Genomic DNA, 144179 nt, shown 5'->3' with positions numbered 1-144179 from the left:
TAAAGGGGGTCTCTCCTGTCGGAGTTTGTACAGTCGTCCCGTAGGCCCAAAGAACACCTGGTAGCTCATCTGGCCAAATCCTTTTTGCCCCCTCGAGCCGAGTCTTGATGATTTTCAGTAGGGATCAGTTCGCTACTTCTGCTTCTCCATTCGCCTGTGGATGGGAGGATGAGGAATAGTGATTCTTGATTCCAAAATGTTTGCAAAAGTCCCTGAAGGGTGCGTTGTCAAATTGACGTCCGTTATCCGATTCTAGTACCCTAGGTACACCGAACCTACATAGAATATTATTCCATACAAAATTTTTAACATTTTGTTGAGTGATTGTTGCAAGAGGTTCGACCTCTACCCACTTGGTAAAGTAATCAATCTCTACTACCAAAAACTTAATTTGTCTAGTTCCCATGGGGAAGGGACCTAGGATATCCAGTCCCCACTGTGCAAAGGGCCATGGGGCCATCATTAGGGTCTGGTACTCTGACGGCTGTCTAGGGACATTGCTATAGCGTTGATACTGGTCACAGACCTTGACATAGGCCTTAGCATCTGCCTGCATTGTAGGCCAATAGTAGCCTGCACGGACAACCTTATGGACTAGTGATCTTGCTCCTGAATGATTTTCCACATGCTCCTTCATGAACTTCCCTCAAAACATAGTTTGACACGTCAGGAGCCAAGCACCTTAAGTAAGGTTGGGAAAAACCTCGCTTGTACAGCACTTCGTTTATGAGGACGTATTTGGCTGCCCTGACCCTCAACTTCCTAGCTTCGCCTTTGTCTTCTAGAGGCCTTCCATGTTTAAGATAAATTACTATTGGACTCATCCAATTTTCTCCCCCTCCTATCTACTATATGTCCGAAAAGTCTATGCTTGGCATATATTGGACGTTGTCGTACTTGTCCGTAACTCTTCCTGCCGAAGCTGCTTTTGCCAAGGCATCTGCTTCCATATTTTCCTTTCTGGGGAGTTGAACAAAACTTACTGCGAAAACTTTCGTACGAGTCGTTTCACTTTGCTGAGGTATTTCTAAAGGAAAAATTCTGGTTTTGTATCTCATACAAAACACATAGTGGAAGCAACAAACAAGGATCTATTTCATTCATGATTGATAACGTGCACTATGTAAATTTCAGAATTTAAGAACAAGATAGCGTACCTTGGTGTGGAGAAATTCAAAACAAAGATTAGAAGCACTTGGGAACACTTTTAATCTTCACTCCAATTCCACTTTACGCCCAAGATGTGTGGTCTCTCAATCAGTTTTCAAAGGGAGAATGAAAGTGTGTCTCACACTCTCTCACACACCGTTTCTTATTTTCTTTTTTCACTAATAAAAATTCTGTATGTTTCTCCCTTTATAACTAACTGATTATCTAATTGGGCTGGCCTATTGGGCCTTTCCAATTGGGCTTTAGTGTGTGGCTTAGAGTGGGACCAAAAGGGACTAATAAGACACTAGCTCCAATAGGCCTTGGGTTTTTCCGTCAACTTTTGACAAGTCCAAAGTTACCATTAATTATATTTAATACACTATATAAATATAATTGCACTCTAGGCCTTATTAATAATTATATCCCAAGACTTTATTATACATGCAACCCCTTCATAAAATATTCGTAGTAACACAAATCATGAATATAGACTGTCACTTTGTAAATTACTACATCGTATCCTTGAGTACCCGATTTAATCCTTTAAAGTTATTCATTATATATTTATAAAATCCAATTTCATAAATATATACTTTAGTAATTTCTTACTAAAGTAGTTAGGCCTAACTCTCTGAATAACTGAAACCATTAAACTTATCTCAAGGGAATATTTTATACCTCCATCAAGAGACTATGAATTCCATCTTGAGAATATATGTTCCATCAACACTAAATGTGGCTGCCCAACATACTGAGGTTTTGACCGTCACTTCAGATCTCACTCCTGATATATCAAAGCAACCTACACTTCATGATCAGGTCCATTATTCTCTCAGGATTAAGAGTTCATGCAAATAGAAGTCGTGAGATTTATTATTCATTTGACAGTCATTAGGAGAATAATAAATCTCACAGCGGTCCTGTTCAAATGTTTTAACTCTTAAAACATATCAACATATCAACTAGAAGTCTCCACTTCTATGATCAAGACAAATCATCTTAGTTGACACGTTATAGTCTTCGCAGATGAAATGCCCAATTTCATCACCAACTACGAACTATAAATTCTGAGTTTACAAAGAACTTGTGATTTACATCTTCTGTGACTTTTCACATAAATCACATACAATGCATCTCATGGACTATATGATAATGTCCCATATTCATGTTACCATTATTTTAGATAATAATAAAATAACTTTATCAATCACAATATTAACTCGTACATCATGTCATACATAATGTCATACATAATATCATACATAGCATCATACAATAGGATTTAAGGGCACTAATCCTAACAATTTCTTCATCCGATCTTCCTTGGTATCACACATTCCATTTACTTGGTTGATGACTAGCTGAGAATCTCCTCTGACTATTATCGACTCCTCCCCTAAGGACTTAGCCAATTCCAATCCTTTGAGTAAAGCTTCGTACTCAACCTCGTTGTTGGTGGTTTGATACTGTAGACGGGCCGCGTACTCCAGCTGGGCCACGTACTCCAACTTGTCACCCTCTGGGGACTTTAGTATGACTCCAATCCCTCCTGCATATAGTGTGGACAATCCGTCTACATTAATGACCCACCTTTCAACTCCTTCATCTTTGTCCAGCTCATCCTGGCTGGGGGTGAACTCTGTGATGAAATCTGCTAATGCCTGCGCCTTTATCGCACTCCTTGGAAGGTATCTGATGTTAAACTCGGTTAGTTCAACAACCCACTGTATTAATCATCCAGCAGCTTCCAACTTGTTCATTGTCTTCTTTATGGGGTGATCTGTTAGGACGTTGATAATATGAGCTTGGAAATAATGTCTCAGCTTCCTGGAAGCCGTAATCAAGGAAAATGCTAGCTTCTCCATCATCGGGTATCGTCCTTCTGCTCCTCTCATTGCACGACTTTTGTAATAAACCGGTTTCTGGATTCTCCCCTCTTCTCTGACCAACGCCGAGCTTACTGCGTGTGGGGACACCGCCAAGTACAAATACAACTCCTCTCCAGGTACAGATGGACTCAGCAACGGCGCTGTCATGAGATATGTCTTCAAGTCTTGGAAGGCCTTTTGACACTCGTCTGTCCACTCAAATGCCTTCCTAAGGACTTTAAAGAATGGCAAACACTTGTCAGTAGCTTTCGACACAAACCTGTTAAGGGCGGCAACTTGTCTGGTAAGAGACTGGACTTCCTTGATATTTTTCGGTGGTTCCATATTCAGTATCGCCTGGATTTTGTCCGAATTTGCCTCGATTCCTCTGTGCGAAACCATGAACCCCAAAAACTTCCCCGACGAAACTCCAAAAGCACACTTGCTTGGATTTAATTTCATGTTGTACTGCCGCAGTGTATCGAAAGTCTCTTGAAGGTCGTCCAGATGATTTTCCTCATCCTGGCTTTTCACCAGCATGTCATCTACATAAACCTCCACATTTCGCCCGATTTGAGGACGGAACATGTGGTTAACCAGTCTTTGGTAGGTTGCCCCTGCGTTTTTCAAACCAAAGGGCATCACTTTGTAGCAATACAACCCTTGGCTTGTAATGAATGAGGTCTTCTCTTGATCCGCTTCATCCATCTTTATCTGGTTGTAGCCTGAGAAGGCGTCCATGAAGTTCAGCACCCTATGACCTGCTGTCGAGTCCACCAGCTGGTCGATGCGTGGCAATGGGTAAGTATCCTTGGGGCAAGCTTTGTTTAAGTTAGTAAAGTCCACGCACATTCGCCACTTGCCGTTCGCTTTCTTCACCATGACCACTTTCGCCAACCAATCTGGATAATAAACTTCTCGGATGAACTCCGAGGTAACCAACTTCTGGACTTCTTCCTTGATGGCATTATGTCGCTCAGGAGTGAAAACCCTTTTCTTCTGACGCACTGGTTTTGAATAGGGACACACGTTCAGGCTGTGAGTAATAACACTTGGATCAATGCCAGGCATGTCTTCATGACTCCATGCAAAGACATCGAGGCTTTTCTTCAAAAACTGGACCAAAGCATGCTTTGCCTCTTCTTCCATGCTCGCCCCGATTCTAGTGAACTTCTCAGGTTGGTCCTCGTCCAAAGGGACGTCCTCTAACACCTCAGTGGGTTCTGCTGCAATCCTCTCCCATCTATGCTCATTGCCTCTATATGCTCGTCCATCGCCAGCATGGCTAAGTGGCATTCTCTGGCAGCCAATTGATCTCCTTGTACTTGGCCCACTCCGTGCTCGGTCGGGAATTTGATGGACAAGTGGTAGGTAGAGGTTACCGCCTTCCAACTATTCAGAGTTGGTCTTCCAATAATTGCATTATATGACGATGCACAATCAACAAGGAAATTTACCTCCTTGGTTATCTGTTGTGGATATGTTCCAACGACCACTGGTAATGTGATGGTGCCCACTGGTTGCACCTTCATTCCCCCGAATCCTACCAATGGCGAATTCACTGGTCGAAGCTGATCTCATCCTAGCCTCATTTGCTGGAAGGCGGAGTAATACAGAATGTCCACAGAACTGCCATTGTCTATCAACACCCTCCTGGTCATGTAGTCAGCAATGAGTAAGGTGATGACTATCACGTTATCGTGTGGGTGGTGAAGTCGTCCTGCTTCCTTGTCCATGAACACAACGACCTGCTCGTCTACTTCCCTCGTCTTAGGAGGTCATCCAGACAGCTGGATGTTCTGCACCACCTTCAGGTATGTCTTCCTCGACTTGGATAACTGCACTGTCGAGTTTGCTCCGATAATTACTCTTATCTCTCCTAGTGGGGGTCATGATGACTCTTCCACCTTAGCTTTTAGTTTCTCATCTCTCTGGTCTCGTCCAAGGAAGTTCCTTAGCTTTCCTTGTCTAACGAGATTCTCTATCTGCTGCTTCAAATCAAAGCACTCGTCCATGTCATGCCCGTGGTCACTATGAAAGCGGCAGTACTTGCTCCTATTGCGCTTGTTAAGATCTCCTTTCATCTTATCCGGCCACTTCAAGGACGGATCATCCTTGATCTGCATAAGAACCTGCTCTAGTGGCATAGTCAGAGGTGTGTATTGCTGATTCCTCACTGAGGAACTTGCCTTCTTACCATCCTTGTCTTTTCTCTCGTCTCCCCGAGCCTTTTTTGGACGAGGTCCCTGATCTGAGTAACGCTGGTGGGCTGCTTCCGAGCGCTCTGCTCTCTTTCTCTTCTTGGCTATGATAGCGTCCTCAGCATTCATGAAATTCTGGGCCGAATGGACGAGTTCGGCCATAGTCTATGGTTCCTGCTCGTAAAGCTTATAAATGAACAAGTCAGAATTGACCCCATTATGGAAGGCAGCCAATAATAACTTGTCATCCATTTCATCTACTGTCAAGGCTTCACTATCAAACCGGGTGATGAAGGACCGCAAACTCTCATTTTCCCCTTGCTCTATAGTCAGCAAACTAGAAAAGGAACGCTTGTAGCGTTGTCCTCCAATGAAGTTATTGACAAACAACTTACTCAACTCTTCAAATGATCCCACTGAGTTTGGGGGTATTTTACTAAACTACACCCGCACTGGTCCCTTAAGTGTGGTAGGGAAAGCTCTGCACATAATCTCATCCGGGACCCCTTAAAGGTGCATGGTCGTCTTGAAAGTAGCAATGTGATCACACAGGTCACGATTTCCATCATACGAATCCAAGGAAGGCATTTTGAATTTCGAAGGTAGCGGATGACTGTTGATGGAAGCTGTGAAAGGGGAGTCCGTTCGGTGAACCAAATCATCCACTGGGTTTGCCCTCCTCATGTTCTCCCTCATTTCATCCATGGCTTTTCTCATCTGGTCCATCTCCCTTTCCAAGTGTGGCACTCTTCTTGAAGCGGTACCCCTTGTCTAATTTTCGGACTCAACATTTTCTCCTCCACCTTCCTGACTCTAGGCTCATCCTTCCATGTGCCCATCTTGGCGCTACCTCCTAAGGTTGATCTCCCTATTCAACTCCTGATTCTGACTGGTAAGTTTTGCCATAGCAGCAGCCATGGATTGTATATGTTGAACAAAAGGCGGTTGCATGACAGGCACTAACCTGCGATCGCGAAGGGGATTACTAGAAGCATCCCTACTCTCCTAGTGGCCTGGGCTGGTAGCCCTTGATCTTGTTCGAACCATTTAGCCTTTTTCTGGGAAAGGCTAATTGTTGACAACAAAAACAGATAGTCGAACGAAAAGAACAGTGAATAAATGTTCCCACAGACAGCGCCAACTGATGATGCGAAGAAAATCAGTAGGCTGGATGCTTTGGACTTGAAAGGACCACTTGCTCTCTCAATGGCCTAAAAAAGAAAGGAAAACGATCAAAGGTGACCGGGGTCGCCGGCCAAGAACCCTCCGATGGCAAAGTTAGCTTTCTCTCTATATTTTTGGAGTTCCAACTTTTTGGGAGAAGTAAAAAACATACCTTTTTCTGGTCTAAATGGGTGTTTATATAGTGTCCTAGGAACAGTTATTGGGATTGTAACCTCCCCTGGATTTGAGGAGGTGCAAGGGTTCAGGGATAACTTCCACAACCGTTTAGGAATTGTATTTTCTCATACAACGGTCACTGGAAGTTATGCGTATGTTGTGGAGTGGTAAAATGTAGTCAGTATTTCCCAAGTGTAAAGGCCTCGTCCAGGGGTCCTCTTATGGACGAACCCCTTCAGGACGGGGATGATAACTTTCCTAGGACGAGTGCTGTGGGTGTGTTTTCGCCTATGGACGACCATGGGCATTAGCCTCATCTTGGTGCTTTTTTCTGGATGGCTGCTGGTGTGGATGACCATGGACGGTCTGGAGTAATTTAATTTTTCTTCATTCCTCATCACTATCAACACTGGGCAATTAGAGAAAGGGGAGAGCAAGCCTCCTATCGAGAAGAGATGTGGGGGAAGATAATCCAATACTAAAGCACCCAATCCTGTGAATGTAAGTGTCATCATACCCCAACAACCCATAGCCTACCAAAGCATCACAAAGAAAGCCCGCCTAGAATTTCTGACCTAGGAATGACCCTTGCCCAAGCATATGAAAACTTGACTTCCAAAGGATATCTCAAACCCTTAGACCCCACACCTATGCCTATTCATATACCTCCTACTTGGAACCTCAATGAGTATTGTCACTTCCATTAGAAATCTAGCCATAAGACCAATAATTGCTTCCACCTTAAGCATGAGATACAAGACTTGATGGACAATGAAACTCTTCCCAACCCAAACATCATCACTAAGCCTAACATTAAGAAAACCCTCTACCAAATTACCACCGAGCTCCTCCCCCATATTAAAATTGTGTTGAGGTTAAAGGGATCAATTGGGATTGTTCTAAGTTGATAGAAGTTTTGGAAGTTGAAATGGTTGAAGTAAAAGGAATTTAGGATGACGAAGAAGAAAGGTTCAGGAGAACCAAAGTCATGTGGGGGATTGCCCCTAAAGGGATGTCTGGGTTAAAGAAAAGAATTCAAGAGGATAATGTAGCTAAAACTCATTGGACTCAATGGGAATGAAAAGAAAGAATAGGATAGAGTCTTGGCCTAAATAAAGAGGACTCAAGAACATGCGTCCATTTGGGGCTTGCTAATGGCTTCTCATAAGCACTAAAATGCAATCCTAAAGGCTTTGACTGGGAAAGAACTATTTGTGGAAACCACCTTGCAAACACCGCATTTTTTACCCCTTACGACTCGGGCCCCTATTCCCTAATGATGCTCAAACTCTAAGGTCCAAGACCAGTTTAAAGCCCAATCAGATATTAAATTGAATTGAGAAATGTTAAAATGGAAAATATAACCTTTTAAATGAGCAAAAATATATTTTTGGAAATAAAAGACTAAAGTGGCCTTCGGCCCACGTACGTGGGTAGCGGCCTGCGTACGTGGGCCAAAGCATGTGTACGCAAGCACATTCCTGTGTATGCAACTAGGGTTTTAGAAGCATAATAAGAAAGGCAAGTTTTCTGCAATGATGGCTGAGGTTTGGAATGAATCCCACATCGTTTGGAAGCTATCCCAAACCCCATTTTTCCACTATAAAAGCCTTACATGGTACATGTTCAAGACATATGAAAATCCCACGGAGAAAACCTAAAATTCACTAGAAAAATAATGAATCCGAAAAGATTTTTTCACAAAACACCCTCAAGTCAATTTTATTTTATTGCAACATTTTCTAGCCCTAATCCTTTGAGTTTAAGATTACTAATCACATGTTTATTGACTATGATAGATTTGACTAAAGGGAACGATCAAAATCAAAGCTTGGAAACTCCTTTTTAAGGTATCAAGTTTCAACTTTTTCTTTTTCTTTTCTGCTTTTCTTTCTTTGTTTAATCTTGTTTTTTATTTTTTTATACTTATATGTGTTTTCTTAGATTAGTTTTTTAGTTATGTTTGTGTTCTGAGCATGCTAGGTTGTTAGAATTAAGGTTTTGTGCTTGCGCTCTGTTTTATGTTTTGGGTTTTGGGTTTTGGGTTAGGGTTGTTGAACAAGTCCCACGCACGCATGTCATGAGCATGCGTACACAGCTTAAACTTTACGTACGCAGGCCTCTGGCTACGTACGCAGGTGCTTGCCCAAAAACCCTAATCCCAATTCCTTGTGTTGTTTGGTTTGCCTATTTCACATGTTTTACCTCTATTTAAGCCTTTTTCACATGTTTATACGTATGTGGACCTTTGTCTTGTATACTTGTTTGTCTTTGATATGCTTAGATTAGGGTTTTATGTTTGTTTCTTGCATTGATGCCATGAACATGCATTCACATGCCCATTCATGATGTCATAGGTGTTAAGATGCTGCAAGGTAATTAAGGTAAGTCATGCATTCACATGAACATGCATGTTTTTTGTTTAATTCTCCTTTTGACGTATGTGTATCGCCTTGTTTATAATATGATTTCCTTGCTATGATGATATGTTTGTTATCATGCTTGGGTGGATGCATTGTTTGATACATGATAGGGTTTCACATGCTAGGGTTTCTTTTGTATTTGGCTCTCTCTGGCTTTGGGATGATAAGTATGCTGTTTTGGGATAAAGATGCCATGATTCTATGTTAGATGCATGTATGTGTGTGTGTGAGTTAGGATATAAAATGTTAAGTTAGTTTTTAATAGGGTTAAGACGTGAAACACAACAATGGGAGGTCAACCTTAGGGTTGGGCAATCTTGGGTGCCTAACACCTTCCTAAGAGTGTACCTAAACTCCGACCCCATACTCTAGTAGTAAGGTCAAAGGTCCTTCCTTGAAAGGATGCTATATATATGGTTCCTAGACCATTACAAAAATTAGGTAGCAACTCCCCCTTGTGTCCACACCCCTTGGCTCCATCGGCTACAGGGGTGACCCTGTTCCTTTATATTACTATAAGATAATGGATGGTTCGGCCTAATCTTTCTGTCAATTCTTACTACTGAATGCAACAATCAGGCACTGTCGAGCTGTATTATGATTTCCCCTAAATTCTTTCACCCCTTGTTCGGTGGGAAACTTGACCTTCAAATGCAAAGTGGAAGGCACTGCTGCCATAACATATAGCCATGGCCGAGCCAATATTGCAATGTAAGGAGAGTAGGCACGAACAACAATGAAGTTTACCCACACTTTCTTCCCCTCCACCACTACTGGAAGTTTAATCTGCCCTGTAGTAATCACCACATTTTCGTTGAAGCCTACTAGTAGGGTATCATTTTTGGTCAAATTTTCATCCTTTAGCCCCAGTCCTCTATACAGGTTGGGGTACATGATTTCAACCCCATTTCCTTGGTCAATTGTCACTCTTCTCACATCAAACCTTCCTCTCCTGAGGGTAACAACCAATGCATCATTGTGGGGTTGTATTGTTCCCACAATGTCTTCATCCCTAAAACCTATCACCTCCTTTAATGACTTTCTCTTTTTGTTAGGCTGATCTTCATATCTGAATTCTTGCTAAAGGGTGATGGTCAGTACTCCTCAGCTACCTAAACTTGACCCTAAAGGCCCTGCCCCCTTAGTCATCATGAACTCATTAAAGTGACTTGCTTTATCCAACTACTCCAAATGGTCTCTAAAGGTTTGGCACTGCTCGGTGGTGTGACCATTCTCTCAGTAATAAGTGCAATAGAGGTTCTAATTCCTCCTTGATGGGTCCCTACTCATCTTCCTTGGCTATCGAAAGAAAGGTTTATTAATATTTTCTAGAATTATGTAGATCAATTCCTTGAAAGCCAGATTCGCTACTTCTCCTTGGGGTGCTGGATTTTTTCCCTTTGAATCCCATCTCTACCGTGGAGGGAAGTTATCCACCCTAACTTCCCTTCTATCAAAGGTGACAACACGTCCCTTTCACCTCATCTGCAAATGATCATCTTTAAGCCTCTTGTACTCCTCTATTAGTTCCATGAGTTGATGTATGTCCTCTAACAGGTTCTAGGTTAAGGAGCCCCTAAATTCAAAGTCTAAGGGCAAACCTAGCTTGAAAGTGCTTGTGGCCACTTGACCGTAGTTCTCGCTAATCTCATTGTACAACTCCTAATACTGATCCAAGTAAGCACACATGGTCTCTCCCACTCCCTTTGACATTGACAAAAGGGAGTCTATGGGCTAGGGAACTCAGCTACAAGTCACAAATGTGGCCCCAAAAGCTCGAGTAAGTTCCTCAAAGCTATGGATATTCATTCTCTAGCTTGTCAAACCACCTCATAGCCATGGGTCCAAGGCTCAACAGGAAAAATTTACAAATCAACCCCTCATTATACAAAACCATAATCTGATTTAAATGACTTATATGTCGTGAGTCCGTTTTACCATTGTAAATGACAAACATTGGTCGAACGAAGTGGTGTGAGGTTTCGTTCTCTCGATCTCCTTAGAGAAGGGAGAACTTGAAATCTACCTCAAAACCCTAATCATCGCATCCAAGGCCATATTGGGTGGATGAGTCGTTGTCCTCCTACCTAGTAATCTTGGATTCATATCCTTCGCTGATGCTAAACGATCCCTCAATAATCAAGAGGGAATTCAGCGTGGCTCCCTTCTAGGTTGGCTACTTTTCAAGCTATCTCCAAATTAGGAAAATTTGTGGGACCTTCCAAGATGTCTTCTCCCAGCTTCTGACTCCATCTACTTGACGTATGCACATAGTTCCTCTAATTCTGTCCCTTTCACTCATGAGTGAATCCTCCAGCCTATTTGACATGGAACGTTCCCCTATTAATTGTGCATTCAAGCTATCATCAACATTCTAGAGAGCTCCAGCATGCCTCTCCCTTCTATGCCCCTCCTAAACTAATCAAAGGGCACATGATGAACCTCTAGACTGGTCATCCTAAGACCCTGCTGACTTCTCTCTTACACGTCGTTCCTCTATCATGTCACCTATATCTCTCCTTTTAGACCTTCAGCTTGGTGAGCAATTCCCACGGATAGCACTAATTGTGATGGTACAGCCCACGACAATGTATGGGTCATTGGGCCTGGACATGTAATTAATTTGTATTATACTTTGGGTATAGCCCACAATGGGAGGTTCCAAGAAGATTTGGCTAATATATGATGACTAAAAACAGTTCTGAGGTGGCTTTTCCAACTAGTATAACTACCCAAGAAGGATCTCAAATAGCCGAGGTATCCTTTAAGTGTCCCGAGCTGGATCACTTCTTCCCAAATATTAGTTGATAATGTCTCCACTCATGTATCCCTCACCTAAAAAACGTTCCAACCCCCTCTTCTCATGTCTCTTTCTTTTATACTCTTTATTTAGTGGATTTGCAATGATCAAAGTATCTTCCACCTATACATGGGCCCTGCCACTTGTAGTATCTGGGTGGCGCTATAAGTCTAATCTATTGTCCCAACATGTCCAATCTCATGTCAAGGGGTAGGCCTCATGACTCCACCACTATAATGATTCCCTAGTAACTTGAACCTAATATCGAATCAGGTGCTCGGCTGGCGGACTCCCACAAGGCATTATTTCCCTTCCTCAAAGAGTAGGTGGAGGGACTTATACATTGGTCCAACCCAGATCTCTTACACGCAAGTGGGCTAGGGATTAATGGTCCTCAAGCCAAGCTCAACATGGGCCGAACTTTGCCCACCCAAATATTTAATATGCAATTATGTAAGCTCACCACTTGCTCATTTCATCTTTTTCTTTCAGATTTTTTTTTTTTTTTTTTTTTGCCCAGAAAAAAGGGGGTATTATTTATTTATAGAGAGTACATAAAATAAGTCAGTAGTTCATGGGGAAATCTCTGAGGTCTCAATTTGTCTTAGATTCCGTACAAAATAACATGTACCTCAAAAGATGGGCATTGGTATTATTCCTCCAAATTTATAGAGTACATGGCTAGCAAAATACCTATTAGCTTCACAATAAATGTGACTTGAAAAGACGGCTCAATCGTGCTCCATCATATTCTTGCAATCATAAACCAATACAAATATATTTAGGGCCAAAGTGTCACGGTTTGTTAGCCAATTAATTACTAGCATTAAATCTAATACTATTAACATTAATTCCATAATGGGTTCTAGTTAGTTTAACTACTAAAGTAATTTGCAATCATCATGAAGCGGATGCCATAAGCTTGAAATTCCACCATATAAAAAATAAATAAAAGGTAGAAATGCACATTTTGTCCCTACATTTTTCCCTAATTCTCATTTTGGTCCCTACATTTAATTTTTACCACATTTAGTCCCTATTTAGAAAAAGCCATCTATTTTATTTGTCACAACCCAAATCCATGGAACATGAATTTAGATACATGACTAACCTACTAAACTTATATAACTCAATAAACATAATTGATCCAAAATAAATTAAAACTCCAAAGAAACAAGTACTCTTAAAAACCTCTTACAAAAATTTAAATTCTACAAATTGAAAATAATCTCCACTATATAAAACATGAACTACAAAATAAAGGTCACTGAAATTCTATAAGTCTTCAAGTAATAATGAAGTCACCTACAACTTCCACACTGCCTTGCACCTTAAAAATCGATCCAAAGGTTCAGAAAATAGTAATTGATGGGGTGAGCCACACATCTAGTAAATAATTATACAGAATACACAACGGAATAGAGTCAAGCAAAGCACGAGTTTGATTTCACAATTTCACTCAAAATATCAAATATAGTTTTCCAAATATATAAAGAACCACTTAATCCATATATAATCAAATCTTAAAGTCATTTGAAAACACATACAGATAATTGATCAAAGCACAGTGTCACATATACACATCATATATTCTCACATACAATCATGTGAGCGGATACCAACATCTAGCCCCTGCTGATGAGGGATCAACACATATTCTCACATACAATCCTGTGGGTAGATTTACACATATATCTGATCAATTCTATAAAAATAAATAAAATTAAAAAAAAAACACTTATTTTGAGTCACATATCACAAAAAAGCAAAGTTTATACAACATAGAATAATTTTTATAATATTAACAATTATTCCAACAATAAAGGCATATCGAATACCTCAATATTAAATTGATACATAAATCAAAGGATGCTTGACTCCCTTAAGGAACAAATAGGAATTGAGGAATTTATAGAAATATATTACAATTCTTGAGTAAATCTGAAATTTCAATTTGCTAAAAGAAACATTTTAAATACCATTTGGAGAATAGGAATATAACTTTGAAATCACTTGGTTTTAACAAATTTAAAGAACAAGAACCTTTTTAGAAAACTTACTTTGAAACTCAATTATTTTCAGAAAATAGTTTAGTTTAAAAATCATCTTATGAGATTTAGACATTTAAAATGTTATTTAAAATTCGAAGTTTCTCTTTAAAACCTTATCTAAAAGTCGAAGTTTCTCTTTCAATGGGGTAAAAATAATTGCTCACAATAAACTTTAGAAAACGTGAGCTTTATAAACATAACTTTTGAAAACCTTTAACTTCTAAGAACCTAAAGAACAAACTTGTGTATATTATGCATAATTACTTACAACACTTGTATCACTCTGAAAGTCCAACTGAAACATCTTCCAAATAGTCTCAAAATACTCTTAAATATGACCTATAATCAATCATGGAAATATACTTAATATCTTCTACAAAATTTAAAGCTTATAAAACTATACAAATGGACTCACTAGGATTATACTTTACTGAACTAATAACACTTTCAACACTAAATTAACGTTTCTCTAACCAATGGTATTCTAATCAATAATACATCCTTGCATTAATCAAAACTCATTTAACCCTGAGGAATGCAGTAGCAACACTTTAGGATTTAATATATAACCCCAATGCAAATGGTGGGCTAAAACCAATACGATCCTGTTCATGAATTTGACATTCATTGACCCTACTGATCTAATATGAGAATTTTGGTATGAAAATCTCAAATCTGTCCTTATCCTTTTTTTAAAATTTGTAGACGTGTTGAACCCTTAAATGGTTCATTGTGTTTGGAAATAGTCAACACCTAGGCATAGGCTATTAAAGCTATCAATAAAAGAAAAATAGGACCTTGACAAAAATGAGAGCTAACTAGTGACACAAGGGTGGGGTCGGGTGCAAATTCTCCAGCAAAACAGAATTAATATTACAATATGGATCAGCAGCCCAAAAGTTCTTATAGCCCTACGAAAATGATGCCAACCTTATTCATGGATTTAATAATTTCGGCTTTTGTTCTAGGGTCCGAACAGTGGCAATCTAGGATTCCAGAATTATTGAAACAATGTGAATCATAATCTAAGAAATTACCAATTCAACAATCTATACATCACTATGGTTTTCCATGATAAAATTCTAACTCCTTAATTCTTTGTTTCTAACGGTGAGAAATCAACCTTGAACAATCTGATTGCCTCTTCACTTGTATCTGCTCTAACCTCCAAGGAAAAACACCTCTTAGCCTTTTTGATAAAACCCTTGCTATGAAAACACTGACTATCTCTTCCTATACCTTGTAGCTCGTATTAGAGATGTGGGCTTAATGGGGTAGCGGGCTGCAGTTACTAATAAATAGAAAACCAATGGCCCATCAATTATATTTACAAGAAAATTTAATAATAACCTCAAATAAAAGTATGTGGGGAATTACATTTGTCCATTTCGTCAGTGCCCTAACGAGAAAATCCTAGATGGCAAACAATAGAATAAAATATTATTTTCTCTCTCATACTTGTCAACAAATCTCATGACTGTTCACCTTCCCACCTGAAATCACCCCACGTGCTCCTCACGTGACACTCTCACACTGATAACCACGCATGTGGAAAACATAAACCCAATTTCCAACCTGCCTTAAATAGTTAACCCTAAACTATCACTGACTCTTTGTCATCCTTACTAAAATCTTATGAAACTTTAGACTCAACCTTACCCACATTGACCATCATTGAAGCCAAATACCAGAAGAAGCCACATTGATCTGAAGAAAAATGTTTAAAAATATCCTGAAGGTATGTTCCATTGCTCGATCTCTTTATAGCTGTTACTTTTTGTCTTTTTCGCTTGTTGTTTGTTGTGTTTATGATGATTCTTGTCTGTTGTCCATGCACTCTCCTGTTCCCATGTGTTCCCGTGGTTGGTTGTAAAGTGTAAAATGTTTATTAATTGTAAAGTGTTCTCGTTAGTATCAGTTTATCAAGTTAAACATTAATCTATTAGTTGTAAAGTGTTTTGTTGTATTGTATATTAATTTGTTTATTATTGTTTATTACTTTAAAAAGAAGTTTATCGGTTGAAAAGTGTTTGGATGTATTGTATATTAATTAGTTTATCATTAGTTTATTAAAATAAAAATTTCTTTATCAATTGAAAAGTGTTTGGTTGTATATTATATGCAAGATGGATGAGATTTTTAGTCTCTTTGTTCACCATGGTGGGCATTTTACCTGGGACCCCCAACAGTATGTGGGAGGGACTATCAGTATTGTGGATAACTGTGACCTTAATAGGTGGTCAAATGTAGAGATTGAGGGTATATGTAGAGAATTTGGGTACACCGTAGTGGGTACTATTTGGTTTAAAATGCCTAGTGTGAACCCAGAGCATGCGAATTTTCACCAGGCTATTGATGATGATGTTGCAATGTTCATATAGACCTAGTACAAGGTCATGGAGAGATACATATATATGTTGATTATCCAGTAGATGAGCATGAGGAGATAGCAGTTGAGGATACTGAGCCAATAGAGGTAGTACAACCTGGTGAAGAACCTACTATAGACCAGGTATTAGATTCTATTCAAGTTGATGACTCACTTGATTATAATGATCATGCTAGCTATTATGAAGATGAGGTTGATTCTGAAGGTGATGCTATTGATCATTATTATGATCAAGCTACTTATGAAGATGATGATAATAACCATGATGATCCTGTTGAGGTAGATGCTGTAGAATTCTATTCTAGGAGGGCTAGTAAAAGAACCAGTCATTGAGGAGCAACATGAGGACCTAGTTGATGATGTTGTGGAGGATAGTATTAAGTCTGGGGGAACTGACCTAGAAGAGGAACCAGGCTTGCACACTACTGGAAGGAGTTTTGATGATGACAGTTGGGACAATAGTGAAGATGTGCATGATGAGCAAGTCCACATGGTTGCTGCGATAATGAATTCAGATTTTGAGAGTGAAGAGCTACTTAGTCTTAATGAATCATCATATGACACTGCTCAGGGTGGGGATGACAGTGATGATGACCATCTAGCTGCTAACAATGTAGACTATTCTACTAGGAGAAGGAAATTTCCAATGTTTAAGCCAGTAGCTAAAGCTAAGCATATTAGATTTGAGAAGGATATACTTTTTACTTCACCTAAGAAATTTAAGGATGCTATTATTGATTATGCAATTAATGGAGGCCGGGATATATGATTTGTAAAGAATGACCTGCAGAGAGTTACAGCCCGTTGCCAACTTGGATGCAAGTTTGTAGCATTCCTTACAAAGGTGTCAAGGAAGAGGAGCTATCAATTAAGAACACCAGTAACTGAACACACATGCACCAGAAAATATAAAATCTAATGTGTACTTCTGCATACATTGGGAAGAAGTTGGTGAAGAAGGTTAGGAGGCTGTTGTATAAATACATGTTTGTATCGCATACAAAACATACACAATGGAAAATTAATGAATCTACTTCATTCGCAATTGTTAACATGTACTATGAAAATTTCAAAATTCAAGAACAAGAGAGTGTACCTTGGTGCGGTGAAATTCAAAACAAAAGATCAGAAGTACTCGGGAACACTTTTAATCTTCACTCCAATTCCACTTTACACCCAAGAAGTGTGGTCTCTCAATCAATTTTCAAAAAGGAGAATAAGAGAGTGTCTCACACTCATATACACACCATTTTACAATGATGTCACACACTTATACAAAATTTTGTATGTTTCTCCCTTTGTATCTAATTGATTATCTAATTGGGCTAGCCTTTTGGGCCTTTCTAATTGGGCTTTAGTGTGTGGTTTGGAGTGGGACCAAAAGGTACCAATAAGACACTAGCTCCAATGGGCCTTAGGCTTTTCTGTCAACTCTTAACAAGTCCAAAGTTACCATTAACTATATTTTACCACTATACAAATATAGTTGCACTCTAATCCTTATTTATAAATTATATCCCAAGACTTTATTATACATGCAACCCCTTCATAAAATATTCGTAATAATACAAAGTCATGAATGTAGACTGCCACTTTGTAAATTACTACATCTTAATCATTGAGTACCAGATTTAATCCTCTATATTATTCATCATATATTTATAAAATCCAATTTCATAAATATATACTTTAGTAACTCCTTACTAAAGTGGTTAGGCCTTACACTCTAAATAACCATACCCATTAAACTTATCTCAAGGGAATATTTTGTATTTTCGTTAAGAGACTATAAATTTCATCTTGAGAATATATGTTCCATCAACACTAAATGTGGCTGCCCAAAATACTGAGGTTTTGATCGTGACTTTAGATCTCGCTCCTGATATATCAAAGCAACCTACATTTCATGATCAGGTCCATTATCCTCCCAAGACTAAGAGTTCATGTAAATAAAAGTCGTAAGATTTATTATTCATTTGACAGTTGTTAGGAAAATAATAAATCTTACAGTGGTCCAGTTCAATATGTCTTAACTCTTAAAACATATCAACATACCAACTAGAAGTCTCTATTTCCATGATCAAGATAAATCATGTTAGTTGATATGTTATAGTCTTCGTAGATGAAATGTCCAATTTCATCACCGCCTACGAACTATAATTCTGAGTTTACAAAGAACTTGTAATTTATGTCTTCTGTGACTTTTCACATAAATCACATACTATACATCTCATGGATTATATGATAATGTCCAATATTCATGTTACCATTATTTTAGATTATAATAAAACAACTTTATTAATTACAACATTAAGTCATACATAATGTCATACATAGCATCATAAAATAGAATTTAAGGGCACACGTCCTAACAATCTCCCACTTGCCCTAAAGACTATTGTGCACAAATCTAACTCTCATTCCCTCCAAATGTGACTCAAAAGTCCTTTAGGGCAAGGCTTTGGTAAAGGGATCCACTAGATTACTTGCACTATCAATCGTTTCTACTACTACATCTCCTCAAGCTACAATGTCTCAAATGATGTGATACTTTCTCTCAATGTGCTTTCCTTTCTTATGATTCCTTGGATCTTCGAATTGTGCAACCGCTCCACTATTGATGCAAAATGTGATGGGACCTTGCTCCATTCTCACAACACCAAGATCAAAAAAGAATTTCTTGAGCCAAACAACTTTCTTTGCCGCTTCACAAGTAGCAACATATTCAGCTTCCATGATGGAGTCCACAATACAAGATTGTTTAACACTCCTCCAACTTATGGCTCCACCTCCCAATGTGAACACACACAACCTGAAATGGACTTTCTAAAATCAAGATTTGATTGAAAATCTAAATCTGTATAGCCAATGGGAATCAAATCCTCACTATGATAAACAAGCATATAAGTTCTCGTTCTCCATAAATACTTGAAAATATGCTTTACAGTTTGTCAATGTTTTGGTCCTGGATTTGATTGATATCGGCTGACCATGCCAACTGAATAATAGATATCCGGCCTAGTACATAGCATGGCATACAAGAGACTTCCCACTACAGAAGTATAAGGAATTTGTATCATCATATTTTCTTCCTCAAGAGACTTAGGCCTTTGGTCATCAAATAGAGGAACTCCATGTCTAAAAGGAAGTAATCCTTTCTTGGAGTTTTGCATGCTAAACCGTTCTAGAACCTTATTTATATATCCAGCTTATGATAAACCTAACATCTTATTCTTGCGATCTCGCCAAAACTTGATCCCTAGAATAAAGTTAGTTTCATCCAAGTCCTTCGTATCAAATTGGCTTGACAACCAAACCTTTACTGATGACATTACCCCTACATCATTTTCAATGAGTAGAATATCATCAACATAAAGCACTAGGAACATTTCTACTTTGCCTCAATGTCTTTTGTACACACATGGTTCATTAAGATTTTGTTCAAAACCAAACGACTTGATTGCTTGATCAAATCTGATGTTCCATGACCTAGATGCTTGCTTAGGTCCATAAATGGACCTTTTCAACTTGAATACCATATGCTCTTGGTTCTTTGCTATGAAACCTTCTGGTTGCATCATATAGATTTCCATTAAGAAATGCAGTCTTGATATCCATTTGTCAAATCTCATAATCATAATGAGTAGCAATGGATAAGAGAATTCTGATAGATTTAAGCATGGCTATTAGTGAAAAAGTTTCATCATAATCAATACCTTCTTTTTGTGTATACCCTTTCGCCACTAGTCTTGCTTTAAAGGTTTCAACTTTTCCACCTATCCCTCTCTTCCTCTTGTAAACTCATTTGCAACCAACAAGTTTAATACCGTTAGGTGCCTCTACAAAAGCCCAAACTTGATTGGAATACATAAAATCTAATTCAGATTTCATAGCTTAAACCCAATGATGTGCATCTATATCATTCATTGCCTCCTCATAAGTGTAGGGAACCGATTCAGCCTCTTCTGAGATAGCTTCATAAGTTTCCCCCAAAGTTATAAATCTTATAGGAGGCCGAACAATTCTCCCACTACAACGAGGCACCTGTGTACTAATCATCTCATGAGTGATATCTTGTGGTGTATCTAATACAGCCACATCATCCCTAGTTTCATCTATTGGTTGTTCAACTACAGATTCATTCATTTCAGCCAAAACAACTCTACTTCTAAGAGTATAATCATTTATATAGTCATTTTCCAAGAATTTGGCATTTATGCTAACAAACACTTTATTATCCTTGTGACTATAGAATAAACCTCTAACAATTCCTTTTCGATACCCTACAAAGAATACCACTTCTATTTTAGACTATAACTTGTCAGACTTTCCTTTCAACACATGTGCTGGACAACCCTAAATATGGAGATGTCTCATACTAAGCTTACGCCCAGTCCACAACTCTACAGGTGTTTTAGGAACAGATTTCGATGGTACTAAATTCAGAAGATACATTGCAGTATTTAAGGCATTTCCCCAAATGAAAATTGGTAGAGTCGAATAACTCAACATGGATATAACCATATCTAAAAGAGTCTTATTCCTTCTTTCTACTACACCATTTTGTTGAGGAGTTCCAGGTGTAGTCAACTCGAATATAATCCTATTTTCAATTAAGTAATCCTTGAAATCCCCAATAAGGTATTCGCCATCTCAATTAAATCGAATGGCCTTTAAGCGTTTACCTAATTGATTCTCAACTTCAGCCCTAAACTCTTTGAACCTTTCAAAAGCTTCGGACTTCCATTTTGGTACACATAACCAAATCTAGAGTAATCATCAGTGAAGGTAATGATATACTCATAGCCACCTCTTGCTTGGATTGACATAGGACCACATACATCTAAATGTACTAGTTCCAGCAACTCTTGGGCTCTTCTACCTTTTGCACTAAAAGGTCGTTTGGTCGTTTTACCCTCTAAAAAAGATTCATAAACAGGAAAACCATCTGTTAGGACATATGTGATTAGATGTTAGGAAAATATGTCAACATTTTATGTATTGGCTAATCCTTTGACAAAACTCACTTTAATTGTAATTAAATAGATCTAGGATGTGTTTAATGATTCAAGAAACAAGGTTTCAGTTTCAAGTGTTAAAGCCATGCAAGTCTGTCTAAGAAACAAGTGAAAAAATGTTGTTCATTAAAGCTCAACAGCTAGTATCTATCGAGGTTTAAAAGAGCTGTTTCAACCCGAGGCTCGACAACTACTCGACAGATAGGGTATCTGTCACGATTTTTGAAAAATAGATTTTCAGTTTTGATTTTCATCCAATCTGTGATTATGTGTTTGGGCTTTCTTTTCCCACAACCCTAAACATAAATAAGGATTATTTTAAGGGTTGTATTAGGTTTCACAGTCAAGAGCACAATTGCTCAAGAGCATAATTTCTCAAGTATAACCGGAAACCTAGTTTTCCTTAGTTCTTGAAGAAGCTGCTGTGTTTGTACACCGTAGAGTTTTGTGACCAAGCAATTTCGTGATCTTTATCGGTTGATGAACAGAAGAACTTTGCAGCCAACATCCTTCTCAAGTTGGTGATGAAGTCACGTACTGGGATTCGCGCATCTTTTAGTTAGTCAAGTACTAGGAGCCATGTAATACAAGAAGAGATTGTCACTACAGAACAAGTCTAATTGGGTATTGGGGTAAGGGTTCAACTATAGGTTGGTATGAGGTACTGGGATTCCTTTACTTGTAACCACTTGTTTTGATAATAGTGGATTCTCGGGAATGGTAACCTTAAAATCACCCGATGGGGTTTTTGCTGTGTAGATTTTCTCCATTCGTAAATAAATCACCATGTCATTTAATTTCCGCTGCATATTTAGTTATTTGGTGATTTGATTGTGCTACCATGCTCATTACATATAATTGAACCTAATTAATTCACTTGGCTAATTAATTGGTTTATTCATCAAAAGGGATCAATATATTTTTGGCCTATCACCATCAAAGTCTATGGGCCCCAAGAGTCCATCTTTGATAAATCTTTGAATTCTGTTTGAATTAATATGACCCAAACGCAAGTGCCAAAGATATGTATCACTTGTAGAAGGAAACTTTCTCTTTAATGATTTTACATAAGAGTTATTATCTAATTTAGAATTGTATGATTCATGCTTATCAGAAGTTAAAATATAAAGACTATCAACAATATTTCCAGAACAGATAAACAATGTACCCTTCTTTATTACTACATTGTCTTTTAAGATAACACAATATTCATGTTTACCTAAATAAGTTGCAGAAATTAAATTCCTACGAACATTAGGTACATACAGGCAGTCTTCCAATATTAAAACTCTAAATTCAAAACATAAATTAAACACTCCAACAAGTACAACTGGAATCCTACTCCCATTAGCCAAGGTAAGAAACATTTCCCCTTCATTCAGCTTTCTGGTCTCTTGGAACCCCTGCAAAGAATTGCAGATATGATTAGTACAATCTGAATCCACACACCAGGAATCCGTGGGATTCTGTACCAAACATATTTCAAGAAGAAAGGAACTTTTCATACCCTTATTCTTGACAGCTCTAAATATTAGACAATTCATCTTCCAATGTCCTTTCTCACCACAATGGAAACACTTTCCTTTGATTTTCTTTCCTTTGTTGGCAACTCCTAAGGCAACTTGTTTACCATCTTGCTTGGTGAAGTCCTTCTTCTTCTTTTTCTTACCCTTGCCTTTCGACTCTAGTTGAGAAGTAAAAGCTTCAGCCATATTGGCATCAACACTAGAAGTACCAAGGATGTCTTCTGCCGCTACCAACTCATTCATTAATTCAGACAATGAATAAATCTTTTTGTTCATATTATAGTTAAGTCTAAATTCCTTAAATGATTCTGGTAGTGACTGGAGTATCATATCCACTTAGGATTCTCCATCAATATCAGCACCTAAAACTTTCAATGTATTCAGATTGGAGATCATCTTAAGATAATGCTCCCTCACTAATGTACCTTCAGCCATTTTGGTATTATAAATTTGCCTAATAGTTTCTTGCCTTGCAAAACGGCCTTGCTCACTAAACATCTCCTTCAGACTTAGCATAATGTCCGAAGCCAATTCTACATCCTACATTTGATGTTGTAGAACATATGAGATAGATTCTAAGATATAGCACTTTAGTCTAGTGTATACCATTGTCTAGAATCATGTCTAACCACATTTCATCCCCTTAACAAGCTTATTTTGTAGTATCATGATACAAAACACCCTCCGCATGAAATGCAAAGCTCGAGGCTAAGACAAGGTGTTTGATCAAACTACTATAAACCAGGAAATTCAATCTTGTAGGACCATGAAATAATTACTCTCCGCATGGAATGCTAAGCTCAAAGCAAAGACAATGTATATATTTCACACTACTATGAACCGACAATAGAGGCCGTGAGATCCAACCCTTATATCTTTCTCTCACTAGATGTTTTAATAGAAAGGTTTTTATATTTGTCAACATGTGTAATCTAATCACAAACAGCCTTGCACTTTATACATCTGAAAACACTTAGAAAAAATTCAAAAATTCCCTTTTAGAGGCATTTTCGTGAGAATATCGCAACTAAGCTCTTCCCGCAAAAATGGTTTAAGGCAAAATAGTGAAAACACAAAATTCAGACAGAAACTTTCGCAACTATCTCGCCACTGTTTCACGTGTAAAGCTTACCCGCAAAAAGTTTTGTGCTTCAGAGGCATTTTTCACAAGTAACTTCGCAAAAAGGTAACTAGCGAAAAACGCGTGTTTTTAGTTTTTAAAGGGCAGATGTAAACAGTTTTCAACGGTTTGTCATGAACAAACAACCACCATATGAACATAATAGATAGAATTTGATATCAAATCTAAATTCCATTGATGTTATAGCCTTAAAGTTCAATTCAACATGCTTAAATTCAAATTTAAACCACATCATAGGATCAATATCAGCTTTAATCAAACCATAGTTTCAACAACCATGCAAAAAATTAAATATATAATCTTCTAACATCATGAAACTATTATCTCTATTTCCAATACTCATAAAACGTGTTATACAGATTCGAAATTGAAGACCTGGCTCTGATACCAAATGTTGGTTAAATACATGTTTGTATTGCATACAAAACATACGTAGCGGAAAATTAACGGATCTACTTCATTTGCAATTGTTAACATGTACTATGCAAATTTCAAAATTCAAGAACAAGAGAGTGTACCTTGATGCGGTGAAATTCAAAACAAAATATCTGAAGTACTCGAGAATACTTTTAATCTTCACTTCAATTCCACTTTACGCCCAAGAAGTGTGGTCTCTCAATTAGTTTTCAAAATGGAGAATAAGAGAGTGTCTCACACTGACATACACACCATTTTACAATGATGTCACACACTTATACAAAATTCTGTATGTTTCTCCATTTGTATCTAACTGATTATCTAATTGGGCTACCCTTTTGGGCCTTTCCAATTAAGCTTTAGTGTGTGGCTTGGAGTGGAACCAAAAGGGGCCAATAAAACACTAGCTCCAAAGGGCCTTGAGTTTTTCTGTCAACTCTTAACAAGTCCAAAATTACCATTAACTATATTTAATACTACTATATAAATATAGTCGCACTCTAGGCCTTATTTATAAATTATATCCCAAGACCTTATTATACATGCAACCCCTTCATAAATATTCGTAGTAATACAAAGTCATGAATGTAGACTGCCACTTTGTAAATTACTACATCTTAATCCTTAAGTACCCAATTTAATCCTCTATATTATTCATCATATATTTATAAAATCCAATTTCATAAATATATACTTTAGTAACTCCTTACTAAAGTGGTTAGGCCTAACACTCTAAATAACCAAACCCATTAAACTTATCTTAAGGGAATATTTTGTATCCGTTAAGAGATTATGAATTTCATCTTGAGAATATATGTTCCATCAACACTAAATGTGACTACCCAACATACTGAGGTTTTGATCGTGACTTTAGATCTCACTCCTAATATATCAAAGTAACCTACATTTCATGATCAGGTCCATTGTCCTCTCAGGATTAAGAGTTCATGTAAATAAAAGTCGTGAGATTTATTATTCATTTGACAGTCGTTAGGAAATAATAAATCTCACAGCGGTCCAGTTCAATATGTCTACATACCAACTAGAAGTCTCAACTTTCATGATTAAGACAAATCATCTTAGTTGATATGTTATAGTTTTCGCAGATGAAATGCTCAATTTCATCACTAACTACAAACTATAATTCTGAGTTTACAAAGAACTTGTGATTTATGTCTTCTGTGACTTTTCACATAAATCATATACTATGCATCTCATGGACTATATGATAATGTCCAATATTCATGTTACCATTATTTTAGATTATAATAAAACAACTTTATTAATTATAACATTAAGTCATACATAATGTCATACATAACATCATACAATAGGATTTAAGGGCACACATCCTAATAGAGGCAACTAGACATAAAACTAAAAGATATTCAAGATGTTGTCCATGAGAAATATATAGTGAATAAAAGTGCAGGTAAAGCAAGCAGGGCTAGAGAGAAGGCCCAAGATTTTGTTGATGGGGCTTATATACAACAATAAAACTAGCTGTGGGAGTATTGTGAAGAATTGAGGAGGTGCAGTCTTGGCAGCACAGTACTGATGAAGGTCCACACCTTTAATGATGGTGACTTAGCAGCTAAGATGGGCTTGCCGGTTGGTGTGCCCTAATTTGAAAGATTGTATATATGCTTGGAGGGTTGCAAGAGGGGTTTTTTGGCTGGATGCAGGTCAATCATTGGATTGAATGCATGTCATTTGAAGACCAAGATAAGAGGTCAGTTGATTAGTGCAATTGTTAGAGACCCCAATGAGGAGTACTTCCCTTTTGCTTTTGCAGTGGTAGAGGCTGAAAGTAAGGATTCCTGGATTTGGTTTTTGAGATTGTTGCTTGCTGACATAGGTGATGATAGAAGATGGACTTTCATTTTAAATCAGCAAAAGGTATATGTTTAATGTGAACTAGTTGGTTTTCAAAATAGCATGTGAATATTCTCCATATTATCTATAATAAGTTCTTGTTCTTGGCAGGGATTGGTCCAAGCCTTTGTTGACAATTGGCTATAGTATGAGCACAGGATTTCTTGCAGGCATCTATATAATAATTTAAGGAAGAATCATCTTGGTGTGCTCATTAGAGACTTGTCCTGGAAAGCATCCAAGGTAACATATAGGCAAGAGTTTGAGAGGGCAATGAATGAACTAAAAGAAGTTGATGAAGATGCATATAATTGGCTTAATGCCCATTCAACAACTACCTGGGCTAGGCATATTCAGTGGGGATGGTCAAAGTGACACAGTGCTCAACAACATGTGTGAAAGCTTCAATAGAAGGATTCTTAAATTTAGAAGCAAGCCAATCATCAGCATGGTATGAGTTATATTGTCTGTGATTATTTGTATGTGCTTTAATTTCCATAGTTATATGTATTTGAGTTATACATGTATTGTCCATTTGTATGTGCATGCAACTTGAGTGCATCAGGTTGTATTTAATGAGAAGATTTCATGCAAATAGGGAGATGGTTTCAAAGGTAGAGTTAGAACTATGTCCTAAGATTAGGAAAAGATTAAAAAAAGAGAAGATGGCCAGCAGCAAGTGGCTAGTATGTTGGGCTAGTCATACCAAGTTTGAAGTAAAAAATATGCTAAAAAGTTTCATTGTGGATCTGGCTAAATCCAAGTGCAGATGTAAGGAAATGGGACATAATACGTATACCATGTGCCCATGCCATTTCCTGCATATTTTCAACAGAGAGGAGGTTGAGAAGTATGTGCATGACTATTACAAAGTGACCACTTACCAGGCCTACTATGAGCCACCGATAAACCTAATTAATGGTTAGAACATGTGGAGACCAAGTGGCCTTCCACCTGTACAACCCCCTATCAAGAGAGGACCTCCTGGTAGGCCCAAGAAGAAGAGTGCTAAGGAGTCTGATGAACCAAGAAGTGGAAGGAAAGGAAGGAGAGTAGGCATCTCCAAGCAGTGCAAGTCTTGTGGCAAACTAGAGCACAATAGAAGAAACTGCAAGGGAGAGGTTGGGGGTAATTCTTCCCTACCAGGGAATGCCAAGCAAACCAATAAGAGGCCTAGGCAAGTAAACTGTGTAAACTCTTCCCTTGTAACAAATTGTGTGGACATTGGCAATAGCATATTATTCTTAAATGATAACTGTACTAACCTTAGATTGTGTGTAGGCCAACACTGCTGTGAATAGAAGTACACCTAATACACCCACCACTGCTAACAACAGAAGTGCACCTCCAACCTCCAACAGTGCTATCCTCAGAAGTGCATCTCCAACCCCTAACACTACTACCAATAAAAGTGCACCTCCACACTCAAGTGATACTACATCCAACCCACGCCAGAAAAGGCAGAAGAAGAGCATGTCATCACAGTTGAGACTCTAAACTTAACTCATAATGCATCAAAGTACATGGAAGCAATGAGGTTTGCTGAGAGCCAGTCCTTTGTGCATGGTCCAAGAAGACACTGAATACTGAAGTCCCTTGGGTTTTTGTTGTTTTGTTCAAGCCTTTTTGGCTTTATTTTGTAATGGCTAAACAGTTGGCTTAAGTTTGGTGTAATAATGTAACGCTTGAACAATGGCCTCTTTTAGGTATTTATTTTGCTACATCAAAACTTTAATTGCAGCAGCAGTATATGGCTGAATTGAAAGCAAATTGACAATGTTCTCGTTTACTTGTTGATATTTTGTGATAGTTTGGCAAATATGAGAAGTACTATTATGTTCTCCCAGTTTTTGAATAGCATTTTCTATATTGAGAAGCAGGTTTTTAAATTATCAAGCAAATTGTATTTTAATTACTTCTTGTCATTTCTGATAGTTTGGGAAGTATGAGAACATGCATTCTTCTTGTTGCCATGTTGTGATAGTTTGGGAGATATGAGAAGTAGCATACCATATCAGGTCATTTCATGTCATTATATCAGAGACAAAACTATAATGACCCATTACCTAAATTAAGATCAAAAGTTGTAAACTCAGAAGCCAAAAATGTAAAGGCCGGATTCTAACTAAGGAAGTAGCATTAACCCAAAATGTTGTTCCATTCATAGCTATTTCCAATTACAAGTAGAGCATCAGGTGGGAAATTTTTTATTTGAATCTCAATACTACAAAAACATACCAACAACACCAGACCCAGTTTCACTAACCATCTGCAAAAACTAACCCCACCAATTTAACCAAACTACATACCTTCCATAACTAAAATCACCTATCTAACCAAGAGACCACCCACCTATCTAACCAACCCAAGACATAACTCAAACACAGGCAGATCGCCAAAGACAATGCCAACATTCCTGCCAGAAACTTCTCTCTCCTTTTGCAGCTTGCAATCTGAGCCTCAAGTGTCATAATCCTTTGCCTCTGCGCTGGGATGAGCACTTTGCCACGCTCACATATTTCATCATCACACCATTCAAAAAAATCTACACTTGCGTGCAACCTGAAATTGAACTCGAAGACTGAATCCATATGTATACTACAAAAAAAAAATTTAAAATATCTCTAATAGTAGACATTACCCAGTAATTTGGACAACTGTAGAACCTCCTGCCAGGGTTGTCCGCTGTCCACGACACCACTACCACCGATTTCTCGCCACAAAAGTATCACGTTGGACCTCTTCTCCTCAGGTTTCCAGCAATTGATACCGAGCTTGATTCCACGTTATGTGATTACGTGGTAAGGGCAGCTGCAGAAGAGCTCAAATGTACAAGAGGAGCTGTACGAGAGGAGCAGAGCAAGAAATTTGGGAAAAAGGAGCTCAAATCGTGAAAAATGGAGTTTAGGGATTGATATTCCATTGGAGGTGGAGGTTTAAAAGTTACCGACACACACATATGAGAGTATCACGTGAGGAGCACATGGAGTAATTTCAGGCGGGAAGGTGAACAGTCATGAGGTCTGTTGACACGTATGAGAGAGAAAATGATATTTTATACTGCCGTTTGCCACTTAGGATTTTCTCATTAGGACACTGACGAAAATGACTAAAATAGACGGCATTTTTCTAAATAGAGACTAAATGTAATAAAAATAAAATGTAAAGACCAAAATGAGAATTGGGGCAAAAGGTCGAGATGAAAAGTGCATTTCTGCCTAAATAAAAACCATTAGCTCCATAAAAAGGACAAGGCCCTAATTAAAATGCTGTAGAACTTTATACAAGTTCATCTTGAAACTCATTTGAAATGAGTTGATGCATTCAAAAACTTAACGATGATGACTCTTTGACCAAAAATAACTTTGATTATTATTTAATTCAGAACCTAACAAACTTAACATAGGATTCTGTCCTGGAGTAAGTTTGATCCTCGAGAGAATGAAAACTACTAGTAATGTTTTGTGCGTGGGTAGCAAATTTAGCATACAGTTTTTGAGTTTTGAATCAGCTGAATTCCATGGAGGAACAGGACAGGTAGTAGTGTGACCGTTTGTTATAACTAAAGAATATGAAAAAGCGTAAATAGCTCAACGAATACGTAACGCTGGCCGCTTGTGTTGGTAGTCATTGTTTGATCACGCATTGGCATGGCATTGGTGCATATAAAGGCAAGTAGACTTGTAATAAAGAAAGGTAAGCAATATGGATTTGGATTGAGAGCTCATCAGCTCATGGAATCATAATAAGAGATAGAAAATCTATGCTAACCCAGAAGAGGAAGTCATGCCCAATCGTAAAACCAAACTATGTTATGCCTACTAACATAATATTCATATGACCGACTTTGCTGTTAAGCCACGCTTATTGTGCATATCACACTCACACGCTTATTAATCGGACAAGTAAACTGGGATTTTACAATTTTCACCTTTTTTCGGTTTTATTATAATATATCCTTTTACTTGTTTCTTTTTTTGAAAACAGTACATTAATTTCATTAAAAACAGAGTGCATTTTACTTAAAAGAGAGCAAAAGCATTGATGAGAGTTAATATAGGATGAAATTCCAAGTGGAAGATGCAACTTTGAGATGAATAAAGATTAGACTTAGTTTAGGTCCAGTGCACTAGACCCAGTCAAATAGTGACATGTGTCTAAAAGTGAACATATGTTATCATTTCAACGGGTTCAATGCCACTGGACACTAAACCTATTATAGATTAGACCATGAAAGTAGTGATATTAAAACATACCAAATTTGAGAAATTCTTTTCCAAATTAAACTTTGACAAAAGCTTCAGCGTTGGTTTTTTTTTTTTTTTTTATAAGAATTATCAGCATCACATTTCTGGATCAATGTAGAATTGAGCCCGAATTATTTTGATCCAGCAATCAGCCAATTATTCTTACCAAACACCAAAAATTGCTCCAAGGACTCTTATAAAACAATTTTTACACTGGCTTTTTCAAAAAGAGAAGTACTACGTCCATAACATTTTCACAACAAATCATAAATGGTTAGTTGTTATTGGTTCAAATTTGAACCTAACACTAAAATTACTTTTTTGCCCCAACAATAACAACCAGTAACAACCTGCCACTTAAGATTTGTTGTAAAAATGTTATGGACATATTATTCCTCTTTCAAAAAATCACCAGGCTAAGTGACAATTATCTCACACAGCGTTTTCCATGGTGTATTTTTTTGTAATGTGAAGAACAGCAAACACAAACAGGATTTGTGACCTAATTCTGTCATCCATTTATTTAACTAATATTCTAGTCTCTAGATAATGAATTGATAATTGGCATTTCACAAAGCAATGATCAATAATTAAACATAATCTAACTGTGGTGGTAAAAACATTCTAAACTCGAAAGTTCACTTGGCAAAAATTAATTTTTCATATTCATTTTGAGCTAAAATTTAATCACTACCTAAGTCATATTTTTTCTTTTAATAATTTACAAGCTTTTGACAGGTATCAGGAACTCTAGCATTCAAACAGACTACCTCTTTTCTGGCTACATAAAAACTACATTCAATTACAATAACTAGTAAGAACTCGTATACCTGGTAGGAGCCGAAAAAGGTGAGATTTTTAATTATTCACTATCAAGGTTTAAGGTTTGAGCATCTAGTACTAAAAGAAATTTAATTTATCAGCTACTGTTCTGAATCTGCTGTGGTGGACATCTGTCATCAATTGCTGCTGTACTCAATATCTTCCTAAGAGAACGGTACTGCAGGCGGACATTCTCTCCAGTTCCAATAATCCTAAGCAAGTACCTGGGAAGAAAATATAAGGAACAAAACAACAGGGAAATATTCAATTATACTGCACTAGTGTTTTGGGCACTGAATAACATGCAGAATTTAAAATCAAATCCCAGAGCTCGTCCTAGAGCTCAAGTACTCATCTGAGTTTTTATCTTCATTGTTATTTTTTGGGAGGGTGGATGTTGTTTGGGCCAGGGTGTTTTATGGAAAGAATGCAAGCTGGTACTGGCACCAAAGGTGCAGAAACCCAATATCTTATCAGGTCATTATAATCATCTCAAAAGTATTGCCCTCGGGGAACCATATGTTACATTCAGTAAGAATTTGAAGATCAGCTGTTTATTTCTCTCTCCACACACAACCCATTACATGTCATTAAAGTTGACACTTTGGTATAAACAAAAATACTAGCTTTTCTGAAAGCTAAAGAAAACAAAAATAAGATGAGTTGCTCTGTTTCCTTTCTCAACTTCAAGACACAAATTGCCTTTTGACAATCTTCATTTAGGGTCTGCTTGGTTGGAGTGAATAAGGGGAAGAATAGAAAATTGGGAGGAAATAGAAAAGTGAGATAGAAGAAATTTAGTTTTCTTTCATTTGCATTTGGTTGGGAGGATGGAAAAGTGGAGAGATAGAAATTTTATTTATTTAGTTGAAAAGAAAAATGAGAGGATGGAAAAAAATAGGTATAAATTTACAATAATGTCCTCACTAAATAAAACAAAAAAGTAACACATTTTTAGCCAAAAAATTGTGTACATGAAAGTGGACGAAGAAAAAAAAAAAAAACTGATGTGGACGAACCGATGTGCAAGTGCACAAGGGTATTTTCGTCCATTTTGGGGCTTCAGTTTTCTCCCCTCAATTTTCTCCCCATTTTGGAAAGAAAACTTTTTGGTGGGCCAAAGGAAAAAACACCTGGGCCCTACCACATTTTTTTCCACTCCATCTTCCAACCAAACACCCATTAAAACTTCTCTCTCCACTTCTCTCCTAAATTTCCATCCTCCCTAAAATCCCTCCAAACAAACAATGGAGAGAGAGAGAGAGAGAGAGAGAGAGAAGTACAATGACCCCATGGTTATCAAAATCAATTGCATACTTTTTTTCTCCCTTGAAAAATTTCCTACATTAAGCCAATAAAGGATTTCGAACAATGCCAGATCACATCAATATACATTTGAAGATTATAGATTCAATAAAATTCCAAGAGCAAAATAAAATAAATTATAAATTCAGAAAATTAAGTGGATGTCGTGATTCTAAAGACCAAACCAGACAAGGGAGTGATTCCTAGTCTGGATGTCAAACTGAAATTCAACTGATAATCAGATTAAGACTAATGTAGCATGTGATGACATTGCACATGACCTGATGATATGGCATTTGAAGGGACCAAATGTGTGCATGGGAGCATGTGACTGAATTGCATAGGAGTGTAGCTTTGGCAAGTATGACGTGCTAGCAAGGAAAATCTCCCTCTTTAGTGATTAGTTAATTGTAGCATTTGCATGTACTTAATTTTATTATGACATCATCATGCTATAACTAACTTCATAGACACTAGCTTGCATATTTATCACATGCTAAAAGACACTTGCCTAACTCAAGCTTTAGATCATTCAACACATCAAAAATAATCACACATGAGGGAGCACATGCCATGCCTAACTAATTCCTAAAATTATACGCATGCACATGCTACAACTAACTAATCGCATGAGGGAAATTTGCCCTGCTCCTTGCTAGCACGTCATACTTGGCCAAAGCTACTCCCATGCAATTGAGCCACATGCTCCCATGCACACACTTGGGTCACTTCACATACCACATCATCATGTCACTTCAAAAACTATGTCATCACATGCTACATGAGATATGTCATAAATTTTTTCATTTAACACGGTATTGACACAATAAATAATGATTTTTTTTTCAGTTTACCCAGTATTAACATATCAAGCAATGTTTCCAATTAACCACCTTGTTATGACCAATTCAATTCACAGTTAACTGGTTGGAGCAGTCGTTTCAACAGTCCAATCCAGTTTTGAAAAGACAAGGTTAGTTGGGTAAAACCAAACAATACTCGAGGCCAGTACTCAATTAAACAGGTCCAACCAGCCAGTCTCATCCAGTTTTCAAAACAGTGGCAAATTAACACATGCCATGGTTGAAGAGAAACACATGGAAAAAAAGTAAAGGACAAAGTTCATCCAAGTAAACATACTTGGACTAAAAACTAATTCTACAAAACCTACAGAAATTGACGGGCTAAGAATAGCCACAAAACAAATGCTAGTAATCACCTAATGAGAAAAATAGGAAAGGACACAAAATATATAGCCACAAAACAGAAAAGGACACTAGTAATCACATATGGTCACAAAAAATATCCTTGGATAGGGAAAAAAATGCCTTCTGGATAAAACTGTGCAGAATCTACCTCTTTCAAAAACACTAGGATGCTTAATTACTCTAACATATCATGAAATTAACGTTCCACAAAATGTTCAGCCTTGAAATTGGACAAACTTTTTATGGTCTTCACTTTAGTTATTACCTTTTTGGGCCCTTCATTCTGCATCAGTATATGTATAAAAATAGAACACCATTATAAGTGTATGAAGTTAGATCCTGCCAACTCACCAGCCATTGAGACATTGTGATGTGATGACTGCTTCCTTCCCAACAAATTTTTCTGGCGTCCTCCTGTTTCCCTGCAAAATGAAGTATTGCCTTAAATTTTATATTGGAAAAGTAGAATTTGTCATGGCCAATAGATAATAGCAGGAAAAAGTTGCAAAAAAAATATCACCTTAATTACCACTTTCTCGTTTACTGAAAATGGATACTGCACCCCCCGATTGAGCCCATCATCTGCAGTAACATCTCCATTTTCCTAAAGACAATCATGTGGCTAATATCCTTTATTTATTCATTAGAAAGAAAAACTCTAATGAGTAATGACAATGGGCAGTGGGTTGCATTTCACAAGTTCCTGCAAATTGCTGGACCATTGTTCATATGAAACACTACCACCATCTTTTACTTGCAAATATCTCCCAAAAGCCATTCATTATTTACTAAGTTGATTTACAAGGTCAGATTGTTCTATAGGCTTTCGAGAATCAAACTTTCCAATGTCAATTTATTATAATGATGCTCTGGGCCTAAGCACAAGCAAACATTTTACAAGTAGCATGAAGATGTTAACCTTTTCAATAACCAATTCAATGTCATTACCAAAAAAAAAAAAATTTATTTTTACTAGAAGACATTACTAGAAAGAATTTTCTGCTTAAATTCCACCAAACATAGTAAAGTTATACCGGGTGTAACTTGTAAAGAAAATCTTTCCTAGAAAAATATGCACATGAAACATTTAAGATATGGTCCAATATGCTTCCATAATATTTTCTTCATGATTGGTAAGTTACACACAACTGCAGTGGGCTTTAAAACTATGATGTCACCCTCCACCCCATTCTTATGAGGGGAGGAATTGCCATTCAAACGAGATCTCATTGGCAAATGTTTCTAGAATATAGACATTTAAGCCTTTTTCTTTTCTTTTTTTTTTTATAAGTATAGATAATTAAGTCTTTTTCACAGAAATTACCACTTTGTTTCGTAGAATGTCATTAGATTGTAATCAACATTACTTATCTTCTACTTATTAAGTGTTACACCTCTCTGCGTTGTATATCCACATCTATTTCCATGTCTTCTACCATTTCAGCTCCCAAAACCAGTCAAAAACATGTGCATAGACCAAATAATAGAAATATCCAATCCATGTCCATTTCTTCTACCATTTCAGCTCTCAAAACCAGTAAAAAACTTATGTTAAGGTCAATATAGAATAATTCATAGAAATAGCAGGCACTCATTTGAAGCATACCCTGTTCGATCTTCTCAATGGATCTGTATGGTCACCCATTTCTTTCCGACGCTTCCGCAGAGTAGCATTATGAAATAGCCTTCGATCATCCTCATGTTTCACTGCTGCAGCGGCTGCTCTAAGAGCTGGGAAGGAAATCAATCCAAATAAAATTTAACCCCAAAAAAAAAAAACTCAAGAAAAGTGAATTAGGATGTAACATGATTATAATTATAAGTTGGATGAAAAACAATATAGTCGAGAGTGAGTGAGAGAAAATGTATAATTTTATTTTTTAAAGGTGGTGGAATATACCATGATTAGGGATTAAAGGCCCGTTCTCAATTTCTGCACTGCAAACGGTACATCTAGACTGTGATGAAAACAATAATTGTAGTTATGATTCTTGCCTCTTCCCATCTAGAAGTAATGAATTCATCACATAAAGGTAATGAAAAGAGCATAACTAGAATTTAGACATGATAAATGACACCATGAAACACATCTTAGGGACAGCATTCTTTTTTAATAATAATAATAATATATATATATATATATATATATATAGGTCACAGGTTCAATTCTGGAAACCAGCCTCTCCAAAACAAAATTAGCCTACCAATCACCTCTCCAAACCCTGCAAAAATGGGAGCTTTGATCACCGGGTACAACCTTGGATATACACTTATTTTTATATTGAGTAATTCTTAAGTACTTTTGGAGCATGGTGAATGGTGCTCCCACCTCTTACATTCATGGTGGGGTCTCCTCATTAAATTCATGGTGAGGTCCACCATGAATGTGAGAGGAGAAGTATTTTCCATAATATTTACAAATATGGGTATGGATTCATTGAAATTCAGAAAGGGTAGAACCAGAAGTCCCAGGAACAAGGGAAGAAATATAAATCCTAAAACATGGTTGTATAACAAGGGCATACACATGCATGTGTACGTGTTAGTGGGTTCCTACACTCAAAACTAATTATAGAAAGGCACCATCCAGTTGAACCAATCAGAAGCTGTACAACCAATTACACAATGAGACATTTAATTGTCTTGCAAATTTCATGTTGCGAGGTATATGCCTGTGTAATTCAACAAATTGCACCATTTCAACTGCTTGGCATGAAGACGAACAGCAAGACAATTGAAAGCTCCATTGTGTAGGCAAGACAAAATTTCACTACCAAATAAGTGAAATTTTGGGATTGAGAATAGCTATCAAGGGTTGAGATTGAGAGTTGAAAAAGCAACTTTCAATCTCAGCCCTTGAATAAAAAAAAATGAAAAATGAGTAAAAAGTTAAAAAATAGTAAAAATGTTTGTGTAGGGAGGGGCGAATTGCACCCCATCCAAATCCCATATTGGTAGCTTATAGGCATGACTTTCAGTCAAATTATGTAGAAGAGACAACATAGGTACAGCAGTGAATACTTTTAGGTGTCAGCAGCCAAGCTTGTCCAGAGTCTTTGTGGTTACCTATGGCGACTTGTCATGACTCATATAGTTTTCTGAAATATTATTGTACTTAAGATTAATAGCCATAATTGCATCATTGTATTTAGACTTTTGGAGCACACCTGGAACCAGGCATCATGAATCTACAGATTGAACTCAGTAGTTTAGATTAGTTGAAAAAATTATCTTTGCTCAAGAAAATTGATGTTTTTTTCCAGCTGAAGTATTTGGTCTTCCTTTGGGCATTAAATCCACAAAGAAGAAGATCTGAAATCCAATTTTGGAGAAGATGGATCACAGACTAATAGGATGGAAGAGATTGTAGTTATCTAAGGGGAGTAAGGTAACTCTAATTAAAAGTACTCTATCCAGCTTGCCTACCTATTTTCTTTCTCTAATTCCTATTCTGGTGGAGGTGGCAAATCGTATGGAGAAGTTACAAAGAGATTTTCTTCTATGTGGTATTGGTGATGAACCTAAAATCACCTAGTGAAATGGTCTCAAATTTGTGAACCAGTGCAGAACTAGGAAGCATGGCCACAGATACCAGTACAAGTCCAACACAGCAACACAGTAACTTCCGAAAAATTATAACATGACACGGTGGTTACAATACCAGTACGACAAGGGTACAATACCCCAAAAGAAGTGTATGCGCTTCCTAGGTGCAGAATGGAGGGAAGTTAGGCATTAGGTGTTTGAGAAGATATAACCAAGCCTTGTTATGATGTGGGCGATGATAATAGAGTAAAATTCTGGGAGAATGAGTGAATGGGAGGGGGGGGGGGGGCACCAATCCTGTGTCAAGTTCATGTGGTGTTAGCCTTTGGAAATCCATTAGCTGAGAAAGGTTGACTTTTTATAGCTTTCTTCAGTATGATGTGGGCGATGGTACTAGAGTAATTCAGGGAGAATGCGTGGTGTGGAGATTGTCCTCTTAAGGAAGCTTTTCCAAAATTCTACAGTATTAGTTGAGCTAGAGAGGCTTCAATAGCGGAGGTTATGAGTTTCTCTGATTGGAGACTCCATTGGGATGTTCAGTTCTCTTGTCCAGTGCAAGATTAGGAATTAGAATCATTAGCCTTGTTTATGGAGATCATCTATTCCACATCTGTGCGGGCAATGGTTTTGATAAAATATGTTGGAAGCCAACTAAGAGAAGAGGTTTTGAGGTACGAGGATATAATCACTCTTTATCCCAGCCTAAAGTCATGTCCTTCCCTTGGAAAATGGTGTGGCAATCGAAGGTCCTAGGGAAGCGTTCTTCTCTTGGTCTGCTGTCTTAGGTAAAATGTATATAGATAATTTTCGAAAGAGGAAAAATTATAGTTATCAATTCGTGCAATATGTGTAAAAGGTGTGGGCAATCGGTGGATCATCTTCTTCTTCATTGCCCTATTATGTATGAGTTGAGGACAATGGTGTTCTGTTGTTTGGAATCCATTGGGTTATGCTGCAAAGGGTTGTTGAGTTATTAGAGTCTCGATAGGGCAAGTTCAGTTGTCATCTCAATATCACTATTTTGAGGTTTGTGCCACATTGCATAATGTGGTGTATGTGAAGGGAACAAAATGCTAGAAGTTTTGAGGGTTGCAAGCGGTCTATTCTCGAGATTAAATCTTTTTTCTTTTATAACTTGCTTGAGTGGAGTTTAGCTTTACAGACCTACTCATGTTTTTCCCTTCCTAATTTGTTAGACCATTGTGATTTGGGATCTTGATTGTATTGCCAATGTACTTCGGCTTGCTTTGCTTTCAATAAAAAAATTTCATTGCTTATCAAAAAAAAAAATATATATATATATATATATATATATATATATTGATGTTTCCTCTACGAGATTGGATTAAACCTAAAATGCTCTAGGCAGAGTGGGGCTGATCAGATTGGACCAAGTCACTAGCGTAGCGTGATGAGATGGAACACCACAACACCCCAATAGCAAGAGGGCTCCAAAAGGAAGCTAGTCACCAAAAGCTCATAGACAAGTCTTGGCCAGATGGAGGTAACCATGCCCAATCAACTTCTTAGCATGGTGAAATCCATATGCATCCTAGATATGTTAGTCAACGCTATGAACATGGAATATCTATCCAACCAACTTGAGGAGATTCAAGCCAGAGACAGTGGAAGAGCAGATTGTTGAAGCTGAGAAGACAAGCATCAAGCTAAGGAGAAACACATTAATCAATCCAAAACATGGAAAATGATGAGACCTCAAAATTGTGGTAACGAGTATTTCCTTATTCTTTTCTTTCAAGTTTTTAAGTTTGTGTCCATTCCTACATTAACATTGAAAGTACTGTAATCTGTATGCTTTGCTTCTATTGTGTAATTCGCATAGTAAGTCAAACAACTAGCATTTGAACTAGGGTAAATATGTATGTCGTCCATGTTATTACCTCAAATCTAAAGTAAGTTTAAAAGGAGAGGGGGAAAAAAAAGAGGGAGGGGTGGGGGATGGGCTTTACCCTTCCCTGTTTGAAGACATATTACCTGTTCATAAATACTATATATTAAAAGTTGAATCATATTTTGCACCCAAAAAGGGCCATGATTTTTATTGCACATATTGAACTCCAAAGGCCTCTCCAAAAAGAAAATTAATAGTAATAGTTTTAGTAAGCAAAAGGGGATAGTCTTACTGTTTCAACGACTCTTCTCAGCATCAGACCTCCAAATGAATGTCCACAAGAAACAACCATGGCATCTTCAAGGAATGAACCACTAAAACATGGATAAAATTCAAAATCAATTTCTTTTTTTCTTTTTTTGGATAGGCAAAGGCAAAGGTATCAAATCAAATATATATATTAAAGTAAAAACAACAACAGCAACAACACATGCAATGTAGAAAGACAATTTCATGCCTTTTTTTTAATAATTCGATAGTTGTGGCGGTGGGATTTGAACCCTGGACGTCTATATTGGAAATACCAAGAAGTGCCAACCAATTGAGCTACAAGGCACTTGGCAATTTCAAACCATTTTTTCTTACGAGAAAAATAGGGAAGAAAGCAAAATCAATCTACCTTCAGAAATTGAAATTCTGTATTAAAAGAAAAAAGAAATATGCAATACTAAAATTATGCTTTAGAGATAAGTTCATAATGAAAATTGAGATTTCCTGATAGATAACTGCAGATGGAGTAGTGACAAAACAATTTAGCCTACCATGTCTCCTGACATATTAATCATATATCATGGTGATTGGTGACCAAAAACTCTATTTGGGCATTCCACCATCATGAGGAACAAAGTAAATTTAAGATATACAAGAAATAACATCCCTTCATAAAAAGATATGTAAAATCAATGCCATGTGCAAACTTGACTTCTAAGAAATGCAAAAACGAAAACGTCCCCTTTGAACGTATTTATATGTAAGATGTTCACAAATCTTTTTTGATTGCAAAAGTTACACACACCCAGTGAGTCTTGAACCGATGACATCACCCTCAACCTTGCTCTCACAAGGGGAAGAGATGCCATTTGAGTTAGAACTCATTGGCATTTCTCACAAATTCAAACAAGGTTAATCGATTTCTATTAAAAGAATTGAGAAAAAATCCGCCAAGAGCCTTGTAACTCAAATGATAGCATCTAGTGTTTCCAACAAAAACATCCAGAATTCAAAGCCCCTCTCCCCTAATTATTAGATTATCAAAAAAAAAAAAAAAGATATGAGGGAAAATATCATTTTCCACTAAAAGAACATAGGGAAAAAAATAATATATATACAATGTAGATGATCAAAATTCACCTTAATTTCACTTGTTTAGAGTGTGCTTGTGAACAAAAATAAAACCAAAATGCAGTTTTATCTCCATTAATGGTTCCAGAAGTGTGAAGCCTCATTTCAAGGATTTCACAACAATATGTTCCACTTTAACAATGTCTGATACACATAGAGGATTCACAGTACACACACATGTATAAAAAGAATTTAGGATTAAGTTATACTTGGTGTAATTTTTGGTAATTGTTAGACTATTCAATATTTTTTGGACAAATTTTAGCTACAAAACTGGTTGTAGCCTTACTTAATAAAATAAATATTACTGCATATTTTGAAATTCTAACTTTGAAATTGCATGTTCTTTACGCTCTTAATACATGTGTTAAATTTTGTGTTAATCAAACATTATTTACTATATGATCTATAAGTTTATATTTTATGCATAATTTTAAACTACAAAAACTTGCAATTTAAACAATTTATTGATGATATTGCTTTTTGAAAATCTAACTTTGGAATTGCATGTTCTTTATGCTCTTAATACATATGTCAAATTTTGTGTTAATCAAACATTATTTACTATATGACCTATAAGCTTATATTTTATGCATAATTTTAAATTACAAAAACTTGCAATTTAAACAATTTATTGATGACATTGCTATTAATCTTTAAATTTCCAAAAATTTTGCAAATATGTAGGATATAAAAAGAAGATGTAATCCAATGGTGAATTTGTCAAAATTCACCTCCAATAAAAAGATATTGAGTAAAGTTGTAGCCTTAGGCTACAACCAATTTTGTAACTAAACTTTGTCCATTTTTTTTATTGACCAAGTATTTCATTAATCCCAATATTGGACTCATCATGCTCGTTAAATATCAAGACAACCAAAGAACAACGTATCTCATCCATATATAGTTCAGATTTTAGTTTTTTATGTTTCTATATTTACTAAATGCATTGGTTTTCGAATTGGATTGAAACTGATATCCAATTGATATGAAATTTGGCATTCATGATTAGCATGGATAGATGTGTTCTAATGATGGGATTGACGGGATTTACAAAATCTTAACATAATGTAAAGTTATTAAGTGTTGTAATTAGGTGTAACTTGAACCAAATATATACATGTATGCATGTGTGTGTACCATTACCAATTGGTGATACCCTGTCTAAATTTGAGACTCAGAAGAAGAAAATTTTCGTAATAGTATAGTAGAAAAGAACCAGGTACAAACACAAAAACTTACGATAAGGGATCGGAGAGAACACTTCTTAGTGATGGTTCCTTATTCAAACTGTTTCGAGTTACCTGCAAATCCAAAATCCAAGATTTCAGTACATATAATGTTGGCAAGAAACACATTCCCAATTTGTAATTAGCAATTGTAGAAATGATTATTTTGAATCTAACAGCATAGAGGCCCACAATCTTGTTTGGCAAAAACACATTTACCCTCAGGATAAGAACTTTCTTTTCCTTTCTTCCTTTTTTGGTCAACTCAAAAATTCTAATGTTTCAGAGATGCAGTGGAAATTGATGAAAATTTTGGAAACACGTGAAAACAGGAAATGAGTATAACTTAAATGAGAATGTTAAAAAAAATAAGTGGAAATACACGGAAAAGATAGGATTCAAAATGAGGAAATTCGCTATGAGATAGGGTAGCCACTATTGGTAAAAAGGTGAGGGAGATTCATTTGAGATGATTTAGTCATGTTCAAAGCAAAGCAATTATGAGTTGATCTAAGTTGAGGGAACGGATAGAGGTAGAGAAAAATAACATTAGTAGAAGTAATAAAAAGGACTTGTCAATTAAGGAAGTAACAGAGAATATGAATTCAAATAGAATAGAATGAAGAAAAAGAACACGTGGCCAACCTTAACTAATCTGCTGAGGATCTATAATCGACCCTAAAATTTTGGAAGGCTTTGTTGTTGTCGATGTGAAAACAGAAAATCATTACATTAAGTTTTATATATACAAAAAAGACTACCATAAAAGATGGTCTGAACTAAATCTGTTTTGAGGCCCACAAACATCTCAGCTTCAGTGGGTCACTATGTTTTCTAATTTGATCATGAAGTGAAAAGATTTGATGAAATGGTGATGTTAGTCCAACAAAACAAACTAAAAATAATCCTTCTTAAGGCAATGAAGTTTTAAGGTTCCTAGCCTTTTATGCTGGTTTGCCACAAAACTTGAAAAGTTTCCCCAATTTTGTCATGCATAAACAATAACTATCTACAACTAAATGGAAAGCTGTTCAAACTGGGCAATTGAATTTAGAGCTTAGATGGATATAGTTGTCTAATGCATCAGAGGATATAGAACCCTAATTCCCATGCAAAGAAGCCCCAAAAAATGAAGTATAGAACTGAATATACACACAGTTTTGTACTTATCAATGGCCATTGGCCCGTAGGCCAACTTGCACATCCACCCCCTTAGGTAAGTATGTCTGGGGTTGGATCCCCCCAAATGCTTCACCTAGCAAAAATACATTGTAATTATTAATGATAGTCCTTGAGATCTGCATGATTTCAGTTCAAGACGAGTTGCTTGAACACCCCAAGGGTAGCAGTAGAACAATAAGCTAGGGACCATGTCCCATCAATCAGAGGTCACTGGTTTAAATCTTCCCTTCCCCGTCCCCTTCAGACCATAACTTACTTCTTCTTTTTTTATTAAAAAAAAAAAAAAACAGTTGCTTGAAGATATTACTTACATAATTATTATCAGAACGACTGCACAATACATCTTCCTCTGCAGAAAGGTCATCCATAAACTGGCTTACAGATATCGGCACATAGCTCTGAGGAATGACATGACCAGCTGCTGCAATTGGAGAACAATCTAATATTGCATTACCCTGCGGCATGAGCCTAAACGCAAGTGATGTCCTACAATCACAAAACTAAATTTAAATGAACTTCTTGGGAAGTCAAATGCAATATTTTAAAAGTTTGCTTCATCAAATTCATCGCAAGAACAAATTGCTTTAAGATAACTTGTACCTCCCACTACCGTTAGTGCCTGCCATATAATCAGGAGCAGCCCTATAAGATGCAGCAGGACGAAGACCAGCAGTAGCATGGCTAAGTGCCTTGCCAGTAAGCAGTAAAAGATCCCCAGGAGCTGAACCCCCATCTGCTAAGTACCACCGACCATTTGGATCACAAACCTGTTGAAGGAAATAGCTCATATATATAATTTGAGGTGCAAGTCATTGCACATGCACATCAAACAAGTAACTATAAGTACAAGCCAATAAAGGACAACTACAGAATTACAGGAAAGCATTCGAAGACTATTACCAATTTTTTTTTCCACTCCAACATCTAAGAAAACCACATTCGTTTTAATATCAAAGTCATCATCAAGTAATAGGAAGACACCTGAAGACCGGGACTGTCTGAGGAAATCAATGTCACCAATCCTTTCTCCACTTCACCATTCATTGCTGGCTTCCCCCCTCCAATAGCACCCTTACCATTTTGCAAAGCAGCACTTAAGTAGGTTGCAACAAGCACAGATGACGACACCTCATTTGCAGGCAATGGGGTATCATCAAGCAAATGATTGAAAACACTGAACAATACAAGCAGTTGTAAGTAGATATATAGAAGAAATTGAACATAGAAAAAACACAATCAAAGCAAGTATTAAATAGAGATCGATCATCAACACTTACTCGCTTCGCAAACGAAGATACCTTGCCATTGCACATAGAGCAGCACGAGCTGCCTTTCCCATGCACTTAAATATATCAGCCATGCATGGGGGAGATGAGTCCCAATCTTCTAAAGCCCTACAACAAGACAAGCTCATAAATTCATTATTTGTAGAAAGGCAGTACAATAACAAGAATAATAAAAAAAATTCTTGTATAAGTAATAAAATTCATTAAAGAGCACCAACCTTAACATGGGACATATACAAGAGAAACACCCTAAAACAGACTAGCATCTGAAAATCAAACTATCAAAGAATTCTAACAAATTCTAAAAGGTATTTCCCTTCTCTTTTTTTCCACCAAGAATGTTTTATAGGTAATTCTAGATATAATTTTGAAATATAAAATCTTTAGAGAAGGGTTAGAATGGAAATTCTGATGCCTTAGGCTTTCAATATAAACCCAAAGCGATGAATAGTCCCAAATAAAGAGAACAAAACGTAACAAAAGATTGAAGAGATTGCAAGAGTGAGTTCAAAGGGCTCTTCTTTAGAAAGGCTCCCTTCGTTGTATATATTAGAGAGTGTTGAATAGCCACTATCTTTTTGAAAGGTTCTACACATTTTCCCTAAACAATATTTCCACTTCCAGGATTTAATTTTGGTTCATGGAAACATTGGTGATGTTGTAGCTGCCTTCCAATCATGTTGTGTGCATTCATTTCTCTCCAAATACACCACATTAAACACAAAGGAATTACCTTGTAAATTTTAGCACTGCAATGCTTACCGAAGTGTCACATCCAACATTTTAATAAAAATTCAAACACTGTCTTTGGAATAACCTTTTTTTTGGATAAGTAACTGTCTTTGGAACAGGAAAGCATGGGTGCGGCTACATGGTACCTGTACCCGTGTCGGACTCATCTGGGACAAGAACGTGCGGCCTGGACGCAACTGCACGCACATCCCACACAATTTTTTTTTTTTCTTAAATCTGATATGACAGGGAGGCGAGCAAAAATGAAAGAAATTGTTAAGAAAATGAAACCAATGGGATCACCTGTCTCTACTCTAGATGTACTATTGCATGCATAAACTAGACTGAGAATTTGGAAGTTGCAGTGAGGAAAATTGAAAGGAAAACAAACTGAAGAAGAAGAAGAAAGAGATGGGGAAGAAGTATATGGTATATAGATATTTTTAAGAATATGTGGTGGAGATTGCTCCTTGGTCAAGTTGTGGCAAAGTTGTGGTACCACATGGACCCATTTTTTTTCCACCACTTACACTTTGCCACATAGGCAAGTTGTGGCCAAAATTTTGAAAATTGTTATGGTAGTAGACTTACTCTTTATATTGGTTTTGGATTTTAAGTAATGTTACGATGTTTTTACAAAATTTTCACAATAATTTTACAATAAATTCTATGTAACTCTAAAATGGTACACCGAAATTGACCAGCACCAAAGTATTTCATTCCAATGTACAAACCAAAATGAGGTCCGAAACAGTATTCATAACATTGAAAAAAAATTGAGGAGAACAATAGAATAATAAATGCAATGAAATTACTTGAACTTTGAAGCTCAATTTAAACAGATTTGTGACCCAGTCTCCTTCACTTCCATCATTTATTTATTTTTTAAAGTATATATTTTAAGAGTGATACTTAAAATAATTATTAATTGATTTTATAATAATAATTATTAATTGATATATGTTTACCATTATATGAAGAAGAAAAATGCTTAGCAATATATAGAAAATATAAATAAAAATATATTTAATAATTAATTAATATACATATTCCGCTACACCCGTGTCCTACTTTTTCAAAAAAATTTGTGTCACCATATTGCACCCGCACCCGTATCCATGCAGGTGCTTCCTAGCTTTGGATTACCTACCAAACCTATAACAAGCAAAATACAAGAGACCACATTTATCTAGTGATATTACCAAAATAATACACGATATATTGTCTCCCTATTTGATTTAGTATATGCAACACCTAACCATAATGATTTTTCCACACTTCTACAATAATTGATCAGAAGGATCTTACTTATAAAAATAAATAAAAATAAAAATAAAAAACAATAATTGATCATAAGGATCTCACCAAAGCTGCAGTCCTAGTGAAGAATACTACTCTTGTGGCAGCATCAATGTGCCACATGCTTTTCCAAGTAAAAGGACTGTTATCCCTGACCTTAAAGCCTTTTGTTGGATTTTAACTTGAAAGCAATGACGTATAGCAGAAGTCCAAGATTATAGTTCCCAAATTACAACACTCTAAAAAATCTCAGGTTCCAATGAAAACTACCATTTGAACGGTCCAAATAATCTGTCATTGTTGCATCTTTATATCCTAGAAAAGTTGAGGTAGGCCTCCTTTCAACAAGGTATCACCAAACCTAGTGGCTGACCAAGGAATTTTTGTTTGAGGGGCCGTAGTTAATTGGCATTTCCTTTTGCACATGTTAGAGCGTTGTGGTTTTGGGGTAAAATGATGAAGATGGATCTCTTTTTGTATTTCTACACAATGGTTTAGCCTTTTAGGCTACAGGGAAGTTAAGAACAGAAAATAAAAACAATAAACTTCAAGGCATCACACCTTGAAGTCAAACAAGCTTCATAGCTTCTCTAAAAATTAGAAAACTTATTATCTCTCGAATTGAACACATTACATCCATATAAATAGATGGCTAAAACCGATCCATAGTGAACTTGGACTTCTTGAAACCCAGATAAGAGTTCAACTCCTTGGTCTTTTGCAACTAAGCCAACTAAATAACTAAACTTAAATGAAAACCCAAAATAAGACCTAATGAGCCATTTGTTCAGCCCATGTCCCGAATTTAGGAAATTTAAAAAATTGCCCCTGGCACTTAAAATTTTTTTTTTTTTTTGATAAGTAACGAAAAAAATATATTAGAGAAAAACACAGCCCCGTACATAGGAAATGTACTAAAGAGGCAACAACATCAAGAAACCAAATTACAATGATCAAGCAAAACAGGGAGGGAAAGACAAGAAAAAGATGGTAAAACTAAACACCATTCCAGAAGAGTAAAAAAGAAAAAAGACTTAATCTCAAGAATGGACCGATCGCGACCCTCAAAGCTTCTAGAATTCCGTTCTCGTTGTATGCATCATGAAGTCAGCAGTGACCTTCAGATTACTAATAAAATTATCTATCTAGGAAGAGTTAGGCATAGTCTGCATAGATAAAATAAAATTATTATAAAAAAAAAATGGGTATTTTATTTCCTCTCATAACCAAAGTGAACTTGACTTTTTATTGGTAATTATGCGCACCCAATGAGTTTTGAACCCATGGACTCAGGAAGTGCCATTGGGAATGGAAATGAGGCAGGATGGGGTCAGATTAGAGGTGCCTCACATGGGGCAAGTGTAGGTAGGTCATGTTCGAGGCGGGTTAAAGGTATTTGGTCATTCCTAATGAGATGGGATATAGAGATGAAAGAAAAAAATAATTATAAATATGATAGTAAAAAATTTAAAATTATAAATATAAATAATTGAAATATATATTAAATAAATATGTTGAAGCAGAGCAGATAAGTCGAGGACAATAAAACCCATCCCCACCCTGTCACCTCTTCAGGCCATCCCTAGGTGCCATTTGACCTAAAGCTAATTAGCCAAAGTAATATTGATTTTTGTTGCCAACTTCCATCTTCCATAAGCTTATAGCAACTACCGTCCTAACTATTTCCACATCTTGTAAATTCATCTCCTCTTCTAATGAATCCAAAGTGCAAAATCTCCACCCCCAACCTTTCTACAAAACGATCAAAATAAAGCCATATATTTTTAAACAACCTTCCTTTTGATAATGCAATTCTGAAGTGATCTAGAAGTGTTTTGAGGGAGCAAGTGTTGAATCAAATCAGAAAAGTTCTCGGAATCACCAAAGATCTATTAATCCTAGACATGGGAGGAGAAAATAAAAAAATAAAAAATAAAAAATAAAAAAAGAGCAGAAATTGGATAGCTACCTGCCAGCTCTGTACATATAAACTCCACGGCTTCCCTTGGCAACCACAGTCTGCTGCTGCAGCTGCTGCTGAGCCCTAGTTCGAAAATAGAGGCGTGCCGCTTCCAAGCCACACCGCATGAGGGCGGTGTCTTCAGTCCCCAATTCGATGACCGCCGCATTGTGCCTCATCAAGGAACCAGCCAGCGCCTCCACTGCCTTGTTGTAGGGCCCACCGGGAGCCCCATCGTAGGGGGCGATATCCGAGAGCCGGACCCTGGCCAGCGGGGACGCCGCCATCAACGAGGCGGCTGCAGGCTCCCCCGACGGATGCGCCACCGTGATCGGTACCAGCGGTCCAATAGCATGATCCAACGCCGCGTGGTGGTGGTGGCGGTGGGGAGTGGGCCCCGCTGATGCGAGAGAGATTGGTTGGGAATTGATCGGTTGTGGTTGTGGTTGTGGTTGTGATTGTGATTGTGGTGGTGATCTAAGGGAGGATTGGGGATTGATTGGCTGTGGTGGTGATCTAAGGGAGGATTGGGGATTGATTGGCTGTGACGCCACTGCAGAAGTGTTCTGCTGCTGCATCACCATCACAACCATCAATCATCCTGAAGAACCGTTTTTGGTTTCCAGCTTCGATGCTATTTGGTATAATAAATCTTTCTGAATATTTCACCAATGAAAATGGTGTTCGGAATTTGCCTATGAGTTTGGATAGTTTTTCTTTTCTTTTCTTTTCTTTTTTCTTTCTTTTTTTTTCTTTTTTTTTTTTTGAGAGAAGGAGAGAGAGTGTCTGAGTGTGTGTGTGTAAGTGGAAATATCCTTGTTTGAACTAATTTTATAGTGTTTAACTATATAAAAAAAAGAGTTTGGATTGGATGGGTTTGGTCTGTTAGCGTCATAGGTCTTAATAGGGTTTTGAGAGCTTCTGCTTTATATTTGCAACTGGGCAGTGGTCAGGAGAAAGGATAGTCTGACTCTGAGGGAGCCTGTTTCTTCTGTTCTTTTCTTTTCTTTTCTTCCTTTTGCTTTTGTTATGTTTTTTTTTTTTTTCCTTTTATAAAGTGAGGATGGGTCGTTTTATATTTTAATTACTTTTAAAATAATATTTTTTTAGAAAGAATTTCAACCTCTCTGCTTCAAGATAATTCTTTATCATCAAACTAAGATATTAATTAATTTTTAGTAAAGGCGAAAATTGAACCTCAAATCTCTTATTCAACTATCAGAAATTTTACCAGTTGAGTTAGCTGGAACCCACCTAATTACTTAAACATAGTAATACAGTGAATTGCAAAAATAGTATTAAAAGTATGGAAAATTCTTAGGTAGTCCCGGAGCATAGAGAAATGGTGCTCCCTCCTCTCACATTCATGGTAGGCTCCACCATGCATTTAATGAACGGGTCCCACCATGAATGTGAGAGGAGGGAGCACCATTCTCTGTGCTCCGGGAGTACCTAAGAATTACTCTAAAAGTATATTGTGTTTCTTAAGCTGCATTCAGCAAAATTACTATAAATATATTTCAAATTCTGGTAATATGAATTTTGACGAAATACATTTTTTTTATAAAAAGAAGTGTTTTGTAAATATACTAAAATTCTTATTCAAATAAGTAGTTATACTAACAAAATTGCATTTTTATTACACAAAACTGGTCTATCTTATAATATTAGGCAACAAAGAATTTTTAAATAATAATCATGTTAAAAAAATCAATAATCATATCTTTGCACCCAAAAAATAAAGGCTTATTTTTAAATACATAAATTTGTGCAATAACAAAAGGACAAAAGCTAGCAAGAATTTGCAACTTTCTCGCCTTTCTTCCATAATTTTTCTCATTAACCACGACCACATTGACAAACATAATCACTACCATTGATATTGTATTTTGTTCATCATTAATTTTCTTGAAATTTTCCAATTTTGACCTAAAAAGCCCTAATTACATTTCTTCAAATTTTCACTCAAGGCCATTGGGAACAGTGCAAATTAAGCCTGAACAAATCGAATAAAAAAACTTAGGTACATTATTTAGGTATTGTTCCTTAGGTTCTTCTCTTAAGGTTCCGTCATGTGACTGTACTTTACTAGAAATACACTTTCATCCCATAAGAAAAAAATCACGTGGTAAAATATTAAGAAGTGATTTTATGGAACAGCACTTAAGTTTTGTCATTTGCTAAATTTCCAAATTACAATTTTGTTAGTCTGTACAGCCTCTCCTTTAGAAATTTCAAACGACAATTTTGCAGCAAAGCTTAGATTAGTCATAATCACACAAAAATTCACAGGATTGAAATTGTCTTTTTTTTTCTTTTTTTTCTTTTTACGACACCACTGATAAATATGAACTAGAAAGCCATGGAGAATTTCAGTTTAAAATGAAATAAAGTCAAGGAAAATTTTCTAATTTACAAGATCAAAATCAATGATTAAAATCACAAGGCATTAAAATTATAATCTATGGAGGCTTCATATGCCACTATAATGTATATGGGGTAACAAACAAGTAGGAAGCACAAGGCAACAAGCTTCTTCGTGGCCTGCTGCCATCAGAAACATCACTAAAACAATTGATTGTAGGACTTCTACGGATCAAACAACAACTAAAATGGAGACTTGACCTTCAATTGGTGGCAATGTTATATTGGTGGGTATGGCTCCTCCCTCATAAACCCGAAAATTATAACCGATTCATGTAAAATTCTGACTCTCCCGAGCTGTCTACTTGTAGATCCATTCGTTTGCACGGCCTCCGGACTCATCCATGTCTATAAAAATGCTAACTGCCTGCAGCAATTGATAAATGAAAATGTTGACGAATAAATGAGTAACAAAGAAAGTCAGAGACGACTTAGATTATGTGATTTCTTTTCCCCTCTCATTGAGCTCCGTCCGATTTCATATATTCTGTAGGACATATCCCATCACCTTTTAGTTAGTGCTTACTGCCTAGCCTACATTCTTTTATGAAATTGCCACTGTCCTAGACTAGATCAAATGCCTAATATACATACCAATTCATAGCTAGACCTACAAATTGGGCACATGAGATATATGAAATTCAGGTTCTTTTTTGTCTTATGTTTCTTTTACTTGAATGGCTACAAATTTTTATATTTCTTTTACGTTATTTCATATTCTTGGATGTGACATTTTAAGGGAAGTAGTCCCAAAACTATCACTCCTTTTTTTTTTCTTTTCCATGTGATTGATAAGCTTTGGACCTAAAGTCTATTTTTATCCCCTTTGACGTAACATCTCAAAATAAAGTATTTTTTTACGATAGCATCTTGAATAATACGCAGAAGAGCAGTGCCCAATAGGGCCAATACACACTTGCAACTTTGACCACTTAAACTAGAGATTATGGAGGCATTTGGTTCGCCTTAATGTTACGTTACACCGTAATATTACATTAATGTAACTTCAATACAATAATATAATATTATATTATTTAGAAATGTAGAAAGATTAAGGCAATTTGATATATTTTATAATTTTAAATAGACATTTGGTTTGCTGTGATATGCCTTTGATGGGATTCACATTCCAATGTGTGACATTAACGTTTTTGATTTATTTTATTTTTTCTAACATTACCATAAACTAAAATTACAAAATATATCATATCACATTAATCTCATCACCTTCCTAAACAATGTAATGTTGTATTCTTGTATTGAAATTATATTAATGTAATATTACAATGATGTAATATTACGGTGTAATGTAACATTGACTAAGTGCCAATTGCCAATAAAAGAAAAGCATAAGAAGTGTTGCTCCTACCAAGGCTGGTCCTGAGACTTCAAATTGGTCTTAACATTATATTTGCATAAGTGGCTGCTCCTATGAATTTGACCTATATGCAACAAGGTATTGACCCAAAATTTCAACTCTTTAAAGAAAACCAGATTTGAGTTTGGCCATTCGCCTTGCATCTTCCTTTTGGTTTTTGCAAAATGCTCTAACAATGGGTTTCTACTTTCTATGACTTATGTAGTGAGCATATTTAACAAAAATTTTAAATTAGACCTTGTTTGTGGAGGTACATAAAACTTTGTGTTTGATGACTAAATTCAAAACTTGTAGAGTATTATTTGTTGATTCGAGCTATCAAACTACAATGGTGATAAGGTAAAAACATAAATATAAAACTAGAAGATACTACACTGATCATACAATGAATGCATGCAAATCATTTGACCAAATTAAAGTTTTACCTTTCCTATCCGAGGCCGCTCTTTCGACTTTGTTAAGCTGTTTCGAATATGTGAGACAGCTCCCCAACATTTCAATGTATTTGCCACATCATCAAGCCTCAATAGATACTCTTCTTCAGTCAGCGGAAATGATCTCTAAGAGAACAAAGTAATTGGAACATAAGGCAACCAAGGAGGGTTAATTTGTTACCGCTCCACAAATTAGTCTAGTCATGATTTATTTTATAGGACCCACGTGTGAAGTCCAATTGAAATATATATATATATATATATATATATATATAGAGAGAGAGAGAGAGAGAGAGAGAGAGAGAGAGAGAGAGAGAGAGAGAGAGAGAGAGAGAGAGAGAGCTGAAAAAAAAAATTCAATTAGATTTTAAATTAATTTCTAATTGATATCTAATTTTGCGTCACGTGTCCTATTTAAGTTTTTTTTTTTTAATTTTTTGTTATAGGTGAGTTAATGAGGTGCAAAAGACGAAGAGTCTAATCTAAATAAATAATCAAAAGCTCAATAAACAAAAAAAGAAAGAGTAAACTCATGTGTATATCCAAAAGAAATTAAAAATAAAAAAATAAAAGAGAGAGTAATTTGAATCCATATATATGTGTAATTGTAATTTTTTTTAATAGTACCGTGCATATGTACGGGTTATACACTAGTAAAAATAATGTGGTTTGGTTTAGTTATATGTGTTCTAGGGTTAAAATAGTTTCTAATTTGGTTACCACCGCACACCCTTGGTGCGATGGTCACTCTATAAGTATAAGTGTTTGTGGGGTGTGGGGGGGGCAAGGGCCGAAGTTCAAGTTTCCAGGAGGGAGCTTCACACACATATACACTTAGATTAGGTTAGAATAGAATTCTATCTTGTATCAAAAAAAAATTGGTTTTTTTTTTCCATTTAAATATGGTTGGTTTTGTATTAAAGGACAAATTTGTAATTTTGCAAATCCCCACGATTTAATGGTATTTTGGACATTTGGCTGAGACAAGATTCTTCTAAGTATCTTAGGAGGTGTTTGGCAAGTTAGTTCTAACACATTTTCACACATTTTCACACAACATTACACATTTTTTCACACATTTTTTCACCCACGCGTATATCAAAAACACTCAAATAACATAACTCAAACTACTCTCCCAAACACTCCTTTAGTTTCTTTGAGTTCAAGTTTGTGTTTTATTAGTTATTACCTTATGAGGTTTTTGGTTTACTAGTTAAACTAGGAAGGCCTAATATTACTAGTACGGAAAAAGGGTACTTATATATATTTGTTCTCAATCAACTCGAAGTCTCAATTAATAGATGTAGTTGATTAATAAAAATATTTTGTGTTTGAGCTTTGATGCGCATTAGCCTTATTGTTTTTTGCTCTCTCTCTTCTCCCTCCTCCTGTTCTCAATCAACTCGAAGTCTCAAATAATAGATGTAGTTGATTAATACAAATATTTTGTGTTTGAGCTTTGATGCGCATTAGCCTTATTGTTTTTTGCTACCTCCTCCTCCTTTTTCATCCCTTTCTTGTGTATTGTCCATAAGTACTGTTCATACAACCCCTAAACACTATACATTACTCTCTTTTCCTTCTATTTTAAAACTCCAAGTCAAGCCCTTTCTCCTACCTCGCAAAACCATAAAACCCCACTTACTTTCTCTATCAAATAGTCGTAAAAATCTCATCAAACTTTAGACAATTTTGAGCCCTAACCCTTTCTTTTAAACTTTAAACAATAAACTCACAAATCCTTCTTTTGAACTTTAGACAATTGAACATGACACACGATGGCTGAACAGTGAACACCCATAAGGGTAAACCGGTAAAGCCCCAGACCACGGTCAGGGATTCCTGGAGCTTGATAATTGAGCATCCCCACTTCAAAAGGAATGCTTGAGAAAGGGAACTCGCCCTATCATATCAGCATTAATTGCCGTAACTGACCGCCCCCTCCTTTTGCATCATATGCGACAAGACAAGTTGACATTGTACAACATTGGTGGGAATACCCTAGGAGCACACCCCCTCAGTCAACCTGAGGGGTGCATTGTCAAGACCACTCACACTTTGTAGGGAACTAATTACAATTCTCACTCACAAAAACCAACAAATACCCCCTCTAAGCCATGGAATAAGGGATGCAATCAAAATCCCGTTACTCTGCAATTTTTCAGTGAGCTTACTCTGGAATTTCATCACTGACTTAACCTTTTCCTAATGCCTCTGACTAACCCCCATTAATTGGTTCAAAACCTAGGACAAGGAGGTAGGTTGTTTCGTCCTTGCAAACTCTCACCTGGTGAATTTTGCTCGCCCCACACCCTATTTGGTCTGGAGTCCTTGATGAAGTTCGTCTCTTAAAAAATTCACCCCACTACAAAACTAAACTTAGAGATTGAATTTGTAGGTGCAGGGATGAAGCATTAAGGGGGAAAAAAAAGGATCTAGCTAAAAGGAACAATAATATGCAACCATATTAGAAACCATTTTTTTAGAAGAACCTTATTTTAGAGCCTCGACAAGAAAAAGGTAATCTCGGGAAAATTACAATTGACTCTCTATAGGCAGCCTTTTTAACAGCTTCCTTTGTACACATAAGGGCTATATTGCTCGTACCAGATTAGATCCTTTTACTTTTTCTTTGTACTTTGAAAAATAAAAATAAAAACTATAGATGATAATCCATTTACCCGTATGTCACTATGGCTTGCATTACTAACAGTAATGATATGCTTCTACTCTTCTTTTTTCTTTGTTGAGCCCACTCAGATGGTTATATGTCATAATATAGGAGGTTCATGTTCACAGTTATAAATAAATAAATAAAAAAGTAAAATGAAAGATTAAGATAAATCATGTGTTCCAAAATTCAATTCAAATGAAAGCACCTCTTCCAAATTGACCAAATGTAAATGAAAATTTTCTGAATTAACATATATTCACATTGCGTATAAAATTTTTTTTATGAAGTTCTTGTCTTTCTTTAAGAATCTTAAGATCTTCTATGCATTTCTCACACTTGTTCATGCTACTTAATCATGAGGATGTACCTAGAATTCCATTTAATAAGCACGTATCCAAAGCACAAGAATCTGCATACCTGCTCCATGTATTTCCACATCACATTCAAAGCAAGAAGATTTTTTCCCATGAACTCCTAGAGTGGGCAAGTAAAAGTAACATGTTAAATGATAAAAATTTGCAGATAATCTAATTCAGGTAATATGAACATAGAAGAGCTGCAAGAGCAAGACTATTTATTTAAGTGATAAATTTTCAGTTTCATGTCCAAAATATGTATTGATAGAGTTAATAAGGGTAACAATTTTCAGTTTCATGTCCAAAATAGCTCTAGTTGATATTTTATATTAGCATGTTAATAAGGGTATAACAAAAATTCCCATTAGTATAAAAAACTAACTAGAACTAACTCTAACATGTAAGTTCAGAAATTCTTAAAGGATTTCGTGTGCACAGTTTTTTGGAGAAATTATGATGATGAACATTCACAGATTGCTTACTGCAGAAAACCTCCCAAAAAAAAAGGATGTGGAGAAGATATGAAACTAATTGGGTTCCAGAGTTGATGATAAAAAGAGAAACCATTATTCAATCAATCAATCATCTTCTACTCACATGCATAACTGTGTGATATATTGATGAAAAGAAATGGTGTTCATTTCAACACAACCATTCAGTAAGCAAGCACAATTTATGTAGATAACTGATCAGTCAAGCTAAGAAAAAGGTACAGATTACAGCATCCCTAAACATAAAGATCCTTGATGCTTATCTTGCAGCCTATCTTTATTGAAAATTTGGTTTAGACTTCCTTAATCATTCTTGCAATATATTGATCCGTAATTAAGAGGAATTCCTTTATTCTCTAAAACCCACCACAGTAACTTTCTAGGAACTTTATTATATGCTTTCTCAAGTTCAAATGAAACTATTTCAATCTCCCTCTCTCTCCCTATGGGTAAGTATGTAATTATATAAAAGAAGGGAAAAATTAACAGAAGGGCATACCCCAGGCCTCAGAAGAACAAAAAAACACTCTAGTTGAGCTAAAGTCTAGGGCTAGCAACTAAATGTAAACCAAAACTACTTTTGATAACAAACTCAGCAATTAGCTTTCATCCATACAAGCTAAGTTAAACAAAAATGTCGTCAGAAATTTTCCAATTGCGCTGCAGCAAGAGATTAACTTGATTTTTTTTAAATGTCCTCATGGAATTTGCTCTGTGTCTAATGCAATTGTATTTGTTCTTTGAAAATTCCTTAAATAGTAGACTGGAACCAAAAATATAAGCTCAGTATTGATCATTGAAAACGAATTCCCTTTCTGGTATTCAATCATCCAAAACAGTGTTTGATGACAATACAAACTACAAGACACAAGTCATTGTCATGTAATGACTTCTGTCCAGTCCAAAAATGGCCATATGTACATTTATGCACTTTGAAATGCTTAACCATTGAATCATTTTACAAAGACTGACATTTAAAAATGTTGGTCTAGAAGAGATCAATCAAAACTTTACTTTCTGATCCACTTTGTCCCATGATCCTCGGTGTCTCATGTTGCCTCCTGGGCGCAATCTTTGCCCAGTGGCATCGGTCCAAACAACATCCCTAATTACCTCAATCGGTCAACATTTTGTGCCTTAGTAAACTCCATCCTGTTATTTGACTATCAGTCAAATATGGGGTGTAAACACATACTTCAATCAAACTAAAAAAGGCCAAGTAAAGATAAATGTTCATTTGATGCTATTATCTTGCAAACCCTGGTATGATTTTATAAAGAATAAAATTGAACATTCAATGTTGTTGGAACTGAACAAGTTTCAAAGGAGAAGGGATTTTTAGTGTTATTGTGACCAAAAAAATACACAGTTGATTATAATAGGTGCCAGAGAGAGAGAGAGAGAGCTCATAACAGCTCGTACTTTCTTATCACAATAAATCCTTCTGGAAAAAGAAAATATGAAAAAACTAAAGTATAGCTATCCCTGTAGTGCAACAACTACAAATTAACTAATAACATGGCTATTTTTTTTTTATAGGTAAGAAAAAATATTATTAAAGAAGGAATAGCATGAAAATACACAAGGTTCACGATAGTGTACAAAGAGATAACATGGCTATTTTCAAATACAGAAAGCCTACCTTCTTTATTAGTTGTACATCATAAGACCTCCCATACTTATTCCTAATAAGGGTTGCAAGGTCTATCCCGCTAAAGGCAGAATCATCTGTACCAGCTATTCTTTCAAGATTCTCCCGAAGCATCTCACTGTTCAACTGAAGAATGTAAATTAAGAGAGTGTTGATTCAGAACATTTAATTCCTCCATTAATAACTATACATAGATTAGCATAACAACGTGTACTTCTTTAATGCACATGTTAGGTAATGAGGTTGTCTATTAGCAATCCATACAGAATTTACTGATATCACAAATATTATTCGTGTTATGTTTCATTCAAGCCATAGTTAGAGCCCTGCAGCTGGAAAGAGATGTAGTTGACAAAAATGTTTTAAACAAAACAAAATGAAATTTTATCTAGAAAATACATCAAAGAAATGCACGAGGAGCTTTCCAATCCTACAAGTGTTCTTATAAAAAAAACCAAAAAAAAAAATAATAACTGAATCTAGTTCATCAATCTGTGCACTCAAAATGCTCACCCACTCCAACATTGGATATAGCATTTTACTTTTTGATGATCTAACTGTTTCTTAAAGTGCTAATACTTGCAACCAGTACCTGGACAATGAAGAAAAGATAAATCAACCAGTTAACAGTTAATCAAAATAGCAGAGAACCATAAGATGCAAAACAGTTTTTTTAAACTCCAATTTTTTTATTAAAAAACAAAAATCCAAATAGTAAATATTTATCTTGCTTTTTACGGTAGTAGGAAATTCACAAAAAAGAAGAAGTAATACAAACATTGAAGCCTCATTGTGCATTTAATTTTAATTTTTTGATACAATGATAAATTCCAACAACCACACTGTGATAAACTCATAGATTTGAAATGCAATTTAGAAAAAAAAAAAAAAACCCCACTTTCAGTCTACCCATGGTTTTTGTCTATTGTCATTCTCACAGCAACAAATTAGGAAAAGGAAAGAAAATGTTGACATACTCCTCCAGTTTCGCCTTTTGGAGATTCTTTCTCATTATTCCCATCTTGTGAATCATCTGGATCCATGCCGTCATCCACCATACTGGACAAGGCAGGCCTGAATTTCTTAACACTTCGATGATGTCTATGAGCAATGCATTGACCATGGAGAAAAACTAGTTTTTCCAGTCCTCTGGAAGGAGGATATGTACCAGAATATCCTGGAAATGGAATTTTCTTAAATCTTCCATTGATCAGATGCTCTTGAAATCCTAGTGACCAATTACAATGGTGGCTTGATATGGTGCTCATCATATCCTGCAAATCACGTAATCATGCTAAGGTTTGTGAGAATATTTTGAGAGAAGGTCATAAGCATATTGTTTGTTTCAAGATAACATGCAAAGAATTAAAAGTACTTAAGTAGAAGAACATATAATTATACTCGCATAAAATGAAACAAACAAAAAGCTAAAACCTTACAACAATGGTTCATGAAGTAGATGGAAAAATTAAACTTTTCCAATTAAAATAACCAAACTTCCCACTTGAAAGATTTTAATACGACCACTTCCCAATTTGTCAGATGCAGATGCAAGTAAAGTGCACTTTGTACAATATCGTCTTTGTCCCAAACAGCTAAACCAATGATTGGAATAACTGAACTTGTTAAAAGTCTTTGATAGGTAAAGTCCACAGCCGTTATACAAATGATAAGACAACTTAAAGCGGTGGGATGGCAAGCATTATGTGTAACGTGTAAGCTACACCATTGATATGAGGATAGTTAAGATTAACGTGTAAGCTACACCACTGACTTGAGGATAGTTAAGATTAACGTGTAAGCTACACTATCAAATTTTCATGATAGATCATGGTTAAGCAGTTTCAAGCTTCACAAATGACAAAACTTATCTCTGGTCTACATAATAATGTAATTGTTTACTACTTCCAACTTTGGTTCCAGTTACTAAAAGAAGTTGATCAATCATTCCCACCAAAGTGGAAACCTCTTTTACGATATAGTGGTGTCATTTTCATTACACTTGCTATGAGCTTAACTGTACATTTCATAATTCGGATTAAATATTATAAATATAAATATACAACAATTTCAAGTGAAATGGAGAGGATCCTTTAGGTTTTTGGAAACATCATGTAGGTTTTTTTTTATGGTGAGCTAACAACTTCAATTGGACTCCAAATGCAAAATCAAAATAATTGTTAGGCAAGGAAAATATTAGTAAAATATGCACAGTACGGAGAGAGTTCATTCAAACCAACCAGGTTAGTATTGATGGATTATCCTTCTTTTCTTTTCTTTTTAACATAGAAACTGCACACAGATTTCTTCACTAGTTTTTTAATATTAGAATTGTTGTTGAATGGATTAAAATGAAAACACGCGCACACACACAAACCAAGTGAAAGAAATGCAAAAACAGTAGGTGATAAGAGAGAGGAGAACAGAACAGAACAGAAGTGAGATGGGTTAATAAGTTGAGAGAACGATGAGCTATGTTTTGTTCAACTAGAGAATTAAACAAAACATAGCTCAGAAAATAATGAATTAAAAGAGAGAGAGAGAACCTGGTGTGCACGGTGAAAGTCAGAGCAAATGAGAAGCAGGGGAGGGGCTGTTGGTTTCTGGATAGAATAGTAGGAATCACGAGTGTTGGGCCTTCCAACTTCCAACGGAGCAACTTTCAGCCTCAATTAATTATGCTAGTGATTCCTATTCTTTTACAATTTTTTAAAACAGACTACACGTGTGTTCACATTCAATTTTATATCTATATATATTCTCCTTACAAATATTTTTAAATACCATAGAGGTAGAAAAAGGTGCTGCAATGGATCAAAATAGAAAGTGTGGCCTCTAATAGTCGGGCATTGGTTTAATCAATATGTTAATCAAACTCTGTGCCATATAAATATTAAAACATATTTTTAGACAATTACGTGTAAATTAAAATATATATATATATATAGTTAAATCGAATATCATATTCATAAACACATTGTTATATTTGAATTTTGTTTATTTGATAGTTGAGTATGAACCTAAACTTGAACTTAGCTTGTTTTTTAAATAAATAAACATAAACAAACCTTTTCTTGAGCCAAGTTCGAGCTGTTCAAAAACAGTTTGGTTAATATATAGCACTACATATTTGGTTGTTTCATCTTTTATTCAGGTTTAATAGGAGTGTTTCATTTTAGTGTGCAAGTTTGAAACCCTCTCCAACTCTCCTATGTTGGTAATTGAGTTGGGATATTTATGGGAACTAGTCGTAAACCTACACAATGCAGTTAAGTTTAAACTTCCACGATAGATTTTGACAATTTATATTTGTAATTTTTTTTTTTTTGAAGTATTAGTTATCTTAATGGTTGAGTTAGTGAACTTTACCTTTATTTATACAAAAAATAAATAAATATTGACCATTTGAAAATTGGAAGGATTAGAATTGGTGGAGTAAATGGGAAGATGAAAAGTGGGAGCAAATAAAACGTTTAAAGGGTTTGAATGGATTGAGTATTTAGAAGTTATAAATGGAAAAATAGCAATAGAGGGCATTAAAAAAAAGGTGCGAGTCTAATGTGGGTAATAAGTGGAGGGCTGAATTTTTCCTTTAAAAAAAAAAGGAGGGTTGAATTACCTGCAAAAGCTTCCAATCTTTTTTTTTTTGGTATAAATAGACTCCTTTTCTTTCTTTTTTTTTTTTTTTATTTGACTTTTCCAATGTAAAGTTATTGAAAATCAAAACCCCAACATCAAGCCACTATAAGAATAAGTAAAAAGTGATATTTGGCCAGTATCATCAATTAACGCACTCTCTTATTTATTGACCTAAAACAATTTCCTTACCAAATATACTGTGTAACAATTTACTTTTAACATAAATATGTCATTTGCTTGTACAAAAGGAGTCCTCCCTAGTGTTATTAAACTCGGCCTGACCCGGTTGGTCAAACCAGTAACCCCAATGACCTAGATTGAATGTGTACAAGATGCAGTCAAAATCGGTAAAACTTGTACCGTGTGACTCAATTGGGTTTTAATGACCCGACTGGGTTTGTAAATTATACAAAATTACATTAATAGATACATCCCATTGACTTTTTAATTATTTAATGTGATAATATGGTAATTTAAATAAAAAAAACCTATACAAAATATTTTAAAAAAATGCATCGTTCTCTCACTTCTCTGCCGATTCACACTACTTTCCCAATCACTTTTCACCTTACCATTAATTTTCAGTTTTCAATTCCCTAAACTTGCAATTGTGCATCAATTTTCTGCTATGAACATATTGCTTTTTAGTTTCTCATAGCTAGTTAGAATATAGGTATAAGTATATTAGTATATGTTGTATAGTTTATTGCTTAAACCTTATTTCTTCTTCTTTTGTTTACTTGTTTTTGTGTTTTATTTGTTTAATGCTTTAAGTTTAAGTCTTTGACATTTTTTTTTTCTCTTCTTTTATTTATGAAGTTTGAGATTTGTCTTCTTTTTTTTTTGTTAATATGCTGAATTTAAAGATAGGTTATAAAATTTTATTTAGCAAAAATTTTGTTGCACTCTTATGATATTCGTTTATTTTGCTTATGAATTTTATAAAATTTTTATAGCAATTACTTGTGAAACCTTGATTTTGAATTATAACATTGAGTTTAATTTAGGCATATGCCTTTTTTGTGTTAATTTGCATATTCATGTTATGATTTCTCAAACTTATATATATATATATATATATATATATATATATATATATATAATTTTTAAAATATTTTTATTTGATCCTGTGATTCAACCGTTAACCCACTAGTTGAATCAGTGACCCAGTAACCTAACTCATAAACTAAGTCAACCTCTAATCCGAGTTTAATAACTATGACCCTCCCTCCTCTCATAGGAGGTGTGGGCCCTACCATGAATCCCACGCGGAGGACCACACCTCTTACGAGAAGAGATCATAAATGAAAGTGTATCACACTATACAAAACGTCTATCTTAGCGTAAGTTTGGATAGCAATGCATTTGCGTTTTTTCTGTGAGTTTCATGCACTGTTCACAGGACCTGCAAGTACGAAATTCAATAAAAACGACTTTAAAACTAGGTCTCAAAGTACTACTCACATATTTAAAAATTATTTTATTACAATGTTTTCAGTTTTCAGCAATAAACAACATCCAAACAAACTCTTATTATACAATACAAGATAATGATACATTGGGGGTATTAGGCAATACACTCAATTTGCTTGACTTTCTTCTTTATGTTGTTTGTTCAATGAAGTTTTCTCATACAGTTTTCTTCTTTTTTAATGTTTATTTTATTTTTTTAACTAAATCAAATGTATTGTTTTTAGTTGTACATGGACCCCAGACTAATATTTTATTCAAATGCTCAACTGAAAATGGGCTGGAAGTAGAAAATTTGAGACCTCATGCAAGATTTTATGCTGAGTATTATAGATGCGTATAGTACTCAGATTTTATAACGGTATGTTCAGCAACACACCAAAGGCTGAAATAAACTACAAATAGAGTATGCTCAGACTGAAAGAAGATTAATGAAATTAGAACTTTCCAACGTTGCAGAACTTCATACAACCTGATCGTCCACCTTACACTTATATGGAGAGGGGGTGCCATGAGAGCTGGAACTCATTCGCAACATTGCAGAGCAAATGGTATTCAGAAATAGGCAAGGCATGAACAAAGATATCTGCACACAAATGTGCTGAGCTATTTGGAAAACCACAGGGGAAATGTGCAGCATCAGAACATTCCTTAAAAGTATCTTTAGAAGGGAAACTTATTTACATATGAAAGTAGACTAAACTTGAATTGCTAGTAAATCTCAAAAGAGATTTTAGCAAACACACAAAAACGAAGTTGGGATGGGAGCTGTTCATCGAAGTCAAAGTTGCCAATCTATGGGGGCAATACTCCTCTGTTCCAGAAGCTGGTTTGTGCGAGAAAAATGCCTGTCAACATTATGGGAAATTAAAAGAATACCATACTACATATACAAGTTTCTTGCCCATACTACATATATAAATACCTTCTGGATACTTTTAAATATAAGACATGTTATCCAAATAAAAAAGTACACTTGGTGTGGGTAAATTCAATGTCATGCTTACCAATAGTTCAGAATTGTATTACTAAACTTGCATAAAGAATTTCCAGAGGGAAAAAGGGAAAACAGAATAGAACATAACAAAACTATACCAGCATAAAGATCTTTAATGTACCATATTTAAAATTAAGACAGGAAAAAAGAAACAGCATGACAGGTTTCAGTATTAGATTCAAATTAAAGATTAGATGGTTGGGATCCCTACATACTACTGTGAACTGCCTTCCCAGACATGGAAAATTATCTTATAAAACAGTCGTACAAAAGACATCTCTGGTACAATAGGCGTGGGTCCCCACATGTTGTGAGAGAGATGTCTCATGAGATACCTTCTCCCCAAACAGGCAAACTAACCAGTATCATAGGTAGGATACACCAAAAACGGTGTGGACTCATCAACACTGACACATATAGGGAAGGTAATACACTATGTAGTAGCTACAGTCTACAAGCCATAGCATTTATCATGATATGAGGGTTTATATAGAAATCAGAATCAGTAATTCCCCACTATACTTCAATTAAATCGAGCCTTAATCACAATTAATTTGGGCTTGGCCTAGTGGATGCTCTTCAAGTAGTTGGTGTTGGCAACTTGTATAGTCCTCTTCAATCATATGCATAATTCCCCTTTTTTTTTTAGAGTCAACATGTAAATAAAGTTCAGTTCTTAACTTGGCTTCATCTTCTTCTTTCTCTAGGAAGAGGCTAGTATACCATATAAGTTAAGAGATTCTTTTAGACAATGTCTAGCCTCTGAAAAAGTGTTTGTTGCAACACCTTGGGTCCTTGCTACCATCTACATCCCTATTTAGTATGTCTTTCAGGCCATCTACAATCCTATTAGTAGGAATTCACAAACATGTAAGATGGTGCAGAACTAGATTGATATATTACAAATAATTAAGCAGACATGGTGCTTTTATTTTTATGAATTGTGAAAATTGGAGAATTGTAATTGTGTGCTTCATGAACTTAAACTTACTTGCAGCTAAAAAAGCCTCTGTTAGCAGACAAACCAGAAGGATGTGCTGCTTTGAGAATGTGATGCTTAGACTCATCAATCAACCTGTGCAACATCAATTTATTAGAAGCATGATACCAAAATCCTCCAATCCCAAAACAAAAAGTTGTGTTAGGAAACTAGATTCTCCACATTCTCAAAAGACAGTCAAAAGTCCATCCAACTGATATATAAAGAGAATGAAGTCATAATTTCTCTTGGGTGATTGGGGTTCAAGTAACAGTCAAGTAATAATGGCATCATTTGTGGTGTTTCATATCTATGGTTCGAATCCCATCTTCCCCTCCCCCTCTACCTACCTGTAAAAATAAAATAAAACAAAAATTCTCTTTTGGTAGGTGGGGTGCTTTTTAAGCTGAGGTTTCTGAACTAGTGACCTGATTTTCAAACAGAAAAAATGATATTAGGAAGTGAGACACATATCAAGTCAACTATGACACCCTAAAAAGCGAACAAATAAATTAACCAAGAGCGGTAGATCAAGATTATCTTTAACGTTGGCTAAGTTCCAGTCCTTCAGATGCCAAAAAGAAACAGTGCTAGGCATCCACAAAAATGACACTCTTATATGATTAAGCTCACCCCGTCAAGGCCAGTGATTTTTCTAAGGATTTCACTTAGGTGAACAGTCTGGCTTACATGGCATAATTTAGGCACCTAATTCAGATTAGATTGGTACTCATGTCTCAGCAGGAACACTAAAAGTTGGAAAAGAGTGTCCACACTTTTCTTTTTGAAGTTATGCATCAATTTGTATGCAGGGACGTGGTAGGGAGCAGCTGGGTGAGGTGTATCTGTCATGTGGGTGTGAGTGAGAAGAGAAAGTTTAAAAGAAGACAAGTATTTTTATTTGCTATGTCTTCATCAGGAATTCTATAAAAATCTAAGCTTGCCAAATGGTATTACCTGGCTTTTGCTTGAGCTGAGTTCCCCCAAAGGAGAAAAACAACTCCTTCCTTCTTTAGTGAAATAGATTGAATAACAGCATCAGTAAATTGCTCCCATCCTTTCTTTGCATGAGAGTTAGCCACATGCTTCCTAACTGAATATGAAAATAGAAAGTTAAAAAAAAAAAAAAATCACTCCAAAAGAAAAATACTATATGCTGCCAGAATTTTTTTTCCTTGCTCAATAAAAATGATCTTTTAAAATTCAGGCGTGAAAAAACATTAGCATAACATCAGTGCTCAGGATCAAGAGGAAATGGTCATGAACGAATAGCATAGGCTTCAACTACAACATTTTATTGCAAAGTAGAAGCAAGGATCATCCTTTACTTGTTTTTGTAATATTATTCCAAAATAATCAAGACCATATTAATTCTTAAGATTATGTTGTTGACTTTTTTCTGATCAACCTACTGGGGTCGAAATATAACTTAGGCATCTGTGACATATAGTAAAGACATTTTGACTTGCATTGATTGCAAATCATGAATTTAACCATTACAATAGTTTTTTTTTTTTTAATTGCAATAAGATTTACAATCAACAAGTTAAGCACTATGAAAAATTTTGAACTGTATCTTATTAAGGGAAATGAATGCAAACACTAATTCGTTCAATACTCATGCTTGCAGCTAGAGAGGACTCATATGATCTGTCCACAGGATAACTGCTAGCTGGAATATACAGATTTCAATTAATAACAAATGCAAGCATAAAGCTTTGGAAGCACTGCCTCAATTGTGCTTGAAACACAACTATCATACAACTTAACACCATAGCAATGTTCACAGGAAAAAAAAAAAACTAGAAGATCTAACAAAAACATGTGAATAAAACACATAAGTTGAGAGAAATCAGGAATTTCACCTGTGAGGACAGCATTGAGCAATAGTACACCCTACAAAAAAACAGTTTAAACAAATGTCAGGAAATTAAATGATATAGAAGACAGTAGTATAGAAAAAATATTTCAAATTATAAATTCATTTCACACAGAAACAGCATGTTGTTACTCATAATAAATTGGGGAAAGACACTGCACATTTTTTACATTCAGCAAATAATTTAGAAGATACAGACATGTGTTGAGCAACACTTTCCTCAATACTCAGTCCAAATCCACAAGAGCATGGTTCAAGAAAACTTAATTTATCCAAAGAAAAATGGAAAATTTCTATGATGTTCAAAGCACATTACCTGTACAGCCCATTTTAGTAAATTCCCATGAGAGGGGATTTCACAGCCAAGATCTTGGTTCAGTTCCTTAAAAATATTGAGGAGACTAGAAGGGAGCTTGACTCCTTCAGGGACAGAGAAGGAAAGGCCCATTGCTTGGCCAGGCCCATGATAAGGGTCCTGTCCTAAAATGACAGCCTTGACATTATCAAAAGGGGTAGAGTTGAGAGCATTGAAGATCAAATGAGGAGGTGGGTATATGGGAATGGGACCACCACACATCTCGGTTTTGAGAAACTTGCAGAGGTTGAGAGCATAGGGCTTTTGAAGCTCCCCGGTAAGAGCTGCTTCCTCCAACCATGTTTCTTCAACTAACAGCTCTGACAGTTTTACGTAATCTGATTCGGATTCAGTTTCTTTGGCTTTGGTGACTTTCTGGGTACATATTCTGAGATTCAGTCTGGCTTTGGCGACCAATCTGTTGTGTTCCATGCGGGATTTTTGATGGGCATTGCCATTATCGGTATCATCTTCGCTGCTGACGACTGTTTTACAGACAGCTGAATCCGGCGGTGACGACAGTTTTATACGCTTCGGCTTCGGAACTGCTGCCGCTGGTTTGAAGAAATCCATTAGACTTCTGGAGGAACCCGAAGCCATCTGTTGTTGCTGCTGTTGTTGTTTTTCTTTTTTTTATTTTTTCCCCCACCAAATTGGGCGAGAGTAAGGACACTTATAGCGAGTAGTGACTGATGACACCAAGTCCAAGAAAAACTTGGGAGGGAAAAAAAAAAACCACGAATTTTTATGTACGAAACTAAAGGCGCCAAGCCGATATTAATATTATAAATATTACGATTTTAAAATTTATTTTTTATAAAATACAAAAATTTAATATGAGATTTAGGTGAATGTTTAGTAATACCAAAACATTTCAAAATGGAATTTGAAATTTTGCAAGGATGGGATATAAAATTTATTTTATTTTATTTTTTGATAGAGAAATATGAAAATTCCATTGATCTGAAAACAAATTACAACAGAATCAAAGAAACACAAAAATTACGATAAGTCATCTTCTAGAATTTGCTGAATGAAAGGAGGAGAGACCCCCTTCCATGTGTGGACTTGACCCGAGAACTTTGCTTCCCTAGCCAATTCATATGCAGCTCTGTTGCCATTCCTTTTCAGATGTTTGAAGGAGCTCCAGCTAAAGGCCTGAGCCGAGGACTTGATGTCCTGGAGGATGTGGCCGAGCTCCCCCCCATTCTCATTCGAATTTAATGTCTGAATAAGACTTAGGGCATCAGACTCAAATATGGCTTTGGAGGTCCCCATTTCTGCAGCAAAAAGAACCCCCTGATGCAACACATACGCCTCTATGACAGCAGCAGAAAAAGTCGATGGAAGGAGTTTATTGAGAGCTCCAACCGTGGCTCCGGTGTGGTCTCTAATGATAATACCAATGCTAGCATGTTCTCCATCATTTGCAGTTGCTCCATCCACGTTAATTTTGTGGAAGCCTTGAGGGGGAGGAGACCAATGAGTCCTATCCGTTGGGTGAGAGGGGTGATCATGAGTGCTTAAGGTGACGAAGTCTGTTTGAGTTCGCTTTGCTATCTCCCAAGCTTGAGTTGGAGAGTAGTCGGTGTCGTTGTGGATGGCATTGTTTCTATTTCCCCAAATAGTCCAGGCAGCCATGTAGAATAGGTCCAGATCAGTAGAAGACCCTTTTTTCCAGAAATTGGGTTGTGATGCCGATGAGGTCATGCATTGGAGAAGAGAGGTCCATGGGGCAGTCATTTCGACAAGCCCAAGTTTCCTGGCATGTTTGCAATGGAGCAGAGCATGGGTTGTTGATTCCAATTCTTTGTCACAGATTAGGCAGAAGCCAAAGGCATTTAACCCCTACGTTGAAGGTTGAGCATTGTAGGAAGACCCTCCAAGCATGCCCTCCAAGCAAAAATTTTAACTTTTGAAGGACGTTCAGCTGCCAAATTCTCTTCCAAAAGGGAGAGGCTTGGTGGTTTGATGAGCTTTCTCCGGCTGTACCTGCATCGAGCAACCCCTTTGCCACATAATAGGCACTTTTCACCGTGAAGAATCCTTTTTTATTCCCCATCCAGATTAGAGAGTCTTTAGGTAGGTTGTGGCTGAAGGGAATTCTAAGGATTTTATTTGCTTCAAAATGGAGAAAAAGAGATCTTACTAAATTTGGTTTCCACCATTTACTGTTCTCATCAATAAGGGATGAGACCATTAGGAAGTCCTTAAAAGCTCTCGGAGTGGAGATCACTTTGTGAGTGGTTGGGGTTGGAATCCATTTGTCTTCCCAAATGTGGATCTTCTTTCCGTTGCCTACCCGCCATCTCGTGCCCATTTCTAATAACCTCAAGGCTATTGTAAATGCTTCTCCAAGCATAACTCAGATTGCTTCCCAGTTTTGCACTTAATATATCATCACGGGGGAAGTATTTTGCTCTATAGACCCGAGCCATTAGGGAGTGTGGGTTGGAAAGAATCCGCCAACCTTGTTTGGCTAGGAGAGGCAAGTTAAATGCTTGAAGGTTTCTTAAACCCATGCCCCCAAAAAGCTTTGATTTGCATAATTTCTTCCAGCTCACCCACGCCATTTTTGTCTCATTGATTTCTTTGACCCCACCAAAAATTCCTCATCATTCTTTTTAGATCATCACATAAGGTCTTTGGCAATTGGAAGCAACTCCTGGTGTATGTAGGCACCGCTTGAGCAACTGATTTATAAGAATCTCTCTACTCCTAATGGAAAGAAGTTTTTCCTTCTAGCTAGCCAACTTCTTGCTTACTCTCTCTTTTATCTCCGCAAAGACTTGCTTTTTGGATTTACCAATTAGGAAGGAAGACCTAGGTATTTCTTGTGTTAGGAGCATTGCATATGGCCTAGGATGCCCAAAATTTCTTCCTTAGCATCGTTAGGAGTGTTAGGGCTAAAGAAAACAGAGGACTTATCTGCATTAAATTTCTATCATGTGGCTGCTTTGTAGGAGCTAAGAATTTGAACCAGCTCGAGGCATTGTTGGGAGGTAGCCTCATAAAACAAAAGGTTGTCGTCTACAAAGAATAGGTAAGTGATGGTTGGGCAGCCCCTACATATGGAGATACCCTGGAGGGCTTGGGTACGGGCTGCCTGGTGGATGAGGGTTGATAGGCCTTCAGCACGTAGGAGGAAGAGTCCCGGAGAGAGGGGGTCACCTTGTCTAAGGCCCCTAGTGGGAGTGATACTACCAAATGCTTCGCCATTAATGATGAGAGAATAGGAAACGAATGTGATGCACTGCATAATAAGAGATATCCACCTCCCATCAAATCCTAGCCTTTCCATAACTCCCTTCACAAAACCCCACTCAACCCTGTCGAAAGCTTTACTCATATTAAGTTTGATGGACATAAAATTATCCTTCCCTTCAGATTTGTGATTAAGGTAGTGCATAAGCTTAAAAGCAACTAATATGTTATCGGTGATTAGCCTATCTGAGGTGAAGACACTCTGGTTTTCGGTGATAACTGTGGGTAGGATAGCTTTGAGTCGGTTTGCAAGAGTCTTGGAGATAAGTTTATAGACCACATTGCAAAGGCTTATTGGTCAAAACTTCGTCATTTTGGCGGGGTGAGTGGTTTTTGGAATGAGGGCAATACTTGTTTGGTTTATTGCTGCCATGGGAAGGTTTTGGTTGAGGACATTAAGCACCATGCTAGTAATATCAGCTTCTACAATGCTCCAATATTTCTGAAAAAATACAGCTGACATACCATCGGGGCCTGGGGCCTTGGTGGGATGAATATGGTGCAGGGCTTTTGAAACTTCTTCTCTGGTGAAGGGTTGAGTCAGCTCCTCATTCATTTCTCTAGTGACCCTCGTTGGAATAGCCCTGGTAATTTCCTCAATACAACTTGGTGATGATGTGGTGTATATATTTTGAAAATATGCCACTGCCGTAGCTGAGATACTCTCCTTGTCATCACACCATCTGCCATCCTCACTCCAAAGTCCCAAAATTTTGTTCTTTCTCCGTCTATTTGAAGCTCTAGCATGGAAAAATTTTGTGTTTTTATCTCCCTCTTTGTACCAATGCACTTTGCTTCTCTGATGCCACAAAATCTCTTCACTATCAAGTAAATCATTCAATTCTTTCCTAAGCTGATTTATTTCCACACCCCTAGAACCATTACAGTCTTGAGCCGTGAGCACATTGAGCCTATTCCTCCTCTCTTGGATTTTTTTTGGAATGTTGCCGAACACATCTTTGTTCCACACCAATAAGTCAGCTGCACATCTGTTAAGGTTGGAAGCAATTCCCTCAGGAGTGTTGGCAGGTACACCACTAAACCAAGCTGCTTCAATAATCTCATGACAATCCTCCCTTTTAGCCCATAGAGCTTCGAAGTGAAAACGTTGCTTGCGAGAAGGGGGGGTGTGGCTTGGGTCAGAAATTATTAAAATGCTATGGTTAGAGGTGGACTCAACCTGGTGCTGGACTTTTACATCTCCAAACATATTCAGCCAATCGGAATTAGCAAATTCTCTGTCTAACCTGAGATACACCCTGTTATTTTCCTCTTGCAGGTTGCACCAGGTAAATTTTAGGCCATAATAACCAAGGTCCTGGAAACCGCACACATTCACAACCTCACGAAAACCATCCATTTGGTGCTAGGACCTCTAAGCTCCCCCTAGTTTTTCTGTCATAGACAAAATCTCATTAAAATCACCACAGCAAAACCAAGGTAAAGCAAATTGATTACTTAGGTAAGAGAGTAAGTTCCAGGATTCCTTTCTTATGTGAGTTTCGGGATGGCCGTAGAAACCTATGAATATCCATTTGTTGTTATTTTGCTGCTCAGATATTATGGCATCGATGTGCTGAGGTGAGTAAGATTTGATCTCCAAGTTAGTCTCTTTTGACCAAAGGAGAGCTAGACCTCCACTACGGCCCCTACTAGGAACAAAAAGGCCATTTGAAAATCCCAATTTGTATTTAACTTTTTCCATACGTTTGATTGTTGCTTTTGTCTCCGTTAGGAAGATGAGATAAGGATTCCATCGTCGCACATATTCGCACAATGCGTAGACTGTCTGAGGATTCCCAATTCCCCGACAGTTCCAACATATGCAATTCATGGCACCTGGCGGTGCTGCCTTGTAGACACCGCCAATCCATCAGGTATGAGAGTGGGGGTGGAGTGTTGTGGAGTGCATAGTTTTTTTAGTGCAAGAGAGGTACCTTTTGTTTCCTCAAAGAAAACAAGCTTATTTTGCCTTTTAGTACTAGAGCGTTTCACCTAGGTTCTTGTGGGGGTGGATTGTGCTTGTTTCCCCTTCTCACGTGCATTCCTCTTCCAGTTAGTCCTTTCCTTGGGCTGTGCTCCTTTTGTTGGGCTTAAGAGAGATCAGATTGCATGGACGGGCTATCTTTCTCTATCGTGGGCTTTAGAGGACTTGTTACTTCGTGGGCTTCCTGTGTTGTGGAGCTGGGACGGCCCACTAAGGAAGATTTATCTCTGGAACCCTTCCCTGATGCCTCCACACAATGCTTGTCACGAGGGAGGCAAAGTAACTGAGCTATCATGTCAGAAGATCTGATCCTGTTGCTACTCCCCGGATTTTCCGTTGCTTGGAGGCTTGACCCTTCGATATCACCCTTCCTGTCAGAGGCATAGTCTTGTCTGTCTTGTCTTGCGCTTTGAAAACCTCGTTTTGCCCTCCGGTCGGACTCCTGGTCCTTTGAGTTTTCAGTCACCGGGGTTGATTTTTCCCCAGATATATCCGCTGATTTCTCCATTCTACCATCATTTAAATCGCCGTTGCTGGAGGCTCTAGACCTCTCTGTACCCCCTTTTGAGTTCCCCCCCACTTTGAACCAATCCCCATATTGTTTGGGGGAGTCGGGGCAGTAAGGGAAGGTCTCGCAATGTCTGTCGTCATGCCCCAGGATTTCGCATTGGAAGCAGAAACATGGGAGCCTCTCATATTTGAAGGTAACCTATGTTTTGCTCTTATCCAGGTTGACAACGTTACCTCCTCGGCAGAGAGGCTTACTTAGGGGTAAATCTACCCGGATCCACATGAATTTTGCCTGCTCCAAGAGCCTAGAACGCTTATCTGTCTCAATATATAGCCCTAGGCTATTTCCTAAATCTCTTCCAACTTCCTCTGATAAGTTTTCGAATAGGAGGCCCCAAACTTGGACCCAAAAGGGAGAGTGTGTGAAGGATATGTTTGTAACAGATAATCCTTTTTTCCATCGGCATAATAGTAGCTGGTTGTTGTCAAAATTCCAGGGGCCATTCCTCTCAACCCACTCCATCTGGTATTCCAAAGTAAACTTGAACTGAAAAATATCTTTTCCCACATCAACGATTCTTAACTCAGATCCCATTTTCCATGCCGCTCTGAGTGTGTTTTTTAGAGCCCTTTGGTTCTGTTGTTGGTTTGAAAGTAGCTTACCAAATAGACTTAGTGCACATTCATCCATGAGGTTCGATCTACTCATGGTCGAAGTGGCTATGTCCTCTTCTTCATCCTTGGTGAGCTGAAGATGCTTGAGGCCCCTGTAAGGGGAGGGAGAAGACTCAGAGAGTCGAGAGAGGCTCCTACCAGGGAGAGTCTTATTGATACTTTATAAAATTTATGTTTTACACCATTCAATAATAGATTGCCACATCAGTATTTTGTTTAAAATTTAATACATTCTCCTATATTAAATAACATTTCAATAAATTCTCAATTTGGTAAGATTTATATATGAGTATTAGAATTGATTGGGTGTGATTGTGGTTGTTCTTAAATATGTGATAAAATGATGTGGCATGTTGAGATTGAATGGGTAAAACATGAATTTTATACCACATTCTTACAAAATTTAATCTCTTCAAAATATTAGGATAAATTACACTTAACTCTCCTAAACTATACCCCTTTTCCACCCTCTAAACTATCTGAATGCACATTTAACCCCCTAAACTATTACCCACGTAATACTTGCCCCCTTAAACTATGAGAATGCACACTTTCCCCCTAGAGTATTACCCATATACCACTTTGCATCGCATCTCATTGGAAAATTGTTTAGGAAAATAAGTGTGCATTTGTGAGCACAAGTGCCCCAATCGCGAATGTAGTGGAAGTGGTTTCCTTATAGGAAGTACACCTTAGCCTGGAATGACTGATATTTATTAGAGTACTTGTTTCAAATCCTAATCTCATCAAAGGGTCCTCTAAACATATTCATCTTATACTCACACACACTCTAAAATGCATCTAACATACAACACGGCATATCATCCCACATACATCATGGTATAAGATCATATCGTTCATCTGGCAAAATATCCAAGGGCAGCACAATATCATAAGGCTACAAAATCAAAAGACATTAGCATCAAGCACATTCAAACATTCAAGCATATAAACAAGAATACTCCTTGTGTTCAAGCATAACATCATGGTCATTAATCAAATCAAATGCATGTTCATGTGATTATGCATGACTTACCTCGCAACATTACAACACCTATGCATCAATGCATGTCCTTGTTCTTATGCATGTTCATATTGTTCATCAAAACTCATAAACCTCAATCATATAATCTAAACAGAAAACAAGTAAAACATGTTCTTCTACTGACCCTGTACCTAAACTTGTGAAACTAAGTTAACATGGGCTAAATATGTTATTAAAGGTAGAAGAAAGCAATGAAATAATGAAAACATGCAAGAACTCTAAATTTGGGTTTTTGGGCACGAATATGTGTGTGAGACATGGGGCATGCGTGCACATCCCATATGTATGCGTACGCATGTTACAAGTATGCATACACATGCATAAAGCATGCGCACGCATACAAACCCAGAAACACAAACCTAGAAATTGCAAACAAAACAGGAAATCTAGCAACCTATCATGCTTTTACTATGAAAACTAAACAACAAAACACTAATAAAAACAACTTAAACTAATAAACAAGATATTAAAACAACAAAACACTAATAAAAACAAACAAACAAGAATGAAAGAGACAAATCTTATTCAAACACTAGAATTTTTTTGAGCTTTTGATTTGACTGTTCCCCTCAGTTAATCTAATCAAGACAAAACCAAAAGGTTAGTAAAATCATAAACTCGAAGGTCAAGACCAAAACAAGTCTCAACTAAGTAAAACTTCAACTTGAGGATGTATGGAATAAACTCAGTTTTTGATTCACTATTTTCTAGTAAATTGGGTATGGTTTAGTAAAAGAGCCTTTAGGGTCTTTTTGTGTGATCATAGAGGAGTGTAAGGAGGCTCCCAGCTGATGTGAGATTCATTCTACATGATTTTTCTATCAAAAAAACTTTCCTTACAAAATTCTGAAACGCTACATGCATGCACATACACGGGGTATGTGTGTGCATGCTTTCAGTATGTGTGCACATGGAATAAACATGCGTGCATGCAAATGAAACATGTGTGCGTATACTTAGGGTTTTCCTGCAAGTTTTTTTTTTTTCACCAAAACATCCTTTAAGCTAAAGGTTCATAAGATTGGGCCCTAAATCAATCCTGGGCCCCCGAGTGATGTCATTATTGGGGAACAGGGGCTCGAGTCGTAAGGGGTACTATGAGAGACCAATTAGGTGATCTCTTAAAAGAACGTACTTGGTACCTTTTTGGGGTTTTAACTAATGTGGAGTCACCACTTATTTTTTATATTACAAGAAAAAAATGAACTATTGTGAGAGACCGCAACTTCTATGAGAAAGGGTAATTTCAAAAAAGAGATTTTATGGGTGCTTTACAAGGCACCTCTCTTTTTAGGTAAGTGGTGTGGAGTCGCCACTTATTTTTTTATACAAAAAAAAACAATACAACTTTTAGTCTGTTTGGATACCGCTTATTGTTGAAAACTAAAAATATTGTAGCAAAATAATTTTTAAATATGTGAATAATGCCATGAGACTCATTTTTAATGAAAGTTTTGCTTAAAAAAAAAGTTTGTGGGTCCCATGAACAGTGCATGAGACCCACTGACAGATGCTGGACGCAGCTGAAAAATCATTTCAGCTCCATCCAAACGTTCACTTTACATTATCAAAATGATTCATTGATTATATAAAAATAAATACAAACATCATAGATTGAATATTACAAGGCTTTGAGTCTTAGTTACAATCTACCCAATAATAAAAAGAAAGACAAAGCATAGGTCTACCAATCCAAAGGAAACTAAGTTTGAAGGCTAGGTTACAGAATAGAAAGGTGTTAGGCACCCATTCCGCCCAGACAGAGTCTGGTCTTCTAGACTCTCATGGCCAATATACTCTTTATGCATGATATGAATGATATGTTGCATACATGACAAACTAAACCAAAACTAACTCACATAAATCTCTTTTATGAATGTGTCCTCTTCTTTTAGAAAAAAAATTCAGATCTGTTTTTGGTGAATAAAAAATTGATTTGATTCATTAAAAAGAAACCATATATGTTTTGGTATAGGTAAAAAAATTAGTTTTGTAAAGAAAAACCAAATCTATTCTTGTTAAATAAAACAAGATCTTTTGCTTTAGAAAATATCAGATCTATTTTGAAAAAAAGTAAAAAAAAAAATGTTTTTTGGTTTGTGTGTATAAAAAATCAGATCCGTTTTGTAAATAAGAAAGTCCAAATTTGTAGAGGAGAAAAGAAATCAGATCTGTTTTTTTATGAATGAGATGAGAAAAATACTTTTTAGAAGATGACTATACTCATGAAATAAATTTACGTTACATGCATCAAACAAAAAACATCTTAACTATTGACTTCCTCTTTCCAATTTCAAAATTCTACTATATTTGTGACAGAGAAATTTTCTTGAGAAAAAAAAAATCAGATCTGTATTTAATGAAAATACAGATTAGTTTTAATGTGTAGAAAAAATCAGATTTGTATTTAATGAAAATGCAGATCAGTTTTGATATATAAAAAATATTTAGATCTGTATTTAATGAAAATACAGATCAGTTTTGATGTATAAAAATTCATATTTGTATTTAATTAAAATACAAATTTGTTTTGATGAGTAAAAAAAATTCCGATCGATATTTAATGAAAATATAGATAAGTTTTGACGTGTAAAAAAAATTATTAATGAGCAAAATTTTGAAAATCAAAAGAAAAATCATAATAACAAAAGACTTATTTAAAGACATATTAAAAAAAAAAAGTTTACACAACACATAGCAACAACATCAAAATTTTTTTTTAAAAAAAAAAGTCTAAATCTATTCATACATCGTCAAGTAGAATTAATAAAAAAAAAAAAACACAATTAAAGGAAAAGAAAAACTACCTCTTGCATGGAAATGTTCTTCTTAGTGAAGGAATATTTTAGGATTCAAAGAAATTTATTCAATTCTCTTTGAAACCTAATATTTCTTGCTTACAAAAAAAAAAATCCTAAGGTTAGAGCCTCCAGAACGTCTTTAACATAAAAGAGAAAAAAAAGAAAAAAAAAGTCAGAAAGAGGGGAGTCAGAGAGCATGAAAAAGTGTGCTGAATTTTGAGATACAGTCTCTACTTATAGAGGTTGGGATGTTTGAAAAATTAGCTAAATGATCAGAATACAAATTGGGACGTGTCCTTATCTCTAAAAAATCCAAAAGATGTGTCTTAGTTCAATCCAAGTGCCCTTGGGCTTGGGCCTGAATTTGTGCCAATCGGCACTCCAAAAGTGTTGAATGGCTCTTTTCGGTGCCGGTCTCGCGTTTGAGTTTTGATCCATTTTGGACTCATTTTTTTTAGGTTTTTTGAGCCAAGACTTGCACTTAGACGCATTTTATAATACATATTCTAAAAATTAAACTCTTTTCTTGATAATTCAAGTCTTTTCAGCAATGATTCTCTTGTCAATAAATACTCCAAAAGTCTTGATTATCCACAATTTTATTGTTATCTCATTATCCCCTTTATTCCCATGCAAGCAAGCCTATTTTTGACGCTAATTAACAACCAATTACAATATTATTTAATTAATTTTAATTTTCTAGCCAATCAGAATTAATTTAAATTAATCATGTGTGGTTGATTCTACCTAAACACAATACATGCTAACCACGTAATCTTGATCATGCGATATCTTTCAATCCGACGGTCCGATTTGAAAATCTGGCATACTGTCACGATTGTTAGAACCTCAAGATCATTTTTATAATATACAATAAAAAAATTAATGCATTTAATGCAATTATGAATTTTGGGTATATAAATGGTCATTCTAGTTATCTTCCTTTATTAAATTTTGAGCACAAAATCAAATGTCTACAGAATGCCCCTCATTGAAAGAGTTTGTAAAGCGAATGTCAATGTAAAACAAAGACACTGATTTTGGAAGCCATGATTTAATTGAGGTTGAATTTTCAAAGATTACCTAGCCCATTGTTTGAGGCTCTTGGTCATATAACTTGTGAATGAAGAAGTCTAAAGAGACTCCATTGTGGAAGGCCACTAGGAGAATTTTGTAGTCCATTTTGTCTACTAATAAGACTTCCTTGTTGAAAACAAAACTTCCTTGTTGAAACAGCCAATGAAAGACCTTAGGCTTTCATTTTCTCCTTACTCTATGTTTAATAGATTGGATGAAGAGTGCTTGTGCCTTTGGCTTTCGACAAAGTTTTTAACGAACAACTTCCTCAACTCTTGGAATGAAGCTATAGTATTCGGTGGTAATTTGTTGAACCATACTCTAGCCGAGCCCTTCAATGATGTAGGAAAGGCTCTGCACATGATCAACTTAAACATAGCAATGTGATCGTAAGGATCTCGTGTTATGTTGTACGAGTCCAAGGTAGGCATCTTGAACTTGGAAGGTAAGGGATGAGTTGTGATCGACGTGGTGAAAGGAGAATCTGTCTTGTGGATGAGGTTGTCTATGTGTGTTCTTCCTCTCATATAGTTCCTCATTTGTCTCATGGCTATCTTCATCTGGTCCATTTCTTTCTCCAAGTGTGGTACCCTTTGAGTGATGGTGCTCCTTAACTAATCTTCTCCTTCAACACCACTCTTTGCCTTCCTTTCCTCTGGGTTTCATCTAGGCTCCTCATGGTTTGTACATCGATATCGACGGTGCTTTTTCTTGTGGACCTCTTTAGTCAAGTCTTGGTTTTGCTATGTCAGCTTCGCAATAGCAACAACAACGGCCATGGAATGCAATTGTTGTTGGACGGAGGCTGGTGGAGGATCTAGTATGCGGTTTGGATGGTTGAAGGCGTCTTCGGTCTCTAGATGTTCTGGACTAGTGGCCATTGATCTAGTCTGGACCATACAACCTTTTGTCTTTGAGAGCAAAGTGACTAATACTTCTTGTTTCCCACAGACGCCGCCAACTGATGAGGTGTGAAATTAGTTGGCCGTATGCTCTGAACTTTAAAGGTGGATCCACAACCTGAAAAAGAAAGAAAGACTATCGAAGGTGACTAGAGTTAACCGGCCAAGGACCTTTCGACGGTTAAGTCAGTTTCTCTATAGGACTCAAGTATGATAAGTCGATGAATAGTGATGTGTACCTTGATTTAGTGAGGCTTGGTTCCATTTATAGAGAGTTTGGAGTAGGCCAACTTGTTAGGTGCTACTAACATCGTGGGAGATGTGTGAGCTTAGTGGGGAGAGTGGAGCAAATTTCAGGGAACTCGCCCTATGTCTCGGAATAGTGAATCGTGGTGCAATTGCTCTTGGTTTGGAGAAAATACTTTAGAATTTACTAAGTGTTTGTTGGTCGTCTACAACCTATTGTAGTGTCGAGGATTTACCTTTCCTGGACTACCTTTCTCCATGGTGTTATTGTTTTTCCTCTTTTCCTTTTGGATAAATATTTAGATATGGGTCTTCATGGATGACTCCCATGGATGATATATACTTTTAATTATGCATCATAAAATATAACAGAAAATTAATCTAGGAGCTATGTGAATGAGAATAAACCTTTACGTATGTAATCAATCCACTTGAGAATTGACCAAGGAGTGGATTGGTCACATATTCAAAACATACTTCTCCTTCACTACCCTTATTCATTTTCCTTTAATGGTTTATGTATTTTATTTTTTTTTCGTTTTGTTTTGTTTTTAAACGGAAAGTGTGAAGGGGGTTATGAATGCATAATAGAGCCAATTTTAAATAGATAAAGTGACACTTTTTAAATCACGCATAGGTACATAAAAAATCAACCTAAATCATTCGTGTGTATAGTATAATCAACTCAAATGCTTACTTTATAAAAAAAATGCTATTGGTTATTAAAGTGGCACGTGTTGAGTTTTTAAACCGCCAAGACCCAACAAAACCTACATTTATATATATATATATATATATATATATATATATATATATATATATATTTAATCTCTTGTTAGTGTATATCTCATATTTAATTTAAATTTTATTTATTAGTAACTCTATGATTTACTTGAATTAATATGGAAAATGTGATACTTTTTCAACATATTCTTAAGCATATATAATGACATGGGTGTGCTAAAAATATTTTTTTTGGTAGAAAATTACACTTTACCCTCTAAATTGTACCCTCTTTTAAACTTACTCCCTTAAACTATGAGAACTCACACTTACCCTCCCAAAACTATTAACCATGTAACATTTTCCACCATTAACTATGACAATGAACATTTTATCTCCTAAACTGTTACCCTTTTAATGTTTTGCACCCTATCCCATAATAATAGTTTAGGGAAGTAAATGTGTATTCTCATAATTTAGGGGGTAAGTGTAAAATGAGGTATAGTTTAGGGGGGTAATTGTAGATACCTCATTTTGTATCTCTTTCAACTCGAGCCCCCATTCCCCAATGACAACATCACTTGGAGGCCCAGGGTTGATTTAGAGCCCAATCTTGTGAATCTTTAGCTTGAAAGATGTTTTGGTGACGATAAACCTACAGAAAACCCCAAGCATGTGCACTCATGTTCCATTTATGCACATGCATACCTGTGTATGCGCACGCATGTAAGGCTTCATAATTTTGTAAGAAAAGTTTTTTGGACGTAAAATTGTGTAGAGTAAATCTCACATTGGCTGGAAGTCGTCTTACACCCCTCTATGATCACTATAAAAGGCCCCTAAGGCTCTTTTACCAAAACATGGCGAATTTACTAAAAAATAGTGAATTAAAGAGGGAGTTTATTCGAAAACATTCTCAACTTAAATTTTTACTTGGTTGGGACCTATTTTGGTCTTGACTTTTGAGTTTTTGGGTTTACTAACCTTCTGGTTTTGTATTGATTAGATTGACTAAAGAGAATGGTCAAATTAAAAGCTCAAAAGAGTTCTAGTGTTTGAGGTAAAGGTCTAACTTTGTCTCCTTCATTCTTGTTTATTTGTTTGTTTTTATTTTTGTTTTATTGCTTTAATATCTTGTTTGCTAGTTGGTTGTTTAGTTTTCATGATAGGTTGCTGGAATTAATGTCTTGTTTGTTGTTTATGGGTTTTTGTTTCTAAGCATGTATGTGTGTGCATGCTTCATGCATGTATATGCATACTTGTAACATGCATACGCATACACTTGGGATGTGCATGCATACCCTGTGTATGTGCAGCATGTTCGTGCCAAGAAACCCAAATTTAGGGTTCTTGTTGTTTTCTTCATTTTCTTTGCTTTTATCACATGCTTAGCACTTGTTTAGTCCAGTTATTGCATGTTTAGGTATTAGGTCAGTAGAATAACATCTTTTACTTGCTTTTTGTTTAGGTTGTATGATTAGGGTTTATGTTTGGATAATAACATGAACATGCATTGGTGCTGTGATGTAGAGAGGTAAGTAAGGTAAGTAATGCATAAATCATTTGAACATGTATTTGTTTGTTTAATTTTGAGATGATTGAATGCCACGATGAATATGATAGATTAATGCCATGATGATTGAATACATATGTGATAGTTGAGTTACTTATTGCCTTATGGATGTTTTATGATATGATGCTTGCTACCTTTGGATAATGCATGAATTGATTAGATGAATGGTAGGATCTTATGCCATGTTGCGTGTTTGATGCATGATAGACTATGTTTGAGTATAAGATGAACATGTTAGAGGACCCTTTGATGGGATTAGGATTTGGAATATAATGAGTGAAGGTCGACCTATGGGTTAGGCGAGGTTGGGTGCCTAATATCTTCCTATCCTTATGCCTAAACTCTAGGCACGTGCTATGGTAAAGACCAATCCTTCTATAAGGGCGCTATATATATGGTTCCTAGACTTAATCTAAGTGGCGACTTCATTTACACCCTCCGCCCGATCCACTCTAGCCAGAGGTGTACTTCTCACGAGGAAACCATTCATCGCAGGCGCTTGTGCCCACAATGACGACTTCATTGGGGATAGAGAAGTTTGACTCCAGTGTGCTCCATTTCCTAAACCTAAAAAATACTTTTCTAATATTGTTTTGCACACATTTTCACTTGGTTCTTTTTCCCTTTGCCATGGTTGGAGATGAGTGGGAAAATGGAAGCTATATTTAGGGCCAAATCTTTCCAAAATTCATCACACCAATTCACAATCCGTGCCATTGCCTATGATGAGTTTTGATATGGGGTCCACTTAGGCCCAAGGTTGGAACAATGGCCCACATAATTGTGACTGACTTACTGATCTATTTGTTTAGCTTTAAGGAGCTTACCCACCCATAGAGAGATCCTAGATCTTATTAAAAAATGACACCCTTTATATCACTTGTTTGTTCAATCGTATATTTTGTGAGCACCTATAGTTTTAAAAGAAAAATAAAAGAATAAAATTGGAAGGATGACCTAAAAGTTATGGCATACCCTAAGATTTTGGGATGGAAAGAAAATAAGTATCTCGCATGTAAGAGGTTAAGGCGTACTTTCCATGAGGAAACCTCTCCACCCGATCCACTCTAGGCTGAGGTGTACTTCCCACAATGAAACCACTCGTCGCAGGAGCTTGCACCCACAATAATGTGTGCATTCTCATAGTGTAGACTGTAGAGGGATAAATGTAAAAAAGAGTATAGTTTAGAGGGGGTAAGTGTAAAAGAAGGTATAGTTTTTGGGGTAAAATGTAATTTCTCATCTTTTTAGAAGACAAAGTTAGAAAAATACTCATACCATACCATAATATGTGTACTTTGATATATGAAAAAGCGGACATTTCCTATAATTTACTTTTATAGTTTATATTTTTGTTGCAAGTCTTTAAATGGTTTATAGGATTTATAGAAAATATTTTTTAAATTTATTCATAAGCGATAAAATAAAATTTAATATCTAGCATACAATACATAACTAAAACTAATCAGCTTAATCCGCTAAAAGTCAAAATCGCCCAAATTTTCAATTGTCCCGCCATTTTTGTAATTTGGTAGGTTGGTCTTTTCGAATCCGCGTAACGGCGGATTAGTTAAAACTTAAAAAGTTTGATCGTCAACCCCACCAATCCTAGATAAAATATATAGCTTTTTAATGACTTGAAAATTACCTAATTTTTACCAGTTTTGTTAATTAAAAAAGAAAAGAAAAGAAAAAAAAAAAGGTTTTTACCAAGCGGGGTGGGGTAGTTACCAAACTCCAAAAGTTTGAGAGAGAGGGCTATCATAATCATATCAATCAATGCTTGATTCTCTTATATCTCCCGCTCTTTGTTCAACTCTGTTGTTTATAGTGTGTGTGAAATTAAGAATCGAAGTAGAGGAGTTGGGAAGAGATGGAAGCAAAAGGGTGGATCTCAGGGGACGAGAGCGCGAAAGAGATGCTGGGTAGGGTCTTAAGTAGAGCGCGTCCCTTCTTGCTTCTTCCTCCACTTCATAGGGTTCCTCTACGCCCTCGTAATGTTCTTGAGATCGTCGGCCCTTCTCCTTCTGCCAAAACCCACCTCCTCATTCAGGCTGCACTCACTTGCGTTCTTCCTGTAGACTGGAATGGCGTCCACTATGGAGGCTTCGATGGCTTTGCTATCTTCATCGACTTGGATTGCCGATTTGACATTTTCCGCTTTTCGCACTTGCTCAAGCTTCGATTAGCGTCTGGTAAACGATTGCTGAATCTGCTCCTTATAGGGGGTTCGGGGTCCAGCTATAATTTTGTTTCATTTAAATTACAAATTTTTATCTTTCCATATTGTTGTTGGTTTTTTAGAACTTTGGGCAAGTTAAGTGTTTAAATTTACCATAGTTTGGTATGATTTTTTCAGGATCAGTCAGTGAAATAGATAGGGAGCAAAACAACAATACAATAAAGAGATCAAGTATTGCTTATGATGAGGAATTATATACTTTGTGCATGAGACGTTTTTCGTATGTCCGTTGTTATGATAGTTTTGAATTTCTTGCCACTCTCAAGGTGAGGAGTACTTTTACTTTTTATTTTTTAGTAAGTGTTATTGTGTAGTGTATGAATTTTTCCTTGAAATGCTACTATTGCTTTTGAAATCATTAAAAGTCGGGAAAAAAGGGATGTAGATGCAAGAGAAAAGGGGAAGAGTGAACCCACACAAAGGAAGAGATGTAAAAAAATCAAAACAATTCATCTTCCTTAAAAGCATTCTTTGACAAGAATTCTGGTTTTATCTACGGGTTATACATAACTACCTTATAATTAAAATTAATCATAAAAGCATGCTCTGGTAAGAATTCTTGCTTCAGTTAGGGGCAAATTACATGTAACTGCATAATGATTACCTTGATAACTATCATCAATTGGTATGTTTTGTGAAAGTCACAATGGTCTGCTTAAGATATTAGAATTTACTATGATGTATTTGTTAGGTGCTGCTAGAATTTAGTGGTAATGTGGATATATTAGATCATAATCTAAATATTTCTTTCATGGAAACCTGCTCAATTTGACAGATAATTGTTCATTTATCATTTTCTTTCAATAAGATTTTCATGTGGTAGTTCCTTCTTCCTTCAAAATAAAAGAAGTGAAACCCCTTAAAATGGAAAAGGCACTATTCTGAATGGAAATACTGCCAGAGGAGAAGGATAAGGCATTTTGGTAGGAAGAAAATAATGTGCTCTAGGATTGAAAAAAAATAAAATGAAATTAGGGAATAAAAGAGAAGACAATGAGCAAGGAGAACTAGTGTACAAAATGCCTCTAATGTGGATAGAGTTGGCATCAATCTAGTGCTAGCTAGTTTAATAAAATATTTGGTGAAGTTTCATTTATATGGGAAGCTTAATGTTTTAGGATCCATGTCATTTGTTATATATAGAGCTCTGAGGGGATCTTCTTCTAATGTGTTCCCTTGGCAGAGCGTATGGGTTGTGAAGGTTGCAGGGCATTTCAAGCAACTATATGCCTATATCCTAATTCACTTGTAACTAATTAGTTAGTTAGTTAGAAGATTTCTTAAGCATTAGCCTATAGGATTTAGACACTTGTCAACCATTTAGAGGCTGCCAATGCCAAACAACTAGTATAAGTAAGAGAATGTAAGCTCTTTATAAATCAGTTTTTGGTAATTGAATGAATTGTTAGCCTTTGTGTGCTATTTGGAACTAAGTGTTCTTGCAGAGGTACTTATCCACCTATCAATTTGTTCTAAGTAACTCAGCCCTTTCATTGTTTCTAAACCATATACAAACAGCCCATCACATCCCCTGCATCAAATTGGTATCAAAGCTTGAGATCCTTAGGATTCAAGTTCATTTGCAGTTTGTTTCCTCATTTTTTTGTCCAAGAACCTATCAAGATTCAGTCTTGATTGCTTTTCTCAGCCTAAGATACCTCTCTTACCAAAACCAAAGCTTTCATATGTGTTAGCAATTAGTTTGTAGTAGTAAGAAGCTAATGGAAAATAACATGTTTGTATCGCATACTAAACATACGCAGTGGAAAAAATAACGGATCTACTTCATTCATTAAAAGTTAACATGAACTATATAAGTTTCAGAATTTGAGAATAAGAGAGTGTACCTTGGAGCTGTGAATTTCAAAACAGAAGATCAGAAGTACTTGGGAACACTTTCAATCTTCACTCCAATTCTACTAACGCCCAAGATATGTGGTCTCTCAATCAGTTCTAAAGGGAGAATGTCAAAGTGTCTAACACTTACATACACCACTTCACAATAGTGTTCTTACAATTTTCTACAGAAAAATTCTGTATATTTTTCCCTTTGTGTCTAACTGATTATCTAATTGGGCTGGCCTTTTAGGCCTTTCCAATTGGGTTTAAGTGTGTGGCTTGGAGTGGGATCCAAAGGGACCAATAAGACACTAGCTTCAATGAGCCTTAGCCTTAGGCTTTTTTGTTAACTTTTGACAAGTCCAAAATTACTATTAACTATATTTAATACCACTATATAAATATAGTTGCACTCTAGGCTTTATTTATAAATTATATCTCAAGACTTTATTGTACATGCAACCCCTTCATAAAATATTCGTAGTAACACAAAGTCATGAATGTAGACTGTCACTTTGTAAATTACTACATTTTATTCTTGAGTACCCTGTTTAATCCTTTAAGTTATTTATTATATATTTATGAAATCCAATTTCATAAATATATACTCTAGTAACTATTTACTAAAATAGTTAGGCCTAACATTCTGAATAACAAGCCCATTAAACTTATCTCAAGAGAATATTTTGTATTTCCGTTAAGAGACTATGAATTCCATCTTGAGAATATATGTTCCATCAACATTAAATGTGGTTGCCCAACATACTGAGGTTTTGATCGTAACTTTAAATCTCACTCCTGATATATCAAAGTAACCTACACCTCATGATCAAGTCTATTATTCTCTTAGGATTAAGAGTTCATGCAAATATAAGTCGCGAGTTTATTATTCATTTGACAGTCGTTAGGAGAATAATAGATCTCACAGCAGTCTAGTTCAATATATCTTAACCCTTAAAACATATCAACATATCAACTAGAAATTTCCATTTCCATGATCAAGACAAATCATCTTAGTTGATATATTATAGTCTTCGCAGATGAAATGCCTAATATCATCACCGACTACGAACTAAAATTTTGAGTTTACAAAGAACTTGTGATTTATATCTTCTGTGACTTTTTACATAAATCACATACTATGCATCTCATGGACTATATGATAATGTCCCAATATTCATGTTACCATTATTTTAAATAATAATAAAACAACTTTATTAATCACAATATTAAGTCATACGTAATGTCATACATAATAAAATACATAACATCATACAATAGGGTTTAAAGGCACACATCCTAACAGAAGCTATGGTGTTTGAGAAGACAAGGAAGGATAAGGGCAAGAAGCAAGCTATTCTTGTAGTAGAGGAAGATGATATTGCAGCCAAGGGACCAAGGTGTAGAAGGGTTCAAAATGGCTTAGAAGCTGAAGTGAAATTGTTGAGGAGGCAATTACAAGCCTTGACTGAACAATTGAGAAGAGATAGGAAACAACAACACAATCAGCATAATATTGCTGGAAGTGCAACTTCAAATGGGGGGGATTATGAGCAGTTCTTTGTTCATATTCCTAAGCACATACTAGAGTGGCATAACCGCAATCTTGTGATGGTTCTACCAAAGATGCTAAACCAGAATTGGGATTCAAGATTTGAGATTCAATTCCCTGAATTTGATGGCAACTTGGATCATGAGGAGTTTGTGGATTGTCTTAGCCAAGTTGAAGAGATCTTCGCTTGTTATGATATTCCAGAATCCAAGAAAGTTAAATTGGCAGCAACTAATTTGAGAGGCAAGGCAAGGTCTTGGTGGGAGCAGTTGAAGATTCAAAGATTGAGGAAAGGAAAAACCAAGATTCATACTTGGGAGAAGATGAAACAGAAGCTTAGAGAGCAATTCTTGGCTTACAACTACAGCCACACCCTTTACAGCAAAGTGCAAATCCAAGATGTCCATTTCTTCCAAAACGGTTGGACTGTTTCAGAAGCTTTCAATAGGGCAGTGCTGATTAAGAATCATCAAGTCAAGGGGGCACAATCAGTTCCTTTCAGTTCTAAAATCAGTGCTCGAAGTAGTGATGCAACATCCAACATCACCAAGAAGGTTGAAAATGGATCAAATGTTGCTAAATCAAGTAAGGCTTCCAAGGTACGAGCCAAGAACCAACCTATTTTGTCAAAGGGTGAAACCTTGGTTGTTGAAGACATAGAAGATTAAGACTTTCTGGTTAAAGAGTTAGAAGACATTGGACATCTTTTTTCTAAAAGCTACATTGAAGAACAAATTGGTGAGGGAGGACAAGAATTGACTGAATGCATAATAAGTATGGTAGAATCTGTGCATGGTCAGTATGTGGAAGAATGAGCAAATGCTGTTGTTAAGGAAGCAAATGACTCTCCATTAGCAACAAGGGTTATGCAAGTTCTAAAACAAGAAGTGGAGGATAATAGACAACATAAAGTTTATGTTCTTTGTGAGGAGGTAGCCATGAATGGGTTGTATCTTTTACATAGATGTGAAAAATCATATGATGCTATCGTGGGTAGAAGGTGCAACACACAACATGTACAAGTTATTGCATCCACACTCCTTGCAACCAAAGAAAGGGAAGGCAAGTCCCAAACCAATGGTTAAGATGAAGAAGGTTGAGTCACCCGTGAAGAATAAAGCCTAGTAGTGTCAAAATATGCATGATTGATCATTAGTGAGGCAAAACACTTAATGTTCAATTTGGTGTAAAAATTTTACAATTGAAAAGTCAACCAAACTTGAGAACAAGTTTGCTTTTAGGAAAGGGAGTCCTCTTAATGCAGATGCATCTACATTGGTGTTTCATTTGTGTGGGACTTGGCTGTGCAGAAGCAGTAGCCTTTGGTGTGCAGCAACAACAACAAACTCATCATACAAGGCAACTGTATCATCGTATAACTTCATACAAATCTTGTGGCAACCAAGAGCACTTGAGGCCAAGTGCTTCTTAAGAGAGAGAGTCCTGATGCAGGGCATTTCAAGCAACTATATGCTTATATCCTAATCTACTTGTAACTAATTAGTTAGTTAGTTAGAAGATTTCTTAAGCACTAGCTTATAGGATTTAGACACTTGTCAACCATCTAGAGGCTGCTAATGCCAAACAACTAGTATAGGTAGGAGAATGTAAGCTCTTTGTAAATTAGTTTTTGGTAATTGAATGAATTGTTAGCCTTTGTGTGCTAGCAGAGGTACGTATCCACCTATCAATTTGTTCTAAGTAACTTAGACCTTTCATTGTTTCTAAACTATACACAAATAGCCCATCACATCCCCTGCATCAAGTTCCACGTCGAGTTGCTTTCTTTGTTTGGATGGCAGAATGGGAGAAGATTATTATACGTGAGGACTTAAGAAGGCGAGGGCTTATACTAGTAGATTGGTGTTGTGTTTGTCAACATAGTGGGGAGGATGTTGACCACCTGTTGGTTCATTGTGAGGGGGTTTTTAAGTTGTGGAGTTTTGCTCTTACAACTTTTGGAGTTTCTTGGATTTTTTGAAAGAAAGTGTGTAATTTATTGATGGGGTGGAGGAACTGGTTGGGGAATCGTGCTTCAAATATTTGGAATTTGGTACCCTTGTGTGTTATTTGAATTATTTGGAGGGAGTGTAATAATCACATTTTTGAGGATAATGAGCATCATCAATTCATAGCATTATTTACTGGCACATTGTTTGACATTGGTCACAAGCTTGGGGGTTCAAGTCTAGTGATTCCGTTTTGTTGTTTCTAGATTCTCTTCTTGTTTGTGCATAGTTTGTTTGTTTTGTTTTTTTTTTGGTTTTGTTGTGGACATACCTTCTAGTTTATACTATTGAGTGCTTTTATTGGGTGATTTGAAATTTTGAATTAATAAGAACATTCATGCATTTAGCACTACATGCCATTGCTTTTTTCTATTTTACAATCCCAAATTTGTTCTAATTCCTTTGTTAAGCCATGTCATTGTGCTTCTTTAGCTGCTATTTGGAGGGGTCAAAATCACATTGCTTCCATTAACTGCTGCACAATAGTTAATGGCAATTTGAAGCATAACTATTTGTCATTTATAGGATGTTACCATTTCATGAAAACAAGATTGACAATGGTTTGAAGCATCTTTAGATTCTTTAATCCAACTATGTCATTGTAGGTAACTTATATAAGAGTAAACTTGAACTGATTTATAATTATGCTGAGTTCTTGGTTATCGAGGCATAAGGTCAACCTTCTATCCCCTGGTGTATTATGTTTTTCCTTGTATATATACGTTTATAAAAAATTAAGTCTCTTCACATATGATGTAGGATGCAATCTTGAATATTTTTAAAGTCAAAGTGAGATTCACTAATAGATTTTTTGTTAGACTAACTTGTTTGGTTATGAGTCTAGCTTATTTTATTCTTGTGTAGGCTTATTTTAAGTTTCTTTCATTATCAGGAATTCTTTTATTTTATAGGGTAAACTTCATATTTGGTCCCTAACTTTTACACCATATTTTAATTTAGTCTGTAACTTTTCAATTGTGTTAATTTGGTTCCTAATTTTTCATTGTTGTGTCAGTTTTGTCCCTGCCGTATATCTTAGATGAAAATTATTGACATGACAAATGACCAAAATAAAAATTAAGTTTATTTTCATATCAACAGAAGCTAATTTTTTTGTTTTGGCCATTAGACATATCATCAATTTTCATCCAAAAGATAACGGCATGGACTAAATTGACACGGTAGTGAAAGGTTAGGGACCAAATTGACACAATTGAAATATTAGGGATCAAATTGAAATATAGTGTATAAGATAGGGACCAAATACGTAATTTACCCTATTTTATAATTTTGACTTTTAGCTTTCCATAGTATGTTAATCTCTTGTGGTCTTGCAACAATTAGAGAAAACTTTGATTAATAAAATTTCAGCATATATTGCTGGAGATTCCATTAAAATTGTCAAGGTTAGACTCCTAAAAGGTTGTTTTTGAGACTCAAATATTTCCTAATTCTACTTTCTCCTTTTTATTGGAATTTGAGCCTGAACCAGATCTCAATTAGACCCCTTTCAAGCCCTGCATAAGTTTGAAAAATCATATTTTATATAAACCCCAACATAGCCCCCAACCAATGAACTCCAAAAATCGTTTAAAAAAAAAAACTCAAAGTTTCTATTCTTGGAACTGATCACAGGTGATATTCATAGCCTTTGGACAGCATCTATGCTTCTTTGTTTTGTTGTGTTATTTCAACTACAAATCCTTTATAGTCCCAAAATTATCCCTTGATGATCACACAATCCTGTTATCTAGAGTGTTTAGGCCCACATATATTATCACAGGGATGATGGCACAATTATAGCATGATTAGAGAAAGAATTTCCTCTTTGGAAGCCTAAGGCTAAGGCAAAGCCCAAGAATAAGTGTCCAAGATCCCTATTGGTTATAACAATTTATAATTATCACATTGAAAAGTTTCACAAGGGTTCTTTCTTTAGGTCTTTTTCTTGGGGGTGGGAGGGGCGGGGTGGTGGGGCGGGAGAAGGGCAGGTTTGCAAGGATTAATCTTGAGAAAAGCCTAATGGGGAATTTGACATCTGGTCGTATATGTTCTATGTTCTTCATGTATAGAGTAGCATTTCGTGTGTGTGTATATATATATATATATCACTCTTACTTATCAAAAAAAAAATAAAAAAGAATAATCCCCCTTGCTAACAATGGCAGATATTACCTCAAATGGCCATGCCCAAAACAAAAGCAAACATTTTACTATGATAATCCAACTACCTTGATCACATTTTTGTGTTTAAGAATCATTTATTCAAGCAGTTCTACATCCCCGAATACCTTATTGAAGAAGGTGCATTAATTTTGGCCATACTTTGTTTTTGTTTCCTTGATAAGCTTATTTCAATTGTGGAAGGTTATAATTTGATTCTTTTACCTTCTGGATTAAAGACATTGCACTATCGGATTCAGAAGGAAAAAGCATATGGCAATTGTGTTCATATGCTCCTGATTGACAGGTTTGTCGTGTAACATGGAATTTTATATTTCTGTATTGTTTTCTAGGAGTTTGTTGTTGGCTTTACCAATCCCCCCCCTCCCCCCCTTCTTACCCCACTGTGGACAGAAGCTTGAATGGGTTGTGATACCAATTTTGATGTAGGATCATTAGATATTCAGCACTGAAGTAGAATTATTGATGAGGTTTGTTTTGAAGGGTTATTAAATGAGGTTGATGTTTAAGGGTTTAGGTAATGAAACAATTGGATTTTGAATGCGTTGATGGCTGTTTGGTATTAAAACAAGGAATAGTGCATGAAATAAAGAAAGATAAAACACCAGATCACATGATTCACATCTATGTTCTCCTAACTCCTAAGCAATCACATTTGGCAATCATACCTCAAAGCTTAAAATAAGCTGTTGGAATTTTTTTTTATATCAATCTCTCTATCAACGTTACTAATTACAATAAAGCCTTTATATAGACTATAGCTAGATATTTTCCTAGAAGAACTAGGACTCCTAAATAACCTATTCCTAAAAAGACTAGGATTACTAATAAAATAGAGAAAGTAATTAATAACTTCTAAACCAAATAGAAAAAGGACTTAAAACAATAAGACTTATGGCCATGGGCCTTTGGAACAGACCATTACAAAATCCTTTTTAAAGTTTTCTGCTTGGGGAAGGGGGAAAGGGGGACCCTGGGGTGTGTTTACTAGCCTCTGTTTGATTATTTATTCCTCTGCAAATGGGCTCATGATCCACAATGGTAACTTAAGCAGAGATGTTCTTTCTAAAATGTTAAAAATTGACTTATGTAATTTTTGTAATTGATTGTATACCCCTGTACCCCCTGTGTACTTGGGTGTCTCTTTCTTTGATATCAATAAATCTTTATTTCTTATCAAAAAAATGTTGAAAATTGACTTCACAGTTATATATTGGATAGCTTGGTTGCCTCTGTAATAAGTACCACTTTTCTATAGGAAAATTAGTTGATTCAAAGCCATGTTCACCGAATGCTTTCACGGTAAATTGATTTTAGTGGAAAGCTACTTTCATGAAACTGATGGAGCCTTATTCACTGCACATACCGGAGATCTATTATAGAGTTGGGCCTAGTAGGTTACATAATAGAAATTTTCTTAAATGCTGATAAATAACTTTTTACTGGTTTAGATGCATGACTGACTTCAGATATTAGGTTACTAAGATTCCTTTTTGGCCTTAGATATGAAAATTGCAACAAACAATTTCTATTTCCATGCTTCAAATATTAATAAATAGAATTTGAATATTTTAAAGTTAAACAATTATTATGTGATGTTTCTTCCACTTGGCATGATATGCATTGTGAATTTTTAGCTGCTTTTGGCATGATTGAAGTAACTTAATTGTTAATATCTGATAGTGGATCCCTTTCTTACCAGCATTGGGGCTTTCCATTGGATAGATCGTGCCTCAACATGTTTGCCACTAAGGGGTAATAACAGGTATCAGATACAACTGTGTGTCTTAGAATTGTGTACATAGCATACTTATCTTTTAGTCATTGTTTTACAAATGTTGGCGTGGTTAATCCATTTTTCTTTTCCTTTATATAGAAATAATGTTAGTCACTTGCTGATTTGCCAACAGCCATGTTTCTTCCCGGGTTGGGTTTTTTGTTTCTCATGCTAAGTATGTAAAACTTCGTAGAATTCCAGTGAGGCCTCACATCAAAATTGTCCTTTTGAATAATTTGATCTTTAAGCTCGCTTCCTGGTAGCTTTTTGCTGCCTGTGTCAGTATGATGTCGGGAAAGTTATTTGATATACCCAGTTATTGTTTACAATTCAAGGTTCCAAATTTGGTCTCCAATTTAAGGAAGCCCCAGTGCCTGCCTAAGGATTTTTATCTGCAAGCAATAGGTGATGCTGAGACCTGTTCCTAACTAGCTAAGGGCCCTTTGTTGTTGTCTCTCTGCTTTTGAAATGGGATTTGATTCAGTGACTAGCACAAAGATTTTTAACATAGATGGAAACATTGATTTATAGCCAATTGCCTTCTTCTTAATTGGTGAAAGTTAATCTTGGGTGGTGAGAAGTTTGGAAGATGGGAGAAAGACATTGCAAAAAAGATTAATCTGCTTGTATGATAAGAAGTTTTATAGAAATAAAAATTTTAGAACAAATAAAAATTTTAGAACTCAAATTAAATATTTAATAAATTGAGATACTGAACTAAAAACTGATGCAAAAGCCCTCTAGAAAAGCTATATATATATATTTATAAGTAATAAAAATTTATTGATATAGAAAAAGAGACACCCAGGTATACAGGGAGTAGGAGTATACATACCAATCCAAAATACATACCTTTCTTTTTCTTAAATTGTCAATTGTTAGACTTTTTCTCAAGGCAACAATCCATAAAAAGAAAGCCACTTTAGAAGGAACCCTCTACTCCCAAATGCTCTTCCAAGGGAAAAAAATGATCACTAGCCAGCTAGAAGATGGTAATACACACTAATCACATACCCTTTACTCCTAGTAGGTAACCGACACCTCTCATCCTCCCCAATCCCCCAACAGTTCATACAAAGAAAGCCACTCTAGAAGGAACCTTCTGCTTCCAAATGCTCTTTCAAGGGGGAAAAAATGATCATTGGCTAGCTAGAAGATGGTAATACACACTAATCACAAACCCTTTACTCCTAATAGGTAACCGACAGCTCTCATCCTCCCCAATCCCCTTTACAGGAGTGCCATAAATGGTATCCATGAAGCTTGATAAAACTTCCAATTCCGAATCATGCACATCCCAAAAAAAATGTATATCCCAATGAAGGACTCCATTGGTGTACGTCATAAGATTAGCCACACTTGCCTTCTTGTTTCGACAAATCCTAAATAATTTGGGATAGCAGTTAGCAAGAGGAGTCATTCCACACCACCGGTCTTGCCAAAATTGCACTTTTGATCCATCCCCAACTTCGTACAAGATAAATCGAGACAAAGGGGCCATCCCTGTCTTATATCTTTCCACAAATTGATTCCATAGGGACCAGAGAATGAGCTAGAATACCTGAAGAAAGTGTAGCGCAAACAGTAGCCTATTTAACAAGATGAAATTTGGGTTCATCCCCCAGGCCACCCCATAAAAAGTTTCGTTGAAGTCTTGCAATTTGGTTAGCCACAGAAGCAGGGATAGGAAATAAAGAAATAAAATAAGTAGGTAGGTTTGAGAGAGTGCTCTTAATTAAAGTGACTTTACCTCCCTTAGATAAATATAATTTTTTCAACCATTTGATTTCCTTTCCACCTTCTCCAGAATTGGATTCTATATTGTCTTATCCTTGAATTTTGCACCCAAAGGAAGACCCAAATATTTCAAAGGAAGAGAACCTTGCTTCCAGCCTAGGATAGCCACCAATAATTCAATGTCATGAACCGCCCCCTCAATCACCAATTCATACTTACCTAGGTTTATTTTTAGGCCTAACATAGCCTCAAACCAAATGAGCACCATGCGGAGTATTAGCATTTGATCAAGGTCAACATCACAGAAAATTAGGTTATTGTCAGCAAAAAGGAGATGAGCAATCACCAAAGATCTTCCTTTTGAATCACCTGCATGAAAACTTGACAGGCGACCTTTCTTAATAGCTTTATCCAACATTCTACCAACGGCTTACATAACCAACATAAATAACAAAGGGGACAAAGGATTTCCTTGCTGCAACCCCCTTGAACTCTCAAAAAAATTGCAAGGAGATCCATTAATAAGGATAGAAAAACGAACAGTAGATAAACAAAAAGAAATCCACCGCCTCCACTTATCAGAGAATCCACAACGCTTAGGCAAGTGTATAAGAAAGCCCAATTCACGTTATCAAAGGCCTTCTCTATGTCCAATTTACATAGTAAACTTGGGAGACTAGACTTTAACCTAACTGTCAAGGCATTCATTATCAAGGAGTATGGGATCAAGAATCTACCTGTTTAGAATAAAAGCATTCTAAGGATTGAAATGATATCTCCTAGAATCATGCGAAGTCAAATAGCCAAAACTTTAGCAATAATTTTATAAGTCCCCTCAATAAGACTAATAGGATGGAAATCTCTTACTTCAACTGTTGCAATTTTTTTTGGAATGAGAGCAATGAAGGTTGCATCCTAACTTTTTTCAAACTGACCTTTAACATGAAAATGGTGGAACACAACCATGATATTTGATTTGAGAATCCCCCAGCAAGATTGAAAGAATGTCATTGGAAAACCATCTGACCCAGGTGATTTGTCCTTGCTAAAATCCTTGATGACTTCAAAAATCTGTCTCCTTAAAAGGTCTCTCTAACCAATATACTTTATCCCCTAAAATCCTTGGAAATTCCAACACATCCGGGAAAGGCCGATGAACTTGTTGCGAGTATAAATTCATATAGAACTGCCTAATACAATCGGCAATCGCATCCTGATTGGAAGTCAAAACCCCATCAACAATAAGATTCTCAATACAGTTATTTCTTCTATTAGAGTTGGCCATCCTATGAAAAAATCTTGTATTGGAGTCCCCCTCCTTTAAGTATAGTACTCTTGACTTTTGTCACCAGCTAATCTTTTCTAACAAAGTGGTCTTCTCAAGTTTAGAGCGAAGGGTTGCTTTTTCTAAGTTTTCTTCATCTGTTAGAGGTTGACTCTCCTCTCGAACATCGAAGGCATTCAATTTACTCCATAGTTGCTGTTTCTTAGCCGTGACATTGCTGAAATCTGTTTCATTTCACTTTTTTAGATCCAATTTCAAAGCTGTCAATTTCTTGGCTAGTATGTCACTAGGATTCCCTTGAAAATGGTAATTCTTTGACTGTGACTTCACTTTGTCCAAAAACCCATTTGCCTTCAACCACATATTCTCAAAATGAAAGGGGATTCATCCTCTCTAATGACTCCCACCCTTCAATAAAATTGGAAAGTGATCAGATAGCACTCTAGGTAGTCTTCTTTAGGATAAACGTGTGAAATACTCTACAAAAATTGGAGAGAGAAGAGAAACTGGTCTATTCTAGAAGCTGAGCAAGAGTTAGACCATGTGTAAAGGCCCCCCTCCAAAGGAGCGTCTATAAGCCCATGAAGAGAGATAAATTTAGAGAAGTCATACATGGAGTGAGTATATCTTTTCGCCCCTAACTCTCTGATAGAGAACGGATAACATTAAAATCACCTCTCAAACACCATGGAAAATTCCACCAGCTATTAAGTCTTGCCAAATCCTCCCATATAAGTTTACTCTTCCTGTTCAAATTTGGACCATAGATATCTATGAAAGCCCACTCAAACTGATCACCAAAATTTTTAAATTTATAAGAAACCAATAAATGCCCCATTGCTTCCTCCGCCTTTTCAACCACCCTTCGATCCCACATGAGCAAAATTCCACTAGAAGCGCCTTCCAAACCCAGATATAACCAATCTAAATAAGGACAACTCCATATAGGTTTAGGTTTAGGTTTAGGGTGTTGTTACATTGAAGAATGTTGGATCTCCTCAATGAGAGTTTCCCACCTCTCCCCATGAAAAACCAACCTCTCTCCCACCCACCACCACTTCCACCTCCACACCCAGTACCCTTTCCTCCACTTACCTCTATACCTTCATCCATATTTCTACCTCACCCACATATTCTACCACCTTATGCCCCATTCTGTTTCCTAGCTCAACAACCAAACTTTCCTCATGCCCTTTTCTTTTGGCCGAATCATTTTTGTCAGTTTGTCCAACAATCACCTCCTCTCTCACTTGCCACATCTGTCCAAAACAAGCTTCAATCTTTTTACCACCCCCTCCCACTACTCAGCCTCCAAAGCATTTATCCCCCCCCAATCTACACAGCCTCCCACTATTTCGGTGTTGAAGGGGAAATCAAAATTTTTTTTTTTTGATAGATTCAAAAACCTTTTCATGGATCTATTCGAGTGGATTGATCGGGGTTAGACTGGATTATTGCTTGTTCAACTGAATTAAGCCATTGGGATTGTAGTAAAAAGCAATTTTACAAATGTTTTCGGGAGAGCTCTAAGAAATTGGAGATTACTGGCGAACAAATGAGGGAGGATTGTTTGTGGAAATATCTGAATATCATACTAGAGCAAGACGGTTGCTTGTGAGTTTTGGAGGGTGTAAAGAAAGGTGGTTGGGCTCTTCTTGAACTGAATTTAAGTGAGTTTTTTCTGGGCAAATGTGCTTCTAGGATGGGGAAAGAGGCGGTGGCTGGTGGTGGGACGTTCTTTAATTCCACTAGTGATCAGAGGCCTAAAGTATGGCAAAACATTAATAATCATAACAAAAAATCAAGAAGGGATTTACATTTTAAGGAGCAGTTTCCAAAACTTATTGGCAATTTTAAACAGTAGGAGAGATTTGGGGGATTCGATTTTTCAAAAAAGTCAAATGAATCTTCTCATCTAAATATGGCCGGCCCTTACGTGCAATTGAAGTTAATGGACTCAAGCCCGTTTTTCTTTAAAAATTTCAACAAATTTGGAAGGTGCAGAAAAACATCATATTCTTTGGGCGAATAAAGTCTAGCCCATATGTGCACATGAAGTGGTAGGGCTACAATACAAAAGTACTGCCCATATGAATGGGCTTCCTTTAGCTAAGCTAGTCCAACCCGAGAGCTCTATTTTAAGAGCTAAACAAAGTATGTGGGTGGCTTTGGGGTTCGAAATTGATAAAAAAAAATTGTGGGAGTTGAATGAAGGTTCAAGCACCCATGCAAAGATGTTGGAGGAGATTCCGAGGGCCGAAACAACCGTGGGGGAGGTGGGTGAAGTTCTGAGCGATCATGCCAAGATGTTGGAGGAGTTTTCGAGTGTCAAAACAACTGTGGGTCTGACTTCGGAGAGGCCACCGAACACTGAAGCAAGTGTGGGTCTAAGTTCGGAGGGGCAACTGAGAGCCGAAGAAGTAGTGGGTCTAGATTCAAGTGTCTCTCGGCATGATGGGTTTTCTAAGATTGTATCGGCTGAAGATACTCCAACTGTGGGTGGTGTTTTTTCGACGATAGTGGTGGTTGAGGATTTTGTTGACATGCTTCAACGTCATAACTTACTGGTCCAAATAATTTTTCTCCTCTTACTGATCTAGTTTCTGACATAAGTGTTGAGGAGGACAATTGGAATGTGCTCCTTTGGCTTGGGGGGATCCCAATGAAGCTTTGGTTTTTGCTACAGAGGAGCGTGAAACAGATGATGGTATTCTAGAGGATGGTTTAGAGCCATCGGAATGGGTGAGAAGGATGATCAAGTGTTTTGGTAAGTATGTGGGTTTTCCCATTGCATCCTATGTGAGACAATGCATTGTTTTCTTTCAACAACTTGAGAAAGCTTGGGAAGAAAAGGTTGCAGCTGTCAATCCCCACCGGATAGAGAACTCAAGCGAAAAAGGTATGAGTGAATTGTGGAATTTAATTTCTAATATTAATTATGATGGGCATTCTAGGAGGACTACAAGAGGTAGTGTGAAATCCGTTGTATTGGGCTCATATCGGTATCCATGATCTTGAAGATTCTATCTTGGAATGTGAGGGGTTTGAATAGTTTTAATAAGAGGAATATTGTGAAAAATATGCTTAAGGAGTGGCAGGGTGATGTTGTTTGTTTACAGGAAACTACGTTGGATAGCACCAACTCTACCATTGTGAAAAGTCTATGGGGCAGCCCTTTTGTAGACTGGGTTGTACTGGATGCTATTCACATTGTTGGGGGTATTTTGGATGCTATTCACATTGTTGGGGGAATTTTGTTGGCATGGGATAGGAGGGTATTTGAGAAAGTTGATTGTTTTGTAGGTAGATTTTTAGTTTCTGTTCTGTTGAAGGGAGTGGTAGATGGGTTTGAATGGGTTTGTTTGGGGGGTCCTCTTGATGATGGTGTTGGAAATGCATTGTGGGTGGAACTTGATTCTGTGAGGTTGTGGTGTAGCTCGGCTTGGTGTTTGGTTGGTGATTTCAACATCATTAGATAACCAGTAGAGAGTCTTGGCTTTAACTCTTTTAGTTCAGCCATGTTTAAATTTTTTGACTTTATTGAGAAAAGTAATTTGGTTGATTTGCCTTTGGAGTGGGGGAGGGGGTGATTACCCGTGGTTTCGAGATTCTGATAATCCTTCCATGTCTAGAATTGGTAGAGCTCTAGTTCAACTTACTGGGAGGATCAATTTTTGGATGTGACCCAAAAGATTCTTCCTCGGTTGGTGTCAGATCATTGTTCTATTTTAGTGGAGGTAGGAGTTATGTCGAGGGGGAAGAGTTCTTTAAATTTGAAAATTGTGGTTGAAGGTGGAGGGTTTTGTGGAAAGAGTTCGGCAGTGGTGGAACGGATATCACTTTGTGGGGCCTCCAAGTTATGTTCTAGCTTGTAAGTTGAAAGCCTTGAAAGGTGACTTGAAGCATTGGAACTTGGGGATGTGGCTTTTAGGAAAAAATGTCTTTCGAGAGAGTTGTTGGATCTAGATATGAAAGAAGGGCTACAAGTTTTGTCTCAAGAAGATAAAACTAGAAGTACTGTGATCAAAGCTGATATCATGCATTTAGCTTCTTTGGAGGAGATTTCTTGGAGTAAAAAATGAAAGGCCTTGTTCATAAAAGAGGGGGATAACAACACTTGGTTTTTTCCTAGGGTGGCTAACTTGCATGGGTGAACCAATCACATTAGGGGTGTGGAGGTTGAGGGTGTTCTTTATGAGGATGATAGGGGAGGTTCAAGATCAAGTGGTGGAGTTTTATGAGAATTTATATTAGGAGCCTCAATCTTTGAGGCCTACTATCGATGGCCTAGATGTTGCTTGTTTAGATGAGACAAAGAGGATATCTTTAGAGAAGGAGTTTGATAAAGAGGAGATATTGGCGGGTTCTAAAGGAGACTGAAGGTGATATGGCCCCTAGGCTGGATGGTTTTACTATGGGCTTCTTTTAGAAGTGTTGGAGTGTGTTAGAAGAGGATGTGATGGCTTTCTTTGTGGATTTTCATAGAACCTGCATCTTTGAAAAATCCCTTAATGCCAGTTTTCTTTGTTTGATTCCCAAGAAGACCAATGCTATTAACATTAAGGACTCTTGTCCGATTAGCCTTGTGGGTAGCTTGTATAAGTTGTTGTCAAAAGTGTTGGCACATAAGCGTCGTTGTTTATTGGATAAACTCATTTCTAATTCTTAGAATTCTTTTGTTGGAGGGAGATAGATTTGTGATTCCATTCTCATTGTTAATGAATGCTTGGATAGCAGAATGAAGATTGGCATTGTGATTGTCAAGCTAGATATTAAGAAGGCTTATGATCATGTGAATTGGGATGTTTTGTTTTATCTTATAGAGAGGATGAGTTTTGGAGAGAAGTGAGGGAGGTGGATGAAGGTCTGTATTTCTACAATCTGTTTTTCTGTCCTTGTCAATGACTCACCATCGGGTTTCTTTGGCAAGTACTCGGGATCTTCGTCAAGGGGATTCCTTGTCTCCTCTTCTTTTCCTATTGGTGATAGAAGTGTTAAGTAGGTTGTTTTAAAGAACGGAAGAGGGAGGCTTTCTTAGTGGATTTCAAGTGAATTCCCACGTGCAAGGAGGTTTGCATATTTCTTATCTTCTTTTTGCTGATGACACTATCTTATTTGGTGTTGCAACTAGGGAACAATTATTATATATTAGGATGGTGATGATTTTCTTTGAGGCTATCACGAGTTTGAAAGTCAATGTGGGTAAGAGTGAGATTGTTCCCGTAGGGGAGGTAGGGAGTTTGAATGCTTTGGCTAATGTTTTAGGTTGCAAAATTGGTAGGTTGCTCATGAATTACTTGAGTATGCTTCTTGGGGCTCATTTTAAGGATTCATCAATTTGGAATCCTCTTATAGAAAAAATGGAGAAGAAGCTATCTGGTTGGAAGCGTTTATACTTATCAAAAGGGGGGATTAACTTTGTTGAAAAGTACCTTGTCAAGTCTTCCCACATATTTCTTATCCTTGTTTACTATTCCTTAAACTATGGCGGTTAGATTAGAAAGGATCCAAAGAAATTTCTTGTGGGGGAGTTCTGAGGAAGCTTTCAAGTATCCACTAGTTACTTGGAATAAGGTGTGTTGGCCGATTGAGGCAGGTGGTTTGGGGATCTAGAGGATTGGATTGTTTATCCAAGCCCTGCTTGGAAAATGGCTATGGTGATTCGGGAGTGAAGCCAACCGTTTATGGCATCAAGTTGTAGCTACCAATTATGGAAAGACTAAAGGGGGTTGGTGCACTAGAGTTGGTTGAGGGTCTCACGGGTGTGGGATGTGAAAGAATATTAGGAAGGGTGCAAAGAGTTTCTTTGGACATATGGTGTATGTGGTGGTAGAGGATCTTCGTATTAGATTTTGGTATGATCCTTGGAGCAGGCATATTCCCTTTAAGGGTTTTTTTCTTGTGCTAGGGCTAAGAAGCATGGATCTTTGAGTTGATTACTTGTGCACTAGACAGTGGTAGTAAGTGTTGGAATATACAATTCCATCGTGCTCCTCATAATTGGGAGGTGGAGAGAGTGTATTCTTTTTTTGAGCATATTTATTTCAAAATGCCAAAGGGGAGGGGGTTGATATTGTCTTGGAAGTTGACTTAGAATGGTATTTTTGATGTGCACTTTCTATAACTCCTTATCTGGCCCTCTTACCACTCCTTTCCCTTGGCAGTGCTTTGGGTGGAAAGGTACCTAAAGCTAAAAGGATGTCTTTCTCTTTATGGACAACAGCTCGGGATAGTATTCTCACTATTGATAACCTTGTAAAGAGGCATTTGCCCCTAGTTAATTGGTGTTGCTTGTGTTGTTGTGATGAGGAAACAATGGATTATCTTTTACTTCATTGTAAGTTTGCTCATGCCTTATGGAGTGAAGTATTTCTAATGTTTGGAATTCAGTGGGTGACACCAAGTACAATTGCTTCTCTTTTTTTTGCATGGAGGAATCATTTGAGGGAATACTCTTCTACTATTTGGAATATAGTACTAGCTTGCTTGATGTGGCTAATTTGGAGGGAACGAAATACACGCACATTTGAGGATGTTGAGAGATCTGTTGATCTTTTGAAGTCTTTGCTAATTGGGACTTTGAGTAGTCTTGTATTTGGGGTTTTATTCAATGTATTTCCATTTTTGATTTCCTACAATTTACTCTTTTTTCTCTTTGATTTGTTTGTAATTGTTTCTAGTACAGTTTGTTCACCATCGTGAACAAGTTGTACTTTTATTTAATAAAGCTTCTGATTACCTATAAAAAAATAAGAAATAATCTACTCAAATTTTGTCTCCTGCAAGCAAACAATATCAGCCCTCCAAGAACATAGTAAATTACGAATTTGAAGTTGCTTTTCCTTCTCATTCAAGCCTCTAACATTCCTGGATAAAATCTTCAAATTTGTTGAGGAACAATCAAAGCCCTATCCCTACTATTACCACTACGCCTTGCTGATGTTGAACCATAATTGACAGAGCTAAATAAGCCCCTCAAATCTCTTATTCCTTTCTCTCTTGTACCCTTGACCATTCTTTGAATCTTTTCCTCAATAGCTCTCTGTTGTTACTGAGCTTCAACAGCCAACAAAAACTTGGTTGTTGGCTCTTCCAAACCTTTTAGAGATGTCCCTAGAAAATCATCAAACCTATTGAATCTACTTTGGAACCACACTAAGTAATTGTCCTTACCCATTAATTTCTCCACACCCAAAATTGCTGGCCCTTCACAGTTATTTGTGACACCCATTGGCATAAGCCAGTGGTTCAACAGTTAGAGGCAACAAACACCCCTCTGTAGACTAAAAAGCATCCTTGGAACAGACATCCGAAATCCAATCGTCCACAACAATGTCATCCCCTTCTTCCTATCCTAATATTATCTCCTTTGAGTCCAATGGCACCATTGGTACCACCATCAACTGATTCGATTTATCAAATCCAGCAACGGCATCTCCCAGTGGCAAAGAGATTTGAATTGAAATTGCCACCCACCTCCAATCTCGTAATTCAAGAACCCATTGTTTAGAGTCCCCCCATTTCTTGATGATGTTGTTTGTATGCTCTTGGAGGATCCTTTGGATGTCGCGTTGCAAGGCCGCATCACTATCGTGTGTGAGTTCCAACCCACTAAAATTTTCTATAGGTCCATTGGAACACTAATACTCATCCAAGGTGGCATTGGAATCATTGACTTCTAAAAAAATCATCTTGGTGCATATTAGCTCCATCTGATTCTCGGTGCATATTATTCAAAATCAAACCACCTTTAGCCCTGCTTGAAACAATTCCATTTATAGTAGACGTGATCTTCACCCCAATCTGTGCTTTCTCCTTCCTAGAGTCCCTCTTGCGTGAATCATGGGTTTGACTACCAAGATTTGCAAGATTTGAATTTTGAGAATTTGGCATTAATTGCTTTCTTTTATTTCCTCCACTACCATCGTTCTGTCTACCCTCTGCCGCCTCCAACATATGGGTTTTGGAATTGATTTGTCAGCCTCTCACCACTGCTGTCACAAACAATCTCGTTCCTTAGATTTAAGAGCTTTAAGCATCCTAGTTTTAGATACACTCAATTAACACCTTTACACCTTCAGAAGAGGTTCAAGCTTATGAAACTTGACCCTAGATTGATCAAGTGCATTTTCCTTGGGTACTCTTGTGCTCAGAAGGGATACAAGTGTTACTCACCTACCCGTTGTTGGCATTTTATTAGTGCTGATGTTACCTTTCTTGAGTCTACATGCTATTTTCCTTCTCTGTCTTCTTTGCTTACCTCCCATGTCTCCTCCTGATACTCGTAATCAAGAACCACTCTAGGTTTATTGTCTCAGCACCCACATATAAAAATAATACTTATGTGTGTTAGGGTAATTAATTTTGAATGCGCAAAACACACTTCCTGAGACAACAAATGTCATCGCCGTTGTTAGGGTATTACATTGAGTTGCTGCTGGCTTTGAGAAGTTGAGGAGGCAGGGTGGGGGGGAGGAGGGTGGGTCTGCACTCTGGCACGAGTTCAAGAGAAATGTGGAATGGCTGAGGTTTGGAATTACAAATTTTTTGTTTTGTTGTGGATTGGAACTCAAAGCCAATTCCATGCTCAACCTAAAGATCCTAACAATTTATTTGGCATTGGGCCCTCCAATTCCAAATCCAAGACCCAATTCAATGCCAAATCCATGCATCCAAACAGATCCTAAGTATAATTGATGCAAAGTTAGGTGTTGATCTTTGCTGCAACAAGTTTGTCCATGAGATCGCTATATGAATCTATTTATGCCAGAATAGGTGGTAGAGTTTAAAGAAATTATTTTTCCTTCACTGAATTTGTATGATCTAGTAACATTAAATTATTCAAGCTTTCATGTTCCCCCAGATGTTGTAACTAGTTATCATTCTCACATATATGCATTCAACTATTGATCATTGTTAGTTACTCTGATAAATGCTGTGAAATTTGATAATTAATGGATTGAATATTTACTTATAAAGTCAGTCAGATTCTTAGATTGTACCTAATCTTAATGTTTAACTGTTTGGCATGCAGAAAAAGCCATTCTGTTCAGACTGTGTTAGAAACTGTAGTTCAGGAGATTAGAAAGCTTCTGCTGCTGCATCCCATGCTTGCCATAGCTACAAAGGCAACTCTTTTCGGGAATAGAGCCATGAATGAGGCCAAATGGTGAGTTCCTAATAGGAAAAAGTTCTGATTATGTCAGTATCGATACTTTTTTCTTTAGAGTGAGAAGGTCTTAATATTTTGTCCACATAGGTCATATACTATGACCCTGTTTGTTAATAAATTGTTTTTGTGGTCAATATAAAAGAACCCTGACACCAAGTTCATTATATTGAAAAGATTTGGTACTATTGATTGCAGACAACATTTTTCTTCTCCCAATTGTACTTTATTGGACAGATCTGTTTGGCCAACATCATGTTTGTCCAATGCATATCCTATACCCCACTTATGTCATATTGAGTTAGAGCCTTAGAGGTGGTCACTTACCTGCATAAGGTTGTCTTTGACATCTATACCTGTATCCATCATGCAAAGTACAAGTCATCTCTTACTTGTATTCACTCCCTTGATTGCCATCTATCAAAAGGGTCCTTAACATGCCCCAAGAGAAGTGCTCCACCATGAATGTTGACTCAGGACTGCAATTGATGACATTAGTGATAATAGATTCACTAGTTATTGGGGGATTGTAACTGATATACCTAGTTATTGAAGTAGACTGCCATTTTGTGAGAGATAAAATTCTAAATGGAGCAATTGCTACACGTTTGTGAAGTTTGAAAGCCAACTTGTTGGTATCATTACAGAAGCATTATATAGGAGTCGATTAGAATCAATAAGGAGTGTTAGCAAGTTATAGAAGGATAATATATATATATATTATACAAGTAATTCTTTTGGATAGGTAATAAAATTTTTATTGATAAGAAAAATACAATGTGTTTACGATAGTAAACCCACTTCACTTGAAACAAATACAAACAAATCAAAGGGAAGAGCTAACAGAAATAAGGAAATTAGACATGGAAACATGGAAATACAATGTGTAAAACACCAAATAGGAGACCACTCAAACAACGTCCCAGTTAGCAAAGACATCAATAGATCTCCAGGTCTTTTAATATCTTCAAATGTTCGGGAATTGCGATCCTTGTAGATCAACCACATAAGACACACTGGTACCATATTCCAAACATTTGAAGAAAGTGCCCCTAACTATTTCTTCCATGCAGAAAGGAGAGAAACAACTCTATTCGGCATCACCCACTGACCCCCAAACATAAGAAAGATTTCACTTCATAGAGCATGAACAAGCTTACAATGGAGTAGAAGATGATCTACAGTTTCTTCATTACAACATAGGCTACACCAATTAACAAGGGGCAAGCTCCTCTTGACAAGGTTATTTATTGTAAGAATCCCACCCCTAGTAGCTGTTCATAAAAACACTCTTTTAGGTACCTTAACACACCAAATCCTCTTCTAATGGAAAGAAGCAGAAAGGGTGTCCAATAATGAATTATAAAATGAACGCACATTATCAACCTCTCCAATTGGAACCATTTCGCTCTTACGTACAGTAACCTTCAAGCCTATCGCAACTTGAAAACACAGTAGCAACATTCGTATATGAAGGACCACTCCACATTTGCATCACTGAAAAAAATTGTATCATATGCAAACAAGAGATGTGAAAAACATACCCAATCACCCCTACCATCAGCCTTGAACCCTCTTATTAATCCCTCCCCCTCTAGTCTCTTCAACATCCTACTAAATACCTCTTATCATATTTAAAAACAACATGGGAGATAACGGATCCCCTTGAACTTCCAAAGAAATCATTTGGAGACTCATTTACCAAATCAGAAAACTGAACAGTGGAAATACAAGTGCGAATCCACTTACACCATCTCTCCCCAAAGCGTAATATAGGTAAAAAATGTTCTGAGGGCTGGTCTCTAAGAATTTCCAGCTCCTCCTTTTCTATGCAATGTCATCATCTTTTATTCTTTTTTGTTAATGTGTTTCAAGCCTCTATTCTAGTCTGGGTTCTTGATTTATTGTAAAATATGCTAGCAGGAATTTAAGAAAACCAGATACTTCATATTCACAAATTGGGGGCATTACTGCTCTGCAACTTCCATACCGTGAGTATATGCCTTCTGCCTGGCAGGTAATGTTTCATGGTTAGTTACATGTTGATAGACTCATAGTATATTTCACCAGTATATGACCAGCTAATAATCAACTGTATGGCACATGTTATTGCATGTTTTACCGATTGCAGCATGCTATAACTGAATCTTGTACTTTAAGATGAATATTGTCAACTTGGGCTTTGTTATTTAGTTATATAAGAGGAAGATTTCTACAAATTAATGTGGATACCTTGATGTATTTTTGGCATTTTTGCTCATGTCATATATCTTGTGAAGAAATTTTGGACTCTAAGAATACAAATTGAAACTTGTTTACAAAAAAAGTTTTACTGATGAAACTTTCTTGGTTAAAAGTCTTTGCTGATAACATACTGAGGTGTGCAGTGAGACAGCGAATGTAAATTATGAGTTTAGACAGTGATCTTACACCAGAAATATTTCCTGAAATTATTATGGGGTTCATTCAGTGTTTAGAGTCTTACAGATTGATTGCTTGTATGTTAAAAATCTTTGCAGACCTTTGTTACACACAGGATACTTCTACGACCATCAGGTTCAGAATACTAGCCAACTACTTTCTGTCTTGTAGTCATAACAATACTAGTCAATTAATTTTTTTGTCCTTAAATATGGATGTATGCTGTTTTCTTTGCTTCCAGATGATCATCTAGCTGTAAGTGATGATCAAAATCACTCGGTCTATTTTTCAGAATGGCTGCTGCCATCACTGAGTTTCCTTGACAAATTTATTGTGAAAGAGGTGAGCAGATGCCTATGCAACTCATTGTTTGAGAATGTTATTAAAGGAATTGAGATTTAGCATTTTCTATTGGACGTCTCTGGTATTTTGTTTTGGAACCTGCAGGCTGGTGTCTTCCTTGTTGCATGAAGTGTGTGAAGACTAGTGGTGCATTTTTGCTTCTTATTTATTGATCGCTCCTAGAATACCAGGTCAAAATTTATTCTTAATGCTCCCCCCCCCCTTCCGGATATAGCTTATCTCCAATACTTTTTTAAATGGAGTCTCCTTTTTAATGAGAAAGTGCCACATTACCTACCTACTAACTAAATAAAAAGTGGAAATTAAAACCCACTACCACTTGCTATTGTGTATTTAAAACAAAAGGAGATTTTCAGTTAAAAAAGTACTGGAGGTAAATCAAACTCCTCTTTTCTGAAATGAAAATCCATATTTTACATGCTTTTTTTATTATTTAATTAATGGCTTTATCGATACTGGTTTTTTTGCGCATAAAATTATGTTATAATTGGTTCTTTTGGAGAGGCATCAGGTCCAAATCTTAACAACAAAGAACAATTATAAAATCTCATTGGCTCTGCAACTGGGAGTTTATTGTTTTTATTTATTTATTTTATCGGTAAGAAAGACAAATGAAAAAAAAGGATTTTTTAAAGATATAAAGGGAAAATTTCTCTACTGTCATATTAATTATATGCCTCTAAACTTCAATTAAAGGTATGAAATTTCAAGATATTGGCATATCCCAAGGATACAAAGGCCTCCATTCATCCAAAATTCATCTTGAGTATGAGGCTGGAAATCGAATTATTGCCATTCCAGGCCTCCTGCAATACAAATTATTTATATTACACAGGATTAATTTAAAAGTATTGGTGTTGTAAGTCTTAACTAACTGTATGTTCCACTGGATGGAACATATATTCTCTTGCGATTGAGGTAGATGATTTGTTATTTTTTTTCCTCTTTAAAAATGTGGGTTAGTTAATAGGTTTATGATGAACTTGAAATAGTCTATAATTGTGGCATTCTTGGCTTTAGAAGTAGTTAGCTTGATGATGGGTTATGTTGGTAATTGTATTATAATTGATTCATAAACTTGTAATCACCACCCTAATTATACGTGACAAATAAAACTTTATCCAATTGACTAAGGTTGTTCAGACCAACTCGACACCAAACGTAACTGACCAAAACGATGCCACTTGAACTGAAACTGACTTGATCCTAGTAGTTGGTGGTTGACAATAGGTTTTTGACATCAAATTTCGAGGGGTGCAGGTTGAGTGGTGTTTTTGGGTTTTGAAACCCGACAAAAACCAAAATGATTGAATCCAAACTTGCAAAACTACCATCCCCCTTGACCCAGTCCTGCCTCTCTCTCTCTCTGTCTCAAATTTGTTGAGATCTGGGTGAGATCTTGTCGAGATCCGTCAAACACTCTTAGGCCATTAATTGAACCATAAGGTCCTTAAGCCCTCAATTTAACTAAAATATCTATGACACTTAAATATTAATTTTCAACTATAGCCTAAATTCAAATAATTCTCTAGTTAACTAATTCCTTTCCTATGATTTTTTTATTAAATTTGTAGTAGCTAATGTTATAAAATAATTTAATCTTAGAAACAAATCACAGAATTCATAAATTCAATTTAAATGTTTCAAATACTAAAGGTATGGAGGTGCGGGATCTCACGAAAATACCTTATGTGACAAAGAAGGATGTTATAAGGATGGTATATATACTCTTTGGAATTTTGTGAAGTTTCCATTTTTTACAAGTAAGAATGTTGAGTAATTTAATTTATCTGAAAATTTTAAAATAGAAAATATTTTTGCAATAATTGTACGTTTTGTTTGTAGAAACCTAATAGTTTCATCTTACCTACGTTATTTTTTTAATAAGGACATGTTTAGTAGACTGTAATAGACGCTGTAATGTAATATTCTTAGGGTTTAGTTATTCTTTAGTTTGGTTATGTTTTTATTACATGGAATAATCATTTCTTATGAATAGCTATTTTTCAAAATGAGGAATAACTATTCATCTTTAAAATGTTGTATTAGTTATTCCTTAGTAAGTGTAATAATTTCAAAACTTAATATATTTCCAAATAAATAAACTTTTCATATACATCTAATAATTATAAAAATAAAAAATCATAAAGAATAACACATATCTCTCTTAAATTTAAAAATAACAATTTTTAAAGAAATATAATTGTATGAGTAAAATATTTTCTAAAATAAATGTTAAGTTTCATTCTAATATTATAACTTATAACCAAACTAATGAATAAGTTTAATTATTACATTATAACACATTTTATTACTAGTAATAAAGATTACAATTCTTGTCTTAATCTCCATTCAGTGTACCAAACGTACCCTAAATGTGTGTGTGTGTGTATATATATATATATATATATGCTTTTTGGAATGTGTTGAGCTTAAATATATAGATTTTAAGAATTAGTCAGATTTAATAAAACCTATAAACTCATTCTCATAGTTGGAACATAGTCTGATACTTGATTTAGGCTAAGAGGCCTTAAATCCTGTTAACCTTAAATTAGTAATAAAATCAATTATGTGATAAGTTTCCAATAATATTTAGGGTATGTTTGGTACACTGAATGAAGATTATGATAGGAATTGTAATCTTTATTACTAGTACTCATAATTGAGTTGAGTTTACATTTTACTTATGTATGTATAACAAATCTATTTCTCAAAAAATATATAATGTTATTGCATGCATTATTGAGTTGGGTTTACTTTTTAACTAATAAAATTGTTGCAATTGGTGGAAATTTTTATTGAAGGAAAATATCATAGTAATGCTAGTTGCTTTTTGCAAAAATCAATCGTATTAGCTAGTGCTGAATGTCGCACTCATAATTGAGTTGAGTTTACTTTTTACTTATTTAATGAATCTATTTCTCAGAGAATACATAATGTTTTCTATGCATATTTGAGTTGAGTTTACTTTTTAACTAATATCGATACAATAATTGTCCAACAAATATCGCACTCATAATTGAGTTAAGTTTATGTTTTACTTATCTATGTATAATGAATCTATTTCTCAAAAAATACATAATGTTATTTCATGTATTATTGAATTGAGTTGACTTTTTAACTAATAAAATCGTTGCAATTGGTGGAAACTTTCATTGAGGGAAATACCATTGTTATGTTAGCCATCACTGCCTTTTCCTAAAAGCCAGTTTTATTAGCTAATTCCAAATATTACACTCATAATTGAGTTAAGCTTTTTACTTATTTATGTATTCTTAATAAATCTATTCCTCAAAAAATACATAATGTTTTTGCGAGCATAATTGAGCTGAGTTTACTTTTGAACTCATATCGTTACAATCATTGTCTAACAAATATTGCACTCTTAATTGAGTTGAATACATAATGTTATGTCATGCCTTATTGAGTTGGGTTTACTTTTTAACTAATAAAATTGTTGCAATTAGTGGAAATGTTCATTGAAGGAAATACCAAATTTATTGATACTGGATTTGTATGGGGCAACCCAAACTTCTTCGATATGATAAATGAGGGTAGGGTGGATGTATGTATTTTTATATTTTCTAGTTATATGGGATAATAAAAATACTCAAGAATTAAAATGATAGATAAGCTCACTACCAAAATAAACCCAAAGGGATACAGATAACACCACCCAAAAGAATTTAACCAAGGATACAAAATTAGATTAGCTCACCACTCTATGAGATTCAGATTAACACAATCCAAGAGATACAGAAATTGAGACTCGCCACCTAAAGGAATCCACCCAAGGGATAAGAATTAAATTAAAAGAAATCCATCTTTTGAAAAGCACAAGCTTTTAATATTAAAATACACTCTAATTTTTATTTAATTCAGCCAAAAGGCTTAAAGAGAGTTAGAACAACCCTCTAAGCATATGAAAATGGAAATAGCAATTAAAACATTAACTTAACATGACTAAAGTTAGACATGACTCTTAGGAACTAGAAACACAATAAAATACTTGTTTGATTAGAAGAAATAAAACATAAAGTCTGATACATCTTAAGAGACACTAATTAAAGACTGTTTGACTTCATTATTAATGATAAAAAAAAGAAGTTCAAATGATGGGCTACACTTCGGATCTTCAAGGAAAACATTTGGGCCGGATTAGTATCAGATTGGGTTTGCTGGAACTTGGAACACTCCGGTGTCAAGAGAAATAAAATATAATGACTGTATGTTTCTTAGGAAACGAAGATTAAATAATCTTTGACTTCTTGGAGAAAATGACTTATTATTATCCTTCAAAATATCTTTAGAATTGTTGGGAAAATAATGGCTTTATAGGAAATAGTGAATGGTAGAACTTACCTTAGGATCCATTACCTTAGGTGAATGTTCTTTATTATTTCCACGCAAATATGCAACAGTAACAAGTACAAACAAATCTTTCCTTCAAATTCTCATAGGTTAGGAAGATTGCAAAACTTCTTTTCAAATAAGATTATGATTCATTCAAATCTTATATTGAACATATGTTTAAACATAAATACAATAATTACATTAAAAACACAGTCAAGTAAGAATATTTTAGCAATCTATTTTGATAAGATTATTATTCTTTAATTAAAATTAACCTCTCGAGAAGAATTTAACAATACCTACAATAATATGAAATAAAACTTAGAAGAAATTAGGCTACTACATGAAAAGAAGAGGGTGGATGACCTTCATAAAATGCTGATTTACGTGTGTGTGTGTGTGTGTAATACTCTTTAAGTTTGTAAAAGGCCAGCCTTATTAGTTGGTCCCAAACACAATCATAATGCGCAAAAAAAAAAAAAATCATTAATCTAGTTATATCAAACTAAAGAGGCATTGGAATACATTGAACTTTTCAAATACCACTTAATATTAAAGCTTAAAGGGATGTAATTGCATTTTCTTCAATGAAAGTTTTACCGATTGCAACTATTTTATTAGTTAAAAAGTAAACCCAACTCAATAATGCATGCAATAATATTATGTATTTTTTGAGAAATAGGTTCATTATAAATGGATAAGGAAAACATAAAGTCAATTCAATTATGAGTGCAATATTTGTTGGACAATGATTGTAAAGATATTAGTTAAAAAGTAAACCCAACTAAATTATATACACAAAAACATTATCTTTTTTGAGGAATAGATTCATCAAGTATACACGAACAAGTAAAAAGTAAAGTCAACATAATTATGAGTGTGATATTTAGGGCCATCTAATAAGGTTAGCCTTCTAAAAAATGCAACAACTGCTAGCATAACTATGGTATTTCCTTTAATGAAAGTTTCTATCAATTGCAATGATTTTGCTAGTTAAAAAGAAAGCCCAACTCAATAATTCATGCAATAACATTATGTATTTTTTGAGATATAGATAAGTAAAACGTAAACTTAACTCAATTATGGGTGCCTTTTTTTTTTGTTGGACAATGAATGTAATGATGTTAGTTAAAAAGTAAACCCAACTCAATTATGCACGCAAAAACATTATGTATTTTTTTGAGAAATAAATAAATTAAATATACATGGACAAGTAAAAAGTAAACTCGACCTAATTAAGAGTGATATTTGGGGCAGCTAATCAAGTTAGCTTTTTGCAAAAGGTAGTAGTGGCTAACATAACTATGGTATTTCCTCAAATAAAGTTTCAAACAATTGCAACGATTTTGTTAGTTAAAAAAAAGTAAACCCAACTCAATGTGCATGCAATAACACTATGTATTTTTTGAGAAATAAATTAATTATACATGGATAAGTAAAATGTAAACTCAACTCAATTATGAGTGCGATATTTGTTGGACAATGATTGTAACGATATTAGTTAAAATGTAAACTCAAATCAATTATGCATGCAAAAAACATTATGTATTTTTGTGGAATAGATTCATTAAGTGTGTGTGTGTGTATGTGGACAAGTAAAAAGTAAACTCAACTCAATTATGAGTGCGATATTTGAGACCAGCTAATAAGGTTGGCTTTTTACAAAAAGCAATGCCAGCTAACATAACTGACACTGGAGTAAAGTGGCTGCCACAAACATTGTGGCATGAGGAGAATTAGTATAAATCTATAGCCAGTCCAATTAGTAGAAAACAATGGCTTTATTTGGGAAAATAATGGCTTCAAAAGTTGACTTGTTCCTTTTCTCTATTAAGTATTACCCATGATGATAATGGATCCGAACAAGTAGACTTACTTCCAACTCTCTATAAAAGGAACAAGTCCCATTCACGTAAGGTAAGTTCTACCATTCACTATTTCCTATAATTGTGTTCTAGAGAGAAAACTGATTTAATTGTCGGAGTGTTCTTGGTCGAGTTACACTGGTCACCTTTGATAGTTCTTTCTTTCTTTTCAGGACCTACAACCATCACCATAGCCTGAAACGTTCCAGCCTACTGATTTTTATGCATCATTAGTTGGCGCTGTCTGTGGGAAAGAGTCGTAAAGTTTTTAAGTACTAACTTCCTTGCCTTCCAAGATAAAAAGGCTACATGGTTCGAACTAGGTCGATGGCCACTAGTCCAGGATACCAGGAGAGTGGAAACGCCTTTAGTCACCCAAACCATGCACCAGAATCATCATTGAATGTCCAACAACAATTGCAGTCCATGACAGCTATAATGGCAAAATTAACGCAACAAAACTAGGAGTTAACTAGAGAAGTTAATAGACAATGTTAACATCAACATGGCGAAGAACGGGGACAAAATTCAAAAAATGAAGGGGCTAGAACAATGCTGAAGGAGATCAATCCAAAGGTACCTTCACTCATAGGGTACCACAATTGGAGAGAGAGAGATGGATCAGATGAAAAGAGACATAGAGGAGATGAAAGATTCCATGAGGAGAGCAAATCATGTGGATGATCTTGTCCACATGACTGACTCTCCCTTCATTGCGTCCATCACAAGTTATCCCCTACCCTCCAAATTCAAAATGCCTACCTTGGACTCATATGATGGAACGTGGGATCCTTGTGATCACATTGCAATATTCAAGACGACCATGCATCTCCAAAGTGTTCCAGACGAAATCATGTGCAGAGCCTTTCCTAGCATGTTGAAAGGCCTAACCAGAGTATGGTTTGGAAAGCTACCACCAAATACCATAACTTCGTTCCAAGAGTTAAGTAAGTTATTCGTCAACAACTTTGTTGGAGGCCAAAGACATAATCGTTCCTCGTCTAGTTTGCTGAGCATAGAACAAGGAGAAAACGAGAGTCTGCATTCTTTCATTAGCCACTTTAATAGAGAAGCCCTGTTGGTGGACGAGATGGATGACAAGATTCTATTGGCAACTTCTATAATGGAGTTAATTCTGGTTTGTTCATTCATAAACTGTAGGATAAGGAGCCATAGACTATGGCTGAGTTGATACATTTCGCCCACAGTTTCATGAATGCTGAATACACCATTATTGCTAAGAAGAAGAAGAAGAAGATAGAGCAAGTGGAAAATGGTTATATACACCATCAGGAGCAGGGTCCTCGTCCAAAAAAGGCCAAAACAGGGGAGAAAAGGGATTGTGACAGCAAGAAAGCGAGGGTCGTCCTCGGGACAATACTCCATTTACATTCCCTTAAATACCCTGCTTGACCAATTGTTGATGCAGATCAAAGATGACCAGTCCTTAAAATGGCTTGAGAAGTTGAAAGGAGACCCTTGCAAGCGAAACAAAAGTAAGTACTGTCGTTTCCACCGAGACCATGGACACAATACGGACGAGTGTTATGACTTGAAGCAACAAATTGAAATTTTCATTAAGTAGGGAAAGTTGAAAAATTTCGTTGAACGGGATCATAAAGACAAAAGGCAAACAATGAAAAGAAAAGAAGAAGAACCAGTGCGTCAATCGCTTGGAGAAATAAGAGTCATTGTAGGGTGCATATCAACCGGAAGCTCGTCCAAAGTCAAGAAGACCTACTTGCAAGTAGTCTAGAATGTCCAACTAATTGGACGACCACCAAGGGCAATTGGGGAAGACGAGCCTGCAATCATTTTCATGGACAAGGATGCTAGATGACTTCATCATCCTTATGATGATGCAATTGTCATCACTTCGGCAATTGCGAATTGCATAACTAAAAGGGTGTTAATAGACAATAGGAGTTTAGCAGACATCCTCTACTATCCAACCTTCCAACAATTGAGAGTTAACAGGGAGTTTCCTTATCCAGTGAGTGTGCCATTAATTGGATTCGGAGGAATGAAGGTTCTACTAGTGGGCACTATCTCTTTACCAGTTGTGGTTGGCTCTTACCCATGGCAAATCAATAAGGAAGTGAATTTCCTTGTTGTGGATTGCTCATCTTCATATAATGCCATAATTGGACAACCAAATTTGAACAGTTGGAAGGCTGCAACGTCTACCTATCACTTGTTTGTCAAATTCCCAACGGAGTATGGCATAGGAGAGGTACAAGGAGACCAACTAGCTGCTAGGTAGTGTTATTTAGCAATGATGGCAATGGACGAGCAGATGCAGACAATGAACATTGAAGAGAGAAGAACAGTGGCTAAGCCGATTGAAGCATTAAAAGATGTATAGTTGGAGGAGTCTAGACTAAAGAAGTTTACTAGGATCAGAACAAGCATGGAAGAGAAGAAGAAGCAAGCCCTTGTCCAATTCCTTAAGAAGAGCACATATGTTTTTTCTTGAAGTCATGAAGACATACTTGAGATTGACCCTAGTGTGATTACTCGCTGTTTAAATGTATACCCATCTCACAAGCCATCTGTCAAAAGAAGAGGGTGTTTGCCTTAGAACGAGATAATGCCATCAAAGAAGAAGTTTAGAAGTTGGTAACTGTAGAGTTCATCCATAAAGTCTATTACCCTGATTGGCTAGCTAATGTAGTAATGGACAAAAAAGCTAATGGCAAATAGAGGATGTGCGTGGACTTTACAGATTCAAACAAGGCATGCCCCAAGGATAGCTATCCTCTTCCACTCATAGACTAGTCGGTAAACTTAACAGCTGGACACCAACTGTTGAGTTTCATGGATGCATTTTCAGGGTACAATTAGATTAAGATGGACGAGGCAGACCAAGTGAAAACGTCCTTCATCACAAGCCAATGTTTGTTTTGTAACAAAGTAATGTCGTTTGGTTTGAAAAATGCAGGAGCTACCTATCAAAGAGTAGTTAATCACATAGTTCGTCCACAAATTTGGTGAAATGTTGAAGTTTACATGGATGATATGTTGGTTAAAGTGCAAGAGAGACGCAATATTTGGACGACCTTTAGGAAACTTTTGATATACTTAGACGATACAAGATGAAACTGAATCCAAGCAAATGTGCCTTTGGAGTTGCATCAGGAAAATTCCTTGGATTTATGGTTTTGCAAAGAGGAATTGAAGCAAATCTTGATAATTTCCAACCGATCTTAAACATGCATGGAGCCCACAAAAAATGTCAAAGACGTCAAGAGCCTTACTGGACGAGTAGCTGCCCTTAACATGCTTATTTCAAAAGCTATTGACAAGTGTTTACCATTTTTCAGAGTATTGAGGAAAGTATTTGAATGGACAGATGAGTGCCAACAAACATTTGAAGACTTAAAGGCTTATCTCGCTTCAACTTTGCTGCTGAGCCCGTCCAAACCAAGTGAAGAGTTGTATCTCTGCCTAGCGGTGTCCCCTTATGCAATGAGTTTGGCCTTGATTAGGGAAGAAGGAAAGGTATAAAAGCTAGTCTACTACACCAGCAAAGCTTTAAGAGGAGCTGAAGGATGACATCTGCCAATGGAAAAGTTAGCATTTTCATTGGTAACAGCAGCAAGAAAACTCAGGCCTTATTTCCAAGCTCATATAATCAACGTCCTAACATATCACTCACTAAAGAAGGCCATGAATAAGCTGGAGGCCGCTAGACGATTGATCTAGTGGGCAGTGGAATTTAGTGAATTTGGCGTATGATATATCTCAAGAGAAGCAATAATAGCTCAAGTCCTTGCAAATTTCATTGCCGAATTCACTCCTACCAGTGATCAGCAGAATGAAGACTAAGGGGCAAAGCAATAGGTCGTCCGTGTGGATGGTTCGTCCACACAGCATGCAGGAAGAATTGAGATAGTTTTACAATCACCAGAAGTGGATCATCTGGAGTATGTCGTCCGTCTATAGCTTCAGACAACTAATAATGAAGCTGAATATGAAGCCTTACTTTAAGGCTTGGAGTTAGCTAAATCACTTAGAGCAGATTTAGTCCTCGTCCAGGGAGCTCACAGTTGATGATAGGCCAAGTGAATGGAATGTGTGAAGTCAAGGAAGAATGGATGAAGTACTTGGGCAAAGTTAAGCAGTGCATCAAAGGTTTCACAACAACCTAGTTTCAATAGATACCAAGGGAGGATAATGTGGAAGCTGACGTTCTAGCCAAGATAGCATCTGCAAACAAGATGATGAGTGATCAAAAGTCTAGTACATCCCAAGTATTGACATTCCGAAAGTGAACTAGATAGACGGAGTAGCCAACTAGACCACTCCAATCGTGTCTTATCTCAAAGATGGGCTCTTCCTAGAGGATAAAGAAGAGGGAAGGAAGTTGAGGGTAAGAGCAATGAGGTTCGTCCTTATGTACGAGGTACTATACAAGAGGGGTTTCTTTCAACCCTACTTAAGGTGTTTGACTCCTGATGAGTTTCATTATGTCCTGAGACACGTCCACGAAGGAGCCTGTGGAAACCATTCGGGGGCTATGTCTCTCATTCATAAGATAGTCCGCGTTGGATACTACTGGCCTTCCATGCAAGTAGATGCCAAAGCTTATGTCAAAGCGTGCGACAAGTGCCAATGCCACAGTAATATACCTAGATGACCATCAGAATACCTCACTCCAATGGTTGCTCCTTGGCCGTTTGCCTAGTGGGGACTTGACATCCTTGGTCCCTTTCCTATGGGGACAAGGCAAATGAAGTTCTTGGTGGCAGAGATTGATTATTTTACCAAATGGGTGGAAGTAGAGCCGTTGGCAAAGATTACCAAGTAGAACGTCAGGAGCTTTGTCTAGAAAAACATTATCTGTCGTTTTGAAATTTCTAGGGTGCTTGTCTCAGACAATGAATGCCAGTTTGACAATACACCCTTCAGAGAGTTTTGTGAGTAGTTAGGAATTAGAAATCACTACTCCCCACCCTCCCACCCACAGGCTAATGGACAGACTGAAGTTGCAAACCAATTCTTATTAAAGATCATCAAGACTCGGCTTAAGGGGGCACAAGGGATATGGCCAGATGAGTTACCTATAGTCCTTTGGGCATATAGGATGACAATAAGGACTCCAACTAGAGAAACCCCTTTTAAGTTAGCATATGGAAGTGATGCGATGATACCCGCATAGGTTGGTTTGACTAGCTACAGGGTGGGCCACTATAAGGATGAGGAGAATGAGAAATAGCTTCGTCTAAGCCTCGATCTTGTTGATGAGGTAAGGATGGACGTTGAACAGAGGGTGGCATGTTATAAGAACCTAATGACTTAGCACCATGACACATTGGTGAAGCCAAGGCAGTTCAACATTGGAGATCTTGACCTAAAAAGGTGTCCTTGGCTACTAAGGACCCCGTTCATGGAAAGTTGGGACCTAATTGGGAAAGACCATACAAAGTTATCAATTTTAAAAGATAACGTTCATACTATCTGGAAGCCTTGGACAGGCGAAAGTTGGAGCACCTATGGAATGTGGAGCACTTGAGGAAGTACTACCAATAAAGAGGACTGCCAGGAAGATTAGCATGGATGAGACTAAAGATGACTAGTGATCACTAGTAGCCTAAATATGTTATCTTTTAGCACTTATGTTTTATAGCATTATTTTAGGTTTCTTAGCATTTGACTTCCCTAAAAAGCACTAGCTACTAGCATGTGCTATGTTTAAGGACGATGTCATGAACAAAGTCCATTTGTATATAAAGCAATTTGAATTCCCTAAAAAATAACTAAGTACTAGCATAAATGATGTCTATGGATGATGTTATGTACAAAGTTCTTTATTGTCTATGGACGATGTTATGTACAAAGTTTTTTATTGTATATAAAGTAGTTTGAATTTTCTAACTTAAGTGTTGATGTTTCTGTGAAACTAACGTCCATAGAAAATTAAAAATGTCCAAAATCTCTGGACACAGAGATGTATCGTCATGAGCCATCCTTAGTCAAGGAAAAGGCAAATTGTCATGAAACCTAAGGCAATAACATATGTACAAAGGGAAGGAACAAACCTCCCTGTACACTTGTCCAAAAATAAAGGGCGAAGAAAAGCATGTATGCAATACATAATTTATATGGACTACACGTCCAAACCACTAAGTAATCCAAACCATGGACGAAAAGAAAAATAGCCAAGCAAAATTCCAAAAATAAGTCTAAGGACAAGGAAAATATTCAGCTATTCCAAGAGGAGTGGATGTCGCCAAGGGGTCCACCTTCTGTTTCTTATTGCCTCGATGATTAGGAAGGTTCCCCGTGTCCACTCTTTTGGACACTGTCTTCTTCCTCTCCCAAGAAGCTAGAGGAACGAGCTTCACAGTGGATGAGGCTGAAGGACAAGACTGATTAATAGCCTCCTCCTCAATCTCATCTCTAGCAACGCCTTTCCCTTTTTTTTTCCCTTCATGGTTGCCATTCCTAATTTTTTTTTTTTAAGAATTTGGATGACTTAAATAGTTAAGATACATTAAAAAAAGAAGAAGAGAAAGTTTATGTCTTTGGGTGGTGAGCTCGTAGGCAAGTGCTTCTTCGAAGGGTTTAGGTCTAAGTCCCCAACTCGCTAGACGGTGAAGTGTCACCAAGCAGTTAAACTTCCGGTCCACAAAGAACGAGCTCACTGGACGTAGTCTAGATAGAATTTGGACAAAGTAGGTCGTCTCACAGTTGAAAAAGAGAAGGCAAAAAATTGAGTTAGACAAATATGATGAAGAGAAGTAATACAAGATTTAGAAAATGACATACCCTCTGGACGAAGATGACCCATTTCACCAGTGTTGGGAGGAAAAAGGTCCTACCTACTTCAATAGGGTTTCTTAAGATGAAGAAGAACTTCGTCTTCCACCTCCTATCAGACGAAGGAAGGGACTTAACCAACCTATAGTTGGAACCCCTGTTAAAAAACTGATAAAATCCCAAGGATTGGCTAATCTCAGAAGGCTTATAACAGTTCCTTCTCTGAGAGGACGGTTCCCATTAAAAACCTCCCCCACAACACCTGCATAGATATAATAAGACTCCATGCATTAGGTGATAAGCTAGTTTATGCCTATACTTAACCTATGAAGAATCTCCATAGCAAGGGCATTGAGAGGCAACCTAAGTTCCCCTAGTAAGTAAGCCTTATATACGTCGGATAGCTAGACGAGGATTCAGATCCTCCGGGATCTGATACTAACTCCTAATGGACTAAGCTTTTTCTAGTTTATCTTTGAAGGAATACCTACAACATAGCAATACAAGATATCCTCCTCCTCACTTGAAGATGGGATGGATGTTGGGACACTGGTGTCAGAGAAGGAAATATAAGAAATGTGAGAGGGTAGGAGAGGTATTCTCCTATTTATAGCCAACAAGATGGGACACTAAAGTGACACAAACCAATTAAAATGTGCCACGTGAAAAAATTCCTGAGAAACGAAGCGACATGACCCAGAGGCCTACAAGATTAAGCCACGTGTCAACATCCTTGGCACACCCCTCGAATAATCCTTTAAATGAACAATTATTACTCGAAGAGAAAACGATGACATGGACGACACAAGGACAAGGGGGCAATAGATGGGGGCTCAAGTTAAAAGCTTTGTCCATGGTGGTCGTCCATAATCAGACCACGTTCAGAATGCTTTGTGGGGAAAGAAACCTGGGGGGGAGCATTACAGGTGGGAATATAACCTGTTCATAGGTAACAAAGTCGTCCAAGTCCAAGATAGTCGTCCATGACCCAAGGGCATGGACGACTAGAGGACACTCAGTGAATTCTAAAAGAACTTTTCAAAAACATTCCATATAATCATACCATAATGTATTGTTCTTGAAACGTGGATAGGATTCCCCATAATTTGCTCCACGTACTCCATCTTTCCCATTTTCTCCATTTAACTCCACACATCTCCCATGATGGTAGTTGATCCGAATAAGTAGACCTACTTCCAACTCTTTATAAAAGGAACAAGTCCTATTCACCTAAGGTAAGTTCAACCATTCATTATTTCCCATCCTTGTGTCCTAGGGTGCTTGGCTCGGTTACACCGGTCATCCTTGGCAGTTCTTTCTTTCTTTTCAGGACCTACAACCATCACCATAGCCCGAAACATTCCAGTCTACTGATTTTCGTGCATCATCATTTGGTAATTTGATTTTTTAGAATTTTAGTTGGATGGATTTTTTAGAGATTTGATAATTAATTGTTGCAATAATGGTTTATTCTTTTTACGGAACATTTAGTTAAGCTCTACTCCATTTTTTAGAAGATAGTGCCTTAAAATTACAAGTTTCAATTTACTTTTATATGATTAAGCTAAATTTAGTACTGTATGATAAGTTATTTATCTAAATCATTGTTATGAGTTTGAGTCGTGTTAGTTTTGGTATCAGAGCATAGGTTTAAGATTTTGTAGATTTATAGATTCAATTTTTAGGACTGCTTAGAACAATAGTGTAATCTTTGACAGAAAATTGTTTTATTAGATTGACTTCTTACTCCTAATCAGTGTGCTCATGTATTATGTGATTCTGGTTATACACATTTCTTCCACTCATATAGTTTTTCCTAGAGGTTAAGAATCATACCAAATGTTAAGGACATATTTTATGTAATTGGCTAATTCTTTGACAAAATGCACTTTACTTGTAATTGGGTAGATTTAGGATGGGTTTAGTACTTTAAGAAACATGTTTTTCAAGCCAAGTATTATAGCCATGAAGATTGGACCAAGAAACAAGTGAAGAAAAACTGTTCATTAAAGTTAGATAGATTCTCGACAGCTGCCGACAGATAATATCTATCGAGGATTAATGAATCTCAACAAATAACTCGATAGATTTATCTATCGATGTCTCGACAGATATCTCAACAGTTGTATCTATCGAGATTTACGAAATCAGAATTTCTAGATCTAATTTTCAGCCCATGCAGACATGTATGTGTAGGGTTTCTTTTCTCATAACCCTAGATATATATATATATATATATATATATATATATATATATATATATATATATATATATAAGGCTTATTTTAAAGGCCGTCACATAAGAGAATACGAGGAGAACATATGCAAAAAGTGACCGAGTGCTATTCTTTCTGAAAGAAGCTATTGCGTCTTTGTCCCTTAGGGTTTTGTAACCAAGTGCTTCTTGATCTTCATTGTTGATGAAGTGAAGAAGTTTGCAGCCAACATCTTCTTCAAGTTGGTGAGTTAGTCACGTACTAGGAGCCGTGTATCATTGGTTAGTCACGTACTAGGATCCGTGCAAAAGGGTGGGATTCACATATTGAAGAGTTCAGAGGTTCTGAAGTGGTAGAAGGTTTCTGCTGTAAGTTCATCCACAAGGATTGTTAAGTCTAGGGACAAAGGTTTTGTACTAGATCTGAAACTTCTCTTTACTATAATGAATTTTTTTTCGTGAAGGTTTCCCCCTAGGTTTTTTACTGTGAAACTAGTTTATTTCATTGATTTTCCTAGGTCATCATATCTTGTCTTATTTATTTTACCGCTGTGTATGATATTGACATGATATTAATGTTAGTTTGTTTTAACAAGGTTTATTCATAATCAATCTAATTAACAACTTGGGTTTAAAACTTGATAATTCTATCAACCGGGATCTAAATTTCCCAACACCAAAGATGTTAACTATATGCTGTTACACATTTTGGACAACCACTATATATAGCTAGAGTGTACAAGTTTTGATATGTTTTAATCTCTAGAAGAGAATTAGATGTATAACTTGTGTTGCTAAATATGTATAACTTTGATGTAATATTAGAAATGGATTGGTTATCTACTTTTTATGTTTTTATTGATTGTTTTGGAGAGAAAGTGGTGTTTAGAATTCCTGGGGAACCAAAATTCTTCTTTAAGGGAGATCATATAGTGGAACCACCCTCACAGTTATGCAGGAAAAGTTGTTCAGGAAGGGTTGTATAAAGTTCCTTGCTTGTGTGTCGAAGAGAGAGAAAAAAGAATTGAAAGTTGAAGACATTCTAGTCGCGTAAGAGTTTATAGATGTTTTCTTAGAGGACTTTCCTAGATTACCCCCCCCCCCCCAGAGGGACATTGATTTTACGATTAACTTAGTCCCAAGTACTGGCCCGATTTCCAAAGAACCATATAGAATGGCCTATGCAGAGCTCAAAGAGTCGAAGGAGCAACTGCAAGACTTATTTGATAAAGGCATTATTCATCCTAATCCTCCCCCTAGCGGCTTTTTAGTATTTTTTGTTAAGAAGAAAGAAGGTAGTATACGATTATGCATTAATTATAGAATGGTTGAATAATGTAATCATAAGAAATAAGTAGCATTTGTCATGAATTGTTGATTCATTTGATCAACTTTGAGGCACTTGGGTCTTCTTTAAATTTATATGAGTCTGGGTTGTCATCAATTAAGGATTAAGGACATATTGAAAACAACCTTTTAGATTGGGTATGGTTGCTATGAATCCTTTTTATTTTTATTTTTTATATACAAGATAGAATTTCTACTCTAGCCTAATCTAAGTGTATAAGTGTCTAAAACTCCCTCTTGGAGACTTGATGATTAAAGCTCCAGCTGTATTTATGAATTTGATAAATATGGTGCTTCTATGAATATGATGGAATTACTATGGACCATGTGCATAAAAACATCTAGAGCGTTCATTAGATCAAAATGCATCACTAAAAATTCATAATGATCATACCTAGTCTAAAAAGTTGGCTTTGGTAAGTCCTCCTTAATCCTTAGCTGACGCTAACCTGATCCTAAGTAAATTTTGGAGAAGACTTGAACGCCTTAAAGTTGATCAATGAATCATTAATTTGTGACAAAGGGTACTTATTTCTTATGGTTACCTTATTCAACTTTTTGTGATTAATGCATAACCACATACTACCATCCTTCTTTTTAACAAACAATACAAGAGAGCCCAAAGGGGACGCATTAGGCCAAATAAAGCCTTTATCAAGTAAGTCTTGTAGTTGCTCCTCCAACTCTTTGAGCGTTTTAGGGGCCATTCTAAATGGTGCTTTGGAAATTGGGCCAGACTAAGAACTAAATCAATGGTAAACTCAATCCCCCTCTTAGGGGTAATCCATGTACATCCTCTAGGCAAACATTTGGAAACTCTTTTACGACTAGAATGTCTTTAACTTTCAATTTTGTTTTCTCACCCTTCGATACACAAGCAAAGAACCTTATACAACCCTTCCTAAGCAACTTTTCATGTAGATATAGTTGACACTAGTGAGGGAGGGTGGTTCCACCAGATGATGTGCCATAAAGAAGAATTTGGGTTCCCCAGGAATTCTAAACACCACTCTCTGTCCAAAACATTCAATGGAAGCATGAAAAGTAGACGACCAATCCATTCCTAATATTACATTAAAGTCATACATATTTAGCAACACATATTGTACATCTAATTCTCTTTTAAAGATTAAAACATATCCGAACTTGTACACTCTAACCTTATATAGTGGCTGTCCAAAATGTGTAACAACACATAGTCAACAATAAAGTGTCTTGGTATGATTTTTAACCTCTGGACAAAATTATATGAGAGGAAACATAATACATGAGCATGCTAATTAGGAGTAACAAGTTAATCTAACACCAAAGATTACACTTTTGTTCCAAGAACTTTTCAGGAGTGAATCTATAAGTCTATAGAATCTAAAACCTATGTTCTAATACCGCAATTGTCACGACTTAAACTCATAACAAAGGTTTAGATACATGACCTATCATAAGTAACTAAATTTTGTTTGAAAGCACAAATAGTGTGTAAAACACTAATGAATGTTTAAACCCCCAATTTCAAAATAACCAAAGCAAACTTATATTCAAACAATATATGTGCGGAATATGAAATATAAGCAATACCTATATAGGCAAACTACTTTAACACATAATTAATCACAAATACAGCAACAATTAATAGTTAAAGAGTAAGGGAAGAGAGATGTAAACACAAGGATAATACCGGCATGTGTTATCGAAGAGGAAATCGAAGAATTCTGCGAAAAACCTCTCCGCCGCCCTTTAAACGGTAAATGATCCACTAGAAAATCAGTTGGGATACATGAATAGCAATAGACCCTCCAAGCCAAATCTACCCTATGCATCTAAGCCCTCCAAGCTTCTTGCTCTAACAGGGTTAAGCCTAACCTTGTCTTCTCTAGCTTACTGGATCCCACGTTAAGCCCATATTGCATCCGCCATCCTTGGCATCTTCCAATGCTTCCCAAAGCTCCAAAAACACTCTCAACACTTTGAATGGGTGTGGGTAGTGTTTGGGTGCAAATCTCCTCTCAATGGGTATAACAATGGGAAATGGATGAATAAGAGACTACAAAGATTTCTCTCTAAGAATGAGTATCTCTCTCTAATAAGGTGGGTGTGTTGTAGAAACCTCTCTTAGGGTTTTTCTCTCAATAGGCTCCTTACACATTTCGTGGGTATAAGGGTATTTATAGTAAGGTATGAAATGAAATGTGAAAAGTCAGTTTTCAGCAAAACAGGGTGTTTTGGCAAATTACTCGCGACTAGGATGAGTCACGAGTTTTAGTTGCCAAGTAACAGAAAGGCCAGACTGTACTTTTTGTCTTGTAGTGATCCAGCTGTCTTGGCCCTTTAACTTCCCATATGCTTCACATATGTGCTGGATTCTGGCGGGTGGCCAATCGCGAGTCAGTTGTGAGCTCCAGTCGCGAGTTGCCTCCTTGATGCACACACTCTTGATCATTTCTTCACACATAACCCTTACATGATTCCCACCTAAATACAGGGTTTCTAAATGCTGAAATACAAGCAAATTTGGCATGAAATAAAGCTGACACATGGTTGAATAAATTCAACCTTACATAGTTTAAACACATGATAATAAATTGAAACCTGTAATTTTAAGGTACTATCTTCTGAAAATGGAGAAGAGCTTAAATGTTTCATTAGAAGAGTAAACCATCATTGCACAATTAATTATCAAATTCTTAAAAAATCATCAAACTAAAAATTTGAGAAATCAAATTACCAAATAAAAACTCAAATAGTCTTGTTGATGCCTCGTAGTGGTTTGACAAACCATCACGGCAACGCTCGCGCGAGTGCTTAAAAGAGTGTCGTTCATGCCTAGGAGCTTTGAAGGGTGTTGTGGAGGAGGGTTGTACCTTTGGTGTGTGACTGGAAAATAAGTCAATTTTAATCGATTTACAAAAGTTAAGTGAAGTCGCTACTAATCATTGGGTTTCTCTAAGGTGTGATTGGTCACCTGACTCTATTTGCTTTTATTACTGATCCTAGGCTAAGAAAAATGTTGTTTTTCCTAATCTAATATGGATGGATAAGAAATCTTGATTCTTGAGTTTGGAAGTTTGGTTATGTATGGGGAAGGTGTTAGGCACCCCACAATGCCTATCCGTAGACCCTCAAGGTTTAGCAAGTAATAAAAGGACAAGTATAATATAACAAGTAAATTGCAATCAAGTAAACATGATGTGAAACATATGAGCAACTTGATCATACACCAAAACAGTCATATAGAAATGACTACAATGATCACATAGTAAAGGAAATGATCATTCGAACATGCATTCAATGAAGCACAATAGCGAAAGGATGTATGCATGTCCAACACACAACCAATGCAAGAACACTAAAGCACGAATCATTTAGGTTTGAATTGCATCAAGGATACAAGATCCAACAAGGGCATAAGTGTACTAAAGAAAATGCAAAAACATTACTATAAAGCAAACAATAAAACAAACATAAAGAAAAACAAACAAAACAAAGTTTTCTTATTAACATAATGTATTCTCCCCCTTGGTATACGCATCTCCCCTATGGAATATCTCTCCCCCTTCAAATGTGCACGAGAAATATAATTTTTCCCCCTAAGAATGTGCACAAAAGTCATATAGAAATGACAAAACTCTCTGATATAGTACTCTAGAGTATACTCTCCCCCTTGTTGACACGAATAGACAAAGGGTCAAGGAGAAATGAGGACAAGAGATGAAAGTATGAACAAGGATAATGATGCATGAAGGGTACAACATGAATGAGAAAATGAAGCTCAAATAAAAGACAAAATAAAATGCTACAAAGCATAAAGTAAACATGACATGCTAGGATGAGGCAACGAGGTATAGACCAATGCATGACAAGGGTAGCAAAGGTGTGTGCAAGATGTGGCTATGTGCAATGCATGACCAAAGTATGGAAAATGCACATGTGGGGCAAGGTATGTTAAATACACAACCAATGAACCAGACATGTTCCTAATGAGGAAACATGAGAAACCCCAAAGTTTGGTACTCATAAACAAGTGAGAAAATGTCTAAGAGCCATTTTATTAAACACCTAGCATGCACACTATGAACAACAATGTGAACCATTGCATGAACATCATGAAATCCACCCTTAATACATGTTCCTTTTACCACAAGGGGCCAACATCCTAAGCAAATCTTTAAAAGAAACAAATCCCATACACAAAGTTTGACAAAAATTAAGTTTTCCCAACCCTTATTATGAAAATCCCAATCAAGAGCACAAAAACTCTCTAAAACATAATTTAAGGACCAAAATCAATGAAAAAGAGTTTAGAATTACCTTAGAGATGTTAATGGAATAAAAAACCTTTCAATTTGGTTGAGTTTTGATGTAAAAATATTGAAAGAGGGGTTTTAGAGAGGATGAGAGAAGTTTAAAACAAGTTTCCCACGAAAAGCTCTTCAAAAAGTTGATTCTGGGCATTTTGGCGACTGGCGAGTCGCGAACCATTTTGTGTAAACTTGTGACTGAAGCCTTGAAAACTCGCGACTCGTGAGTGAGTCGCCAAATGAGTAGCCAAAACTCGCTACTTGCGAATGAGTGGCCAAAACAAGTAGCGAAAAATTCTAACACCTGTTTTTCAACACAAACGTGCTTAAAACAATGAAAAAACACAGTAAGCAATAAACATGAACACAAAGAGTGATAAAAATCACTTCCAAATACATATGAAATGATCAAAAATCTTTTTAGTTTGATCAAACATGTAATTGAGCACACATACAACACATTTAATCAAGTACAATCGAACAAATGAATAAGACATTCATTGAACATTAGGCATGTGTGTTGTGTGTGTGTATCAAATGTAGAATAATCCTTAGTCTAGAGTGAAGCTTCAATGATTAATTCAATCAAGTCATACACAACTTGTATTAAGTCAAGTAAACTATCTCAATTATAGAAATGAACATATATGACCTCCCACAAGAAAATGATTACATATCTTTGAAACTTTTCATTTGACTTCTTACAATTCATAACATTTGATCTTTTTGATCTTTACATCTCTTTTTAAGATCGATGCTTGGAATTTTTTATTTTTCAATTTGATGAACAAGTCTTTGGCTTTTGGCACCATACATTTTAAATACATGTCGCACACCAACATCATGGAGATGTGTCTTACAAGCGGTCACATCTAAACAAGCCACAAGAGGGACGGATGTAACCACACTAGCAAGTGGCCTCGAAGACCGACAAGCACAAGCCTACGGAGGGTAAAAAGCATGGAAAAGCCTAGATCTAGAAAGACAAACATGGATATAAAGCATAAAAGCAAACAAGAACACACATGCATTAAAGAAATGATCTAAACCCTTTGATATAGGCCTAAGTGTATGAATGTAGGCGTAGACCACAAGATCTAGATCTACACCCTACTTAAAGGGGCCAAAAACACAAGAAAGAGATATAACAAGAGATAAAAAGGCTTTAGAAGTACATAGCATAGCGACCAACATGTAGATCTAGACACATGAACATGGCACAGAGTACAAAGATATAGATCTAAGCATAAGCATGGCAAAGAGCATATAAGCATGTAGATCTAGGCATAAACATGGCAAAAAAGCACCTAGGCATATGGATCTAAGCACAAACATAGTGTTTAGGCATATCTTAGCCCAAGAAGGTTAGGCCAACATCATCAAAGCGATACAACATTATTGAAAGCAAGAAGACATGCTAGAAAAGGTATAAAACATGCTAGGAAGCAAGATAAAGCAAATATATAACATGGAAAGCAATAAAACATGTTATGAAGAAAGATAAAGCAAATGATGTAAATTGTAGCTAAAAAGCTACATTTACACCCTTAGAACCTCATATCCAAGGTCCAAAGACCAAGGAGAGGAAAAAGAGTACAACACTACCTCTTGATTGTTGAGAAAAGAGAGGAATCAAAGGTTTTTAGATGTGTTTATAAGAGAATTTAAAAAGGAAAAGAAGGAGAATTTGTCCAAAAAATGCTCCAAAATTGCCCAAAATAATTTATTATTATTATTATTTTTTAATCTTAGGGGGGTCTAGGGGTCTTTATAATGAAATTTGGCCTTTTGGCTTCCAAAGGCCACTAAGTGGCTGCCAGTTAAGGTTGGCAGCCATTTAGTGGCCATTGGGTCCAATGTTGACATCAATAATCCTAGTTTCTTCCCTGGTTTAAATTTGGATGCATATTTGAAGGCCTTACAGAATTCCGATTGAGCTGATCTTGGTGTCCTTGGAAAGCTCTAGATATCCAGTTTCCAAAAAAAAAAATTAAGAAATTGAAATTACAACAATTGGAAGTTATGGCCTCGAGAAGCAAACAACAGGGTTTGCATGAATATTCGTTAGAAAGGGAATTCAATAGTCTTCACAATGATGCTAGTCTCAACCCGTTACGATGGTCAAATCAAAATTATGGATTTTGGTGTCCTCGAGAGTCAACCTCGAGTCAAACTTGATGAAAATCATAGAGTGGCTCAGGTTTGATGTAGAACCATGAAAAGTGTTGTTTTAGGATGATTTTGACCAACTTTGACATTCGGTCAAATTTAGGGTCGAATAGGGGCATTTTAGTTAATTTGACTTGAAATGGCATTTTAAGTGCTTTGATACCCGAACGGGTTGCGCTACATCAATCTAGATGTTTCTGTGGCCCCACAGAAGAAAGTTAATATTTTTAGAATTTTTATGGTTTGGCATGCAGATCGAGGGTGGACAAAATACGGTATCTACAACTTTCCCTTCTTTATCTAAAATCTTGATTGCAATGAGAGATGTTGGATAAAGAACGTAATTTCACATTTTGTTGCCCCGAAATTGCGTGTGATAACTACTATTCATGGGCCAAGACTAGTCTTCACCTAGTGAAGGTTGAGTTGTTGCAGTTGGTCAAAGAGAGAATTTCTTTTGGATTGGCTCCTTGGTATTGGGAAGAAATCCCCCCCCCCCTTTTTGGTCAATGGTCAATCGATCAGTGTTGACCTAGTCAACACTAACCGATGGCCACTATATGTGCGTTGGGCAGACCTAGTGGCCACTAAAGGGGTGCTGGGCTTCCTAGGCCGTATAGTGGCCTTTAAATGGGCCCCAAAGCCCCATTTAGGCTATTCTGACTTCATTTCTTTGAATTCTCACTTCTAAAAATTTCTTTGGAGCGAGTTGCGATCTGGCGGGTCCAGCTTTCAACTTTAGTTTGTAGCTTCAGCCTTCTGTTTTGCACTTAAGGTTAGTGTCTATTTCCTCTCTCTTTATTTTTCTACAAATACGCTAGTCACAAAGCAACTAGAAAAGCATGCTAGCATTTATTTTATTTTTGGTATTTTTGCATATATGTTTTTTTTTATCATTTATACCATGATAATGTTGGAAATTTATTTTTTTTGTTCACTTGCTTAGGCAGTTATGTAGAAATGAGCAAACTTGCATGCTTTCACATGTACATACATGTAGGCACAAATTTGGGCATTCATAGATGTGTGTGTGTGTGTGTGTGTGTGTGTGTGTGAATTGCATACATGTATAATTATGTTTATAGGCACCTGTCCTTGCGAGAACAACTTAATTTTTAGGCAGCATAGACGGACATGCACATGCTGGATGTTATGAAAACCAAAAACAACGAATTAAGGAGAAAATGCTAGGAAAACATGAGAGGTTATGTAGGAAGATCGGAGATTTTGGGATATTGGGAACATGAGGATAAAGTAATTTTGAATGAGAGTAGTTTTGGAAAACATAGGATTAAACGGTTGTTGCTGAATCTGAATCTCGATGAGACGAAATGGTCACTGCTGAATCTGAATCTCGAAAAGATGGATTGGATTAAACGGTCACTGTTGAATCTGAATCTTGATGAGACTAAACGATCATTGCCTAATTTGAATCGTGATGAGACTAAACGGTCACTGCTGAATCTGAATCTTGAACAGGTGGATAGGATTAAATGGTTGCTGCCAATTCTGAATCCCAATGATGCTAAATAATCGCTACCGAATCTGAATCTCGAAGTGGAGGATAGGATTAAATGGTTGTTGTTGAATTTGAATCCCGATGAGACTAAACAGTAGATGCCGAATCTGAATCTCGAAGAGGTGGATAGGATTAAATGTTCACTGCCAAATCTGGATCCCGATAAGACTAAACGGTCGCTGCCAAATGTGAATCTCGAAGAGGTGGATAGGATTAAATGGTTGCTACCGAATTTGAATCCCGATGACACTAAATGGTCACTGCCGAATTTGAATCTCAAAAAGGTGGATAGGATTAAACGGTCGCTGCATAATCTTAATCCCAAGAGAAGCATTTTGAAAACCTTGGTATTTTGAGATAAAAGAGGTAGGATTAAACGGTCACTGCCGAATCTGAATCCCAAGAGAGGCATTTTGAAAACCCTGATATTTTGAGATGAAAGAGGTAGAATTAAACGGTCGTTGTCGAATTTGAATCCCAAGAGAGGCATTTTGAAAACTCTTATATTTTGAGAAAACATGACATTTTGGTATGATCATGCATGATATATGTTAGGTAGTAGGGTTAGACATACTTACCTATTTGTTTGCATTGCCATCTGATTTTGGCTTACTGATTATTTTTGAATTTTTTTTTTCAAATTATGTCTTGGTGGCTTAGGTCTAGTGGAGATTGTGGGAAGGCTCTCGTTATTGCTTCATCTTGAGGGGATTCGTCTGGTAGTGATGACGACACCATTTCGACAGGTAGCGTGAACCCTCTAGAGGTGTTTTGATCGAGGAGGTGATGATATTGCACCCTCTAGGGCATGCACATAGCACATAGCACATCGCACTAGGAGCCGATGTTTAGTGGAGACGGTCAGTGCCTTTTCTCAGTCCCATACTAGTTTGGGTGGAGGCTCTTCACAGTTTCCTTAGACCGAGGAGGGAGCAAGCCCAGGGGGCGACGAGCTTGGAGATGAGCTCATGTTTGACGGGGATGTTGATTTGGAGGCTGATAATGCAGTCGGGCCAGGCCCTAGCACCCCTAAGTGCACCAGTTGTAGACTAAGCTTTCCACCTTGTCAGATCGGATCGAAGGCCTATACTGGAGAGATAGATGATGGTATCAAGGACACGCATCTGCAACATGATTTGAAGAGGCATCCTTCTACTCAAGCACGAAAGGGTCAGGTATGCTCTTATTTCCCTTCCATTTGTCGGTTCTGTGTGTGTGTATATATATATATATATATTATGTGTCCTAACAGACAGCTTTTCTTTGATCTTGAACATATGGTGCTGATAGAGTCCGTGGCTGAGGGGTGTGGTCTTTGTTTTCCCTCCGCTTGTTCCATGCCTTTACTACTGTGTGCTATCGTGCCTTCTTGATGGAGTAGGGGTTTGAGGCTTGGGCTAGTTGAGGCTTTGGTGCAATAGATACTGAGACAAACACTTTTCACCTAAGCTATTGGGGGTATGCAATCCTTTCCCTTGATTGGATGGCCATCTTGGGCCTTAGATTTGGAGGAGAGTCGGTTCCAACTGAGTTTGTGAGCTTTGCGGTGGTGTGAGCTTTTGGGCATCCCTTACCCTCTATCTAGGATGACCAGAGGGTACTTTAGGCCTACTGAGGAGCCTCGGATCCGCATGTGGTGGTTGGAGATGAACATACCTTGGGCGGTGGAGCTGGACGTTCTCGCTCTCAGGAGGTTCTTCTTCTACTTTATCGATCGTTGCCTGTTGGGCAACAAGTCGGTGTTGACTTGTAGGCTACTGGCGGCCATGAGAGTGGTGTTCATGATAGGGCTTATGATTGGAGATCCCTTTCCTATCGAGCTTTATTGCCTATTTGAGGCAGGCGTCATGCCAGGGCTTCAGGAGCCTTGAGGGTTGTGGGCAAATTCTTGTAGCACCTCCTGTCATGATCTTTTTGATAATAAAAGGCTCAGACTATCTCAGCTTCATCTTTCCTTTCGGATCAAAAGTTTCATCTCTAAGCACTTTTAGAACCAAGTCCCCTTCTTTAAGTTTCTAGGTCTCACCTTTTTGTTAAATGCTTTAGCAATCCTCTTTTGGTATCCTTGTGCATGGTATTGTGCTCTAGCTCTCTTCTCGTCTATCAAGGCCAATTGCTCATATCTTTGTTTCATCCAATCTTCCTCTAGGACCTTGGTTTCCGCTAGTACTCTTAAAGATTGTATCTCTACCTCAATGGGAAGTATCGCTTCACTACCATAGACTAAATAGTAGGGGGTTGCCCTAGTTAATGCACGGATAGAAGTTCTGTAACCCCATAAGGCAAATGGGAGCTTCTCGGCCCAATCTTTGTATGTTACTACCATCTTGGTTAGGATGTTCTTGATGTTCTTAGTAGTTGCTTTGACGGTCCCATTAGTTCGTGGTATATGGTGAAGACTTGTGATGCTCAATGTCGTAGAGTTCCATGATTGTTCTAACCTCTCCCTCAAAGTGTAAACCATTGTCAGAGATAATCACTTGGGGTACCCCATATCGACAAATGATGTTATTATCTATGAATCAAGCCACATGCTTGGCTTTTAACATGGAGTAGAAGACCGCTTCCACCCACTTAGTGAAATAGTCAATTGCCACTAGGATGTATTTGTGTCCATTTGAGGCTTTAGGGGCTATTCTTCTAATCACATCTATGCCCCAGACTGAAAAAGGTCATGAAAAGGTCATGCTGTATAGCTCACTAGATGGCACGTGGTTCAAATTTTCATGTGTCTGGCAATCGTGGCAACTTTTCACAAAGTCTACACATTCGGTCCCCACCATGTTCCAGTAGTACCCTGTCCATAAGATCTTTTTGGCTAATATTTTTCCATTCATATGAGGACCACAAATTCCTCAATGAATTTCTTCCATAATTTTCTCGCCTTTTGCTTTCTTTAGACAACGAAGATGTATACCATTACAGGATCTCCTATAGAGCTGATCTCCACATAAGATGTATTGCATTTCCATCATCCTAATCTAACGACATTCTCTCTTGTCGGTACCGTTTGGATATACTCCTAACTCCAAGAATTTCATGATGTCGTAATACCAAGGAACCCCTTCCTTTTCTACAACCAAGACTAAAGCTTCAGCCTTCTCTTTGTGTACCATCCCATAATTTTGTTCAATCTTTAAGGGTCGTGTTCATACTCCTTCGGGTATTTCAACCATGGAAGCTAAAATAGCCAAGGTGTCTACAAATTGATTCTAAGCTCTAGGAATGATCGTGTACTTAATTTTGTCAAAAGTTTTAGTCAAATATTCTAGATACTACTGATAAGGTTTTAAGAGCTCCTCCTTCACTTTCCATAATCTTTGTACTTGAGCTATTACCAAAGTCAAATATCCAAAGATCTTAGCCCCTTTTACCCTCGGCTCTCGGAAAGCTTCCATTCCAGCGATACAAGCTTCATATTCTGCCATGTTATTGGTTGCCTCGAAATTCAATTTAACTGCCAATGTGAGATCCTTCGGGAGTGATCAAGAGTACTCCTATCCCATTTCCATATTGGTTCATGGTTCCATTGAAATACCTCAATATCCAAAATATCCTCATCTGAAATATCTTCTACGGTCATCTCCTTCCACGGGGTTCTCGACACAGAAATCTAATATGATACTCCCTTTGATGGTTTTTCTCGCCACATACTTCAAGTTGAATTCAGCTAATAAGATCAACCATCTCGACAGTGTTCCACTTAAAGCGGGCTACTCAAACAAGTACTTCAATGGATCCATTTTGGCCACTACCCATATTTAGATAGATAGGATAATGTGTCTCAACTTCTGTAAAGGCCCAAATGAGAGCAAAGCATAATTTTTCTATGGTGTGTACCTAGTCTCATAATCATGGAAGCTCTTGCTCAAATAGTATACGACTCTTTCATTCTAATCATCATCTTTTTGTGCAAGCATACTTCCAACCGCATCCACTATGATAGAAAGGTAGAGGAGTAATGGTTTTCCATGCATTAGGGGTATCAAGATAGGTGGATGGAGGAGATATTCTTTAATGAGCTCAAAAGCTTTCTAGCATTTGTCATTCCGTTCATGAGGTTCATTCTTCCTTAAAAGCTTGAAGATGGGCTCACAAGTGGAAGTGAGTTTGGCAATGAATTGGCTTATGTATTGTAATCGGCCTAAAAATCCCCTTATCTCCTTCTCGCTTTTGGGTGGAGGCATTTCTAATATGACTTTGATCTTTGATGGGTCAACTTCTATCCCTCTATCACTTACCAAAAAGCTTAACAACTTTCCTATGGTTACTCCAAAGGTACATTTCCGCGGATTCAATCTAAGCCTAAACTCCTTGATCCTCTTGAAGAACTTCCTTAAGTTAATGATGTGACCTTCCCTTTCTTTGAATTTCATAATCATATCATCAACATACACTTCAACCTCATTGTGCATCATATCAAGTAACAAGGCAGTTGCCATTCTTTGGTAGGTTGCACCCACATTCTTGAGCCCGAATGGCATCACGGTGTAACAATAAATTCCTCATTTTGTGGTGAAGGTAGTTTTGGTCATATCTCTAAGAGCCATCTTGATTTGGTTATACCCCGAGAAACCATCCATGAAAGACATCAAGGCACTACCGACTGTGTTATCCACTAAGACATCTATGTGAGGAAAAGGGAAGTCATCCATAGGGCAAGCATTGTTTAAATCCCTATAATCCACACACATTCTCACCTTTTCATATTTCTTGGGGACGGGTACAACATTGGCTATCCACTCAGCTTAGTGTACGGGTTTGATGAACCCTACCATCAATTCCTTGGTGACCTCTTGTTTAATCTTTAGAAGCCATTTGGTTCTTATACACCTTAACTTTTGCTTGACCGGTACCATGTGAGCATGAGTGTCAATGTGATGCTGAGCTATCTTAGGATCAATAACGAGCATATTTTCATAGGACCATGCAAACACTTCTTGAAATTCGGTGAGCAACTCTTTGAGATCTTTTATTTCTTTCTCATCTAGGTTTGAGTCAATTTTAATTAAATGTTAAGTCTCATCATTGCCCAAATTAAGAGTTTCAAAAGTTGGTTCCATAGGTTTAATTTTCTTTTCCAATTGTTAATTAATTTCATTTTCAAATTCTGAGTCATTTAAGTGTAGAATTTCAATATTATGGGACACATCAGAATAAGCCAAATCAGAATTCATCTTATTAAAAATGTTGAAAAGTATATTAGGACTTGCATTACACATTTTCTTTCCCACATTTTTAGAAAACCCAACCCAAGTCTAATTATTAAGTTGCCCTACAATAGGCATGATGAAGGCTGAAGGGTCACTTGGCTCATTGTTGGTGATGGTGAACACGTCCCCCTCCATTTTTAGCATGGCCTCTATTGCTTCAGCATCTATGTAATCTACCCAATCGCTCTTCTTGAACTTCCTTGATCGCCACTGTAGGCTTCTTCTTCAAGATGAGTTTCTCGTTGAAGAATATCTCCCAACTCAGATACACCTTTCTATCCTTACCTACCCAAGTTCAGGAAAGCCACAAAAAAGGGAAGTCTGCCCCTTCCTTTACTAAGTTTCCATTAACGGTACCAAGGTTCTTCTTGATTCCGTTGCACCGTTCAAAGAATCCCAAACCTTACTTGGCCAGTTGAGTCTTGAAATTGGGGAATTAACCAACCCATTTTCCTTCTTTTCCAAGACCCATACCAGGCATATTCCCCATGTTCTTCATCATTCAATCACCTCATGGCTACAATATGGGACCAAATTCAAAGTATAACTTTCATCCTTCAATCTATAATCAACCATGTTCACAAATTCAAAGCCACTCATTTGGAGCTCACCTCCTCCATCCTTAAGTTCACAAACCGGTGCTAGGATCTCACCATCACCGAGCACTACAACAATTCCTTCCTTCCATGGTTTCTTCATCTTTTGGTGTAGAGAAGATGGAATAGCCCCAATAGGATGAAGCCATGCCCTTCCTAAGAGAAGGTTGTAATTAGGAGTGATGTCCATGACGTGGAATTCCATGATTGTCTCTATTGGGCCAATCTTGCAAGGAGTTTTGAAAGTACCCATAACTTTCCTTGAGGTATTAACATATGCCCTATCGGTCAAAGGAAAGGGTATGATGGTCTCCACATCTAGACCAATGGTAAGGGTAGTCCTAAAAGGGCATACATTCAATGTGAATCCATTATCAATCAACAACATAGGAACCTTGGCGCCCATGCACCTAATGGTGATTTATAGAGGTCTAGTGTGAGTGGCTCCTTCGGTGGGAAGTTCCTCATCGAAAAAGGCAAGAAGAGGATGAGATCGGGCCTCAACTCCTATGAGGAATAGCACTTCCTGTGGTGTAGTTTCAATGGATACCTCCTTTCCATTCAAAGCATCCAAGAGAGCACTACGATTCTTGTGAGAAGCCATAAGCAAGCCCCATACCGATACATGAGCTTAAGTCTTCTTCAATTGAGCCAAAACTCGATCTTCTTCCTCTTTCTCTTCTTTCCCTTTAGGTTCCATAGGCTCAGACCCTTCACTTATGCCGTTACCAGGGTGATCCTTCTCCAAAAAGGACGGTTTGTAGCGCTTCCCACTCCTAGTCATATTGGCCACATTGTACTTTATGACTCTTTTCTTTAGCTTGGTCATTCCTTTGGAAAGTATCCCCCACACAGCCACCACATTCTTCAAAACCTCATCTTCTTCATCCCATATTCTGTGGACTTCTACAGTATAAACTTCCATGGTCTCTATCAACTTTGAGAAATCCCATTCAATCTCATTGATTTGCACCCAATTCTAATATGGAGGATGAGTTCTATGATAATCAAGCAAAGGGTTCTTCTTAATGCTAGGCTTGGTGATGATGTTGGGATTTGGGAGGTTCCATTATCTATGAGGCCTTGTATCTCGTGTTTGAGGCGGAAGCAATTGCCAGTTATATGGCCAAATTTCTGGTGGAAGTGACAATACCCATTGAGGTTCCAAGTAGGAGGTATGGGATTAGGCATAGGTGTGGGATCTAGAGGCATGATGAATCCTTTGGAAGATAAATTCTCATATGCTTGTGCAAGAGTCATTCCCAGGTCGGAAAATTATTTGCGGGTTTTCCTTATGAATCTTGGGTGGGTTAAGATTTGTTAAGGTATGATGGCACTTACATTCACGAGATTGAGAGCTTTAGAGGTAGTTGCTTCTCCTCCATATGTCTTCTAGAAGGCTTAATTATCCACAACTTCTTTGTTATCTGATTATCCACTTTATTCCCATGCAACCAAGTCTATTTTTGACACTAACAAACAACTAATCACAAAATTATTTAATTAATTTTAATTTTCTAGCCAATCAGAATTAGTTTAAATTAATCATGCGTGGTTAGTTCCATCCAAACACAATACCTGCAGACCGTGCAAACTTGATCATGTGTTATCTTTCAATCTGACGGTCCGATTTGGAAATTGGACATACCATTGCGACCGTTAGAACCTCAAGATCATTTTTATGATATGCAATGAATAAATTAATGCATGTAATGCAACTCTAAAATTTGGGTATATGAATGGTCACTTTAGTCATCTTCCAAGATTAAATTATGGGTGCAAAATCGAGTGTATATATATATATATATATATATATATATATATATATATATATATATATATATATATATATATATATAGTTATTAATACATAAGTAAACCATCATTCACAAATAAAACAAAAAAATAGTTAACAAAATTGTCATCCATACATAAAAGAAATGGTTAAGTCATCATCAACACGTGACTTGAAAAGACATTGATGCACAAAGTACTATCGGCACACAATATAAAATTGTCATTAGTACATGCTCAAAATAGAGAGCCCAAAAAGAAAATTGTCTTAAAAAAAGGAAAGAAATATCCTAAACCGTGTTGGAGGAAGACGGATCAATAGTGGCTCCATCAATAATAGCAACCTTAGCACCCTCTCCAACCCCTTCAGCGGTCTGATGATCTTCCAATATCTCCTTCTCAATAGCCTCCATGTAAAGATTAGAAAAGTACCGACTGGGGTGGTGTTTGGCCATATATTTTCAGAAGAGGTCAAAACCTTCCACATAGTAATCATACAATTTGTCCGAGTACTCGTCAGAAGCTTTGAACTTCTCTACTGCCTTCGAGCCAACCTTTTTTAATTTTTTGGAGGGCTTCTTCTATTTGTTTGTCCTTCAGCTTAGAGAAGGCCTTCTTAGTGTTAATGGTTTTCTCTAGAGTTTTAAACGGTCATTATCCACCTTTGCCTTCTTTGAGAGAGCAGAAATCTGTTTCTTGAGAGAATTATTTTCGGAAGAGAGGGTCTCCACCTTGGATTGAGCCATGACAATTTTTTTCTCAAAGTCCACGTATTTTCTAGAAATGTACAAGACTCACCTAACACTTGAGAAAAAGAAAGAAAGACATTGAGAAAGAAGCTCAAAAGAAGAACCAAGAAAAGATCCTCACACAAACACAATTCCTAACTCGCACTTGCATAACCCAATGTACATGTGAAGACATCAACTCATGAGACAACTTAACTCCTAGAGGCTGAAGATCGTTAACAGAAATTGCCTCGTGGGCCTTTAGAATCACAGTGCCTGCGTCTTCCCAAAAAGAACTTATTGAGGCCTTATCCCTTCCCTTGGCCTTAGAGCCTCCGTCAGAAGGAGTGAGAAGGAGAGATTAACTCTAAGGAGGAGGTGGGCGAGGCTGGACGATGAGGCATAGAGGTAGTAACAGGGGAGGTTACCATGGGATCTTCCTTATTTAGCTCGTTATCCCTCTGGTGCTTCCTCATTAGAAGGCCACCCTTCAGGCCTGTCTTAGCCTTCTTTTCTTGAACCTCAGCCAACTTACCTTGCTGAACCTAATCGTCATTCTTGGAAAAAAAAAATATGATTAGCCCAAGTCCTCATTCCTTTTCTAAACCCACAGAACAAAAGTACTTACTCTTCTTGACAACCTCGATGGTCTTTCAAACTTGGCTCGACGGCTCCAGACCAAGAAAGTGAATATAGAGAGACTGAGGGGAGATGAGCTCATCAAAATCTGAAACGGTCTCCAAATATCCTCTGGCCCTCTCCAAGCGACCGTGATACCGTTTCTTTAGACAAGGACAGACTTTATCTGCCCGAAGAAAACAAACAACAAGTAAAACCCATATATGCAAGGAAATTTGTACAAATAAACATGTATGTAAAGATACACCAAACACAGGAGTACCCCAACTACGAAGAAGTTTGGGGGCGTCATCTGAGTTTTCACCAAGAATGGTCTCCCAATCTTCACCAAAGACAAAGAAAAAGCTTGTCTTCTAGTTCTGAAGAGGAGGGGGAATCAAGAATTAGCCTTGAACTTCTATCCCAAGGCTTGAACTCCTAGTAACCAAGAATCTTAGATCGTCTTAGACGATAAAGGTGCAAAAACTCATTTATCCTAATGGTATCTCTGTCATTAGCTGACATCCACATGCATCTTTTCTTGTCCTTTTCCTTTAGAGCACAACAAATGCTCCAAGCCTTATGAGGAGTAGATGGGGATGAAACCACAAGAACTCCACGATCCTCAGATGAGGATAGATCGGTTTCAAGCTCACTGGATCTATTCTCCTCACTAGACATTATCGAAGTTAGGGCAACTCCTGCTAAACAGTAAACTAAAGTGATAACGCTTTAAAATGTATACATGTTATATATCTATGTGGGCGTTATCTCCGTATTACTATGCTTAATTTGTATAATTAAGCCATGATTTGCATTAGTCCCTATTATTTATCTTTACATAATTTCTTGAATAAGATGCCATTCATTGTGTGTAATTTTCTACTTTCAAGAAATCATGTGAGAAAGATGAGTTTACAGGAATTTGTGAGAGAATGGAGGCCAAACTAGAATTAAGTGGAGCTAAAGGACTATGTTTAAATGTCTAAGGAGGTGCAGCTGGAGTGCTTGGATCGTCTACTCTGATTGAAAGCTTCAAATAAGGAAAGAAACCAAAGAGGCAGAATCTGAAAAGGAAAAATCTGATTTGAGTACTGATCAGTATTTTGGGTGTATCTCACTCATCAAAAATCCAATTGACACAAGACTGGATGGGTTGGAATTGTGACTTAATTATCTACAACTTTCCAGTTTTGAGTTTTTCAAAATTCACAAGTTTTGAAGGCCGAAATTTACTCACAAGTTACCATTGTAAACTTGGATAGAAATTAAAAATAGTAAAAGTTTTATTTTCTTGGGACACTTTGAGGTTAGGGTTTTGAGGGAGGCGGTGAGAACGAATTTTGGGTAGAGAAAACCTTGTATTTTCTTTTCTATAATGGCAGCCTAAACTCTTTGCTAGGGTTAGGGGTTATGTTTCTTCTATACGGTATGAATATTCAATGTGATTCTTTCTAGGGTTTTATCAACGACATATTTGATTATTCAATTAGATTTCTTTTGATGTATTAGTTCTTCCATGCTTTCAATAAGTTCAACCATGTTTTTCTTATTGTTTAGATGAATTTCTAATAGTTTCAAATAGAAATCAGATTTTAAAGTGAATGGGTTTTTCTAAAAAAACTTTTCTAACCGCATTATTATTCGAGGTTATCATGCATTCTTGAATTGTCTTAGTTCAACCGAATCATAAGTTTTTAATTGTATAAGAATAATCAATTATGAAATAGATATTTTCCTAAATCACAAAGAATTTCATATCAATATAGGGAAACACCCTGATGCCCTAGTATTCACATTATTGATTTAAATCAATTTTTATTATTATTTTTATTAACAGTCACTAAGCAAAATTATTTTTCTTCTTCACCCAAATTGTTATTTAATTATATTGTCTTTGAATTTACCCTGCTCCTTGTGGTTCGATCTCGGTACTCCAAGAATTATATTGCTACGATCTCCTGCACTTGGGAGTGAGCAAGCATAAAGGGATGAGAAAAAGCAAAACAAACCTATAGGGGCAATCTCTCCCTACAAAACGCCCAACCCCAGGACGTTTTCTACTTACGGACTCAAGCAAACCACACAGGCAAGCAAGGAAAAAAGAGATAGAGGGACAACTTGTTCTAACCAAAGAAAAATCCACCATGAAAAGATGAAGGAAAGAAGGGAGATTAAGAAAAGGACTTAATAGAAATGAGAGGAATATCAGGGAAGAAGAAGAGTGCTCCAAAGAAATGAAATGCCCACAAAAAATAACGTAGCAATAAAAAAAGGAGGGAAAAGCGTAGACCAAATAGAAGATCGTGTGTAGGAAAACCAA

At 36.6% G+C, this 144179-nt stretch overlaps 7 protein-coding genes and 1 long non-coding RNA gene across 13 annotated transcripts; 1 reads left to right on the top strand and 7 right to left on the bottom strand.

Moving 5' to 3' along the window:
* Nucleotides 1-9534: 9534 nt before the first annotated feature.
* Nucleotides 9535-10518, bottom strand: LOC142628797 (uncharacterized). Its single transcript, XM_075802836.1, has 2 exons — nt 10466-10518; nt 9535-9937 (listed from the first exon to the last, which is right to left on the bottom strand). Exons 1-2 carry the CDS (start codon nt 10516-10518, stop codon nt 9535-9537), a joined length of 456 nt encoding a protein of 151 aa, XP_075658951.1.
* Nucleotides 10519-28341: 17823 nt separating this feature from the next.
* Nucleotides 28342-29132, bottom strand: LOC142629790 (uncharacterized). The gene is made up of 2 exons (XR_012843119.1): nt 28844-29132; nt 28342-28764 (listed from the first exon to the last, which is right to left on the bottom strand). It is a non-coding gene; the product is annotated as an uncharacterized LOC142629790 (long non-coding RNA).
* A 1935-nt stretch (nt 29133-31067) lies between these two features.
* On the bottom strand, nt 31068-49167 carry LOC142628157 (uncharacterized). 2 transcript variants are annotated; one of them, XR_012842997.1, is made up of 12 exons: nt 48281-49167; nt 44272-44388; nt 43976-44168; nt 43595-43761; nt 43306-43480; nt 41826-41887; nt 39475-39556; nt 35685-35742; nt 35391-35515; nt 34305-34414; nt 34136-34206; nt 31068-31495 (listed from the first exon to the last, which is right to left on the bottom strand). XR_012842997.1 is itself a non-coding variant. In XM_075802176.1 (12 exons), the coding sequence occupies exons 1-12, from the start codon at nt 48862-48864 to the stop codon at nt 31369-31371; spliced, it is 1845 nt and encodes a 614-aa protein (XP_075658291.1). In that variant the 5' UTR covers nt 48865-49167; the 3' UTR covers nt 31068-31368. The 2 variants fall into 2 exon arrangements, 1 of the variants encoding a protein (XP_075658291.1); XM_075802176.1 differs by having other exon boundaries at nt 34305-34388.
* A 1480-nt stretch (nt 49168-50647) lies between these two features.
* Nucleotides 50648-60383, bottom strand: LOC142629871 (uncharacterized). 2 transcript variants are annotated; one of them, XM_075803913.1, is made up of 6 exons: nt 60226-60383; nt 58657-58953; nt 57671-57805; nt 55599-55655; nt 52499-52633; nt 50648-51062 (listed from the first exon to the last, which is right to left on the bottom strand). In XM_075803913.1, the coding sequence occupies exons 2-6, from the start codon at nt 58948-58950 to the stop codon at nt 50997-50999; spliced, it is 687 nt and encodes a 228-aa protein (XP_075660028.1). In that variant the 5' UTR covers nt 58951-58953; nt 60226-60383; the 3' UTR covers nt 50648-50996. The 2 variants fall into 2 exon arrangements, with proteins under 2 accessions (XP_075660028.1, XP_075660029.1); XM_075803914.1 differs by lacking the exons at nt 58657-58953; nt 60226-60383 and adding an exon at nt 58193-58316.
* Nucleotides 60384-63209: 2826 nt separating this feature from the next.
* LOC142627585 (uracil-DNA glycosylase, mitochondrial) lies at nt 63210-67695 on the bottom strand. 2 transcript variants are annotated; one of them, XM_075801460.1, is made up of 5 exons: nt 66960-67695; nt 66630-66660; nt 65722-65857; nt 64777-64860; nt 63210-63636 (listed from the first exon to the last, which is right to left on the bottom strand). In XM_075801460.1, exons 1-5 carry the CDS (start codon nt 67596-67598, stop codon nt 63570-63572), a joined length of 957 nt encoding a protein of 318 aa, XP_075657575.1. In that variant the 5' UTR covers nt 67599-67695; the 3' UTR covers nt 63210-63569. The 2 variants fall into 2 exon arrangements, with proteins under 2 accessions (XP_075657575.1, XP_075657576.1); XM_075801461.1 differs by lacking the exons at nt 63210-63636; nt 64777-64860 and adding an exon at nt 65046-65192 and having other exon boundaries at nt 66960-67661.
* A 305-nt stretch (nt 67696-68000) lies between these two features.
* On the bottom strand, nt 68001-68741 carry LOC142628796 (uncharacterized). The gene has a single exon (XM_075802835.1). The coding sequence runs from the start codon at nt 68739-68741 to the stop codon at nt 68001-68003; it is 741 nt and encodes a 246-aa protein (XP_075658950.1).
* Nucleotides 68742-83529: 14788 nt separating this feature from the next.
* On the top strand, nt 83530-109213 carry LOC142629348 (DNA repair protein XRCC2 homolog). 3 transcript variants are annotated; one of them, XR_012843039.1, is made up of 10 exons: nt 83538-83996; nt 84161-84309; nt 91846-91913; nt 93330-93392; nt 105461-105595; nt 107516-107612; nt 108115-108151; nt 108258-108358; nt 108464-108549; nt 109076-109213. XR_012843039.1 is itself a non-coding variant. In XM_075803320.1 (9 exons), exons 1-9 carry the CDS (start codon nt 83675-83677, stop codon nt 108485-108487), a joined length of 993 nt encoding a protein of 330 aa, XP_075659435.1. In that variant the 5' UTR covers nt 83530-83674; the 3' UTR covers nt 108488-108924. The 3 variants fall into 3 exon arrangements, 2 of the variants coding, with proteins under 2 accessions (XP_075659435.1, XP_075659434.1); XM_075803320.1 differs by lacking the exon at nt 109076-109213 and having other exon boundaries at nt 83530-83996; nt 107519-107612; nt 108464-108924; XM_075803319.1 differs by lacking the exon at nt 109076-109213 and having other exon boundaries at nt 108464-108924.
* A 25681-nt stretch (nt 109214-134894) lies between these two features.
* LOC142628795 (uncharacterized) lies at nt 134895-135371 on the bottom strand. Its single transcript, XM_075802834.1, has one exon. The coding sequence runs from the start codon at nt 135369-135371 to the stop codon at nt 134895-134897; it is 477 nt and encodes a 158-aa protein (XP_075658949.1).
* Between the last annotated feature and the right edge of the window lie 8808 nt (nt 135372-144179).

Source organism: Castanea sativa, chromosome 3 (assembly GCF_040712315.1).
Source record: "Castanea sativa cultivar Marrone di Chiusa Pesio chromosome 3, ASM4071231v1".
NCBI lineage: Eukaryota > Viridiplantae > Streptophyta > Magnoliopsida > Fagales > Fagaceae > Castanea > Castanea sativa.
The sequence above is the reverse complement of the archived record's forward strand: the minus strand, read 5'-3'. Positions and strand labels throughout refer to the sequence as shown.

Coding starts and splice junctions, on each gene's coding strand:
- LOC142628797 (XM_075802836.1), bottom strand. CDS start 10,518: ATGGAACTAATAGAGGAGTACAAGAGGCTTAAAGATGATCATTTGCAG. Junction 9,938..10,465: donor GATGATCATTTGCAGATGAG/GTGAAAGGGACG, acceptor TGTTACCCTCAG/GAGAGGAAGGTTTGATGTGA.
- LOC142628157 (XM_075802176.1), bottom strand. CDS start 48,864: ATGGTTGTGATGGTGATGCAGCAGCAGAACACTTCTGCAGTGGCGTCA. Junction 35,743..39,474: donor TGAGAAGAGTCGTTGAAACA/GTAAGACTATCC, acceptor TTTTCATCACAG/TCTAGATGTACCGTTTGCAG. Junction 34,389..35,390: donor CATTGAGAAGATCGAACAGG/GTATGCTTCAAA, acceptor GATTGTCTTTAG/GAAAATGGAGATGTTACTGC.
- LOC142629871 (XM_075803913.1), bottom strand. CDS start 58,950: ATGATGAGCACCATATCAAGCCACCATTGTAATTGGTCACTAGGATTT. Junction 57,806..58,656: donor CAAAAGGCGAAACTGGAGGA/GTATGTCAACAT, acceptor TACATTCTTCAG/TTGAACAGTGAGATGCTTCG. Junction 51,063..52,498: donor AGCGGCCTCGGATAGGAAAG/GTAAAACTTTAA, acceptor CAATTGCTGCAG/GCAGTTAGCATTTTTATAGA.
- LOC142627585 (XM_075801460.1), bottom strand. CDS start 67,598: ATGGCTTCGGGTTCCTCCAGAAGTCTAATGGATTTCTTCAAACCAGCG. Junction 66,661..66,959: donor TACTAAAATGGGCTGTACAG/GTAATGTGCTTT, acceptor GTTTTTTTGTAG/GGTGTACTATTGCTCAATGC. Junction 63,637..64,776: donor AGAGGCTTTTTTAGCTGCAA/GTAAGTTTAAGT, acceptor TAATGTTGACAG/GCATTTTTCTCGCACAAACC.
- LOC142628796 (XM_075802835.1), bottom strand. CDS start 68,741: ATGACTGCCCCATGGACCTCTCTTCTCCAATGCATGACCTCATCGGCA.
- LOC142629348 (XM_075803319.1), top strand. CDS start 83,675: ATGGAAGCAAAAGGGTGGATCTCAGGGGACGAGAGCGCGAAAGAGATG. Junction 108,152..108,257: donor GATACTTCTACGACCATCAG/GTTCAGAATACT, acceptor CTTTGCTTCCAG/ATGATCATCTAGCTGTAAGT. Junction 108,359..108,463: donor ACAAATTTATTGTGAAAGAG/GTGAGCAGATGC, acceptor TGGAACCTGCAG/GCTGGTGTCTTCCTTGTTGC.
- LOC142628795 (XM_075802834.1), bottom strand. CDS start 135,371: ATGGTTTACACTTTGAGGGAGAGGTTAGAACAATCATGGAACTCTACG.